The sequence below is a fragment of the Bufo bufo genome, chromosome 4 (genome assembly GCF_905171765.1).
Source record: "Bufo bufo chromosome 4, aBufBuf1.1, whole genome shotgun sequence".
In the NCBI taxonomy this organism is placed as follows: Eukaryota; Metazoa; Chordata; class Amphibia; order Anura; family Bufonidae; genus Bufo; species Bufo bufo.
In genome coordinates, this window is record NC_053392.1 from 556,174,611 (window position 1) to 556,318,789 (window position 144,179).

Consider the following 144,179-nt stretch of genomic DNA (forward strand, 5'->3'; position numbering starts at 1 on the left):
GAGCTGAAGATACACAGCGTTTCCTGGTCCAAAGTTTTGTGTCAGTGGTCTCTGCTACTCAGTAACTAATAAGTGGAATGAACTTGGGAGTATCTACCAGACAAATGGCGTCTGATTTTAATTTCCAAGGCACCTGCAGTACATCCTACACAGTGAACATTACAGTCATGACTGGATATACAAGGGGTTGTCGGTGTTCAGAGATGAACCCAGACATACCCACAATTTCACCCAGGCAGCACCCTGGGGTTAGCATTGAACCATTTCATGCTCTGAGGCTCTCCTTGGGTCTGCACTGAATCACGCAGGGCAAAGCCATTTTATGGAGCTCCGGTGACATAGCAGGCTCTCCAGCAGTGAGTCCAGTGACGTCACTGGCACCAATGGGCGGGCTTTAGCACTGCCCTAGCCTGTAAAACTAGGGCAGCGCTAAAGCCTGCCCATTAGAGCCGGTGACGTCACCGGGATTACTGCTGGGCAGAAGCCTCCGTCCAGCAGTGTGTTATAAACAAAAAAGCCCTTGCCCTGCGCGATACAGTGCAGGGCAAGGGAGAGTATCAAAGCATAAAATGCTCCAATGCTGACATCACAGGGCCTGTCTGAGTGAAAATGTGGGTATGTCCGGGTTCAGCTCTGAGTTGTGGTTAAAATTGACCCAATGTTCACGGATCTCCTTCACACACATTGGTCTTCTGGCTGCAAAATTTGTAAGACAGTTTTGGCCTGGAAGTATGTATTTCTTCATGAGATTTACAATATTGGAATATTTGGACTTATAATTAGTAGATAATGTAATATTTTTTTTTTTGCAGCAATTTCTTTCTTTTGATATTCCCCACCATTTCATCCCTATTGCCATATCTTTTTTTTTTTTAGGTTACTACAAGTATTAGTTGCTTTTTGAACATACACAGTCGGATCACAATATTATAATCACTAGCTAACATACAGAGTATCTGTTGTGGGCAGCACGGAAAGCAGCTACACGGGCTAGGAGTCACTCAATAAGGTCCTGGTAGGACATCACAAATATCTGGAGCCATGTTGACTGCAGTACATCCCACTGCTGCTGGAGGGTGAGGATCCATAGAGCGAACATGATAATCAAGGTGGGCCCACACATGCTCAATTGGGTTCAAGTGTGGGTAATTAGGTGGCCAAGGTAGTACTTTGAAGTCTTGGTCATGCTCTTTTAATCAATCTTGGACATTTCTATCTTTGTGACATGTCGCATTGTCCTTCTCCAGAGACGACAACCAGAATGTATGGGTGAATGTCATGTGCAAGGATGGATTCATGGCCAAATCGGTGGAGAGTGCCTTCTACATCGATTAGTGGCCCAGAGAATGCAACAAAAACATTCCCCAGACCATATAATGCTGCCACCGCCAGCTTGTGTACTTCCAGCAATGGTTGCAGAATGTTTGTTCTCTGCCATTCGATGAAGCAGAAAACGTGACTCATTGGAGAAGACAACCCTTTGCCAATCAGCAAAGGTCCAATTCTGATACTGCCACAAAAATTGAAGCCTTTTCTGTAGATGCAACTTCATTAGCAGAGGTTCAGTGACCATCCATCTGCCAAAGCCCCAGTAGGGTTCACGGAACTGTTGTTTTAGATACACATCTGGTAGCCACTGGTTCATTTTGGCACTGTGGGTAGCGTGTCCGTCCACCCATGTGCACCTTCATAGCCAACGTTCACTTCACATCAATGGCACGTGGTGCTTCGTAGTCTCCATGTCGCTTATTCGCAATGGTGCCATTTCTCCACTCACGATACACTTTCAGTACAGCAGCATGGGAACATTTCGCAAACTGTGCAGTTTCAAGAAATACTGCTGCCATTGGCCCGAAAGTCAATAATCACCCCTTTATGCAACCCTGATAAACCCCCCCTTTTTACCCATGACAGCAACGAGGGATAGATGTGCAGACAGACTATGACATATCTTATATACCCACTGAGCCAGCTCAACACACGTGACTTCCTTCATATGCTATGCGCTGCCAATGTCGAAAGTAGGAAATGGTCCTAATAACCATGTATATTAGGTTGTCATAGCAATTCCTTTTCATACGTATTATTTCCCCTACTTTACAGGGATATTTTGGATCACATGGAGGGTGGCAAGAAGTAGTTGTCAAAACAGAGTTAATACCATTTGTTTTTGTTATGACCTTTGTAGTGATGTCTAAAAAGTTGATTTCAGTTCTATTAAAGGTGGCCTTGATTCTCCAAGTTCATACTGGTGTTATCGACATAAGCACAAAATCATCTGCTTCTATAATGAACCTTCCAGCTTTGCTTTATTGTCCTATTTTTATGACCCTCATTCAGAAGCTGCTCATAAAATCCACGTCATATCATCTACACCAGGTCACATGATATATAATCAATTTACAAGTTCATCCAAGTTAAGCAATGCAGGGAGCTGGAGAATAAAATCCATTTATTGTGTAACATTAGAACAGTGAATAAAATGTTATCATCAAAATGATCTGTAAAACTATGGGCTGGGACTTACAGGAAATTATTCTCCATGGAATAACTTCATGGATGTGTTTACCGCAATGGTAAAGTTACTTTAATCTGACTTTTCTACATAAAAGAGACCAAAGGAACTTGTTCGCATCATCGTAGCAAATATGTAGATCTCTACTAGGCCTACTCCACTAAATAGTGCTATCTTACATGAACAGACGTTCACAAGAACACCAAGATGGATTAATTCAACATTTTCCTGGTGCAGTAGGTTTAAAGAATATGTCCATCTTGATGTACTCCACCTACAATGTCATTACGACATTTATTTGAACAGTGCATTTTCTGGTGGCCGCACCAAACTCAAACCGTCTCCTAGTAAGGGCTCGTGCACATGGCCTTGTTGCAGCTCTCTCAGGTCTCATATGTCTAAACTGCATTAGGAGAGCACTGACTTGGAGCCCTTTCACATGGGCCGAGGATTGGGCCAATAATTAGGTGAGAATGCTCGATTCCATTAATTGGCCTGTGTACATGTCCGGCCAACAAATAAATGAGCAAAGTAATCATTCGTTGGTTGACTGCATTTTCATGAGGAACCAAAAATCCTCTTTTGTCGGCAACACTTCACCCTGTGCCGGGTCACAGTGGGAACTTAAAGTGGCCCTGGAAAAAAGAAAAACTAAAAGTGGCCCACATGTAGTAGGCGGGACCAAATTGCCACAAAGTGGGGCAAGAAGAGTAGGCAGGACCAACACAAGTAGGCAATATCACCAATACCATAGTGCAGCAAACAATATCTTCCAAGCAGAAGCAAATACCACTAAGCAGTAAAAAATACATCCCCAGCAGAATAAAATACCACAATGCAGTTAAAATACCTCCACAGAAGCTTCTTCTGTGGTGGCCAGCACCAGCTGCCACATTCTGTATTTCTCCTCTTCTTGTTATCTCGAATTAACATATCAAGCAGGGAACTTAGGAGGCAAGACACGAGTCGCAGCACCAAGCCAGCCCTACTTTCAGCATGCTGCCTGGTCTTTCAGTGCTACCAAACATACAGAAGAATACAGCACCACACACCTATTACATCCAGTGATGTAGACCTTCACTTCCCTCATTTTCTCTATTTGGTCCAGATCCTCAGCATGACTTCTTTCAGTCGCACACAGAAGTCTTGGATTCCTCACTTTTCCATAATTCTCCCTGCCTTCTCAACATAAACTCCCCATCCTGGTTTTACAACTGTTTCATTCCGCTGCTACCCCCAATAATGTGCCTGCTGTGCTCCTGAATGACCTCAAATACTATACTGCAGAAAAAAAAGCACCCCCCATAGTAATAAGACACCCTATGGTTTCGTTAGTACTAATAATGCCCCCCCACATTGGCCCCAGTAGTAATACTGCCCCCCATAATAATGATGACCCCTATAGTGTTCCAGTAATAATAATACACTGATTAATACCGTATGTATACTGCCTCCAGCAAGAATTATTACTTCTGTTTTGACCCCATTAATAATGCCCCTATGGTGACCACAGTATTACTCACTATAGTGTTTTCAGTAATAAGAATGCTCCATATTCCGGCGTTTCTTAGGAGTTGGGAGCCATGGTCCAGGTTTAGATCATCTATGTCGTTTTCGGTTTGGTTGGCATCTGGGGTTCTCCCTGATTCTCCTCCTTAATAGTACCTAGCTATTCTCTAGATATGACCTATGATTTCTCCCCCCCCCCGCTCCCCTCCTCTTGTGTGTCACCCTGTCTTCCCCCCTTTTATGTCAAGTTTGTCTAGAATTATTGGCCTATAATTTCAAACAGACTTTTCAAAAATGAAATTAGTCATAAATGAGTCCTTATCAGACTGGAACGGATTACATGGAGTCCAGGAGAAATGGGACTACTTAAAAGGTGCATTATTGAAGGCAACAGAAAATTGCATTAGACTTGTCAGTAAAAACAAAAAAAGGAGGAGACCACTGTGGTACTCAGCAGAAGTGGCCCAAATCATTAAAAATAAAAAGCTAGCATTTTGTAATTATAAAAAAACCCAGAGCAATGAAGATAAGGAAATCTACAAGATTAGGCAGAGAGAGGCCAAGCAAGTTATAAGAACTTCTAAAGCGCAGGCAGAAGAAAAACTAGCTCAGTCTATGAAAAAAGGGGATAAGACATTCTTCAGATATATAAATGAAAAAAGGAAATTAAAACAAGGAATAACTAAATTAAAAACAAAGGACGGAAGGTATGTAGAAGAGAATAAAGGGCTAGCCGACTGCCTTAATGAATACTTCTGTTCAGTTTTTACAAAAGAAAAAGGAGAAGGACCTCCACTAGAAAGAATGACTAATAAATCGTTTGACGCATGTATCTTTACAGAGGAAGATGTTCTAAGTTTGCTGTCTAAGGTGAAGACAAATAAGTCACAGGGGCCTGATGAGATACACCCAAAATTATTAAAAGAGCTTAGTGGTGAGCTGGCAAAACCGTTAACAGATTTATTTAACCAATCATTAGTAACAGGAGTCGTCCCGGAAGATTGGAAATTGGCTAATGTCGTGCCCATTCACAAGAAAGGTAGTAGGGAGGAATCGAGCAACTATAGACCAGTGAGTCTGACATCAATAGTAGGCAAATTAATGGAAACCCTATTAAAGGATAGGATTGTGGAACATCTAAAATCCCATGGATTGCAAGATGAAAAACAACATGGGTTTACTTCAGGGAGATCATGTCAAACAAATCTTATAGATTTTTTTGACTGGGTGAATAAAATAATAGACGGTGGAGGTGCAGTAGACATCGCATATCTAGATTTTAGTAAGGCTTTTGACACTGTCCCACATAGAAGACTCATCAATAAACTGCAGTCATTGAGCATGGACTCCCATATTGTTGAGTGGATTAGGCAGTGGCTGAGTGACAGACAACAGAGGGTGGTAGTCAATGGAGAACATTCAAAACAAGGTCATGTTACCAGTGGGGTTCCACAGGGATCTGTACTGGGACCGATTTTGTTTAATATCTTCATAAGTGATATTGCAAAAGGCTTCGCTGGTAAGGTTTGTCTTTTTGCTGATGACACAAAGATAGGTAACAGGGTTGATGTTCCTGGAGGGAAACGCCAAATGGAAAAGGATTTAGGAAAACTAGAAGAATGGTCAGAACTCTGGAAACTGAAATTTAATGTGGATAAGTGCAAGATAATGCACCTGGGGCGTAAAAACCCAAGGGCAGAATATAGAATATTTGACACAGTCCTGACCTCAGTATCTGAGGAAAGGGATTTAGGAGTAATTATTTCAGAAGACTTAAAGGTGGGAAGACAATGTAATAGAGCAGCACGAAATGCCAGCAGAATGCTTGGATGTATAGGGAGAGGTATAAGCAGTAGAAAGAGTGAAGTGCTTATGCCGCTGTACAGAACACTGGTGAGACCTCACTTGGAGTATTGTGTGCAGTACTGGAGACCATATCTCCAGAAGGATATAGATACTCTAGAGAGAGTTCAGAGAAGAGCTACTAAACTAGTACATGGATTGCAGGATAAAACTTACCAGGAAAGGTTAAAGGACCTTAATATGTATAGCTTGGAAGAAAGAAGAGACAGAGGGGATATGATAGAAACTTTTAAATACATAAAGGGAATCAACTCGGTAAAGGAAGAGAGCATATTTAAAAGAAGAAAAACTACCACAAGAGGACACAGTTTTAAATTAGAGGGGCAAAGGTTTAAAAGTAATATAAGGAAGTATTACTTTACTGAGAGAGTAGTGGATGCATGGAATAGCCTTCCTGCAGAAGTGGTAGCTGCAAATACAGTGAAGGGGTTTAAGCATGCATGGGATAGGCACAAGGCCATCCTTCATATAAGATAGGGCCGGGGGCTATCCATAGTATTCAGTATATTGGGCAGACTAGATGGGCCAAATGGTTCTTATCTGCCGACACATTCTATGTTTCTATACATCATTTGTTTGAGGCCTTATTAAGCCCTTTAGGGTCTTTGTTTCCGCTGACTTTTTGTCAGCTGACTGTTTGTTATACAGACACAGATACATGCTTATACCTTGTCCTTTATGCTGTACTGCTGTTCATGATTGCATGTCGCAATGTATCTTTGTATGCGGTATGTATACTGCAATTTGGGATGTTCTCTTATGATTGTATTTGATAATAATAATAATAAAATCTTATTGAACCATAAGAATGCTCCATAATGCCCTATATTGTGCCCCTAGTAATGACCCCTATAGTGCTCCCAGTAGTATGCACCTCAACTGGTCAAGGAAACAAAAAAATAAAATACCCGAGTCTCCTTCCAAGGAACCATTTGTAGTGCAGGCTACAGGCCTCTTTCAGCCCTCACCCTAAGATGCCTACGTTCCCGCGTTACTTGTACAATGTCTATAGTGGCCTGTGGCCTATGAGGGTGAATGGCAGCATAAGAAGCCATGAAGGGTGATTGTACTGAATTCAGGAGGATACCTGCAGCCACCGGCCAGGTACATAAGTACATGTTGCGCCCAGAGTTAACGATGACAGGGTCAGTTCATTATGTACACAGGCAGCGGCAGAGAGGAAGGCTCAGGCGGCCCCCTGGGAATCGGCCCACCTGGAAATTTCCCTGTAGGGCGTATGTAGACAAAAGATTGTAATACATCAGTGATCATTGCCGCAGGGCAGTAACATTGCAGGCCCTTCAGAAGGCTCCTGGCTGCAATGGAAACTATTTGGCACCCCTCGATCGAAGAACAGAGGGAGCTCCCTCCGTCTAACCACTCAGACACCAAGGTCGCTATGGACTGTGGCATCTGAGGTGTTAAACTGCCAGTATTTGTGTTATCTCTGTTCTCAGCACTGATGGCAATTTATAGAACGTGATGGCAATCGTCAGGATTCAGAAAATAGGAGCCTCACAGTGTTCATTACAGAATTTTTGCAGGCATGATCAAATGGACTAGGGGCTGTCTAGTGCCAGAGCAAATTGACTTATTTTACTGCACATCCTATCATGAAAATCAAAAACTACATTTGAAGTGTGAAACATTTATTTAAAAAATTGAGGAAAAAAATAAAGAACAAATTCATCACATTGTGTCTGGTGCCAATTAGCTGATCTGGGTTAACGCTGCCAAGCTTTCCTCCACCTCGGATAATTTCTTGAGCATTTCATTCATCTTTGTTTCATTGAGTTCTATGCAGAGAAATTCAGAATCCTAGCAGAGAAAAGAAAAGAAATGAGTGAATGAAATATAATATAGGCGGATATAAAAAGAAACAAATGCAGAGGAAAAAACTGATTGCAGCTTGTGTCTTCTAGAAGTGGCCATACACTTCCCAAGGCAGTCAGCAGAATGATTGTTTGGCCAACAGCCGTCTCTCCCAACATATGTGCTCAGCTTGGCTCAACGTGTACCTGTTTTCATAGGGAAAAAGGTATCTCCCAATAAGGAGAACCATGTCACCAGCGCCACCTACAAGTCAAAATCAGATTTTTTTAACAAGCCTTGAGATTTATATATAGCCAAACAAGATATCGCAGCCAGAACTCTACTCCGTACTTATAAGTGTCACGCACCCGAACCAGCTGTCTACGGATGGATATCTGGCTCGGCTATATTCCCTTCTCAAATCCCAAGACTTGTTGGAAAGTTGGATTTTGACTCATAGGGGACCATTTCCAAGAGGTGGCAACCATGAGATGGTTCTCTTCCTTGAGAGATACCTTTTTACATATTAATTTCCCATGAAGCAATAACAATAAGTCTATTGTGGCATTGTAGATCAAACATATTCAGAGTGGCGCTGTTTCTATGTTCTCTCTCCTTCACAGCTTTCTCCAGATCGTTAAATCTGCTGCATGCGCAGAGCATTAAATCTGCAGCTGAAGACATCTGTGTTGGTCCCATGTTCATATGTGCTCGCATTGCTGAGAAAAATGATGTTTTATTATATGGAAATGAGCCTCGTTGCTGTTACACCTAGAGGCCCAAGTTTGTTGACATTTTTACTGCCTGTTCCTGTCAAAATGCAGAGGGGGTGGCAGTTGCAGAAAAAGTCTTTAGGTGTAACCGCAACACCCACATTGCTCCAGGAGGCTAATTTGCATATATTAAAACATCAATTTTCTCAGCAATTCAGACATATATGAACATGGGACCAATACAGATGCCTTCAGCTGCCAAGCGCACATGCAACAGGTCAGCCAGTTTCATAGGTACAAATCTGCTGACAGATGCCCTTTAACTATTCCTTCTTAAAATAAAATTATTTTACATTTATATTTAATATATATTCATATGGTACAAACTAGAGCTAGTTAAGAATACACGGAACTCCTATCCTATTTGAATTACCTCTCATATGTATTGATGGTATACTGTGTACGCACACAGCAGATTAAGGGTACTTTGACACTAGCGTTTTTCTTTTCCGGCATAGAGTTGCGTCACAGGAGCTCTATACCGGAAAAGAACTGATCAGGCATATCCCCATGCATTCTGAATGGAGAGTAATCCATTCAGGATGCATCAGGATGTCTTCAGTTCAGCCGTTTTGATTGATCAGGCAAAAGGTTAAAACTGTAGCATGCTACGGTTTTATCTCCGGCGAAAAAAAGGACTTGCCTGAATGTATTAGTGCCAGATACGGCATTCAAAGTACCGGAATGCCGGATCCGTCCTTCCAGGCTGCACATGCGCAGACCGGTAAAAATGTGAAAAAAAGACGGATGACAAGCGGAGAGATGGATACGTTCTTGTAATGCATTTGAGAGACTTTTCTTTATTTCAGGGTAGACAACGTGTTTCGGAGCAGACAGTGCTCCTTTTCCAAGTCTGGTGTGCCGACGGCTGATGATGGCTGGTGCGTCCTGCTTGGCGCGGTGCCGGACATGAAGGGTAACAGGCAGGGACAACGGCGTGTAAAGCAAATAATATATATATACAGTACAGACCAAAGGTTTGGACACACCTTCTCATTCAAAGAGTTTTCTTTATTTTCATGACTATGAAGGCATCAAAACTATGAATTAACACATGTGGAATTATATACATAACAAACAAGTGTGAAACAACTGAAAATATGTCATATTCTAGGTTCTTCAAAGTAGCCACCTTTTGCTTTGATTACTGCTTTGCACACTCTTGGCATTCTCTTGATGAGCTTCAAGAGGTAGTCCCCAGAAATGGTCTTCCAACAGTCTTGAAGGGAGTTCCCAGAGATGCTTAGCACTTGTTGGCCCTTTTCGCCTTCACTCTGCGGTCCAGCTCACCCCAAACCATCTCGATTGGGTTCAGGTCCGGTGACTGTGGAGGCCAGGTCATCTGGCGCAGCACCCCATCACTCTCCTTCATGGTCAAATAGCCCTTACTTTCAAAGTTTTCCCAATTTTTCGGCTGACTGACTGACCTTCATTTCTTAAAGTAATGATGGCCACTCGTTTTTCATTACTTAGCTGCTTTTTTCTTGCCATAATACAAATTCTAAACAGTCTATTCAGTAGGACTATCAGCTGTGTATCCACCTGACTTCTCCTCAACGCAATTGATGGTCCCAATCCCATTTATAAGGCAAGAAATCCCACTTATTAAACCTGACAGGGCACACCTGTGAAGTGAAAACCATTTCAGGGGACTACCTCTTGAAGCTCATCAAGAGAATGCCAAGAGTCTGCAAAGCAGTAATCAAAGCAAAAGGTGGCTACTTTGAAGAACCTAGAATATGACATATTTTCAGTTGTTTCACACTTGTTTGTTATGTATATAATTCCACATGTGTTAATTCATAGTTTTGATGCCTTCATAGTCATGAAAATAAAGAAAACTCTTTGAATGAGAAGGTGTGTCCAAACTTTTGGTCTGTACTGTATATATCTAGGGTTTGCTAATAAAATTAGTTGAAGTAGACTGAGATAAGATAAGCAAGTTAATGGAGGAGCAGGACCGGCAAGTTCCACAATGTAGCTGCCATTTCAACCTCTTGGCCCTGATCAAGCCAAGGGAGTATTCAGAACAGTATTGCAGCAGCACAGCACAGACAAGTAAGTCTATGTCTGAATATAGAGAAAGTCTAGTGGAGATTAGAGCTAAAATTAGCCAATGGACTTCACAAGCACCAGTGACCAGGAGGAACTTAAAGGCTGAACCCAGCCATACCTCCATGTTCACCCAGGCAGCACCCCTGATGTTACCATCGGAGCATCTCATGCTCCGATGCGCTCCCTTGGTGTGTCCAAACTTTTGGTCTGTACTGTATATATATATTATATCCAATGTGTCATCAGAATGCTGCGGACCACTAAAGATGATGTAAATTGTACTGATCCAGTCCAAGGTGGACAACTTCTCATTTGCATATATCATCATAAATACCTCCAGCCTATAAAAACATAGCTTGACTGATGACATAAGTAGTGATGGTGTGGAAATCACACCCATACCATACCAGATGATCAAACTAGTGTTTGTGACATCACTTCCTGTTATGGTGTGCTGCGATCACATGATTACTGACAACACTTCATGTCACTATGTTTTTCAATCGTGTGATGATGACAGAACCATCACATGAAGAGTAAATATGGCTACTCTCACACTTGCGTTGTTGTTTTCCGGTATTGAGATCCGGCAGTTTTGTCCTCATGCATTCTGAATGGAAAGAGATCCATTCAGGATGTAACAGGATGTCTTCCATTCTGTCGTCATTGCGTTTTGTGACTGGACACAAAACCGCTGCAAGCTGCGGTTTTATGTCCGGTCATAAAAATGGATCCGCCACTGAAGACAATGCAAGTCAATGGTGACGGATCCTATTTTTTAGGAGCATAAAAAAACGGATCCATCACCCATTGACTTTCAGTGTATGTAGTGAAGGATCCGTTTTGATTTCACACAAACGCATCCTAACGGAACAGATGCATCCTGATGTGCAAAATCAAAACAGATCCGTTTAATTGAGGTATTGATATCCGGCAGAGGAATTAACAACCGGAATTAACAACACAAGTGTGAAAGTAGCCTACTGAGTATTATCACTGGGTGTGGAAACCGAGCCCACACCATTGCAGATGATCAGAGATCGAAGTACTAGTGACATCATTTTCAGTCTCCATGTGAGTAGCAATCACATGATCGCTGACATCACTTCTGGACACCATGTTTTTCGATCATGTAATAATTATTAATAAGACCAATGAACAAAACTGTTATATATCAAAACCATATATGGAAGAAATATGGTCCCGCCTCGATAGAAGAAGGTATATCCATGCTCAAGAAGTCATTGGCGAGGTATAAGTATAGAAAGGCAAGTATACATTACAGTGCTATGGATTCTATAAATTCTTGAAATACCCACTTTTTCTTGATAACCACCTCTGAAACATTAACAAATAATATATACCATGGGTTCTACAAGTTAGCGCCCAGCAAATCAGTCCCACCACCTGGGATTTGGTGACGGCATATATGAGTACTGGCACTGGATTCTAAGAGGTGGACATTCTAAGAGGGAACCAAAGGAACATCATTTGGTAACCTTGTAGTGACAACTAGGATGGGGAAGGGACTCCTGCTGGGGGAGGGAGGAGGGTAGGGTTAGGACTGCTCTGACCACTGCAGCATCAATCACTCCTCATCTGGGTTGCATGTCCCCATGTTTGATTTTCCTGGCTCCTAAGCTCTGGTTCCTAGACTTGACCATGCCTGAATTGAAGGCATTTTATTATTTCGCTATTCAATTTCAACTTTATACCATTTATTGTGGGACAGAATTTATACTACTATTATTAATTTTAAAAGAATTGTCTATTTTTAACACTTTTCAATTTTTTATGTAATTTTGTGTGAGAATAAATTGTATAGCAACTTTTAATTCTTGCGACACCAGACATTAGTGTGCCATCCATCTTTTCAATTTTTATTGTTTATATATAATATATAGGTCGACGGGTACGCCTAGGATTGAGCACCTATATGCAACGGTCTGAATTAGGTGAGCCGCTGACAACAAATCTGATATACTCAATTTCAACTTTGCCTACAATTATGCTCAACAATAGTTGCCAGGTTTGGGGCACATGGGTTTTTAAATGTAAAAAAAAAAACAAGAAAGAAAGAACTAGACATTCCGTCATTTTAAAAGGAAGAATGCAAGGTTATAGTCTGACACAGTCTACTCTTTATATAGGGACTATCATGGTTATACATTACTCAGGCTGAAGTCGTAGAACAGTGGTCATGCTATTTTTCAAACCTATATGTTACTCAATAAAACAATAAAAGGAGTTAACCAGGCGCAGTAAGAAATAACTAGCTCATATAAATAGAAATGTAGGGCAAAAAATGTTTTGCCAAGGTACCTCTTGTCAGCCACACCAGAGACTCCTCAAAAAGGACCCATCTTTATGTAGAGTCAATGGTTTGGCTAACATTAACTAATTTCCATAATTCTTTCCCATGGACAACTGCCTGGGTAATAATACCCATATACCCACTGGGTCTCTTCAATGAGAACCAGTACCCCTGAGCCTTAAAGAGGACCTTTCACTTGTAAAAACAATGTGAACTAAGTATGCTGACATATAGAGCGGCGCCCAGGGATCTCACTGCACTTACTATTATCCCCGGGCGCCGCTCCGTTCTCCCGTTATGCCCTCCGGTACCTTTGCTCTTTAAGTTATAGTAGGCGGTGTCTGCCCTTGTCCTGTGGGCGTCTCCTTCTCCTAGGCTGTAGCGCTGGCCAATCGCAGCGCACAGCTCACAGCCTGGGAGGTTTTTTTCTCCCAGGCTGTGAGCTGTGCGCTGCGATTGGCCAGCGCTGCAGCCTAGGAGAAGGAGACGCCCACAGGACAAGGGCAGACACCGCCTACTATGACTTAAAGAGCAAAGGTACCGGAGGGCATAACGGGAGAACGGAGCGGCGCCCGGGGATAATAGTAAGTGCAGTGAGATCCCCGGGCGCCGCTCTACATGGCAGCATACTTAGTTCACATTGTTTTTACAAGTGAAAGGTCCTCTTTAAACTTATTCTCTCCCATAATCATTTCTTATTTTCTGACAGTATCTATCTACCACAGACCACATCACTGATGGAAAGTGGCACTAATGTATGCAAAACTCCCAACAACACTCAAAGTTGAGCTTTCTTCTCCAGCTCCATTGGATCTCTGGTCCAACTTTAAAGGAACACTCTAGACAAAATTAATACACTGTATTATGCCTGGTACCATGCCTGAGAGCGGGGACGAAGACACAGGGCGTCTCTTTTTGGTGTTATTTGAATATCTGTATCATGCACCGCCCCCTCAGGCCCTGCACCAGGCATAACACAGAGTAGACGTTTTGCCAGGAGTAGGGGTTATCTCATTATGTAAAAAAATAAAACCAAACATCATGTAATACATGATAGTCTCTTTATAACAAACCTAGAACCAGCTCTGTACCTCATATGGATCCAAAGCTCCTCCCATTCATTTCTCCAATTGCTCTGCCAGATGTATTTCAGGCAGGACGTTCAGGGGGCATGTCCTTTCTTCTGCAGCTCTCTCCCAATAACGGTCAGAGCTTCTAACAGTAGATACAACTGGCGGCAATTGAAGGATTGGAACTGAGCATGTGCGTCCACCTCAGAGAGATGAACAGAGAAATAAGGAAAACAACAACCTGCAGGTGGCGCTATACAGGGTTTTACCCACTCAGGAATGGCATATAGCTAGAAAATGCCACAGTTTGCGGACAACTAGGGTCTGGCTACCAGGATACCTCACATATTATTGTAATGAAAGGGTTCAGCAAAGACAACTCCAAAGACAAATTTCATATTCTCCACACCTTTTCCCCCCCCCCTGTGCTACAGAAAAACATCGCTGTCAGAAGATCAGTGTCCTCTCCTAAATGAAATTTCTATGAAATAAGAGGAGATGGAAAATGTTCGTCCATATCGACCAAGAACAGGACTATAGCTTCCCAGCACACAGCAGGGTTACACATGTTTAGGCTCCTCCACCTGTATCACACCGGTGGTTACCTACTTGTCTGCACTACATAGCCCGAGGGGGTTTATGGTTTTACATGGACAGATGTGAAGGACGAAAAATTCTCCCCACCACACAATACTAAATACAAAAAAATGTATTGGTTACCAAACATTTTGTAGCCCTGGTTACAATAGATAGTAGGAACTATGAAGGGGAACTCCCAGAGGGACAGAGGACACGTACGATATCTTCTGATGCTGAAAACAAGAATGAACGTGTCTGATTTCAACGGATAATAATATTTCATTTCCTCAGAGGGGAAATTAAAATTTGTTGCTAGACTACCCAAAGATTACAGCTGATCACTGAAGGCTCCAGCCACGGGACACCTTATCGGAGGAGGACTATTCTTTCAAAAAGAGAATGTCCACAGCTGAAAATGCCTTCAACCTCTTAAAGACTGGGTCCATTTTGTTGTTTCTTCCCAACATTTCAAGAGCCATAACTTTTTTGATTTTCCATATGAGGGCTTAATTTTTGCCAGACAATTTGTATTCTTTAATGGCACCATTTAATTTACCATGTCTTGTATTGAAAAACAGGAAAAAAATTCTTTATGGAGTGAAACTGGAAAAATCCACAATTCTGCTAAGGTTTTTTAGGTTTTGATATTACGTTCACTGTAAGCTATAAATGACATGATGTCCTTATTCTGTGGGTCAATACGATTATGGTGATACCATACTTGTGCAGTTTGTATTTGGTTTTACTACTTTGAAAAAAATAAAAAATAAAATTTCTTTGCATCGCCATTTTCTGACAACCACAACTTTTTTTTAAAATATTTCCGTCCATAGAGCTGTGTGAGGAATTGTTTTTTTGTGGGACAAACTGCAGTTTTAATTGTTACTTTTATGATCACTGTTATTCAAATTTTTTTTGGGGGGGAGGGGCGACAAGGTGACAAAAAATCTTGTGTTTTTCTTTTTTTTCCTTTAGAGCGTTCACCAAGCAGGAAAAATAATTTAATATTTTAATAGTTCAGGCATTTTCGGACACAGCGATACCTGCTATATTTATTTTTATATGTAAAATTGGGAAAGGGGGGCAATTAGAATTTTTTATATATTTTGTTATTTATCTTTTTAACTTTTTACACAATAACTTTCAGCTCCCTTAGAGGGCTAGAACATACAAACATCTGACTGCTTGTCCCATAGACCACAACAGAAAACTATTGCAGATTAGGAGATTCTGACTCTCTCCCTGCTGAGCCGTGTCTCGTGCATGGCTTTACAGGCAACTAACCATGACAGGAGTGGAAACCTTCATCAGGCCTCAGGATGTCATGGTAACTGATAGCCCTGCAATTTTGCTATGGGGGCTCCGATCCGAAGGCAGGAGTCCACATCCTCTGCCTAACCCAGTGCTTCTCAATTATTTTCTGTCATGCCCCCCCTAGGAAGAAGAAAACATTTCGCGCGCCCCCCCCCCCCCCCACGCGCACGACTGTAAATAGTATCATTTGTCTATAAAATTGTTATAAGTACACCTCTGCATAACACTGTATCCTTATTAACGTATAAGAGAATAAAAAAAGAAAGAAATGTGGATCGGACACACACTTATGGGGGGATCTGTGGATGACGGACACTTATGGGAGGATCTGTGGATGACGGACACTTATGGGGGGATCTGTGGATGACGGACACTTATGGTGGGATCTGTGGATGACGGACACTTATGGGGGGGATCTGTGGCTGGCACTGTTACAGGGGGATCTGTGGCTGGCACTGTTATATATGTGCCATCCACAGACCCCCCACCCCATAACAGTGCCATCCACAGTGCCCCCCCCAGCCCATAACAGTGCCATCCACAGACCCCACCCCTTAACTGTGCCATCCACAGATTGTGTGCCCGCCGCCGCCGTTTAAAGTTATTAAACATGCCCCCCTCACTCCTAATAGTACCGTATATCCGAATTTCTTCTGTATAATGCCAGCAGGCGGTCCGGGCGGCCGGCGCGTCCCTCAGTGATGTCACTTGTCTGCGCCGCCTGCTTCATTCATAAAGCAGGCGGCACAGGCACGTGACATCACTGAGGGACGCACCGGCCGCCTGGCCGGCCTGCCGGCATTATACAGAAGAAATTCGCACACCCCAAAGGCCGGCCCTGAACGAGCCCCCCTTTAGGGAGCCACTATTTGAGAAGCACTGGCCTAACCCAACAGATGCCGCAATCACTATTAACCGCAACTTCTGAGGGGTTAAATGACTGGGTTCATCAACAATCCTGGTCATTGTGGCAGGGTGCCTGCAGTATTGTAGGGTTTTGCGTTAAGGGGTTAAAAAGAAGCGTATGACAAAAGGAAGTATGAGGACATTCAACCTGCCTTAGATAATGAACTTAATATTTAACTGTTACTAATCTAAACTGGTTAAAGGTTCACTATGCGGCAGCTCGCTCTTCCACAGCTGTGATGACATCATGCATTAGTGCATTATTTAAAGGGAACCTGTCATCAACTTGATGTCACACTCATGACACTCATGACCTAAAAGTAGCGTTATGATCACTGCAGCCCAGACCTGCAAAAGTCACTGGTGCCTAAGCAGAGTCATGGATATTCAGGAGCGCCTGCTTTTCCCACCAACTTGCTGATTGTTGGCAGTTTTCTCCCTACGAAAGAGCTGCCAATCATCAACTGGATGTGAAGAGCAGGAGAATACAGTTAAAGAAAAAGTATGTGAACCCTTTGGAATGATATGGATTTCTGCACAAATTGGTCATAAAATGTGATCTGATCTTCATCTAAGTCACAACAATAGACAATCACAGTCTGCTTAAATTAATAACACACAAAGAATTAAATGTTACCATGTTTTTATTGAACACACCATGTAAACATTCACAGTGCAGGTGGAAAAAGTATGTGAACCCCTAGACTAATGACATCTCCAAGAGCTAATTGGTGTGAGGTGTCAGCCAACTGGAGTCCAATCAATGAGATGAGATTGGAGGTGTAGGTTACAGCTGCCCTGCCCTATAAAAAACACACACCAGTTCTGGGTTTGCTTTTCACAAGACGCATTGCCTTATGTGAATGATGCCTCGCACAAAAGAGCTCTCAGAAGACCTACGATTAAAAATTGTTGACTTGCATAAAGCTGGAAAGGGTTATAAAAGTGTCTCCAAAAGCCTTGCTGTTCATCAGTCCACGGTAAGACAAATTGTCTATAAATGGAGAAAGTTCAGCACTGCTGCTACTCTCCCTAGGAGTGGCCGTCCTGTAAAGATGACTGCAAGAGCACAGCGCAGACTGCTCAATGAGGTGAAGAAGAATCCTAGAGGATCAGCTAAAGACTTACAAAAGTCTCTGGCATATGCTAACATCCCTGTTAGCGAATCTACGATACGTAAAACACTAAACAAGAATGGATTTCATGGGAGGATACCACAGAGGAAGCCACTGCTGTCCAAAAAAAACATTGCTGCACGTTTACAGTTTGCACAAGAGCACCTGGATGTTCCAGAGCAGTACTGGCAAAATATTTTGTGGGCAGATGAAACCAAAGTTGAGTTGTTTGGAAGAAACACACAACACTATGTGTGGAGAAAAAGAGGCACAGCACACCAACATCAAAACCTCATCCCAACTGTGAAGTATGGTGGTGGGGGCATCATGGTTTGGGGCTGCTTTGCTGCGTCAGGGCCTGGATGGATTGCTATCATCGAAGGAAAAATGAATTCCCAAGTTTATCAGCTGAAGCTCAACAGAAGATGGGTGTTGCAACAGGACAATGACCCAAAGCATAGAAGTAAATCAACGACAGATTGGCTTAAACAGAAGTAAATACTTCTTCTGGAGTGGCCCAGTCAGAGTCCTGACCTCAACCCGATTGAGATGCTGTGGCATGACCTCAAGAAAGCGATTCACACCAGACATCCCAAGAATATTGCTGAACTGAAACAGTTCTGTAAAGAAGAATGGTCAAGAATTACTCCTGACCGTTGTGCACGTCTGATCTGCAACTACAGGAAACATTTGGTTGAAGTTATTGCTGCCAAAGGAGGTTCAACCAGTTATTAAATCCAAGGGTTCACATACTTTTTCCACCTACACTGTGAATGTTTACAAGGTGTGTTCAATAAAAACATGGTAACATTTAATTATTTTTGTGTTATTAGTTTAAGCAGACTGTGATCATCTATTGTTGTGACTTAGATGAAGATCAGATCACATTTTATGACCAATTTGTGCAGAAATCAATATCATTCCAAAGGGTTCACATACCTTTTCTTGCAACTGTATCTGGAACTCTGGTTGGATAAACCATTTAAAGAGCATAGTCAGCAAGATCAACCTTATTAAACCAGTGGATGATGATGCTGATTAAAATAATACCTTATTTATGACTGTATGTTCTAGAGAAAACTTTGTTTTTATTAGTGCAGTACGCAGCCATGCAGGGTGAGCGAATGTGAGGTCACAGGGGTAGTTAACAAACCGAGGGTTGCTCTTGGTACTCACAGTTTTTATATACCCTGGGCAGGTGTACAGCAGTGATGGAGAGGCTGGCACATGGATCCTCTGGGGCACTCTCTGTGTATAGGGACCAGGCCAGGTGGTAGGTGAGGTCCCCTAGGTGTTGTAGGTTTAGTGTGCCTGTGGCAAGATCCCTTAAAGTTCGTGACGCCAGTGCCGGTAACGGTGGCACACCGATTTGTTGTAGGAATAATTGAGGAACACACGTTGCAGTGAACCAAAACTTCCTTTTACTGAACAGTTCAACTATTTACAGTCTTTAGGCAGTTCCACATGTAAAAGGTTGTAACAGGCAGGCTTTATATAAAACGGCAGGCAATGTTCTTGCAAGAGGTGGAGAACAACGTGACCCAATTGACCCTTGAGTGGTGCCCACATTTACATAGTGGGACACTACATTAGTATGCTAATTAAATAGTTGGAGCACCAAGGGGCCAGCCACAGCCCTTGAACAACCAGACTGTGGAGTATTATTTACTTAAAACTCTGATACTTGGGAAGCAGCAGATCCACTGCGCAAGCCTCAACATAAAGAACTATGGGGAAGGCTCAAGATGTCTAGTTCCCTGAATTTATGGTAAGGGGAGAGGCTAAGGCTGCAGTGGTGTTCACAAACTGGTGTTCCAAGGGTTCTTGCCAGCCCCTTGGTGCTCCAACTAACTAATTAGTGTATTAGTAATAGTGGAATTTTCTCTGGAACGGTTCATTATTACAGACATAAATGAGGAATCATTTTAATTTGCATGATAAACCCTACCAGGCAATGTGCCTGGCTTAATAGGGTTAATCATGCTGACAGATGCTCTTTTAAAGAGAGTCTGTCATCAGCATTTCACGTTTGTAACCCTTCCCATAGCTTTCAAGCATGCCTACAGTTAATATAAACATTACCTTTAGCATCAATCCTGGACTTATAAAACCATCAAAAAACATCTTTGTAGCATATGCAAATGAGGGCTCGCAAGTGCCCAGGGGCGGCATTACGCTCGTAGGTGCCCTGCTAGCTCAGCCTTTTCTTTGCTTCCCTTCGCCCCTTCCTTCCCTCCGCCCGCCCATCCTTTCCCTCTGGCCGCCTATCTACTAACTTGTTGTTTCGCAGAGATCCCGCACCTGCGCACTCAGTCCGTCGGCCGGCGCAGTAATTAATGCGCATGCGCCGATGGACCGCCTCCTGTGTTGTGTTTTTGCGTCGTTAGCCGGCGCATGCGCAATAGTTACTGTGATGCCGTACAAGGAATGGGCATCGCAGTGCGCATGCGCCGGCCTGAGTGCGCAGGTGCGGGATCTCGGCGAAACAACAAGTTAGTAGATGGGCGGGCAGAGGGACGGGGGGAAGCAAAGAAAAGGCTGTGCTAGCAGGGCACCTACGAGCGTAACGCCGCCCCTGGGCACTTGCGAGCCCTCATTTGCATATGCTACAAAGATTGTTTTTGGACGGTTTGGAGGGTTACAAACGTGAAATGCTGATGACAGACTCCCTTTAACCCCTTCCCGTCCAGCACCGTACTAGTACGGCGCTGGCCGGGTCTTTAAAGATGTCGCCCGATCCGATCGCCATGGGGTGCCTGCTGTTTCATACAGCAGACACCCATAGATCATGTCTGTGACCAGCAATAATGCCGTCACAGATATTTAACACTTCAGATGCCATGGTGAAACCTGACCGCGGCATCTGAGCGCATGCAAACCCGGAAGCGGCGATTGGAGGGACTGCTGCATAGTATTTCCTATGGAGCCCCTGTCTGCGGCAGGGCTCCATAGGAAACTAGTACATTTTTATAGTTCCCTATTAAAAATAAAAAATAAAAAAATACCCCAAAATAAAAAATACACATCATGGTTATCGCCACATGCGAAAACACCCATACTATAAAACGGCAAACGGCGAAACAGAAAAAAAAACATCAAAATGACCGATTCGAAGTTTTTTGGTCGCTTCAGTTCCCACAATTTTTTTTTATAAAATGTGATCAAAAAGTTGTACACGCAGTATCGATCGCCCCGCAAAAAAATGAAGGCTCACACATAACTATAAAAAAGTTATGGGGATCAGAATATGGCGATGAACAAATAAAACTGATTTTTTTCAAGGCTTTTATTATTTTATCAGTATCACATCGAACATCGTAAATCCCTCGTAAAAACCTGTAAAACTGTGGTAGAATTGCTTTTTTTTTCGAATTCCGCCTCATTTGGAATTTTTTTCCTGCTTCCCACTACATCATATGCAATATTAAATGGTGGTGTTGGAAAGTACAACTTGTCCCGCAAAAAACAAGCCCTCATACGGCTATGTGAACAGAAAAATAAAGAAAAGTTATGGCTCGGGGAAGGCAGGTAGTGCAAGCCGAAAATGGAAAAACAAACAAACAAAAAAAACCTCCGAGGTACAAAGGCTTAAAGGGAATGTGTCAACAGAAAATGACCTATTGTTTAAATCATGTTTTTATGTTAAACATATATTTTAGAATTTTTGGGGGTCGATTTTAATTTTCCATGCCAAAATCTATATATAAAAAAAACTAATCCTGACATTTTCACACTACCCACTGCCTAATATTAGGCACAAATATCAGCTTGTCATTACAGACAGGATTAGAATGACAGATATCATATATATATATACAGTGGCGGAAATAATTATTTGACCCCTCACTGATTTTGTAAGTTTGTCCAATGACAAAGAAATGAAAAGTCTCAGAACAGTATCATTTCAATGGTAGGTTTATTGTAACAGTGGCAGATAGCACATCAAAAGGAAAATCGAAAAAAAAACTTTAAATAAAAGATAGCAACTGATTTGCATTTCATTGAGTGAAATAAGTATTTGAACCCCTACCAACCATTAAGAGTTCTGGCTCCCACAGAGTGGTTAGACACTTCTACTCAATTAGTCACCCTCATTAAGGACACCTGTCTTAACTAGTCACCTGTATAAAAGACACCTGTCCACAGAATCAATCAATCAAGCAGACTCCAAACTCTCTAACATGGGAAAGACCAAAGAGCTGTCCAAGGATGTCAGAGACAAAATTGTAGACCTGCACAAGGCTGGAATGGGCTACAAAACCATTAGCAAGAAGCTGGGAGAGAAGGTGACAACTGTTGGTGCGATTGTTCGAAAATGGAAGGAGCACAAAATGACCATCAATCGACCTCGCTCTGGGGCTCCACGCAAGATCTCACCTCGTGGGGTGTCAATGGTTCTGAGAAAGGTGAAAAAGCATCCTAGAACTACACGGGAGGAGTTAGTTAATGACCTCAAATTAGCAGGGACCACAGTCACCAAGAAAACCATTGGAAACACATTACACCGCAATGGATTAAAATCCTGCAGGGCTCGCAAGGTCCCCCTGCTCAGGAAGGCACATGTGCAGGCCCGTCTGAAGTTTGCCAATGAACACCTGAATGATTCAGAGAGTGACTGGGAGAAGGTGCTGTGGTCTGATGAGACCAAAATAGAGCTCTTTGGCATTAACTCAACTCGCTGTGTTTGGAGGAAGAAAAATGCTGCCTATGACCCCCAAAACACCGTCCCCACCGTCAAGCATGGGGGTGGAAACATTTTGCTTTGGGGGTGTTTTTCTGCTAAGGGCACAGGACAACTTATTCGCATAAACGGGAAAATGGACGGAGCCATGTATCGTGAAATCCTGAGCGACAACCTCCTTCCCTCTGCCAGGAAACTGAAAATGGGTCGTGGATGGGTGTTCCAGCACGACAATGACCCAAAACATACAGCAAAGGCAACAAAGGAGTGGCTCAAGAAGAAGCACATTAAGGTCATGGAGTGGCCTAGTCAGTCTCCGGACCTTAATCCAATCGAAAACCTATGGAGGGAGCTCAATTTCAGAGTTGCACAGAGACAGCCTCGAAACCTTAGGGATTTAGAGATGATCTGCAAAGAGGAGTGGACCAACATTCCTCCTAAAATGTGCGCAAACTTGGTCATCAATTACAAGAAACGTTTGACCTCTGTGCTTGCAAACAAGGGTTTTTCCACCAAGTATTAAGTCTTTTTTTGTTAGAGGGTTCAAATACTTATTTCACTCAATGAAATGCAAATCAGTTGCTATCTTTTATTTAAAGTTATTTTTTCGATTTTCCTTTTGATGTGCTATCTGCCACTGTTACAATAAACCTACCATTGAAATGATACTGTTCTGAGACTTTTCATTTCTTTGTCATTGGACAAACTTACAAAATCAGTGAGGGGTCAAATAATTATTTCCGCCACTGTATATATACACACACACTCACCTAAAGAATTATTAGGAACACCATACTAATACGGTGTTGGACCCCCTTTTGCCTTCAGAACTGCCTTAATTCTACGTGGCATTGATTCAACAAGGTGCTGATAGCATTCTTTAGAAATGTTGGCCCATATTGATAGGATAGCATCTTGCAGTTGATGGAGATTTGAGGGATGCACATCCAGGGCACGAAGCTCCCGTTCCACCACATCCCAAAGATGCTCTATTGGGTTGAGATCTGGTGACTGTAAGGGCCATTTTAGTACAGTGAACTCATTGTCATGTTCAAGAAACCAATTTGAAATGATTCGAGCTTTGTGACATGGTGCATTATCCTGCTGGAAGTAGCCATCAGAGGATGGATACATGTTCTCATTCTGTTTACGCCAAATTCGGACTCTACCATTTGAATGTCTCGACAGAAATCGAGACTCATCAGACCAGGCAACATTTTTCCAGTCTTCAACAGTCCAATTTTGGTGAGCTCGTGCAAATTGTAGCCTTTTTTCCCTATTTGTAGTGGAGATGAGTGGTACCCGGTGGGGTCTTCTGCTGTTGTAGCCCATCCGCCTCAAGGTTGTGCGTGTTGTGGCTTCACACATGCTTTGCTGCATACCTCGGTTGTAACGAGTGGTTATTTCAGTCAACGTTGCTCTTCAGCTTGAATCAGTCGGCCCATTCTCCTCTGACCTCTAGCATCCACAAGGCATTTTTGCCCACAGGACTGCCGCATACTGGATGTTTTTCCCTTTTCACACCATTCTTTGTAAACCCTAGAAATGGTTGTGCGTGAAAATCCCAGTAACTGAGCAGATTGTGAAATACTCAGACCGGCCCGTCTGGCACCAACAACCATGCCACGCTCAAAATTGCTTAAATCACCTTTCTTTCCCATTCTGACATTCAGTTTGGAGTTCAGGAGATTGTCTTGACCAGGACCACCCCCCTAAATGCATTGAAGCAACTGCCATGTGATTGGTTGACTAGATAATTGCATTAATGAGTAATAGAACAGGTGTTCCTAATAATTCTTTAGGCGAGTGTATATCTATCTATACACACACAGGATCCACCAATCACAATACGTGATATCACCTCCAGCCTCTGCTCAGGTCACAGAGCATGTCTAGAAAACTCTCCCATAGAAGTCAATGAGGTCCCCTCCTGTATTCTGTGTCTATGGCCCATTGTGGCTGCTGTAAAGCATCTCTCTAAATGCTGTTAGCAGCTTGGGCAAGATAGCCGACCCTATAATCATGTTAGGCTACTTTCACACTAGCGTTTTTTGCGGATCAGTCATGGATCTGCAAAAACGCTTCCATTACAATAATACAACCGCATGCATCCGTCATGAATGGATCCCATTGTATTATGTCTTCTATAGCCATGATGGATCCGTCATGAACACCATTGAAAGTCAGTGGGGGATGGATCAGTTTTCTATTGTGTCAGAATTAAACGGATCCGTCCCTATTGACTTACATTGTGCGTTAGGATCGAGCCATCTTGCTCCGCACCACATCGCTGCTTGCAGGGATGCAATCAAATGGAACGGAATGCATTCTGGCGCACTCCGTTTCCTTCAGTTCAGTTTTGTCCCTATGGACAATGAATGGGGACAAAATGGAAGCGTTTTCTTCCGCTATTGAGATCCTATGACGGATCTCAATAGCAGAATTAAAAACGCTAGTGTAAAAGTAGCCTTAAGGAAATAGAATAAAAAAATCTGCAATCAGAAAATAAAAACAGATTAGAAAAAAACAAAACAAGTGTCTCACAGACACATTCCTTCTAATAACAGACTATGCTGCACTGCGTAGGGAAAAGAAATGTAAAAACAAGCATCAGGCTGCCATCATGGAGTGACACAAGGGATAAGCCTCTACGGAATGCCAATCGCCACCGTATAATTGTCAGGTTCTGTTATCGGAATGTGACATTTCTATAGATATTTATAATAACATGTCAATGGGAAATGTATATTGACGAGAATAAAATAGGTCAAAATTGTATTGTGGTCACTTTAAGAAGAACAGCATGAGGCTTAGGTGGATATCAATATGAACTGACAGAAAGATACCGCTGAAGCGGAAGAAGAGTCTCGAAGCCGTACTTTCAAACAAGCATATAAGACGCTATCATGTGTAATATCTGATATATTGTCCACCTCCCACAGGACTGATTTCTTTCACTTACTTTCACTAACCCCTAAACTCCAGGCAGTGTGATTGAATTATGCTGGGAGCCAGTGCTTAATGCCTACCGCACTGTGATCTCGTGGGCACAGAAGATGCCCCGCGATCAATTGAGGTTTTGCATTATGATTAAAAGAATTTTAAAAAGTTTCCTTGTGAGATAAAAACTTGGTGGCATATCGCCAGGATATGCCACCTATGTCAGATAGGTGCGGGTCCCATCTCTAGGAACCGCCTCCATCTCCAGAAAGGCTACCCCTCCAAAGTGAAGAAGAGCACACAGAGTAAGTCCCATAGCAGTGAACGGACAGTTGACTGCGCACGCGCGGTGCATTCTTCATCCACCGCTATGGGAGTTCCAAAAGATGCCAAGCACCCTGGTTCAGCTATTTTTGGAAATTTCATAGAGGGGAAAGGAGAGAATGCCACATGTAGTGTTCTCATACATGTTGCATAGGAAGATTAATCTCACTCAAGCCTGTATACTATGGAGTGCACATGACTAAAAACCTGGTGGCTCGAAACGAGTAGACTGTTCTGTCGTCGTCAATCATGGAATTCTATTTTTAATGGGTATCAATAAATGGATGTTTTAGAAGACTACCTATTGCTGGACATTTCTCCACTGAGTGTATATGGTGATAAAGGACCTTCTTGGTGGAGATTTTTTTTTCCAAGACGGGTTCCTGGGTGGATCATGGCAACCTCTGTCTGAGAACTGAACATGCTCACAGGCAGCAGGCATGGTCTCTAAGAAGTCCCCCATAAATGACAAAACATAGGCCCCGGGACATACAGTTCCACTTAATTGGAACCTGTCATCAGGTTCATGCTGTCTTCAGTCCCTCATGACAGACAGCTATAGGGGAGATATTTTAAGGAGTTATCAGATCTATGAGATGTCGCACACAGGCCCAGATTTACTTACCGTATCCTACAGATGGGGTAAGCTTAGACCGGGTGTCGAGACCTGCACCAGATTTATCACAGGGGTTCAGGTTGGAGGATAAATCTGGTGCAGGGATAGACATTTTGGTCATTGTTGGTTGACTTACTGAGACAAATTGTTTGCAAGAATTGTGCAATTTGGGTGCAAAATGGTGCATCTTAAGGCTCCCTTTCGCGAAGCCCCCTTTACCACGAGCATGTCGGAATAAAGTGTGGATAACCTACATGCGCCAAACTACATTATATATTTTTGGTGCAGACAATTTTTAAATCTGGGCCAATTTTTTTATAAATTTGGTGCATCTATAAGTCTAACACTTCCCTCTTGAGATGTTACCCCACTTTCTATGTCAACCCTTTACTGGAAATTGAGAATATTTGTGACATTTACTTGGGCCCCCTGGATCTCGCTTTCCCACACCATAGCATGCAATCACGCCCTCAACCACAACACACAAAAATAAACAAACAAATAATATATATATATAATATAGCTTACAGTGAATTACTATAAATACTTACAGTTCTGAAGACTCCAGCGGCTCAGGATCAGTGCTCTGGGCAGCTGGGCTCAGGGCTGGAAGTGGGCACCGCTCTGCAGTTCAGGAAGGAGACCGGGGCTCGGCTCATCCTAGCATTGCAGTGTCTCCGCGTGATGTCACGGCGCGCAGCGTACGCAAAGAGCAGGGGAGGTTGGGAGGAGGAGCAAGCAAGTACCGTATTTTTTTCCCTATAAGACGCACCTAGGTTTTAGAGGAGGACAATAAGAAAACAATATTTTCCATTAAACCTCAGGTCAGACCACCAATCAGACCCCCAATGTTAATCAGACCTCAGCTGACAGCCCCAATCAGACCCCAATGTTAATAAGACCCTCAATCAGACCTCATATCAGCCCCCCCCAGCCTCATGCATCAGCCCCCCCCAGCCTCATGCATCAGCCCCCCCCAGCCTCATGCATCAGCCCCCCCCAGCCTCATGCATCAGCCCCCCCCAGCCTCATGCATCAGCCCCCCCCCCAGCCCCATGCATCAGCCCCCCCCCCCAGCCTCATGCATCAGCCCCCCCCCGCCTCATGCATCAGCCCCCCCCCCAGCCTCATGCATCAGCCCCCCCCCCCAGCCTCATGCATCAGCCCCCCCCCCAGCCTCATGCATCAGCCCCCCCCAGCCTCATGCATCAGCCCCCCCCAGCCTCATGCATCAGTCCCCCCCCAGCCTCATGCATCAGCCCCCCCCAGCCTCATGCATCAGCCCCCCCAGCCTCATGCATCAGCCCCCCCCCCAGCCTCATGCATCAGCCTCCCCAGCCTCATGTATCATCCCCCCAGCGCAAATAAAATAAACAACTTACCTCTCCTGCTCCTGGACGCCACTCCTCACCACTAGCGCTCTCTCTCTCCTTCCTGGTCCTCGGCTGTGAAGGCTGCGCACAGCGTGAGGTCACGCTGTGTGCAACCACTACACAGCCGACAGCCGAGGACCAGGAATTGGTGAGTACAGAACTTTCACCGCTTCCCGGTCCTCTGGTACTAAAAAGAGCTTCCATAATGGAAGCGCTGATTAGGATTAGTATTCACCCCATAAGACGCAGGGGCATTTCCCCCCCACTTTTGGGGGGGAAAATGCATCTTATAGGGCGAAAAATAATTTTTGGGCAGTGGCCAGCAGGGCTCAAGAGGCAGCTGCTTTGGGCCCCCCAGGAGCAACTGGGCCCGGGGCAGCTGCCCCTTTTGCCCCGCGTTAAAGATGGCCCTGAATACGACCTGTTTGGGCAGCATGAATCACATGACACATCCTTTTTAAGGCTTCATTTTTATTTTTGCCCGGATTGTCATATCAAAAACTTAAAGGATCTCTATATAGAATGTCTATATATGTAGTATAAACAAATGAAAGAGCGTACAAAATGTAAGTGATGTGAAGTTTTACTATTTGTTCATGGCACACTATGGCTGGAACAAGTACCATAGATTTTGTGGTCTGCATTTCTTTTTCTCCAAGAATACTCCTGGCGTGCATTATTTTGTAGCCATTTTTGTCGACAAATATTGTGTTTGCTCACAGGCATTTTTTTATGGCAATTTTTTGACATGTCTTGCATTTTACATAGGAAAAAATGTAACCTGCCTATAATGTTACTTCTACTGTAGAGCAGTATGCAAAAGGGTAAAAAAATGCCATGCAATCATAATCGAACAAAGCAACACATATTGCCACTTGCATTTCTTCAAGGAGAAAAAATAAAAAATAAAACAGATGTTTATGGGACAAACAAAGCAGAAAAAACACATCACCTAGAGTAGCCTGTTAAAAAACTGTAGCTGACCCAAAAGACACAGGTGTCAAAAAATACCACGCAGGCGGAAAAAATACCAAAGAATGCAAAAAATATATATTAAAAAAAGACTATGGCCATCCCTACCAAGGGCTGTGGCCTAAAATGCAATGTATTGCACCAAAATTGTGCCACAATTCTGATATAAAATTCTGTCTCAAATCAAGCCAACCAAGAGATAATAATAATGGTGTGGCGCACAATATGGCAAACGAGAGAAAACAAAGGAAGGTGCTCATAGGGCAAGTACCGTATGTTGGGATTCATTGTATCTAGATGAGATGGAAATGCTCAAGTTCTTTTGTTGGGGAAAAATAGGGACAACACTACTGTGGGCGTCAGGTGGTCTCTGAAAGCCGGTGCTGCCTGGATCCTCACTGTATTGGGAGGGCCGACTCTCAGGAGGTAAATGCAAAGTGGGGTTAAGCAGCTATAACAACTCCAAGTCCTCTGTTGAGGGGACATCTTTCAATGATTACAACAGACATAGATAACCCTATGACAATGCGTTTCGGAGTGTAGGTACCTCCTTTTTCAAGTCTACGGGTATAGAATGAGAAGAAAGCGTCTGTCCCTGCAGCACATGTATCATCCAGCCTGAGCCCCTGTGATAAATCGGGTGCAGGTCGAGACAGCCCAGCCAAGCTTACGCCATCTATAGGAATAGTAAATCTGCCCCTGTGTGTGAAGCCACCCTCAACAGCACATAATACAAGCACACTACACAGTTAGGCCAATTCAGAGGTGGTAAGGACCAATGGGGTCACTTATCAAACTGGTTTAAAGTAGAACTGGCTTAGGCTACTTTCACACTAGCGTTCGGGGTTCTGCTTATGAGCTCCGTTTGAAGGCTCTCACAAGCGGCCCCGAACGCATCCGTACGGCCCCAATGCATTCTGAGTGGATGCGGATCCGCTCAGAATGTATCAGTCTGGCAGCGTTCAGCCTCCGCTCAGCAGGCGGACACCCGAACGCTGCTTGCAGCGTTTTCGTGTCCGCCTGGCCGTGCGGAGCCAAACGGATCCGTCCAGACTTACAATGAAAGTCAATGGGGACGGATCGGTTTGTCTTGGCTCCGCTTTGATACGGATCCGTTAGAAACCGTTCACGTCTCTGCGCATGCCCAGTAACTTCCTGTCCCTCCCCCTCATCGTCGGCCATTTTGGATTGTCGACTTGGTGAGACTGGTAAGTGAAGTTTTGTCTGTTTGTCTATCTTTCTTTTTTTCTATCTATTTCAAGGGGGGGGGGCTGCTGGCACTTGGGAAGGGGTGTGTGTGTCTGGAACAGTGGGGGCTGCTGGCACTGGTGGTGGGGGCTGCCTTTATGGGGGGCTTCTGGCACTGGCGGGGTTTATGTGGCTGGAACTGTGGTTGCTGCTGGCACAGCGGGGGTGTTTGTGTCAGGAACTGCGCATGCAGTGCTTCTGGCACTGCAGGGGTGTTTGTGGCTGGAATTGGGGGGTCTGCTGGCACTGCAGGGGTGTGTGTAGCTGGAACTGTGGGGGCTGCTGGCATTGGGGGGGCTGAGGGCACTGTGGGAAGGTTGTTTGGAACTGGGGGGGTGATGTCACTGTGGGTGGCTGCTGGCACTATGGGGGGGGCTGCTGGCACTATGCGGGGCTGCTGTTTCTGGGGGTGTTTATGGCACTCGGGGGTATTATGGCTCCTGTCGGATTAATTTTTAAAATCATTTTATTATTAGGGTCGTTCAAAACAAAATTTATTTGAAGTAGAAAGTTCTGCGGTGGGCAAGCACCAATCGATATTTTAAAAAGTAAGTATTATAAAAAAATAAAAAATAAATGTTGATATATGTGTAAATAGTGCTCTAAACAAGTTCGTTTAACGTTATCTGCATTTTGTCTGGTATTCTGTTGCGTACAGATGTCATCAAAGAAGCGAGGCATCGATTGGAAAAACCCACCCAGAAAGCGCCGGCGTATTGAGTGACCCTTAAGTATAAAATCAACGCTGATTCGTTGCATTAATCAGTATGTGCTCTTATTATAGATTTCTTCATCATCATCTGTGGAGGGCTCTCCATCTCTGGCCGGCTCACCTGCTGCAGCTGCATCACCAGCGTCCAGGGGAGGTGGACCAAGCCCGGACCGGGGCTGTCAAGAAGTAAGTATATATATATATATATATATATATATATAACTTATTATTTTATTTAAATATATAAAAAAAATATATAATGTTTGTTTCAGCAATCTGCACCTAGAGCCGCCAGCGAGGATCCCCCAGTCGCCTCCAGAGTCCGCGGGAATGAGCGTGGCGGTCGTAGACGTGCAAGTCTTGAATTAAGTAGTTTTAATTTGCATTTTGTATTAGGATTTACATTTAATTTTGTATTTCCTTTTTTTCAGGGTTCCATAGGCTCCACCAGGGAAGATGAGGAGTTCGGGGTTACTACCATCGATAACCTGCTCCTCATCCAGCTGGTGGAGGCGCGTCCATCATTATGGGACCACTCTGACCGCCACCACGCTGATCATCATCATACCCAGCGGCTCTGGAGGGACATCTGTGCCGAAGTTTTTGAGACCTGGGGGGATCTAAATGCGGCGGCTCAGGAAAAATATGGTAAGTAAAGCAATATGTATTTTAATACATTAATATTGTTCTTTTCCTTTCATCATGCTGATATAATTTTTTATGTTTTTTTTCTATAGTCAAACAGGTTACAACGAGTTGGCGATCTATCCGGGACCGCTTCAGGAGGGATTATAACAGGGAGGTTCAGGCCCCGGGTGTCTCCGGAGGAACCTCAGGGACCCCATACACTGCGTGCAGAATTATTAGGCAAATGAGTATTTTGACCACATCATCCTCTTTATGCATGTTGTCTTACTCCAAGCTGTATAGGCTCGAAAGCCTACTACCAATTAAGCATATTAGGTGATGTGCATCTCTGTAATGAGAAGGGGTGTGGTCTAATGACATCAACACCCTATATTAGGTGTGCATAATTATTAGGCAACTTCTTTTCCTTTGGCAAAATGGGTCAAAAGAAGGACTTGACAGGCTCAGAAAAGTCAAAAATAGTGAGATATCTTGCAGAGGGATGCAGCACTCTTAAAATTGCAAAGCTTCTGAAGCGTGATCATCGAACAATCAAGCGGTTCATTCAAAATTGTCAACAGGGTCGCAAGAAGCGTGTGGAAAAACCAAGGCGCAAAATAACTGCCCATGAACTGAGAAAAGTCAAGCGTGCAGCTGCCAAGATGCCACTTGCCACCAGTTTGGCCATATTTCAGAGCTGCAACATCACTGGAGTGCCCAAAAGCACAAGGTGTGCAATACTCAGAGACATGGCCAAGGTAAGAAAGGCTGAAAGACGACCACCACTGAACAAGACACACAAGCTGAAACGTCAAGACTGGGCCAAGAAATATCTCAAGACTGATTTTTCTAAGGTTTTATGGACTGATGAAATGAGAGTGAGTCTTGATGGGCCAGATGGATGGGCCCGTGGCTGGATTGGTAAAGGGCAGAGAGCTCCAGTCCGACTCAGACGCCAGCAAGGTGGAGGTGGAGTACTGGTTTGGGCTGGTATCATCAAAGATGAGCTTGTGGGGCCTTTTCGGGTTGAGGATGGAGTCAAGCTCAACTCCCAGTCCTACTGCCAGCTTCTGGAAGACACCTTCTTCAAGCAGTGGTACAGGAAGAAGTCTGCATCCTTCAAGAAAAACATGATTTTCATGCAGGACAATGATCCATCACACGCGTCCAAGTACTCCACAGCGTGGCTGGCAAGAAAGGGTATAAAAGAAGAAAATCTAATGACATGGCCTCCTTGTTCACCTGATCTGAACCCCATTGAGAACCTGTGGTCCATCATCAAATGTGAGATTTACAAGGAGGGAAAACAGTACACCTCTCTGAACAGTGTCTGGGAGGCTGTGGTTGCTGCTGCACGCAATGTTGATGGTGAACAGATCAAAACACTGACAGAATCCATGGATGGCAGGCTTTTGAGTGTCCTTGCAAAGAAAGGTGGCTATATTGGTCACTGATTTGTTTTTGTTTTGTTTTTGAATGTCAGAAATGTATATTTGTGAATGTTGAGATGTTATATTGGTTTCACTGGTAAAAATAAATAATTGAAATGGGTATATATTTGTTTTTTGTTAAGTTGCCTAATAATTATGCACAGTAATAGTCACCTGCACACACAGATATCCCCCTAAAATAGCTAAAACTAAAAACAAACTAAAAACTACTTCCAAAAATATTCAGCTTTGATATTAATGAGTTTTTTGGGTTCATTGAGAACATGGTTGTTGTTCAATAATAAAATTAATCCTCAAAAATACAACTTGCCTAATAATTCTGCACTCCCTGTACATCCATACGGCGGCCCTGGGGTTCCTACGAAGGGCGATGGCACAAGAAGGTAAATATTTTTAACAACTGTTAAACATTTTTTTGTAAAGGGGCTGTCTGAGACAGCGGAGTGTTTGGCTCCCCTGTTTTGGCCAGTCCCCTACAGTCAGAGGGACAAATGTTCTCTCCGTCTGAGTGTAAGGGGCTGTCTGAGACAGCGGAGTGTTTGGCTCCCCTGTTTTGGCCAGTCCCCTATGGTATACCGTAGACATAGCATAGAACATGGATGTTTTATTTAAAGAACAATTCCTAACTTTCCTTATTTTTTTCCTACAGAACTGCCACCGTCACTCGGGAGCCTGAACAACCTCCTGAGGCGGAACCGGAACAGATTGCCAGCGCCAGCCCTCCTGTCCCTCATGTATCGGCTCAGGATAATCCGGGTCCCCTACCGAATCCCTCCGCTCATCAGAGGCTCTTAGGATTTCGGCAAAATTTGAGAGCCCTGGTGAGCGGGCAGAGATCCGGTAGGCCAAATCGAGCTGATTATGCAAACCTTGTAGAGGTAATTTTCCGACGCTCTAGAAGGTTTTGCCCAACATCAGATGGAGTTTGGTGCTGACTTGATTCGCCGCTGGGAGGTGGCAGAGTCAGCGTTTCAACGCAGCCCAAACTACCATTATGGGCTAAGCATGATCAGTTTGATGGACTCAATGACGCCTGAGCAGTTACATGAGTTCAAGATCATGCTAGAGAACGGGTCATGGGAAATTATGCACCGCCCCCAAATCCCACCCCCATCCCACACCTATCCCCCATCCCACTCCTACCCCCCATCCCACTCCAGTGGCCAGTACCGCCAAACTTTCCCTCCCCCCCCCCCCCCCCGAGCATGTGTTACCTTCTCTTTCTTATTCTTCTCCTGCTCAATATTTTCCTCCTACTTCTTTTCAAACTCCCTCCACCTCTACACATGCTCGGGTCCCCTCCTCCTCAGACCCTTCCTTTCTCCACACCCCACAATTACGCCCTGCATCCTTTCCTGTGGCCCGTAGTTTCACCTCGGTAGATCGCCAGGACAGGGGGGCTAACATCGCCAGCCCCAGACCATCTAGTCCACGACAGTCCACCTCCACTCACCATTTTCAACAATTATAGTTTTTTTAATTTTATTTATTTTAGTTTTTTATGGTTAAAAAAATAAAAAACTTTATTTATACTTTGCTATACAAACTGTGTCTGTCTTTTTATTGTCCTGTACAGGGTAACCTTGGCACTACAGCTGTGTTAAAATAAAAACTACCCTAGTCTCACTACTGTCCGTTTATTATAACACCCTTGGTAGTTTTTATATCAAAACAGCATTAGTGCCAATGTTGTAATTAACATGACGATCAATATTCAGCTATCTTTTGGCTCTTTATTGATCGTAGACCCTATGATTGGCACATGAACAAGCAAATGCTTGTTCATTGTTCAATCTTGTGCCCTTTCATATGAGCCCTTGTGGGAGTCACGGTCCATCAGCATCATCAGGAATTAATTAATAAATTCTAATTTTACCGTTTAATGATTTCCCGATGACGCTCTAATATAACTAGTGTGATTACCACAAGGGACACGCAAGGGACATACAGTTTTTAAAAGGGGTATTCACATAGACAATGGGGGGATTTCGGTTGAATATGCCCCCATTGTCTGATAGGTGTGGGTAACATTGGTAGGACCCACACCTATATCGAGAACGGAGTGGGGAGTACTGTGGCTGGAGGACAACAAATTTCCCGTGGTACGACCACCAACAAGCGCTAATCCCCGCCTCTCCCATAGCAATGAATGGAGGGCGGCGGCGCTGTGCGACCTCATCCACTTTCTTGGCTCCGTTCTCAATATATGTGAGGGTACCAGCAGTGGGACCCGCACCTATAAGACAATGTGGGCATATCAGTGGTATGCCCCCATTGTATGAGAACAGAAAACCCCTTTAAAGCCTCTTGCACACGACTGTATGCCCCAAGAGACATAGGGTCCCTGAGCGGGCCATATGTCCCGTAGTAGCATTGATCGTGTGCACAAGAGTACACAGCATCATAGTGTACAATGATTCTGTGCAAGTCGAGCTGACGCGGGGATATTGTCTTGCGCTAATAGATCATATGAGTGCGGGACAATAGCCCAGTTTGCGGCACAACATGGTCAGCATCATGATCATCTTTACTCCCGTACGCACGATCAATGACGATCAGGGACATATGGCCCGCTAACGAACACTATACATCTTTAAGTGCATGTAGTCGTGTACAAGAGTCCGAAAGGTGTGGTCCATTATCAAAGCCGGACCAACTTTGAATTTCAACAAGATAGCCCTGCAGAAATATAGGAGTATATCAACCCTGGGTTTCTAAATACATGAAGATGGAACCTAGAGATGCTACTTATTCCAAAACAGATCCACTAAACGGATGGCAAAACGGAAACGAACGTGACAAACGGATCCGCAATACAGACGGATCCGTTTGAACGTATCCGCCTGTATGGCTTCCGTTTGTCTCCGTTTAGTCAGTTTATTGACGGATCCGTTTGAAATGCATTTCAAACGGATCCGTGAAACGCTAGTGTGAAAGTAGCCTTAGTTGCCCATAGCAACCAATCAGATTCCACCTTTCATTTTCCAAAGGAGTTGTCAAAAATGAAAGTGGAATCTGATTGGTTGCTATGGGCAACTAAGCCAGTTCTACTTTATACCATTAGAACTGGTGTAACCATGCCTCACAGATCACCCATGTCAAGCCCAGATAATACTCTTCACGTGATGATGGCTGCAAGATCCTTTACAATCCCACAAAAAATCCCACACAACACCCTACCTATCTTATAAACGCAATCTGTTAAAATGTAACCCTTACTACTTGAAGAGGTCACTTCTGCCCAGATGCAAGGTGACCACCCGATCCCCCATAGTCATACATACCAGGTCTCCACCATGGCATAGACCCATGGTGGTCTTCATACAATTTCTCAAAGAGGACCTGTCACCACTTCTGACATGTCTATTTTAGTCAATTGTGGCATTCACAGGAAATTGCAACTCTTGGTTATCATTTATTATTATGACTAGGTTATTCCACTCCTGTATTATTCCTTCTAGAAGTTTATGAATAAATTGCCCTCTGTGTATTACTAGTTAAGGGTGGTTCCCAGCACAGTGTCACGTTCTGGTCAGTGCCGGCAGTTGCAGACTGTGCAGGGACACACCCAAGGGGAATGGAAACATCCAGTTGCCAATATATTACTAATTTGATCGTACGAATAACAGAGGGACAGAACAAGGGAGCCTGATAAAATAAGAAAAACACTTCCAGTCCAGCGTCGCCCTACAATCCACCATTGCTGCTCCTGCCAGAGATGTATAGTTTTGGTAGTAGCGGTGACATCCAATACACTGCTGCAGCCAATTCACTAGCCTCAGCGGCCTCGTACTATACACTGCTGAGGCCAGTGATTGACTGCAGTGGTATACAGGAAGTCACCACTGCAGCCAAAACAATGTCACTGACTGCAGCCCAGTGAAGGGGAGGGAGCACACCGCTGGATCAGCAGTTACCTACATCGAAAATAACTTGGGAAAACCCCTTCATAGGATCTCAAAAAACGGAGGAAAACGCTTCAGTTACAGCGCAGGGCAAGGGCGAGCATTGGAGCATGAAAAAATAATTTTATTGAATGGGTCCTTACATATGTGGCAAATCCAATACATTTTTTTACTTTATGTTTTCTCCCCCCACAGAAATTGACTTTTTACATAGAAAAGCAGATTTTTTTTTTTTACATAGATTTTTTTAAATTCTTTTAAAAACACTTAATATTAATAACCAAACATTTTTATAAATAATTTTTTTTTTTTTTTTTTTAATATGTCCATATAATATGCTCATATAATAACATTCTATTACAGCGAGTCATATCTGTCAGTGTAAAACCTTCAGACAGCCTATTAGGCCCTGCCTCAGGAAAGGCCTAACAGTCTTCCGCAGTGGCAGCCCTAGAGGCCACTGTTGGGTGCTGGGGAGCCATAGCAACCACAATTGCATCCCGCCAGGGGAAGAATAATCTCTGATCCCAGCAATGAGAACATGGTGCCACCCTGCGCCATAACAGCACTGTGGCATGCGCTAACTAGCTTGCCGCTTGCCGCAATGTACTATTACAGTGCTGAGCGGGTTGGCCTCTGGATCAACGTGGGATTGTAAAATATAAACTTGTTGGACTTTTTTCAACCCACTATGTATGTACGTTTTGACAGTGTTTATTCCAAAATAGTATATCTACGTCACGCTAGGGCTTTACTGCAGGTCACCTTGCTGGAATTCTAGCGGCGTCAGAGAGGATACAAAACTGCCAGTGCTTGGGGCTGTGCCAGGAGCGACAGGCGTGATGTGGTGCATCAGCTATGAGCCGTGACAGGACACAATTCTTCTAGATCTCCTCCTGTTGCATGGTCTGACGCATGCTGCAGAATTAGACTACAGGCTTCAATGTATTTCATTCTTGAAAAATAGCCAAATAGGTATGTTTTTTTGAAATTTTTATGTAAAAAGTAAGATTCAATTATTAATTATGAAATCATTCACCATTGATACACATGATTGTGCCATACATAATAAAGGATACAAGGCGAAGGTCACCCACAATAAATATCATCCACAACCCCAATTGTAGTATCAAAATAGAGCTGATAGACATAAATACTGATGACCTCGGAAACCCCTTTAAATGCTAGAAACATCAGTTTCTTATACATCTGGCCGGCAGGCACAGGTTCCCTCCTGAACTCAGCTGTATTGCTGTTCTCGGGATGGCGATAGGGCAGTATTTTATGCTGCACTGTGGTATTTGGTTCTGCTGGAGCAGTATTTTATGCTGCACTGTGGTATTTGGTTTTGTAGAGCCAGTATTTTATGCAGCCCTGTGGTATTTGGTTCTGCTGGGGCAGTATTTTATGCTGCACTGTGGTATTTGGTTCTGCTGGGGCAGTATTTAGTGCTGCACTGTAGTATTTGGTTCTGCTGGGGCAGTATTTTATGCTGCACTGTGGTATTTGGTTCTGCTGGAGCAGTATTTTATGCTGCACTGTGGTATTTGGTTTTGTAGAGCCAGTATTTTATGCAGCCCTGTGGTATTTGGTTCTGCTGGGGCAGTATTTTATGCTGCACTGTGGTATTTGGTTCTGCTGGGGCAGTATTTAGTGCTGCACTGTGGTATTTGGTTTTGTAGAGCCAGTATTTTATGCTGCACTGTGGTATTTGGTTCTGCTGGAGCAGTATTTTATGCTGCACTGTGGTATTTGGTTTTGTAGAGCCAGTATTTTATGCAGCCCTGTGGTATTTGGTTCTGCTGGGGCAGTATTTTATGCTGCACTGTGGTATTTGGTTCTGCTGGGGCAGTATTTAGTGCTGCACTGTGGTATTTGGTTTTGTAGAGCCAGTATTTTATGCTGCACTGTGGTATTTGGTTCTGCTGGAGCAGTATTTTATGCTGCACTGTGGTATTTGGTTTTGTAGAGCCAGTATTTTATGCAGCCCTGTGGTATTTGGTTCTGCTGGGGCAGTATTTAGTGCTGCACTGTGGTATTTGGTTCTGCTGGGGCAGTATTTAGTGCTGCACTGTAGTATTTGGTTCTGCTGGGGCAGTATTTAGTGCTGCACTGTAGTATTTGGTTCTGCTGGGGCAGTATTTTATGCTGCACTGTGGTATTTGGTTCTGCTGGGGCAGTATTTAGTGCTGCACTGTGGTATTTGGTTCTGCTGGGGCAGTATTTAATGCTGCACTGTGGTATTTGGTTCTGCTGGGGCAGTATTTTATGCTGCACTGTGGTATTTGGTTCTGCTGGGGCAGTATTTAGTGCTGCACTGTGGTATTTGGTTCTGCTGGGGCAGTATTTAGTGCTGCACTGTGGTATTTGGTTCTGCTGGGGCAGTATTTTATGCAGCCCTGTGGTATTTGGTTCTGCTGGGGCAGTATTTTATGCTGCACTGTGGTATTTGGTTCTGCTGGGGCAGTATTTAGTGCTGCACTGTGGTATTTGGTTTTGTAGAGCCAGTATTTTATGCTGCACTGTGGTATTTGGTTCTGCTGGAGCAGTATTTTATGCTGCACTGTGGTATTTGGTTTTGTAGAGCCAGTATTTTATGCAGCCCTGTGGTATTTGGTTCTGCTGGGGCAGTATTTTATGCTGCACTGTGGTATTTGGTTCTGCTGGGGCAGTATTTAGTGCTGCACTGTAGTATTTGGTTCTGCTGGGGCAGTATTTAGTGCTGCACTGTAGTATTTGGTTCTGCTGGGGCAGTATTTTATGCTGCACTGTGGTATTTGGTTCTGCTGGGGCAGTATTTAGTGCTGCACTGTGGTATTTTGTTCTGCTGGGGCAGTATTTAGTGCTGCACTGTGGTATTTGGTTCTGCTGGGGCAGTATTTTATGCTGCACTGTGGTATTTGGTTCTGCTGGGGAAGTATTTTATGCTGCACTGTGGTATTTGGTTCTGCTGGGGCAGTATTTAGTGCTGCACTGTAGTATTTGGTTCTGCTTGGGCAGTATTTTGTGCTGCACTGTGGTATTTGGTTCTGCTGGAGCAGTATTTTATGCTGCACTGTGGTATTTGGTTCTGCTGCGGGCAGTATTTAGTGCTGCACTGGGGTATTTGGTTCTGCTGGGGAAGTATTTTGTGCTGCACTGTGGTATTTGGTTCTGCTGGGGCAGTATTTAGTGCTGCACTGTGGTATTTGGTTCTGCTGGGGCAGTATTTTATGCTGCACTGTGGTATTTGGTTCTGCTGGGGCAGTATTTAGTGCTGCACTGTGGTATTTGGTTCTGCTGGGGAAGTATTTTATGCTGCACTGTGGAATTTGGTTCTGCTGGGGCAGTATTTTGTGCTGCACTGTGGAATTTGGTTCTGCTGGGGCAGTATTTTGTGCTGCACTGTGGTATTTGGTTCTGCTGCACTGTGGTATTTGGTTCTGCTGGAGCAGTATTTTATGCTGCACTGTGGTATTTGGTTCTGCTGGGGCAGTATTTAGTGCTGCACTGTGGTATTTGGTTCTGCTGGGGCAGTATTTTGTGCTGCACTGTGGTATTTGGTTCTGCTGGGGGCAGTATTTATGCTGCACTGTGGTATTTGGTTCTGCTGGGGCAGTATTTTGTGCTGCACTGTGGTATTTGGTTCTGCTGCACTGTGGTATTTGGTTCTGCTGGGGAAGTATTTAGTGCTGCACTGTGGTATTTGGTTCTGCTGGAGCAGTATTTTATGCTGCACTGTGGTATTTGGTTCTGCTGGGGCAGTATTTAGTGCTGCACTGTGGTATTTGGTTCTGCTGGGGCAGTATTTTGTGCTGCACTGTGGTATTTGGTTCTGCTGGGGCAGTATTTATGCTGCACTGTGGTATTTGGTTCTGCTGGGGCAGTATATTGTTCTGCACTGTGGTATTTGGTTCTGCTGGGGCAGTATTTATGCTGCACTGTGGTATTTGGCTCTGCTGGGGCAGTATTTTGTGCTGCACTGTGGTATTTGGTTCTGCTGGGGCAGTATTTATGCTGCACTGTGGTATTTGGTTCTGCTGGGGCAGTATTTTGTGCTGCACTGTGGTATTTTGTTCTGCTGGGGCAGTATTTTGTGCTGCACTGTGGTATTTGGTTCTGCTGGGGCAGTATTTTGTGCTGCACTGTGGTATTTGGTTCTGCTGGGGCAGTATTTAGTGCTGCACTGTGGTATTTGGTTCTGCTGGGGCAGTATATTGTTCTGCACTGTGGTATTTGGTTCTGCTGGGGCAGTATTTATGCTGCACTGTGGTATTTGGCTCTGCTGGGGCAGTATTTTGTGCTGCACTGTGGTATTTGGTTCTGCTGGGGCAGTATTTATGCTGCACTGTGGTATTTGGCTCTGCTGGGGCAGTATTTTGTGCTGCACTGTGGTATTTGGTTCTGCTGGGGGCAGTATTTATGCTGCACTGTGGTATTTGGTTCTGCTGGGGCAGCATTTTATGCTGCACTGTGGTATTTGGTTCTGCTGGGGCAGTATTTCGTGCTGCACTGTGGTATTTGGTTCTGCTGGGGCAGTATTTCGTGCTGCACTGTGGTATTTGGGTCTGCTGGGGCAGTATTTTGTGCTGCACTGTGGTATTTGGTTCTGCTGGGGGCAGTATTTATGCTGCACTGTGGTATTTGGTTCTGCTGGGGCAGTATTTTATGCTGCACTGTGGTATTTGGTTCTGCTGGGGCAGTATTTTGTGCTGCACTGTGGTATTTGGGTCTGCTGGGGCAGTATTTATGCTGCACTGTGGTATTTGGTTCTGCTGGGGCAGTATTTTGTGCTGCACTGTGGTATTTGGGTCTGCTGGGGCAGTATTTCGTGCTGCACTGTGGTATTTGGGTCTGCTGCACTGTGGTATTTGGTTCTGCTGGAGCAGTATTTTGTGCTGCACTGTGGTATTTGGGTCTGCTGGGGCAGTATTTCGTGCTGCACTGTGGTATTTGGGTCTGCTGGAGCAGTATTTCGTGCTGCACTGTGGTATTTGGGTCTGCTGGGGCAGTATTTTGTGCTGCACTGTGGTATTTGGGTCTGCTGGGGCAGTATTCCGTGCTGCACTGTGGTATTTGGTTCTGCTGGGGCAGTATTTCGTGCTGCACTGTGGTATTTGGGTCTGCTGGGGCAGTATTTCGTGCTGCACTGTGGTATTTGGCTCTGCTGGGGCAGTATTTCGTGCTGCACTAGGGCATTGCTGGCCCCACCAACTTTTGTTGAAGCTTGGTTTGGCCCTGTCTTCTGTTAATTTGGACTCGCCTACAACATGGGGCCATTTTAGGTTTTGTCCGACAGCTAAACACCCACTGAGTAACATGCACCTGAACAATGATCCGTGTGTGAATCCGGCCTAGAGGCTTTAATGCAGGTGCCACGGAGACTGAGGATGGACTCTAGAAGTGAGCGGTCCTTGGAGAGTCCGTTAGATATTCTCTGCACTACATCTACGTCTGTCTAATCCTAAGATTCTGAATGCATCAATAAAGGAGTTACATTAGGCATTGTAATACAGCCGACCTGGATTCTCTGGGACGGCATCATTTATCAGAATACCATAAGGAATTGTGCCAGAAAAAAGGCAAACACCGCTCTGCTGCATCTGACAAACTCAGCCCTGCAACATCTGCATAAATGATCTTGTTGATTGTGCAGAAATATGGGCACTGATTTGCTAATGTACATGAGAAAAGCTTTGCTGAGATCATCCCAAAACGTTCAATCTACTGATGGAAAGTTCACGTGCGGCTTTACGAGCTAAACGCCACCAATTAGAACATCGCACTAATGAAAGATAATCTGCAGATAGACGGTCAGGTCCAGGGAGCTGGGGGAGGCTGCAACCTCTAATCTGGTGGCTATAACATTCAGCACACAATCAAGTAGGGATTATTAACATTTATATATGGCAAGTGACCTGTTTTGGGGAATTAAAGGTTTTTTGTAAACAGTTATTTATGAAGGACAATTTAAAGGGAACCTGTCATCAACTTAATACTTTTGTGGTATTCAAAAGAGGTTGTCCTTCCAAAAATAATTTATAGTTTTCAAACCAGCTCCTGGATCTGAATGCCTTTGTAATTGCATGCAATAAAAAATTTAGCATAGCCACTGAGTTATTCCATAAAATGTATCTGTATAGCGCCACCTGCTGTTTGTTATTTTCTTATTTCTTTGTCCTGCTCACTGAGATGGCCGCACATGCTCAGTTTTATCCTTCAATTGCCTCCTGAGCTGTGATAGGCAGAGCATGGACACGCCCCCTGAGCTGCGGCAGAAAAGACACACCCCTGAGCTGTCAGCTTGATATAAATCTAGCAGAGCAGTGAATGGGGAGATCTCTGGATCCATGTGAGGTACAGGGCTGGTTCTAGCTTTGTTAGAAAGAGATTTTCATTGTTTACATTAATCATGAGATAACCCCTTTAAGGAATTATTTGCCCCCAGAAGCAATGACTTTAGGGGAGGATATACAGTTTATGCACATATGACGACACCTGACAGGAGCTGTGCACACAGATCGGCTGTATGCTCTAATGCTGATCGCTGGCGTTGGATGCTAAACAGTAAAGAAGAAAACAGACATCAATCTCCAAGACAAGGCAATTCTGGAGAGAAAAAAGAAAGCTGTAGAGCAATTTATAACCCATGCTGTGAAATGGATGCACGTGATGGATTTCACGGACGGTGCTGCTACTCTCTAAGAGGTAAAGATTGCATTTGGCAATGGAAAGACACAAAGGAATTATTTTAATAAAATGCCATCAATGGTCTAAATTCTTTGTAAAGCTTTCAGATTGGGTTCAAATCATGTAGTGTCTGGAAGGAAGAAAAAGCACACCGACAGTCCCGCTAGCTGCCCGCCTTAAAGGGGGTTATCTGGGAATTTCATATTGGGTGACCTATCCTCAGGAGGGTTAAAAATAATTCAAAACCAGCACCAACGCCCCCCAAAGATACCCATCAGCAATGAAACAGTCCGTCCCACCGATGGACTCACATTCAGTGCTAAGCAAAGTTCCAAAAAATACATTGATGTCCGCACATGCTCCAATGGTTTCTTTAATATAATAGATGCAAGAAAATTTAAAAAATCAAAAGGTCTTGAAAAAGACCATGTATTAGTCAAAATGTCTCACTTTTTACGCTTTTGTACATTTTCTTGGATCGATTTAACCACCTCCGGACCGCCGAAGGCAGCGACGCGTCCTGGAGGTGGTTGATTGATTCCGCCTGGACGCGCCGGCGCGTCCTCTCGCGAGACGCGAGATTTCCTGTGAATGCGCGCACACAGGCGCGCACGTTCACAGGATCGGAAGGTAAGCGAGTGGATCTCCAGCCTGCCAGCGGCGATCGTTCGCTGGCAGGCTGGAGATGTGATTTTTTTTAACCCCTAACAGGTATATTAGACACTGTTTTGATAACAGCGTCTAATATACCTGCTACCTGGTCCTCTGGTGGTCCCTTTTGTTTGGATCGACCACCAGAGGACACAGGTAGCTCAGTAATATGTAGCATCAAGCACCACTACACTACACTACACCCCCCCCTGTCACTTATTAACCCCTGATCACCCCATATAGACTCCCTGATCACCCCCCTGTCATTGATTACCCCCCTGTCATTGATCACCCCCCTGTAAAGCTCCATTCAGACGTCCGCATGATTTTTACGGATCCACTGATAGATGGATCGGATCCGCAAAACGCATACGGACGTCTGAATGGAGCCTTACAGGGGCGTGATCAATGACTGTGGTGATCACCCCATATAGACTCCCTGATCACCCCCCTGTCATTGATTATCCCCCTGTCATTGATCACCCCCCTGTAAAGCTCCATTCAGACGTCCGCATGATTTTTACGGATCCACTGATAGATGGATCGGATCCGCAAAAAGCATACGGACGTCTGAATGGAGCCTTACAGGGGCGTGATCAATGACTATGGTGATCACCCCATATAGACTCCCTGATCACCCCCCTGTCATTGATTACCCCCTGTCATTGATCACCCCCCTGTAAAGCTCCATTCAGACGTCCGCATGATTTTTACGAATCCACTGATAGATGGATCGGATCCGCAAAACGCATACGGACGTCTGAATGGAGCCTTACAGGGGCGTGATCAATGACTGTGGTGATCACCCCATATAGACTCCCTGATCACCCCCCTGTCATTGATTACCCCCCTGTCATTGATCACCCCCCTGTAAAGCTCCATTCAGACGTCCGCATGATTTTTACGGATGCACTGATAGATGGATCGGATTCGCAAAACGCATACGGACGTCTGAATGGAGCCTTACAGGGGCGTGATCAATGACTGTGGTGATCACCCCATATAGACTCCCTGATCACCCCCCTGTCATTGATTACCCCCTGTCATTGATCACCCCCCTGTAAAGCTCCATTCAGACGTCCGCATGATTTTTACGAATCCACTGATAGATGGATCGGATCCGCAAAACGCATACGGACGTCTGAATGGAGCCTTACAGGGGCGTGATCAATGACTGTGGTGATCACCCCATATAGACTCCCTGATCACCCCCCTGTCATTGATTACCCCCCTGTCATTGATCACCCCCCTGTAAAGCTCCATTCAGACGTCCGCATGATTTTTACGGATGCACTGATAGATGGATCGGATTCGCAAAACGCATACGGACGTCTGAATGGAGCCTTACAGGGGCGTGATCAATGACTGTGGTGATCACCCCATATAGACTCCCTGATCACCCCCCTGTCATTGATCACCCCCCTGTAAGGCTCCATTCAGACATTTTATTGGCCCAAGTTAGCAGAAATTTTTATTTTTTTTTCTTACAAAGTCTCATATTCCACTAATTTGTGTCAAAAAATAAAATCTCACATGAACTCACCATATCCCTCACGGAATCCAAATGCGTAACATTTTTTAGACATTTAGATTCCAGACTTCTTCTCACGCTTTAGGGCCCCTAGAATGCCAGGGCAGTACAAATACCCCACATGTGACCCCATTTTGGAAAGAAGACACCCCCAGGTATTCCGTGAGGGGCATATTGAGTCCATGAAAGATTGAAATTTTTGTCCCAAGTTAGCGAAAAGGGAGACTTTGTGAGAAAAAAATAAATAAAATCAATTTCCGCTAACTTGTGCCAAAAAAAAAAAATTTCTATGAACTCGCCATGCCCCTCATTGAATACCTTGGGGTGTCTTCTTTCCAAAATGGGGTCACATGTGGGGTATTTATACTGCCCTGGCATTCTAGGGGCCCTAAAGCGTGAGAAGAAGTCTGGGATCCAAATGTCTAAAAATGTCCTCATAAAAGGAATGTGGGCCCCTTTGCGCATCTAGGCTGCAAAAAAGTGTCACACATGTGGTATCGCCGTACTCAGGAGAAGTTGGGCAATGTGTTTTGGGGTGTCATTTTACATATACCCATGCTGGGTGAGAGAAATATCTTGGCAAAAGACAACTTTGTATAAAAAAATGGGAAAAGTTGTCTTTTGCCGAGATATTTCTCTCACCCAGCATGAGTATATGTAAAAAGACACCCCAAAACACATTGCCCAACTTCTCCTGAATACGGCGATACCACATGTGTGACACTTTTTTGCAGCCTAGGTGGGCAAAGGGGCCCACATTCCTTTTATGAGGACATTTACCTACTTACCACACATTAGGGCCCCTGGAAAATGCCAGGGCAGTATAACTACCCCACAAGTGACCCCATTTTGGAAAGAAGACACCCCAAGGTATTCCGTGAGGGGCATGGTGAGTTCCTAGAATTTTATATTTTTTGTCACAAGTTAGCGGAAAATGATGATTTTTTTTTTTTTTTTTTTTTTTTCTTTCCCCTTACAAAGTCTCATATTCCTTGTGACAAAAAAAAAAAAACTTCCATGAATTCACTATGCCCATCACGAAATACCTTGGGGTGTCTTCTTTCCAAAATGGGGTCACTTGTGGGGTAGTTATACTGCCCTGGCATTCTAGGGGCCCAAATGTGTGGTAAGAAGTTTGAAATCAAAATGTGTAAAAAATGACCGGTGAAATCCGAAAGGTGCTCTTTGGAATATGGGCCCCTTTGCCCACCTAGGCTGCAAAAAAGTGTCACACATGTGGTATCTCCGTACTCAGGAGAAGTTGGGGAATGTGTTTTGGGGTGTCATTTTACATATACCCATGCTGGGTGAGAGAAATATCTTGGCAAAAGACAACTTTTCCCATTTTTTTATACAAAGTTGGCATTTGACCAAGATATTTATCTCACCCAGCATGGGTATATGTAAAATGACACCCCAAAACACATTCCCCAACTTCTCTTGAGTACGGCGATACCACATGTGTGGCACTTTTTTGCAGCCTAGGTGGGCAAAGGGGCCCACATTCCAAAGAGCACCTTTCGGATTTCACTGGTCATTTTTTACACATTTTGATTTCAAACTACTTACCACACATTTGGGCCCCTAGAATGGCAGGGCAGTATAACTACCCCACAAGTGACCCCATTTTGGAAAGAAGACACCCCAAAGGTATTCGCTGATGGGCATAGTGAAAAAAAAAAAATCATCATTTTCCACTAACTTGTGACAAAAAATAAAAACTTCTATGAACTCACTATGCCCATCAGCGAATACCTTAGGGTGTCTACTTTCCAAAATGGGGTCATTTGTGGGGTGTTTGTACTGTCTGGGCATTGTAGAACCTCAGGAAACATGACAGGTGCTCAGAAAGTCAGAGCTGCTTCAAAAAGCGGAAATTCACATTTTTGTACCATAGTTTGTAAACGCTATAACTTTTACCCAAACCATTTTTTTTTTACCCAAACATTTTTTTTTCATCAAAGACATGTAGAACAATAAATTTAGAGAAAAATTTATATATGGATGTCGTTTTTTTTGCAAAATTTTACAACTGAAAGTGAAAAATGTCATTTTTTTGCAAAAAAATCATTAAATTTTGATTAATAACAAAAAAAGTAAAAATGTCAGCAGCAATGAAATACCACCAAATGAAAGCTCTATTAGTGAGAAGAAAAGGAGGTAAAAATCATTTGGGTGGTAAGTTGCATGACCGAGCAATAAACGGTGAAAGTAGGGTAGGTCAGAAGTGTAAAAAGTGGCCTGGTCTTTAAGGGTGTTTAAGCTATAGGGGCTGAGGTGGTTAAAGGGGTTTTCCGGGATTTTACAACCGATGACCTATCCTCAGGATAGGTCATCAGCATCTGATTAGTTAGGGGTCTGACACCTACCGACACCTGTGAGCGTCACGACCTTCTTCATGCTTATCAAGTACATTGTATAGCAGCTCTGCTTGGTATCACGCTCAGCCCCACTGAAGTGAATGGGGCTCAGTGCGATACCTATCACAGCCGCTATACGATGTATGGCGCTGTACTCGGTAAGGACGGAGAAGGCCGTGGTGCTCACAGGAGTGCGGTGCCTTCTCAAACAGCTGATTGGCGGAGGTCCCAGGTGTCAGACCCCCACCAATCAGATACTGATGACCGATCCTGAGAATAGCTTATTAGTATAAAAATCTCTGAAAACCCCTTTGATTGAAGAAGCCATTGGAGGATATGCTGACAATGAGGTCTTTTTTGGAACTATCCTCAGGATAGGTCATCAATATGAGATCAATGTACCCCTGTCGATCAGCTGCTTGAAGGGGTTAGTGCTGCAGCCTCCTCACTGCTCACCAAGCATAAAGTATTGCGGCTGTGCTTAGTACTGCAGCTCAGCCCCATTTATACAAGAATTAAATATTCAATTATTTAAAAAAATTGTATAGAAAGTAGGATCTTGGGCTTCTCTTTTTAATATCCCTTAAAAGGGTATTCCGGATGTGGCAAGTTATTCTATATCCAAAGAGTAGGGGAGAACTGTTAGATTGGTGGGGGTTCTACAGATGGGACCACCACCAATCAAGAGACAAACGGGAACCCTGTACTCCATAGGGCCCCCAAAGGGTCGGGCATGTGCACTGCCTCTCTATAGGAGTCCGGAAATAGAGTGTGGTTCGTGGCTGTCTCCAGAACTCCTTTACAGATGAATGGAGCGGCAGTGCCCATGCCTGACCTGCCACTCCATTCACTTTGGGGGGCCCTGAGGGGTACAGGGTCCTTGTTCTCTTGAATGGTGGGGGTCCCAGCTGTAGGACCCCCAACAATCTAATAGTTATCCCCTACCCTTTGGATAGGCGATAACTTGCTACAACTGGAATATCCCTTTCAGGGAAACTAATAAAAGAAGCCCAAGAGCCTACTTTCTATACAATTTCTGAGTTTTATTTCAATAATTTAATATTTAAATATAACAAACAGAGATTTTTCGTTTTTTCCGTACAAAAACTGCTCTCCAGGCTATCGGCCAGGACGCCTATCTGCAGATGAAAAAAGACTGTCATTAATACAAAAGCCTGACTTAGTCATCAATGTGCTGACTGGACAGAACCCGTACACTGCAGATACCTGCATTTCTTAATTAATGCACCAAGATGATGTCCATTCTGAATACCAGACCGGACATTACTACAGCTAGTGGACAGTAGCAGGCAGCAAGAAAAAAAAAAAAATCTAGCAAAAAAAGTGCCTGCCTCTTATAGTCCACAGTCAGGGTGGTCCGGTAGTGCCAGACTTCCCTGACTGCTTCCGTAATGATCCAGCAGAGCTATATGCTAAATCAATGAGAAAGCTAGTGGTTTACCTCCAATGGAGGCAGACTACGCAGCTGCTATGCGGCCCATGGGGGGAGGGGGCCCGGCCATGGCAAGCTGGCTGTGCAGAGAAGACACAGGGGTGGAGAAGGACCTAAGTGATGTCATGTGACCAGTGCAGGAAGAGACAGAGCTCAGCAGTGCAGAGAAGAAGTGGTGAAGGACCTATGTGATGTCACAGTGTGAGGGTGCAGAGCTCCTGTTCTGTGTATCTGAAGGAGACGTTAGTGGTTTCTCATCCTCCATACGTTGTAATGTCCTGTGATAGCCCATAAGAACATCCTAGAAATGTTGAGAGTTGTAATTCTCTCCTCTCCCTCCCCATGTAATGTCCACTGATGCCCTACAATAAAAGTCTATCCGTGCTGGGAGTTGTGTGCTCTCCTCTAATACCCATTTACCTATAATGTCCACTGATGCCCTGTAACAGTCTGGACATGCTGGGCGTCATAGTTCTCTCCTATTATACCCCTTCACTGTAATATTCACTGATGCCCCATAATTACAGCCTGGACATGCTGGGTAGCTTTCTCCTCTTTTAGTCCTCCCTGTATTGCCCTCTATTACTTGTATTTCCAATAATAACAACCTGGTCATGATGAAACCTGTAGTTCTCTTGTAACTATAATCATGTCCTGCAGCATCTGAGCTTTGTATTAGGCTTTGTTCACACCTGCGCTGGTGACTTTCGCTGTCCTGCTCTGTCACAGGAGCACAACAACGAAAATCATGGTAGTGCCGGATCTGACACATCACGGACGACAGCGGATCCTGCCGACTATGATGAGATCCCCTATGATGAGGCCCCTAACACAGATGTGATCTAAGCCTTATGTATTCTGTAGCATCGGATTATCATGTTCTGCAGCTGAGGTGTGTATTATGATTTTTTTTTACTCTGACAAGGAAAAATGGAATATGTTGTATGCCAATGCATTACAGCCTGTGACTAGACATACAGTCATGGCAGGCCTGTTAGGCCCCAGTATTCATAGAATGATAGGCGAGGCAATAGGAAGTCTCTGTATAACTGCCTAGATGTCATGATTGCTATGACCACAGCATCTAAGGACTTAAAAGGCCAGGATCGGAGTTACCTCCATGGAGGCACATTACACCAACAAAACTAAACCTAAAATACCTACCGTAATAATAATTGAAGACCCAGACACCGTTATGATGGAAGAAATGGCTGCAATGCTTTATTATGAGTTACCCAATAAATTTATAGTTAAATTAAATTAATAATTCAGAATAAATAAATATTTAACCATTAACCACTTCACATCCGGGCCATTTGCCCCCTTCCTGACCAGGCCTAATTTAGCAAATCTGACATGTGTCACTTTATGTGGTAATAGCTTTGGAACGCTTTTACTTATCCAAGCCATTCAGAGATTGTTTTCTCGTGACACATTGTACTTCATGATAGTCATAAATTTGAGTGAATATATTTCACCTTTATTTATGAAACGCCCCACATGTGGTCGTAAACTGATATAAGGGCACACGGCAAAGCGCAGAAGAAAAGGAGCGCTATATGGTTTTTGGAAGGCAGATTTTGCTGAACTGGTTTTTAGATGCCATGTCCCATTTGAAGCCCCCCTGATGCACCCTTACAGTAGAAACTCCCAAAAAGTTACCCCATTTTGGAAACTAGGGGATAAGGTGCCAGTTTTATTGGTACTATTTTGGGGTACATATGATTTTTAATTGCTCTATATTAAAGGGAGTCTTTCACGCAGATTCACCCTATTAACCTAATAACAGTGTTATGTCCACGGCATCCCCCCTATTAAAACTGTGCTTACTGTTAGTTCCTTGCTAGTATCGTTGTGCAGAAAAACACTTTTAATCCGTATGCAAATGAGTCTGTGAAGGTGCCCTAGGGCGGCGTTACAACGGCCGGTGCCCAGGCCCCTGGGTCATTTTCATACGAAGCCACTCCCCCTCCGCCAAGTCTGCCCGCCCTTAGTCTCTGCTCTAACCTCCCTCCTCCCGTCCGTAATCCCGCGCATGCGCCGATGAACGAGCACAGTAGGTCGGGGCATCGCAGTTTACCGTGCGTTATCGCGTTCATCGGTGCATGCGCGGAATTACGGACGGGAGGAGGGAGGTTAGAGCAGAGACTAAGGGCGGGCAGACACAACACAGGGGGAGTGGCTTCGTATGAAAATGACCCAGGGGCCTGGGCACCGGCCGTTGTAAAGCCGCCCCTGGGCACCTTCACAGCCTCATTTGCATGCGGATTAAAAAAGTGTTTTTCTGCACAACGATGCTAGCAAGGAACTAACGGTAAGCACAGTTTTAATAGGGGGGATGCCGTGGATATAACACTGTTATTAGGTTAATATGGTGAATCTGCGTGAAAGGCTCCCTTTAAGTTTTTTGTCAGGCAAGGTAACAAAAAAATGGCTGTTTTGGCACTGTTTTTAATTTTTACAACATTCATCTGACTTTTTATTTTTTAACCGATTGTCTTAGTTAGGGTCTCATTTTTTGCGGGATGAGGCGACAGTTTGATTGGTACTATTTTGGGGGGGCATACGCCTTTTTTAATCACTTGGTGTTGCACTTTATGTGATGTTCACCCGAGGGGTTAGGTCATGTGATATTTTTATAGAGATGGTTGTTACGGACGCGGCAATACCTAATATGTATACTTTTATTTTATTTATTTATTTCACTTTAACATAACATTTTTGAAACAAAAAAAATGATGTTTTAATGTGTCCATGTTCTGAGAGCTATAGTTTTTTTTAACTGGTTCCATCAGAACAGACCTCGACTCTCCAGCTGATACCGCTTCAAACCAGATTAACCTGGACATCTTCTCTCAGGTAATTCTCCTGAGGTAATTTTACCTGTCAAATACAAAATGAATAGGGGGGGGGGGAGAAACCAACCAAATCCTACAAAACTCTATACCCTATCCTAAAGCAGTATGTGCCCCCATGTGTCCCCCAAGGTAATCGCTCTGGGGGGCCTATCCAATCTGGATGTTACAGCGAGGAACCCTGCTACAGTCAGTGTCAGTGATCTGCAGAGCAATATTAGCGCAGCCTGTGTGGGGTCTCTTAAGTACCCGCGCCAGGATTAATGGAGTACACAGGCTGTGAAGGCGCACCGAAAGGAAAAATTTGATATGACAATTTTCAAAAATACCCACAAACTTGTCAGAAACTAAAAGGGTGAATTAATCAAATTAATTTGAATAAACGGCATCTGTCAGCAGTTTGGTACCTATGACACTGGCTGACCTGTTATATGTGCGCTTGGCAGCTGAAGGCATCTGTGACGTGGTGTGGGCCTAGGAAAAGCTCAGAGGCGTGCCTGTGCCTTGTCAAATAGTTGATCGGCGGGGATTTCACGCAAAACTTTTTTTTTTTTTTAATTACACTTCAATTTTTGATGCAATTTTTTGAGCCAAAGCCAGGAGTGGATCGAGCAGGATGGAACAGTATCCTGCTTTTATATTCTTTTTATATTATAATGTGGGGCTGTATTAGCAATTCTACAGGCTCCACAGCTGAAATCTCCCATGACCTTGTTGGGTGAATGACTGCACACAGCTGGCGATTTTCCAAAGTGACCTTGTCACACCAAGCACCATATAGTAATCTTATATAGGAGAAGCTAACTATACCACTGAGGTACAGGAGCCCAGAGAAACTATCTACAAGCCGTTTCAAAGAGCCGCCAACAGAACTGTGAATGCAGCTCTGGAGTATAAAAAAGGTTTAGGTATCATCATAACCCTATAACTGACAACGTTCAGGTTTCTATTACTGAAAACCCGATGAACCCTGTAGCTTCTTGCTTCATTTACTAGTCTGTCAGACACATAAAGATGTACAGCGGATAGTGACAATCCAGGGAGGTGGATGTATACCTAATTACACAACTCAGCACATTCATATCTTTGAAAATCCCACAGAAGCCACCTTACTAGACGCGTCACAAATATGCTGCAAGTTTATAGTCTGATATTAATAAATTTATAGATTGGAGAAAACTGTGATGAGTAATCGTATCCATGAAGTATTTGGCAATGCTATCGTCAGAAGACCTATGATTCATAGTCTTGTGAGGACAGTATTACCTAAACCTCTTCCCTCACAATAAGAGTGAATTCATGTCGTGAACTGCAAATCGCAGATCCGCAAAACACGGGTACCGGTCGTGTGCACCCCACCCGCCAGATGAGAGCACATCCAAATAGTTTCAGTCACCATTCATTTACCCAGCCTAAACTTACTATACAAGTATCATTAAAGGGGTTACCCAAGACAAAAAAAAGCCCCCCATATGCCGGGGCCCCTCACACTGAATATACTTACCTGGCTCCCTGTTCCCTGTGCCGCTTCTGGTCCCCACACCGCCACTGCAGCTTCTCCCGATGCGCGGATGAAAACATCAGGTGTTGGGGTGGGGGGGGGGGAGCAGCCAATGGCAGGCAGGGACAGGGATGAGCCTCCCTAGCGTCACCCGCGATGCTAGGGAGGCTCGTCCTTGTGCCGGATGTTTTTATCCGTGCACAGGGAGAAGCAGCGGTGCAGGGACCAGGAGCGGCACAGGGAACAGGGAGCCAGGTAAGTATATTCAGTGTGAGAAGCCCAGGCATATGGGGGACCTTTTTTAGTCTCAGGTAACCCCTTTAATAAATACGACCCTCCAGTTCACACAAAAAACAAAAAAAAAATCACCCTCCACTTCATCTTTTAGATCCAGATCTACCAATTCCTGGGCTTCTCTTCTGATACCCAAGATGGCCACGCCACTTCTCAGACTGCCTTGTGCATACTGTGCATTAGGTAGTCCAAGATACTTCCTGCTGCTCTAGTATTGGCCAGCAATGCTCATGTGAACCGTGTTGGCCAATCCAAGAGCAGGGCTGGACAAGTAAGGAAGTGTCTCTGGCTACTGATGCACAGTGTCCATCAGATAGTCCGAGAAGTGGTGTGGCCATTTTGGACAGCAGAAGAGCAGCCCAAGAATTAACACTGAGCGCTCTCTCTTCTGGCTGCAGGAGATGGACTCGAGGAGGACTTCTAGACTTTCTACTAAGCCCATCTTCAGCAGTGAGGAGAGACAGTGCTCCATGGCGAGAGCTCCTTTCTCCTCATTTTAGTAATCAGTGGGTGTCTCAACACTTAGACCCTCACCATCCGAAACCTTTGATATGTCACTATGACATAGGAAAAGTCTGTTAAAAGTACATGGTTACTTTAAATGTCACGTTCAGTGAGCAGCATGGTACAGACTGGTTGCCAGGGATCTACTGCCTGACAATCCCACAGAAAAAGCTGGTTGTTAAAGTGCATCGCTCTGAGCAAAACTATTTTTCCGGATAATGGACTGAAATTGTGGGAAAGGACTAGAAAAGCTCCATCTCAGGCTTTGGCTAATAAACCGGGCGGGGGGATCTGTGCCCTAAAGCTTGCAATTCTATGTCATAAAGCTTTTAGTAATTTATCATGTGTTAATAGAGCAAGAAAACACAGCGGAAAATCATGTGGCGTGCACGCTCCCTCAGGCATCGGTGTTCTGAGAATGTAGAGGGCAGAGGCGGTAGAGAAATGTAGTTCTTGTTCAAAATCATACAAAGTAAACAGAAAGAAAAACTCTCCCCAGAAGCGCCCTCTGCAGCAGAATAATAGGCTGAAGGACACTTTTTCACACGATTTATCAGCTTTGTATTTGCAGCTCCTTGGACACGCACACAGTACGGTGCTACAGGACGTCAAGTGCAAGCCACGGAAAGGTGACTCACCGGCCATGACACTTCATCAGTGAGCCCTAACCCCAAGGTAGAAGAGGGGCTCCTGCATCATGGGAACAGTCCTTATCTCAGGTTCTCTCTCTTTTTAGCTTTCGATCCTATTTGTTGCCAGTTTTTAAGTGAATTTAAGGCAGAAAAAAACCTGTCTACCGTAAGGCTGGGGCAGAGGAGGTGTTCAACATGGCTGAGAACCACAATGCAAAACTGGATGCGGTTTATCACAATTTGCTGCAGTTGCTTGCCACAAAACTGATGTAAGGACTGTATCACATTTGCGTTGTTGTTTTCCAGTACGGAGATCCAGCAGAGGATCTCAAAACCGGGAAAAAAAACGGTTCAGTTTAGTCCTAAAGTCATTCCATCAGCTGCAAGCTGCGGTTTTGTGTCCGTCATAGAAACGGAACAAACCGGATCTGTCACTAAAAACAATGTAAGTCAATGGTGACAGATCAGTTTTTTTTCGGAGCCTAAAAAACCGGATCCATTACCCATTGACTTTCAATGTATTCAGTGGCGAATCCGTTTTGTTCCATTTTGATTTCACACAACCGCATCCCAACGAAACGGATGCATCCTGATGTGCAAAATCAAAACAGATCCGTTTAATTGCAGCATTGAGATCCTCTGCCGGATCTCAATACTGCAATTAACAACGCAAGTGTGAAACAGGCCTAAGCCGTGTGTGGGTGGGTCTGCCATGCGGTTCTTGACCGCGCTGCACCCTACTGTCCCGTGGCCTCAACAAGTGAACCCCGCCGTACAGGGTTGCAAGTCCACTTCACCAGCATGACAAGGTGACGATGAGCGTGTATGGAGCAGAAGCCGACCATGGACGCTTTTACTCCAAACAACTCTATGGGAGTTCTGGAAACAGCCGAGCAATTCCACTTAGGCCTCATGCACACGACTGTATGTATTTTGCAGTCCGCAAAAAACAGATCCGCAAAAAATAAGGCTGACATCCGTGTGCATTCCGTATTTTACGGAACAGCTGGCCCTTCATAGAACTGAACTATCCTTGTCGTAAAGCGGACAATAATAGGACATGTTCTATTTTTTTGCGGAACTGAAATATGGACATACGGAAACTGAATGCACACGGAGTACCTTCCGTTTTTTTTTTTTTGCGGACGCACTGAAATGAATGGTTCCGTATAGGGCACGCAAAAAAAAAAAACGGAACGGACACGGAAAGAAAATACGTCTGTCTGCATGAGGCCTAAAAGTTATGTGCATGCTTGACCGATCTAAAGCTCCTTACCACAGCGGGGGGAAAGGACTGGTATGGCAATCATTGCGAAGATAAACAACTTATCCCCTATATCAGCTTTAGGGAGTGGCTACATGGATATTTTGGCGTAACATGTTGCATGCCCAAGTATTGCAATGTAGCAGGACTGCCATAGGAACAAATGGAGTCGCAGTACGACCTGCATGTTTGCCGCGACTGACACCCGAATCGCAAAAACTCTCACACTGCTGGATTTTTTGTCACTTTCGCAGCAAACGTGCAAGTCACGCTGTGACCCCATTCACTCCTATGACAACCCTGCTACACTGTGAAACTTAGGTGTATGTCACGTGTCACACCCAAATTCGCCATGTAGTCATCCCTTAAAGTTCATGAGCCCAGAAGAAGATATATAGAAAAATTTTACGTGAAAATGTAATTTATTGCTGTGGTAAACCTTTATCTAAGTCTAAGAGGTCTATAAGTTTACGTGTACTTGGCAGACCGACAATCTCCAGGCCTTGATCACAAACGGGCCCTATGTGCCTCAGAGAAGAAGCATCGTCACTGACGTGTGACCTGGAGTGGTCAGCCTTCCCTGTAAGACGCCAGCTCAGATACACAGGAAGTCTTGGGAACCTTGTACCTCAGCGCCGGGACACAACGAAGTCACACAGAACGTTCCTTGGTCCAGGTGAAACGTGTTCTCAAAGTAATACTGTGACGTTCCTCATTACCAAAGTCCTGAAAACAGAACTTAACTTAAATAAATATTCGGCTACTTTCACACTCGCGTTTGGTGCGGATCAGTCATGGATCTGCACAGACGGATCCGTTCAGATAATACAACCGTCTGCATCCGTTCAGAACGGATCCGTTTGCATTATCTTTAACATAGCCAAGACGGATCCGTCATGGACAATACAACCGTCTGCATCCGTTCAGAACTGTATTACCTGTAACAGAGCCAAGACGGATCCGTTTGTATTATCTGTAACATAGCCAAGACGGATCCGTCTTGACCACCACTGAAAGTCAATGGAGGACGGATCCGTTTTCTATTGCGCCAGATTGTGTCATAGAAAACTGATCCGTCCCCATTGACTTACATTGTGTCCCAGGACGGATCCGTTTGGCTCCGTTTGGTCAAGCGGACAGCAAAACTCTGCAGGCACCTCCAAAGCGGAATGGAGACGGAACGGAGGCAAACTGATGCATTCTGAGCGGATCCTTATCCATTCAGATTGCATTAGGGCAAAACTGATCCGTTTTGGACCGCGTGTTGGAGCCCTGAACGGAGCTCACAAACGGAAAGCCAAAACGCCAGTGTGAACGTAGCCTTACTTTACATTGTAGTCCTTTCATCCATACCTGCGACAAGTCAGAGAACGAAAGTAGAGGATTTTTCGTGTTAAAAGGGCAATTCCAGAAAAGCGAACAAAAATGGTCAAAAACTGAAGGAGAGGCATCAACTATATTTTCTTTTACAAATTAACCCCTTAAAGGCGCATTCACAGGAAAGTGTGACGGTGGTGCCCATGTTAATGACGGCAAACCGTGGATCTGCAAAACACAGGCACCCCGCATCGCAGAGCAGACTCATTGAAGGGCTTCCGTGTGTTTCCGGATCGTGGAACTACTAAGTCAATGGGCCCGCAATGCGATGCAGGTTGCACATGGCCAGTGGCCGTGTTTTTAAAATTCGTGGTTTGCGGTCTGCAACACGGGCATGTCCGTTACATGTTCATGTGAATGTACCCTAAGCGGAATCCGTCACCCGGAAACTCACTGATGAACGAGGCACAATGTCTTGTACAGTTATTTCGGCAGCTGTACCACCCAGCGTGCAGTTGCGCCTCCCCATGCCTGGCATCAAATTGGAGAATATCATTGATGGGCCACTTTAATATATTAAAGTGATTGTCCCACAAAAAATATTTGACGGTTTTCAAACCAGCACCTGGATCTGAATACTTTCATAATGGCATGCAATTAAATATTTAGCATAGCCACAGAGTTATTCAATAAAATGTATCTGTATAGCGCCACCTGCTGTTTGTTATTTTTCTTATTTCTTTGTCCTGCTCACTGAGATGGCCGCACATGCTCAGTCTCCTCCTTCAACTGCCTCCTGAGCTGTGATAGGGAGAGAATGGACACGCCCCCTTAGCTGCAGCAGAAAGGACACTCCCCTTGAGCTGACAGCTTGATATGAATCTTCTTCCCCTGCATAGTCTGCTTTGTTGCCTATGATAATTCTAGCAGCCGACATACTTAGCGGAAGCCATATGAACCGGCTTCCATATTGCCTCCTTTCCTGGCTTGATTCATTTTCCCATCACATTATACACTGCTCATTTTCATGGTTATGACCACCCTGCAATCCAGCAGTGGTGGTCATGCCTGCACACTATAGGAAAAAGCGCCAGCCTCTCTGGTGGCTGGGGGCACATACGGACACATGCGCAGCAGCTGCTGTCCTAGCCGGCTCGTATCTATGCTGCAGTGGTGGTCGTAATCTCTGGATACGAGCAGCGTATAATGTGGTAGAAAAATAAACCCAGCCAGCAAGGACAATATATTAGTATGTGACCCAGTGACGTGCCACATGGGTGGTGACACGTAACTGCTGAGGGCAGATATTGGTCACAGCGCCAACTGGATGCTGACAAAAGGAGACCCGGGACCTGCAGTGTGGGTGGGGCTGCAATGAACCCAGGAGTGGGAATCAAATAAGTATGATTCCTACCGCGTGTAGGGCCTCATGCACACGACCGTTGTTGGGTTCCGTGTCCGTTGTTCCGTGATTTTCTGCGGACTTATTGACTTTCAATGGGTCCGTTGAAAACTCGGAGAATGCACCGTTTGTCATCCGCGTCCGTGATCCGTGTTTCCAGTCTGTCAAAAAAATAGGACCGGTCCTATTTTTTTTTACGGACAACGGTTCGCAGACCTATTCAAGTCAATGGGTCCGTGAAAAAACATGGAGGCCCACAAGATTGTCATCCGCGTCCGTGATCCGTGTCCGTTTTTTTCCTATCATTTTCAAGGCAAACTTGACTTTTTTCACTTTTCTTGTCTGGTGATCCTCCAAAAATCAAGTAAGACACACGAAAAAAAAAACGGAAACGGATCACAGAACAACGGAACCCCATTTGCGGACCGTGAAAAAATACTGTCGTGTGCATGAGGCCTAGGTCTGTAGGAAAGTTCAACACGGGTGAACCACCCCTTTAAGGGCTCCTGCACAAGAACCTATTTTGTTTCCGTGTGCTTTACGTTTTTTTGTGTGGATAGGATGCAGAACCATTCATGTGCTGTCCACATCCGTATGTCCGTTCAGTAGACCCGCAAAAACGATAGAGCATGTCCTATTCTTGTCCGTTTTGTGGACAAGGATAGGCATTGTTACAATAGATCCGCAAAAAAACTGATGTTATTCGTATTTTTTGCGAATCCGTGTTTTGCAGACCGCAAAATACATTCTGTTGTGTGCATGAGCTCTAAGGCTGTGTTTCTTTTTCTCTCTCCTTTTGTCAAGGTTAAGCCTCATTCACACGTCAGTGTTTCACGGACCTGTGCTGTACGTGTTCTCCACGGACAGCACATGTGCCCATTCATTTGATTGTGTGTATTCAGACACCAGTGTTTAGGCACAGTCCGTGGGTCAGTGTTTTTAGCACGGATGCATGCTCTATCTTGTCCGTGTTCACGGATCCATCACGTCCATTATAGTCGATGGATCCGTGAAAACCACGGATGCAACATGGATGCCATCCATATTGCATTCGTGTTTCACAGATCAAAAAAAGAGATGCTTTGAAAATTATTTTTCAGCTGTTCAGTGTCAGTGAAACAAGGATGCAACACGGACCCATCACGGATTTGAGCACAGACGTATGAACGAGGCTTTCATAATCGAAAAAGATCACGTGAGCATAAAAAATAGTCCCTTGATAGATGGTCATTTCTTAGGTCTGAAAGACTTGTAAATTTACAGTTCTGTGCTCTCTCTGCAGTACTGGAAATTCTACTTTATAAAGCCGCATGCACACGACCGTGGTGTGTTTTGCGGTCTGCAAATCACAAATGGCGTCTGTGCGTGTTCCGACAGCCTTTACATACAACTGCCTATTCTTGTCCGCAAAGCGCGGACAAGAATAGGACAGGTTATATTTTTTTGGCGGGGCCACGGAACGGAGCAACGAATGCGGACAGCACACTGAGTGCTGTCCGGAACTTTAGCGGCCCCATTGAAGTGAATGGGTCCGCATGCGAGCCGCCAAAACTGCGGCTCGGATGCGGACCAAAACAACGGCCGTGTGCATGAGGCCTAATAGCTATCCTATTTATCCACGTCCAAAAACACGAAGAACATACAAAAATGAGCTGCATATTATAAATATTAAATATTAATATATCTAGATGAAATTACAGGACTGTGAAAAACTAATTTCCTACAAGAGCCGTCCACAATTTAGATAATGTATTACTTGATGTCTAATGGACATAAGTTTTTCAATGAAAAAAAAACTAAAACAGAGTAAAAATGCAGCTAGCAATATGAACATCAGAATCTGGCTGAGCAGTAAGCGGTCTGGGTATACAACTACAGTCTGATTTAAAGGAAAGCATTAACCCCTTAAAGGGGTTGTCTTTTTTCAGCAAATAGCATTTATCATGTAGAGAAAGTTAAAGGGGTTCTGCAGTTTGTTTAAACTGATGATCTATCCTCTGGATAGATCATCAGAATCTGACCGGAGGGGATCCGACACCCGGAACCCCCGCCGATTAGCTGTTTGAGAAGGCAGCGCTGGCTTTCTCACTGTTTTCCGCTGGCCCAGTGACGTCACGACTAGTATCAACTGGCCTGGGCTTCATTCACTTGAACCATCAGTGGTGGTTGTGCTTGCATACTATAGGGCAGGCATGCTCAACCTGTGGCCATCCAGCTGTTGTAAAACTACAACTCCCACAATGCCCTGCTGTAGGCTAATAGCTGTAGGCTGTTCAGGCATGCTGGGAGTTGTAGTTTTACAACAGCTGGAGGGCCGCAGGTTGAGCATGCCTGCTATAGGGTAAAGCACCAGCCTATGCACACTTCCGCAGCCCAGGCCACCAGAGAGGCTGACACTTTTTCCTGTATATGTAAATGCTATTTGCTGAAGTGACACAACCCCTTTAAGGATGCAGCCCCATTTGACATGTCATATTATGTGGTGATACTACTGGACGGCTTTTTACCCATCTCTATGATTCTGAGACAGTTTTTTTTTGTGACGCATTGGCCCACATACTATATTTTGGCATAATTAGCACCAAAATGGGGTACGATTTTGTGCATCTAGGTTTAGAGACATCATCTGCTTCTAGTCTGATAAGAGGTGTGGCTTAACCAGGAAGGGGGTGTGGCTTCACAAGAAAGTAGGTTATGGCAATATCAAGTTATAGATCAGTTTTCTTACCTCCGTCAACCACTTAGATGCCACAGTCGCTACTGACCATGGCATCTAATAGGTAAAACGGCTAGGGTAATGGCTAGTTCTGATCCGGACCCTTAGAGTGGGAGCCCCCCCACCACCACCACCACCCCTTTCTGTATTCCTCGTTGCTAAGTGGCTTCTCATACATCCTCCATTGCAATGTAAAATCCATACAGCAGTGTATGCTGGTTTATTCTGGTCCTTCCCAGTCGGTACTTTGGCAATTTTCAGCTGCATTTGTCTCTTGGCAGTCTTCTATTGCTGTCACTGCAGGGCGTGCTCCTGATGCTGCAGCAGGTTTTCAGGGTACCAGAGGCACTAGGATCAGTACACAATGTGCTAGCAGACGCTCCTCTGCCATCCAGTGTTAATGATTTTGCAATATGGAAATGGCATGTGAACGAGAGAAAAACATGCAGAAAGGATTTAGTGCCTGAGAGGGAATCATAGGGTAATGTCACAACAAAAACAAGATTCTTAATAAATAAAAATCCAAAATGAAAGCCCTACGTATCACAAAAACACCACCAAAATAAAAAAAAGTTTAAATGTAGCTGTTAAACCCGAATCTAGTAGCAAATGCTCAATTGTGCAAGGACGTCAACAGATTAATAATCTATACATGCTATATACACATAGTAATTCAGGCCACTGACCTCAGGGACCGTGGCTAGAGGAGGACGCACCCCCTGTGAAAATAGCACAGACATTCCTGTGGTTGCAGGCTACAAAATCAAAGCTCGGGTACACAGGTTCCCCAAACACCAGTTTTCTGGCAGTAAAATATCGAAATTTTTTGTGCAAGTGGCATTTCTCCACTGCCCTCGCCACTTTTCTGAAAAGGGGGTCCTGACAAGGATGGGGCCAGGAATATTTATCTTGTTTTACACCAGTTTTCTGAGGTAAAAGAAGACTGAAATGTGCGTGCCGTCAGCTAGGGACTGGTGTATATTTCAGTTTAGGCCCATGGACTGCCGTAAGACGCCAGTCTATGATGTCCCCCATGCCTGATCCACATCTTCCGATGGGAGAAAGCAGGAACACCACCACGCACATCAGATAGTCTTTGGGTTCGTAATCTGAAGTGTATGGTCATCTTTAGAGGAGACAAAGATTGTGATAATGTCCCTTAGAGGGTTATTCCAATCTCAGGCCCTGGGGGCATATCGCTAGGATATGCCCCCACAATGTCTGATAGGTGCGGGTCCTAGATGCTTAGAACAGAGCATGTGCAGCAGCACTCAATTCATTCCTTGGGGAGCGCCGAAGTTAGCCAAGCCAGCTAATTTCCGTCAGCCCCATAGAAGTGAATGGAGCGGCGACCACGATTGCGTGGTGCGCCTCACATTCATTTCAATGGGACTTCCTAAAATAGACGAGCAGTTTCAGCAGTTCCGTAGGAATGAATGGAGAGCAAGCGCGCATGTGCCGTGTGCGACCTCTAGGTCTTTGCGGACTCCGTTCTACATATAGGTGCGAGTCACAGAGGTGGGAGCCGCACCTATTAGACATTGGGGGCATCTCCTTGCGATATGCCCCTGATATCTGAGATGACACAGCCCCTTTCACTGCATTTCCGTGGTTGATACACAAATATGTTAAGACGTCTGAACAGTACTACTCATTCCTCGTGCCAGACATGGCGGACAGCTGATTGACAGCCTTCGGGAGGTTACATTTCAGCGCTTCTTCTTTAACAAGGTCACATACATGGTAATGTTCAGCAGAGCTCCCGGTGAGTCACGGTGGAATTATTTTTCTACATTGCGCCTGGACTGGCACAAGCACAGAGAAATCCTCATGAATAGCCTTGTCTGTGTAGTAAATGTGGAAAAGTTTTTCCACAAAAACAACCTGGGAAGTCAAGTGAAGCTTGTTACGCTGCCAGGACTTAGACCTCCACATGCAAAACATGTGCCTCCATCATACAGTCCATGTGGAGAGCTCTTTCTCATCGATTAACACACAGCCATATTCTGTGTGAACCACAAGCGACCAGACAGCAATTAGCATTCAGATATTGTCAGACATCATCAAGATTTTATGAGTTTTGAGGGAATTTTCCAGGAGTTAAATATTCAAGACGCCCAGCACCTACACTGATTAGCTGTTAGAAGGGGCCACAGTACTCACCCCATCATATAGCTGATCAGTTTGGGTGAGGGGGATTCGGATCCCCATCGATCTGCCACGGATGACCTATCTTGATTAAATTTAAAGGGCATCTGTCAGCAGTTTTGTACCTATGACACTGGCTGACCTGTTACATCTGCGCTTGGCAGCTGAAGGCATCTGTGTTGGTCCCATGTTCATATGTGTCCGCATTGCTGAGAAAAATGAAGTTTTAATATATGCAAATGAGCTTCTAGGAGCAATGGGGGCGTTGCCATTACACCCACAGGCTACACTACCTGGCCCTGTCAATGAAAGTGTAGAGGATGCGGCAGTTGCAGAGAGAACAGAGCCTCTAGGTGTAAAGGCAACGCCCCTGTTGCTCCTAGAGGCTCATTTGCATATGTTGAAACATAATTTTTCCCAGCAATGCGGGCACATATGACCATGGGACCAACACAGATGCCTTCAGCTGCCAAGCGCACATGTAACAGCCAGTGTCACAGCTACAAATCTGCTGACAGATGTCCATTAAGTCCCCTTTTCATTAAAGAGGTTGTCCAAGTTATTATTATTGATAGGTCATCAATATCAGATCTGTGGGGGTCCGACACCCGGCACCCCTGCCGGTCAGCTGTTTGAATAGAAGGTGCGCGTCGTGCCAGCGCTGCCTCCTCTTTATTATTTGCCTGCTCGCCGTCGCATCCGCAGTGTAATTACTATACAAGTGTATACTACAGAGCCGTCCCACTGAAGTGAATGGGACGGGTCAGGTGTAATTACACTGCTCACCGCTGCGATGTCGACTGCGAGCAGGTAAACAATGAAGGGAAGGCAACAGCTGATCGATGGGGGTGCCGGGTGTCAGACCCCCGCCCATCTGATATTGATGATGACCTATCCTGAGGATAGGTCATCAATAAAAATGACTTGGACAAATCCTTTAAAGGGGTATTCAGGACACAGCAAGTAACAGCATATTGTTTGAATAGAAGGACCCCGGAGGTACACATGGCAATACTGGCATTGCCTGTTAAGGATAAAGATTCATCCCTGGGCTAGAGATGAGAGGTTTTCTGCCCAGTGATGAAAGGCTATTTTTAGCCAGTGTTTTGGAGGGAAAGTTTCCCGCTTTTTCCATGGTCACTGGGCAGAAGTTGGATTCTGCCCGGTGACCCCTTTTTTTTTATTGGTCAGGCTAAATGACCTATTGTGTCCCAGGGCTCCGGGTAAGGTTACCCGGACCCTGGTAACAAAGGTCTAATTGGTGGAGGCGATTGGGACACGGGCTATAAGTGTTTGAGCTCCACAGGCTGGTTCACCTTTTGCCGCAGCTGCAAAATGGAATGGGATGGACTCTGATGTATGGTTATAGTTTAATTGAGTCAGAGTTTATGACTAGGCTCTTAATATGGTTTATTAAAGTTAAATAAACAGGCCATGGCCAAGTTTTTACCTCCACTCTCTAGTCTGTGTATTTATTAATGTCTATTTATACATGGTGGTTATTTGTAATGGGAAAGGGGGCTACCGTATTTTTCGCTTTATAAGACGCACTTTTAAAACACATAATTATGCTCCATTAAAAGCTGTTCATACGGACATTGGTTAGCGATAATCTGCCTGTGTAAAGGTGCCAATTATCCGATGAATGAGGGAACCGCTCGTTCATTGTGTAATAGGATTGTTGGTGCAGTCACCTAAATCATTGTTTGTCGGCAGAAGATCGTGCCGTCTAAACAGTCTCTGCCGCCCGCAAACAATCATTCTGTATGAGGACGAGCGAGGGCATTAGCGATCACTTCTCCCCATACTGTGGAGGAGAGCTCTGCATGTAAATGCAGCTTTCTCCACCAGTGACAAGCAGATGATTGTCCGAAGGAACGCTTCCTTCCCGACACTCGCTTGCTACATCGGGCCATGTGAAGGGGCTTTTAGGCGATTGCAACTTTTATGCAGCATTAAAAATGCTGCTTTGTTGGAAGTTCATAGCGCTATGTAAACAAGGGCTGTGCCTTCAACAAATGAAAACCGCTTGGGGAAGAATGATCGTATTACTGATCATCCCAACACCAAAGATAACTCCTGCACATAAATGCAGGTAACGACTTGTTGTTATGGTGGATTGGCGCTTGTTCCCTGGCAAAATATCTGCCAAAGGACCCTAAGGGAGTTGTCGCATGGCACTTATCCCCTCTCCACAAGATAGGGGGTTAGTGTCTGATCGGCAGGAGTCAGACTTCAGAGGTCACCGTTGACCACGAAAATGAGGTCCGCATGTTAAACTATCCTAGTCTCTTCTGCGCAGGCGCTGGCCTGATTCAGCTTCTGCAAAGAGGAGGATCCAGTCTGGGACGTCTAAGATAGCGATCACATGAGTAAACCAAGTGACCGCTGCCATTTTCCCTCCTATTAGGGGATAGCTGTGGAGCTGCAGTGCTTACGTAGCCCATGATCAGACAGATGGGGGCTTTCTTAGCAGCTCCACTCAGCTAAAAGCATACTACAAGTATACTGTGGCACAGCATTTAGGGTACAGCCAACCGCTTTAAAGACCTGTTGGAAAATATTTTTTAGCCCAAAATAAGTACAATACAATAGTAAAAAAAAAAGCATTGAAGTGGTCACAACCATTAATGATAGACTCTCCTCTCTGGGGTTGTTGAATGGCGGACCCCTCCGCGATGATCAGGCCTCTGGAAGGTATTGAGCGGCACTTTTTCCTTTAAGACATTGAGGCTCCATTATTATCCTTTATTCGTAGCTGTGTGTCAAATATCAAATGACAGCCATATGAGCAAAGGTTTACATTCCCATTTTTCAATCATCTGCTCTTCAGCGGGCTCTTACTCACAGCCTGATGAGTCTCTTTATCATCGGTGGTCATGTGCTGGCCCTTCTGAATAGGCTGCGGAGAAGCCGGCAGTCTGTAAAAGGATTATCTAGAGATCGGAAACGAATGAGTTTGACAGGTCCACAAAGGCCTCTGTGAGGCAGGATATAAATAACTAAAGACCGCGTTTTCAGAATGAACTTCCGTGTCTGTAAATTAAAGGTTTGGACCCAAGAACATGCATGGCTTGTATTACATAGAACTAAGAACATAAAAAAACCAAATCAATGTGAATAGTCTCTGCGGTAATTGCCAACCATAATGTCTTCTTCAGAAAAAAAAAAAAAAAAGTAAAAGAGAATTTCCACTTTGTCTAATGTTAATATTCTCAGTTATAACAGTTTCTGAGAAAACAAGGTGAGAACCAAGATGCCTGTGAGTTCGGTTTCCAGGTCCTCGGACTTTCTGGAGGGAGAGTATAGCATTTAAGAATTTAGAATCTTTGGAAAAAACACCTTTTTTTTAACCCTTGGTATACATCTGCTTCCTAGATGTGCAAGGAACACGACAGGTGCCAACACAGCTGACGCCTGCCTGCAGCCGCCAGAATCGGAGATAGCACCGATCCCGGTCTTTTAAGTCAGTGACCACACATCTAGAGAGGTGGCTCCCTCTGTCCTAAATGCCCCAAAGTAACCCTTCCTACCGGGCTTGTTAGTTCTTCCTATATTACACCATGACTTTAGGGGCTTATTCAGACGGCCATATGAATGAGTCCATATCCGTTCTGTATTCATTTCAATGGGGCCACAAAAGATGTGGACAGCACACTGTGTGCCGTCCGCATCCGTGCTTCCGTTCCGCGGCCCCGAAAAAACAAAGATAGAGCATGTACTATTCTTGTCTGCAATCGCGGACAAGAATAGGCATTTTCTATGATAGCAGCGGCATGTGCGGTCCGCAAACGCACACGGCTAGTATCCATGTTTTGTGGATCCACGAAACACTACGGTGGTGTGAATGCGCCCTTACTCTGATCACACAGCTGGTGCTTATTAGGCAGTTATGGTTATGGTCTTTGGTGATTTATGGACATGATGTATTAGGAGCACTTTATCTTGCACCACACACTTTCCATCACTTATACTGTAATCAAGCATGTATTTATTTCTTGTTTTTGCTGTAAAATGGATTGTTGACACTTATGAATTAATGAATGCATCTAATTGGAATCACGTGCCTATATACACTGACACAGCACTTGCACATTGCTTGATAAAGGCCCCACTCAGTTGTGTTGAAACACTACATTGGGGTTGTATAGCGGCTGTGCTTGGTATCGCACCTTAGCCCCATTCACTTCAATGGGGCTGAGCTGCTCCGAGACCATGTGACCAGCGAACGTGGCGTCACATGGCCTAGGCAAAGCCGCAAGCTCCAGTGTCTTTTCAAACGGCGGGGGTCTCGAGTGTCAGACCCCCGCTGATCAGAGAAAAAGTCTTCAGTTAAAAAAATTGCAGAAAACCCCTTTAAAATATATGCAAAAATCATGCTCCTCCTGGGTACAGCAGAAGCCAATGTGGGCAGCAGACTAGAGTTCCCATCATGCATTGCTGACATCAGTTGCAGGCTGTATTGCCCTGGTCTCCGCCATCTTGTACATCTCATACCGTGCTCCCTCACATTAGTTCCCTGTTACAGTCTCCTATAACTCAGTTTTCGAATTGAGCCTCTGAAGCTGAACTTCAGGTCCTAACCCTAGGTCCATTAGATGGTCCAGTGATTTTTCTTGAGTGGCAGAGGGGACCCCTGAGGCTCTACGGCCAGTAAGAAAACACCCTCAGCACGCCCTATAGTTACAGAACTGGTTGCTTCCCTTTCGATGGCAGACTTTTCCCCCTTTTTTTTTTTCTTCAATTGATCATATTTAAAGTTTTTCGTTTTTTTTTCTGCACCAAAACAACCCTGTATGAGGTCCCTCAGGGAGCAGACACTTTCCCAGTGCCTCCCAATGGAATCAGGAAATAACCGTAATATGGGAAATAAACAGCACTCCCCCAAATAGAAGCGGCCCACCCACAGGACAGTATTGCATTTCCTATGACGCAGCAATGTAAAGAATAACTGCTTGTGAAGCAATGAATGACTCCTTCTATGACCCTTCTGAGAAGACGTAAGGGAACGGAAAAGAGCAGAGAGGCCCTGAAACGCATAATGCGTTCTGTGCACATCGTGTACCTTTTTGGTGCATATTTATGAAGCCACTGTCGCAGGATTTTAGTGTCGCACAATTCATTTGCTAATGATTTTCAACACTTATCTATTTAGAAGAATAGCGGAAAATAACGAATGGTCGACCTAGCGCTGCTGTAAGACAAAGGTGGATTCATCAGCAAGGCCTGCGCAGTAACCCTGTCACTGCTGCGCCAGGGAAAGGAATGGCGCAATGTATGCATTTTTAGTCCTTAATCCAGCGCTAATGCAGGACAAATACAGATTTAGGCTTTGGCATTTAAAAGGGTTTTCAAGACTTTAAGGCCTCATGCACACGACCGTTCCGTTTTTTCGCGGTCCGCAAATTGCAGACCCGCAAAACACAGAAGCCGCCCGCGTGCCTTCCGCAATTTGCGGAACGGAACAGGCGGACCATTATAGAACTGCCTATTCTTGTCCGCAAAACGGACAAGAAAAGGACACGTTATTTTTTTTTGCGGTGCCACGGAACGGAGCAACGGATGCGGACAGCACACTAAGTGCTGTCCGCATCTTTTGTGGCCCCATTGAAGTGCGGCTCGGAGGCGGACCAGAACAACGGTCGTGTGCATGAGGCCTAATACTGATGACTTATCCTCAGGATAGGTCATTAGTATCTGATTGGGGGGGTTGTCCGACAACTCATACCCCCACCGATCAGCCGTTTTATGAAGGCACCAGTGCTCACAGCAGCACCGCGGCCTTCTCGCAGCTCACCAAGCACAGTGCCGTACATTGTATAATGGCTGTGCTTGGTATCGGGCTCAGCCCCATTGACTTCTATGGGGCTGAGCTGCACCTAGGTCACATGACGGATGAACGTGTCGTCACTGGCCGAGGAAAAGCTGAGAGAAGGCCGCGGCGCTACTGCGAGCATCGGTGCCTTCTCAAATTGGATAGATCAGGCATGCTCAACCTGTGGCCCTGCAGCTGTTGTAAAACTACAACTCCCATCATTCCCGGACAGCCTACAGCTATCAGCCTACAGAAGGTGGGAGTTGTAGTTTTACAACAGCTGGAAGGTAGCAGGTTGAGCATCCCTGGGAAAGATCATCAGTATTAAAGTCTCGGAAAACCTCTTAAACTATCTTTACCCAAATCAACTTTGGGACCCTAAACCTCACCTGTATAAGGGCTCATGCACACGACCGTATGTATTTTGCGGTCCGCAAAAAATGCGGATGACGTCCGTATTGCACGCGTTTTTTGTTCTATTTTGTAGGGAGAGGAATGGCGCAATCTATGCATTTTTAGTCCTTAATCCAGCGCTAATGCAGGACAAATACAGATTTAGGCTTTGGCATTTAAAAGGGTTTTCAAGACTTTAAGGCCTCATGCACACGACCGTTCCGTTTTTTCACGGTCCGCAAATTGCGGATCCGCAAGACACGGAAGCCGCCCGTGTGCCTTCCGCAATTTGCGGAACGGAACAGGCGGACCATTGTAACAATGTCTATCCTTGTCCGCAAAACGCACAAGAATAGGACATGTTCTATTTTTTTCCCGGAATGAAAACTGAGTCCCGTTAAAAGTGAATAGTTCCGCATATGGGCCGAAAAAAAAAATGGAACGGAAAAAAATACGTTTGTGTGCATGAGCCCTAAAAGGCATGCGGGTGGTTTAGCGGTTCCCCTGAATATCTGGGGTGGATTGCTGACACATACAAAATAAAGAGGTGAAGCTCATGTGTTCCTAGGTAATGAGCGTTGCCCTCAGGTCATTTGCATTGAAAAACTTAACCTTAAAGGTAACCAAAGAGACTGGAACCTGTTTCCATACTTAACACAAGGTGACACTTTGTTCTTCAGCTCCAGTATTTTGCTGGTTAGTCTGACAACCCCAAGTGAGTCCTACAATCAGTTCTTCTCATATTCCAAAAAGAAGTGGACAAACGGCACTGAATATCCCACCAGAGGCCCACAAAAACCGTACCCCTGCCCCCCAAACGTCACTGCGACAGCTTCACAGAGGGTGCAAGTACAGACAAAATCAGACACTACAAAGTAATAACCGGTGAGGGCCCTGCTCGCAAGAGCTTACAATCTATGAGGCAGTAGGCATGGCACAAAAGAGAAAAGTTATTGGGGGTCATTTATCAAAGACTAGTGTTTTGTGCTGACAGAGGATATGCCGACTTCCCGACAAGGAGTTGGCCTCGTTATTAAGTAGGCGCATCCTCCGCCAGTCCATGTGCCCAGATTGATATCTATTCCAGTCCATGGTAGATTTCAATCGTGATTTATGCCAGGAAACTGCCATTAAAGATGGCAGTTTTCCAAGGCTGATGGCCCTGCTCCCGTCACACCCTTGTGACTATCCAGCGTCAGGGGCGGTGTAAAAACATCCCGTGCGAAAAAGTCACAATTCTTAAATCTAATTAAAACCTCACCTAGCCACCACACCCACCTCCTCACCCACTGACAAAATCAAAACACATGGTAAATTTTTTTTGATATATGCAGATTAGGGCTCATGCACACCAGCGTTGCCGTTTTTGTGGTCCGCAAATAGCGGACACCGGCTGTGTGTGTGTTCTGCATTTTGCGGAATGGAAGGTCCTGCCCTCTGTAGAACTGTCCTACAGACAAGAATAGGACATGTTCTATTTTTTTGCGGGGCCGCGGAACGGACATACGAGGGTGGACAGCGCACAGGTGTGCTGTCCGCATCTTGCGTGGACCCTTTGAAGTGGATGGGTCCGTATCCGACCCGCAAAAAAGGTGGATCGGATGCGGACCAAAAATACATTTGTGTGCATGTGTCCTTATGGTGTGGTTTGTGCCAGTGATGGTCCTATGCACTGAAAGGGTGAAATGCGTGCTTATTCCTCCACGTGGAATTTGCTTTGTGTATACAGCATGTTCAAAATCCTATCCAAATGTATGGAACTGAAAGAAGGACGCTTTTCCGGGTGTGGGCTGACGTCATCGGTGCAGGCGCACTGAGGAAGGAGCGGGCAAGCGAGCGTCCTTCTCTCAGAGCGCCTGCGCCGAATGAGGACCGGTACGGCGCAGGCGCGGGATTTCATGGGCAGACAGGGCCAACGGGAGGAGGAGAGCGCTCGCTGGCCCTGTCTATCAAGTAGAGGAGGGGGTGTGTTTATAGTCCGAGGATGCGGCGGCTACCAGCAAGTAACCGCCCAAGTTGCTTGTAGTGAAGTAATTAGCATATTATAAAAGTGCGATTTTTAAAGAAATTACAGCACAGAGAGAGGTAAGATTCATATATATGGACTCAACTGACATTAGCAAATAGCTAATGTCCGATACTGAAAATTGCTAAATGGGGGGGGACAGAAGCCCTTTAAGTGCACCAAAGGCGGGCCCAAGCCCCTTTGTGCACCCCTTGCTCCTCTGCCAGCCCCTCCCGCTCCTTCCTGGTTGACAGGACTTGGCAGGATGCTTGTGCAGAGAGGGAGGACCTGGCAGAGGAAGCAGGAGGACATGGGTGCACAGAGCGGCTGGGGCACTTAATTGCTAATTTGCATAACTTTTCTCCAGAATGAAGCGACAAATCACTAAGAAGAAGATTTCATGACATTGAGCTGAGCTAGCCCTTGGGGGTCATTTACTATGCTGAAATACACCTAAAATATTGGCGTTGGCGGGGAAGGGGACAGGCCAGCAGACCCGTCTCCTTCACCATTTTCTACGCCTGTTTTAGGTGTACACTACGGTCTAACTGTAAGGAAGCTTCCCCAAGGAAGCTATAGGGAGATTAAGTATTCGGGTGGGATGTGTAACATGCATGTTGCCCGATTTCCAATCCTTATTTTGGAATGGAATAACCCTTAAAAACAAATTGATTTTGCCATTTTGAGTAAAACAGTGCGAAGAGTCCTGCATTCAGGAACCTTCCGCTTTTTTTCGGTTTGTGGAATCACAGTTTGCATGTTGTTCAAAATGGAACATCTTTGCTGCTTTTAATAAATGTGACATAGTGTTCTTTTACAGGATAACAAGAGTCTAGTGTGAATTTTCCATGGAGAGTCCTACCCAGGGGTCATTTTCTGACTTAGGTTCCCAAGGAAACACTCGGCTTCTTTACTCTCTAGAGACCGAGGAGATTTATTTCCCCCAAAGAGCCTGAAGAGCCATAACTGTAAACTATTTATTTTACTGTGTGCGCCTCCCTTAGGCAGCAGATCTAAAATTAAATCCTCTCAAAATGTATTTAAGTGATTCATAGCGGGATAACAGTGAAAATTAAAGGGAGTCTGTCACCAGGAAATTCACTAACACGTCTTGTAGAGATAGCTCCGCTGAATGTAATGGCACCTTTCACTTAGTGATGCAAGGTTTCAGTTTGGAGTAAAAGTACTTTTAATCCATATGCAAAACAGCAATCAAGTGCACAGAGGGCGGGCCCAGGCCTCTCTGTGCACCCTTGCTCTTTCTGCTTCCTCTGCCATTGGTTCAGTGTTAATATGTTATATGGAGTCATTGGTCTCCCCTAGGAATGCATGATTTTCTAATGTGCTGTGGCTTGTATGTATGCAATCATTGGTGGCAGCAGAGCCTCTGCAGAGGGGAACGAGCGCTGTCAAGGGAGGAGAGCTAAGGCTAGTTTTACACTTCTGTTGCCGGATTCAGCAGCCAGCTCTGGCGGAGAACGGCCTGCCGGACTTTAACGGATCTGGCCTAGCTGCATACACTGCGTGCAGAATTATTAGGCAAATGAGTATTTTGACCACATCATCCTCTTTATGCATGTTGTCTTACTCCAAGCTGTATAGGCTCGAAAGCCTACTACCAATTAAGCATATTAGGTGATGTGCATCTCTGTAATGAGAAGGGGTGTGGTCTAATGACATCAACACCCTATATTAGGTGTGCATAATTATTAGGCAACTTCCTTTCCTTTGGCAAAATGGGTCAAAAGAAGGACTTGACAGGCTCAGAAAAGTCAAAAATAGTGAGATATCTTGCAGAGGGATGCAGCACTCTTAAAATTGCAAAGCTTCTGAAGCGTGATCATCGAACAATCAAGCGTTTCATTCAAAATAGTCAACAGGGTCGCAAGAAGCGTGTGGAAAAACCAAGGCGCAAAATAACTGCCCATGAACTGAGAAAAGTCAAGCGTGCAGCTGCCAAGATGCCACTTGCCACCAGTTTGGCCATATTTCAGAGCTGCAACATCACTGGAGTGCCCAAAAGCACAAGGTGTGCAATACTCAGAGACATGGCCAAGGTAAGAAAGGCTGAAAGACGACCACCACTGAACAAGACACACAAGCTGAAACGTCAAGACTGGGCCAAGAAATATCTCAAGACTGATTTTTCTAAGGTTTTATGGACTGATGAAATGAGAGTGAGTCTTGATGGGCCAGATGGATGGGCCCGTGGCTGGATTGGTAAAGGGCAGAGAGCTCCAGTCCGACTCAGACGCCAGCAAGGTGGAGGTGGAGTACTGGTTTGGGCTGGTATCATCAAAGATGAGCTTGTGGGGCCTTTTCGGGTTGAGGATGGAGTCAAGCTCAACTCCCAGTCCTACTGCCAGTTTCTGGAAGACACCTTCTTCAAGCAGTGGTACAGGAAGAAGTCTGCATCCTTCAAGAAAAACATGATTTTCATGCAGGACAATGCTCCATCACACGCGTCCAAGTACTCCACAGCGTGGCTGGCAAGAAAGGGTATAAAAGAAGAAAATCTAATGACATGGCCTCCTTGTTCACCTGATCTGAACCCCATTGAGAAGCTGTGGTCCATCATCAAATGTGAGATTTACAAGGAGGGAAAACAGTACACCTCTCTGAACAGTGTCTGGGAGGTTGTGGTTGCTGCTGCACGCAATGTTGATGGTGAACAGATCAAAACACTGACAGAATCCATGGATGGCAGGCTTTTGAGTGTCCTTGCAAAGAAAGGTGGCTATATTGGTCACTGATTTGTTTTTGTTTTGTTTTTGAATGTCAGAAATGGATATTTGTGAATGTTGAGATGTTATATTGGTTTCACTGGTAAAAATAAATAATTGAAATGGGTATATATTTGTTTTTTGTTAAGTTGCCTAATAATTATGAACAGTAATAGTCACCTGCACACACAGATATCCCCCTAAAATAGCTAAAACTAAAAACAAACTAAAAACTACTTCCAAAAATATTCAGCTTTGATATTAATGAGTTTTTTGGGTTCATTGAGAACATGGTTGTTGTTCAATAATAAAATTAATCCTCAAAAATACAACTTGCCTAATAATTCTGCACTCCCTGTACTGTCGTTCACTGCTGGACCCCATTGAACATCTTGAGAACTGGCGGGGATCCAGACGGTTTCCAGCATGAATGTTGGGTTTCAGCCAGACAAAAACCACTGCACGAAACCTGGCACTCATGCTGGAAACATGACAGATCCCATTATAGACAATGGGATCCTGTGATGAACGGCAGTATGCAGGTGTCATGGCGGACAGGATACAAGATACATAGAATATAAACAAGTGTCTAGGCTAGAAGCTGGGGGAAAAGGTCACCTCCTGACAATCCCTACCAGCTCTCCCTAGACTTCTAAGCCCACGTTCAGACCCTGAAGGTGGGAATAAACGTGTCCCCGTGCCTAGGCTGAATATTCCCTAAAATCCCTAAGATGGTGAATGGGGGAAAGAGGCAGCCTGCTCCCTCAGACCTGGAGGGGGCCAGCGTCTCTCTAACAGCCTAGACAGACAACCACAAGAAAACACCACCAACTTATCTTCTACTGAGTATGAATAGCAAATCAATCCTTCCTTCCTTCCTCTGAGCCAGACAGAAGCTATAACCCGCACAGGACACTGGGAGTGGGCGTAATTTAAACTCTAACCAACGACCCCACCCAGTGCACCTGAAGGGAGGCGGATATAGCTCAACTCCAAAACAAAAACAAAAGGCTACACACGTGCTGCTAACCTGTCAGACCTCCGCACATAGCCTGAGCAGGGCATGACACCAGGTAGGTTGGATCCAGTGAACTTTGGAAGGCTGTTCTCTGCTGGAACAGCTTGCCAGATCTAATAAATGCAAGTGTGGCCTTACCTTTCCATCCTGCCGGCAGCTGCGCTCCTCCGCTATGTGCGAAGCCGCCAGCGTGTCAGTCCACCTGGAAGTGGAGGAGCCGGCAGCTGCCAGCAGGATGGAATGGCAAGTATTCTCTCCTTCCTGCACAGCGCTCACTCACCTCCCTTTCCTTGGGGAATGCATGAATTTGATAAAACCCACTGACACCAATGACTCCATAGCACATATTAATGCTGGACCACCAATGATTATTAGTGAGTCACAGCGCAGACACCAGAAGGCAGGGGTATTAGTCCTTTCAATCAAAGGGAAGGGGAGGGGGAGTTTACTGAGCACTAGGGGCATAGCTGTAGTGGTGCTCGAAGCACTACAATCCGCCCCTTAGTGCTCCAACTGCTTGAGTTGCGTAAAGATAAAAATCCTCATATCTCGGGAATGCTGAAAACTACAAAGATAAATAATGTATCGCTTTAATCAGAAAGATCAACTCTACCAGGAAATGTGTCTGGTTTAACCCCTTCCCAACCAGTGGCGTACAGCAGAGATCCAGGACTGATGTATGCGATCGACAATAACGTTGATCGCATACATTTAACCCCACAGATGCCATCGTCAAACGTGACCACGGTATCTAGGAGCGCAAAAACCCAGAAGCACGTGCTCCTGGTAGGGAGGATCGAGGGAGCTGGATGGCAAGTGCAGCAACCTCTGTATTCCTGAATGATACAAGGCTGCCACACATAAGTTCCTATGGAGGGCCTGCCAGCTTGCAGTTTTCACACTGACCTGAATAATTTGACATATTTTGATCCACAGAGATTAGTTCTCAGTAGTCATCTCATTAACATCATAGGCAGGATTACAATGACATACCACCAATATATAGATAACACAGGATCCACTATTAACCATAGGTGATGGTCATAGCTTATCTACCCCCCCCCCCCCCCCCACCACACACACACACACACACACACACATAGACACAATGACCTCATCACAGGTCAGAGCATGCCCAAAACACTCTCCTATAGAAGTTAATAAGAACGGAGAAATTCACTGAATTAATTTCCCACTTTTAGTGCCAGACAATATTGATGGGGCAGGCTCCTGTGGTAACAGCTGGGATCTGGTAGCCGCTACTCAGCCAGAAGCAGCGGACACTTCCAGGAGAGCAGCGGAACCAGCAGCCGACTGTCCCCCCGCCTGCTCCAGGGTCTCCCATTGTTGTCCCCCATCTTTTCATTGTGGTTTTTTAGTCCAGAAGCTGTGAGCTGCGTGTGTGTGTGTGTGTATATATATATATATATATATACACACACACTGCTCAAAAAAATAAAGGGAGCACTTAAACAACACAATGTAACTCCAAGTCCATCACACTTCTGTGAAATCAAACTGTCCACTTAGGAAGCAACACTGAGTGACAATCAATTTCACATGCTGTTGTGCAAATGGGATAGACAACAGGTGGAAATTATAGGCAATTAGCAAAACACCCCCAATAAAGGAGTGATTCTGCAGGTGGTAACTTCTCAGTTCCTATGCTTCCTGGCTGATGTTTTGGTCACTTTTGAATGCTGGCGGTGCTTTCACTCTAGTGGTAGCATGAGACGGAGTCTACAACCCACACAAGTGGCTCAGGTAGTGCAGCTTATCCAGGATGGCACATCAATGCGAGCTGTGGCAAGAAGGTTTGCTGTGTCTGTCAGCGTAGTTTCCAGAGCATGGAGGCGCTACCAGGAGACAGGCCAGTACATCAGGAGAAGTGGAGGAGGCCGTAGGAGTGCAACAGCAGCAGGACCGCTACCTCCGCCTTTGTGCAAGGAGGAACAGGAGGAGCACTGCCAGAGCCCTGCAAAATGACCTCCAGCAAACCACAAATGTGCATGTGTCTGCTCAAACGGTCAGAAACAGACTCCATGAGGGTGATATGAGGGCCCGACGTCCACAGGTGGGGGTTGTGCTTACAGCCCAACACCATGCAGGACGTTTGGCATTTGCCAGAGAACACCAAGATTGGCAAATTCGCCACTGGTGCCCTGTGCTCTTCACAGATGAAAGCAGGTTCACACTGAGCACATGTGACAGACGTGACAGAGTCTGGAGATGTCGTGGAGAACGTTCTGCTGCCTGCAACATCCTCCAGCATGACCAGTTTGGCATTGGGTAAGTAATGGTGTGGGGTGGCATTTCTTTGGAGGGCCGCACAGCCCTCCATGTGCTCGCCAGAGGTAGCCTGACTGCCATTAGGTACCGAGATGAGATCCTCAGACCCCTTGTGAGACCATATGCTGGTGCGGTTGGCCCTGGGTTTCTCCTAATGCAAGACAATGGTAGACCTCATGTGGCTGGAGTGTGTCAGCAGTTCCTGCAAGACGAAGGCATTGATGCTATGGACTGGCCCGCCCGTTCCCCAGACCTGAATCCAATTGAGCACATCTGGGACATCATGTCTCGCTCTATCCACCAACGTCACGTTGCACCACAGACTGTCCAGGAGTTGGCAGATGCTTTAGTCCAGGTCTGGGAGGAGGTCCCTCAGGAGACCGTCCGCCACCTCATCAGGAGCATGCACAGGTGTTGTAGGGAGGTCATACAGGCACGTGGAGGCCACACACACTACTGAGCCTCATTTTGACTTGTTTTAAGGACATTACATCAAAGTTGGATCAGCCTGTAGTGTGTTTTTCCACTTTAATTTTGAGTGTGACTCCAAATGCAGACCTCCATGGGTTGAAAAATTTGATATCCATTTTAAAATTTGTGTGTGATTTTGTTGTCAGCACATTGAACTATGTAAAGAACAAAGTATTTCAGAAGAATATTTAATTAATTCAGATCTAGGATGTGTTATTTTTGTGTTCCCTTTATTTTTTTGAGCAGTGTATATATATATATATATATATATATATATATATACATATATATATATATATATATACACACACACACACAGTCAGGTCCATAAATATTGGGACATTGACACAATTCTAACATTTCTGGCTCTATACACCACCACAATGGATTTGAGTGGATGTGCTTTAACTGCAGACTGTCAGCTTTAATTTGAGGGTATTTACATCCAAATCAGGTGAACGCTGTAGGAATTACAACAGTTTGCATCTGTGCCTCCCACTTGTTAAGGAACCAAAAGTAATGGGACAGAATAATAATCTTTATAAAATCAAACTTTCACTTTTTAATACTTGATTGCAAATCCTTTGCAGTCAATTACAGCCTGAAGTCTGGAACGCATCGACATCACCAGACGCTGGGTTTCATCCCTGGTGATGCTCTGCCAGGCCTCTACTGCAACTGTCTTCAGTTCCTGCTTGTTCTTAGGGTATTTTCCCTTCAGTTTTGTCTTCAGCAAGTGAAATGCACGCTCAATCGGATTCAGGTCAGGTGATTGACTTGGCCATTGCATAACATTCCACTTCTTTCCCTTAAAAAACTCTTTGGTTGCTTTTGCAGTATGCTTTGGGTCATTGTCCATCTGCACTGTGAAGCGCCGTCCAATGAGTTCTGAAGCATTTGGCTGAATATGAGCAGATAATATTGCCCGAAACACTTCAGAATTCATCCTGCTGCTTTTGTCAGCAGTCACATCATCAATAAATACAAGAGAACCAGTTCCATTGGCAGCCATACATGCCCACGCCATGACACTACCACCATTAGGCTTCACTGATGAGGTAGTATGCTTAGGATCATGAGCAGTTCTTTTCCTTCTCCATACTCTTCTCTTCCCATCACTTTGGTACAAGTTGATCTTGGTCTCATCTGTCCATAGGATGTTGTTCCAGAACTGTGAAGGCTTTTTTAGATGCCGTTTGGCAAAATCTAATCTGTCCTTCCTGTTTTTGAGGCTCACCAATGGTTTACATCTTATGGTGAACCCTATGTATTCACTCTGGTGAAGTCTTCTATTGATTGTTGACTTTGACACACATATACCTACCTCCTGGAGAGTGTTCTTGATCTGGCCAACTGTTGTGAATGGTGTTTTCTTCACCAGGGAAAAAATTCTTCAGTCATCCACCACAGTTGTGTTCCGTGGTCTTCCGGGTCTTATGGTGTTGCTGAGCTCACCAGTGCGTTCCTTCTTTTTATGAATGTTCCAAACAGTTGTTTTGGCCACGCCTAATGTTTTTGCTATCTCTCTGATGGGTTTGTTTTGCTTTTACAGCCTAATGACGGCTTGCTTCACTGATAGTGACAGCTCTTTGGATCTCATCTTGAGAGTTGACAGCAACAGATTCCAAATGCAAATAGCACACTTGAAATGAACTCTGGACCTTTTATCTGCTCATTGTAATTGGGATAATGAGGGAATAACACACACCTGGCCATGGAACAGCTGAGAAGCCAATTGTCCCATTACTTTTGGGCCCTTAACAAGTAGGAGGCACATATGCAAACTGTTGTAATTCCTACACCGTTCACCTGATTTGGATGTAAATACCCTCAAATTAAAGCTGACAGTCTGCAGTTAAAGCACATCTTGTTCGTTTCATTTCAAATCCATTGTGATGTCCCAATATTTATGGACCTGACTGTATATATATTAGTAGTATGTGTATATACAGCACACCACCTCCTCTATATACCATGCACCCCTTATATACAGGACAATCTCCCTATATACAATGCACCTCTTATATACAGGACATTCCAATTTACAGGACACCCCCTAGATATTCAGTGCAGTTTTTAAAGTTAATTTAGTAAGAAAAAAATAAATAAATTTAGATTCTAATTAATAATCGTCCATAAAGTTCAAGATTAATTTTTTATTTTTTTCCAAAATCACGCAGCCCTAAAGTCAATACCTCATCTCCAGTCTACAGATTGCTAGGATCCATGTGGCCCCTGTAAATCATACCTCTGAATGCTATTGACAGCAGCTCAGGTAATATGGCTGCCACCATAATTATGTAAACAGAATAAAAAATAAATAAATCTACAACCAGAAAATAAAAATAGATTGAAAAAATGAATATCTATCAGTATCAGTTTAACTCCAGTCTTTATTGGATCCATTTCTTAAAGGGGTTGTGCCAAGTTTATAAGTTATCCCCTCTCCACAGGATAGTAGAGGATAAGTTGCCGATCGCTGGGAGTCTGATTGCTGGGACCCTCACCGATCCTGAGAATAGGGTCGTGTTCCCCTGTTCTGATGGAGAGACAGGTCGTGCATGTCCATTGCTGCTCCATTCATTCTCTATGGGAGCGCCGTAGATTGCCGAGTGCTGTACCATGAAGAACAGGCATAACTGGATTCTATATAGCTATCTGATTTAAAGGGGTTATCAAGGAAAAGATATTTAGGACTTATCCTCAGGATAGGTCATCAGTATCAGATCTGCGAGGGTGCAACACCCGGGAGCCCCGCCAATTAGCTGCCTTGAGAGCTGCAGCCTCTTCCGAGGCCAGTGACGTCACTGTACATCAGTCACATGGCCTAGTTGCAGCTTAGCCCCATTCAAGTCAATAGGGCTGAGCTGCAGTACTAAGCACAGCCGGTATACAGTGTACGGCGCTCTGCTTGATAAGCTGGCGAGAGCCTACATGGTTCGCCAGAGGTCCGGTGAGCTCCCTGAACCAGCTGATCGGTGGGGATGGCGGGACTCTGAACCCTGCTGATGTGATAAGATGACCTATTTGGAGGATAAGTCACCATTAGCTTTTCCAGGATAACCCCTTTAATGAAATAACAAGTGAGCAGTGGCAGAGTATATGGACATGTCTCCTGTACGTGGCCTCATGTCATATAACGAATGCGGCGATGAGCCACAGCTGAATTCCCGTGTTGTGCGATGTTCTCACATTTCCAGAAATCCTCACAAAGCTTCTAGTCAACCATGTGTGCATCTGAACGCAGGAACCTTCTGGGTGCCATCAGCACACGGCTGCGGGTAATAATCGACGGGAGAACACACCAAACACATAATATAACATAACGTAACAACGTTTTTGGATCATTATGAAAAAGTGACTGCCCCCCAAAACGTCACCTCTCCAAGACCAGAGCACTTTTTATTTTTTGCTTGATGAAATAATATGAGGCTTTGTTTTTTGCAAGATCAGTTGTACTTTACATTGGGGCCATTTACTTTCTATTCATTTTATCAGATACACCGATTATCCTAAATGATGGTGTCAATTTATTGCACAGGTTTAACCTACGCAATAAATTGTTTTGTGGACTCAGAACAGGGGGTGAAGTGCAATTTTGTCACAAAATTGAACAGCATCATTTTACTGTCTGAACTCTAAAATTATAAAGCATGCTTCCATAGGATTTGGTAAAGGCCGAAAGAGAGGATAAAGTTAAAGGGGTTATCCAACCCCTGAAATGCACCCCCAAGTGCCCGGGCCTCTCACACACAATGTACTTACCTGGCATCCTAGTCGCTCCTGGTCCCCGCAAAGCCACCGCTGCATCTCCCAGTTGCCTAGATGAAAACATCCGGCGTCAGATGGGGGCCAGCCAATAGCAGACAGTGATGGGAACAAGCCTAGGAGGCCTAGGAACGCTAGGAACGCTCGTTCCCGTTGCGGCCTGCTATTGACTGCCCTCCCAACGCCAGATGATTTCTTCCACGTGATGGGTTGATGCAGCGACGGCCATGCGGGTTTCAGAAGCGACGAGTGAGCCGGGGAGTGAGGTAAGTACATTGCGTGTGAGGGGCCCGGGCATTATGGGGCATTTCAAACCTATGAGCCCGATTCTTCTAATTAAAAATATGCTATCAACAATGACAATGGAAATTATTAGCCATCTTTCCATGTTGGACCTCTCGGGTCGGGCTCAGCTGCGCCGGACCTCTCGGGTCGGGCTCAGCTGCGCCGGACCTCTCGGGTCGGGCTCAGCTGCGCCGGACCTCTCGGGTCGGGCTCAGCTGCGCCGGACCTCTCGGGTCGGGCTCAGCTGCGCCGGACCTCTCGGGTCGGGCTCAGCTGCGCCGGACCTCTCAGGTGAGGATAGGTCATCAATATTAAATCTGAAAAACTCCTTTAAGTCTATGGCATACACAGACATACAAATTTTTTTGGGCCACACTGTCAGATTAATATTCCCACAGGGAGCAGTAAAAGGTAAAGTGTTATTAACATCAGAGACTTCCAGGTAAAGACTTTAAAGAGCTCCATACACAGAGTATCGTCGGCTGAACCCACTGATCCTCTGTCAGACGAATGTCATTTTTTGCCTGATATTTGTATTTTACCACCGCCATAAGTACCTGGCAGCGTCTTTGTCCTCTCTCCCCATTCAGATCACATTTTCTCTCAGCAGAACTGAGTGTGAATGTTTGGCCCTCAGCTACTAAAACTGTATGGGGGCTCCTAAGGGGTCCTAGGCGGAGAAGCTCCAGATGTGAGGTGGTGCACATAATACATAACAGACAGCTGCTGGATGACCGCTATCTCCTCCGCCATCTATCCAACCATGCATAGCAATAAATAAGCAGCTAGCACAGCCGGAACAAAGTGTGGCACAGCGACAGTGGACACAAACCAGAACACCCGGAGATTAAAGTGTATAAGAGCGGTATAAATGCATTGTAAAATACCAGTATAAACAGTACAAAACAAACACTACCAGGATAATAAATGAGAGAGGCAGATGGGACAATGCACTGCACCGTAATATCAAACAAATCTGTCTTCATAGGAAATCTAAATCTCTCGATGTACCGCACAGTAATGACTCCACGCACCTGCCTACTGCGTGCACAGCGCCGATAACAGCACCTGCTCCTTACCTGGCCTTTTGTTCCAATCTCCATCTCTACAATGGCGGCAGAGCTGTTTCCTTGGTCTGTGTGCCTGGACTGCGATTTTACATCGATCCTCCACTTCAGGCTCTTAAGAGTGTTTTCCCACCTGCTCATGTTGATGACACTTTCCCGAATTTTCTTCTTGTGATTCTTCCAAAATTTCGCAATGACCAGAGATTGCTCCGCGGTGATTCCTCCTTGTTTTTTAGTCTGTGCTGTCAGGAAGGCATCAATCTGGTTTACATCCATATCTGCAGATACGATTGACTGAAAACAGAAGAAGGAAAGACTGATAAGAACAGTGCATTAAAAGTCCAGAAACTATGATAACATGCTGTGAATACGGGTATGTGACAAAGAGCCCGCCCCCCCCACCCCCCAAAGTCAGATAATAACCAGCGAAGTCCTTCAGCTGTCCAATTCAAAATGTTAGAAATTCTAAATAGATCATATATAATCTATTTATATATATATGCACTGCTCAAAAAAATAAAGGGAACACAAAAATAACACATCCTAGATCTGAATTAATTAAATATTCTTCTGAAATACTTTGTTCTTTACATAGTTGAATGTGCTGACAACAAAATCACACAAAAATAAAAAAATGGAAATCTAATTTTTCAACTCATGGAGGTCTGAATTTGGAATCGCACTCAAAATCAAAGTGGAAAAACACACTACAGGCTGATCCAACTTTGATGTAATGTCCTTAAAACAAGTCAAAATGAGGCTCAGTAGTGTGTGTGGCCTCCACGTGCCTGTATGACCTCCCTACAACGCCTGTGCATGCTCCTGATGAGGTGGCGGACGGTCTCCTGAGGGATCTCCTCCCAGACCTGGACTAAAGCATCTGCCAACTCCTGGACAGTCTGTGGTGCAACGTCACGTGGATAGAGCGAGACATGATGTTCCAGATGTGCTCAATTGGATTCAGGTCTGGGGAACGGGCGGGCCAGTCCATAGCATCAATGCCTTCGTCTTGCAGGAACTGCTGACACACTCCAGCCACATGAGGTCTAGCATTGTCTTGCATGAGGAGGAACCCAGGGCCAACCACACCAGCATATGGTCTCACAAGGGGTCTGAGGATCTCATCTCGGTACCTAATGGCAGTCAGGCTACCACTGGCGAGCACATGGAGGGCTGTGCGGCCCTCCAAAGAAACGCCACCCCACACCATTACTGACCCAATGCCAAACCGGTCATGCTGGAGGATGTTGCAGGCAGCAGAACGTTCTCCACGGCGTCTCCAGACTCTGTCACGTCTGTCATATGTGCTCAGTGTGAACCTGCTTTCCTCTGTGAAGAGCACAGGGCCAGAGTGGCGAATTTTCCAATCTTGGTGTTCTCTGGCAAATGCCAAACGTCCTGCACGGTGTTGGGCTGTAAGCACAACCCCCACCTGTGGACGTCGGGCTCTCATATCACCCTCATGGAGTCTGTTTCTGACCGTTTGAGCAGACACATGCACATTTGTGGCCTGCTGGAGGTCATTTTGCAGGGCTCTGGCAGTGCTCCTCCTGTTCCTCCTTGCACAAAGGCGGAGGTAGCGGTCCTGCTGCTGGGTTGTTGCCCTCCTACGGCCTCCTCCACGTCTCCTGATGTACTGGCCTGTCTCCTGGTAGCGCCTCCATGCTCTGGACACTACGCTGACAGACACAGCAAACCTTCTTGCCACAGCTCGCATTGATGTGCCATCCTGGATAAGCTGCACTACCTGAGCCACTTGTGTGGGTTGTAGACTCCGTCTCATGCTACCACTAGAGTGAAAGCACCGCCAGCATTCAAAAGTGACCAAAACATCAGCCAGGAAGCATAGGAACTGAGAGGTGGTCTGTGGTCACCACCTGCAGAACCACTCCTCTATTGGGGGTGTCTTGCTAATTGCCTATAATTTCCACCTGTTGTCTATCCTATTTGCACAACAGCATGTGAAATTGATTGTCACTCAGTGTTGCTTCCTAAGTGGACAGTTTAATTTCACAGAAGTGTGATTGACTTGGAGTTACATTGTGTTGTTTAAGTGTTCCCTTTATTTTTTTGAGCAGTGTGTATATATATATATATATATATATATATATATATATATATATATAAAAAAGTGAATATATCAAAGTGCATAGAAAAGTACCGGTATATGAGCTCTTTCACGCCAGTGGATCCAGTGCGTGGAATCAGCTGCGTGAAAGACAGCCAAGCCCCGCTCTGGATAGCAGAGACACAGAGCATTAACATGATAATACGGAGCATTATCTCATTCTCTCTGTGATTTTTTTTGCTAAAAAATCACAGTGACAACTTTATCTCACCGTTATTTTGTAGTAAAAAGATCAGAGAGGCACAGAACGTTATCAATCATGTTAATGCTCCGTGTCTCTGCTGTCCGTAACGGGTCTTGGCACTCTTTCACGCAGCAGATTACCCGCACGGGATCCGCTCGTGTGAAAGAGCCCTATAGCAAAGAAAAGTGAATATATTTTCGTGGGGGACGGCCTAATAGTGCATTATATCACTGCTATTTACAAACCTATTATAAGGGGATCAATTTTTTACTGAAGTTTGCTTCTCTAATAGGTTCTGTATTTCAGCAGAAGATTTAGGGCGCCTTCACGCGCTGCAAATTTTGTTACAGAAATTTCCACAAATGAAAACCAGTTCTATTCAGCTATGGGGCTTGTGGAAATCCATGTGTCTGCCGCCCCAGTCAAATGAATGGAACAGATTTTCAATCGTGTAAATTTCTGCAATAAAATCTGCAGCGGAAGCCGCTTGCACCATGTGTTTGATTGTTTGCGCAGGGCGGAAAGATGCTCCTCGAGGCAGGAGAAAGTCCAGACATAGAAAGTTCCTCCCAGAGATCTCTTGGGGACCACTTTGGAATTGTGAACTATACCAGATAATCTGTATGTTAACAATTGCATCAATTAAACAACAGACCCCCCCCCCCTTTAAAGGGGTTGACCACAAAACATATGTAGCAGTTTTCAAACCAGATCAGAATAATTACGTGTCATTAAAAATTTTGTGAATTATTCAATAAAATGTATCTGTATAGCACCGTCTGTGGTTTGTTCTTTTCCTTATTTCTCTGTCCATCTCGCTGAGGTGGACGCACATGCTCAGTTCTCTACTTCAACTGCCTCCTAAGTTCAGATAGGGAGAGAGCTGCAGCAGAAAGGACATGTCCCTGAGCTGCAGCAGAAAGGACATGTCCCTGAGCTGCAGCAGAAAGGACATGTCCCTGAGCAGCCAGCTTCAGATAAATCTAGCAGAACAATTGGAACAATGAATGGGGGATCTCTGAATCCATGTGAGGTACAGGGCTGGTTCTGGCTTTATTACAAAGATATTGTCATGTACTACGATTTTCTTTTTGGGCACTAATCATGGGTAGGGCTGAAACGATTACCCGAATCAATCGAGTAACTCGACACCAAAAAAATCCTCAATGCTAATTTTTTGCATCGAGAATTCGTTTGTGCCATGTGACCACGGAGCGCGAGTGAGGTGCTTGCTATTACTCACCGCTCCGTGGTCTCCCGCCGGCTGGCACCACGCTGCAATGTCCTCCTGATCGTCAGGATGTAGTGCACGTAAGCGCACGCTATGACCTGATACTGTGTGACGTCAGGTCCCAGTGCATCGCGTGAAGAAGAGGATGGAAGATCTGTGGAGTGTCGTTGGAGGGGAGCCTGATGGCATGGGTGGGGGAGCCTGATGGCAGGGGAAGGGGGGCTGATGAGTTTTTATAAAGGAAAACGTTCTTTTAATGACTTTTTTCCCATATTACTCGATTAATCGTTGGATTAAATCAGTAGAATACTTGATTACTAAAATAATCGGTGGCTGCAGAGCTGAATGGGCTAACCCCTTTAATGCACTAGCGGTAACCAGTAGGCAAAGTGGCTTCCAGGATTTGTTGTAATGACAATCTGGCACGGCGTATGCACACGCTAGGGTGACCGGCCGCGGCATTGTGTGGCCCCTGGCATCACAGCACAATGATTCAACTACCGAGGAGATCACTTGAGTGCAGGGCACCGGTGAGCTGTGTGAATGGGTCGGAGTGCTGCCAACCCTCCTGCTGCTTTCAGGTCAAGTATCTGTTTAAGAGACTCTACAGCCTTAATCCTCCTCTTCACGCGGGCCGTCACCAGGGAGCGAGGAAGGAAACTTTAATCCAAACCGTGTTTGTTGTTGGGAAGGTGTTTAATAATGGAGCAGCCGGCCCATTAGATATTGGTCTGAGAGCTTCCGACTGAAGCCTTTTGTTGTGCACAGAGCGGACAGGATTATCTGCAGCTAAATATTTTCTGCGTGCAGCCATTTTATTATCAACCATGTTTGCTTGATGGATATGTATATAAATATTTTCTGTGCGTCCGCCAAATATTTTTCCATCAATGAAATCCAATTATGATCCCAAATGAAATCAATGAGAATCACAAAAGTTTCCCGGTCAACAAATCATTTTGTTATATTTTCAGGTAAGGGAAGTCTCGTGTCTTACAGCCATGTGCATTGTAAAGAGGACCTGTCACCTCCACGTACAGAAATGTTTTAACATGTTTTTAACATTTCCCTTAAAGGGGTTTTCCGAGATATTTATATTGATGGCCTATACTCAGGATAGGTCATCAATATCAGATCGGCGGGGGTCCTACACCCGGCAGCTGGTTGAGGAGAACGATGCGCTCCGTGCCAGCGCACCCTTCCCTTTATTGTTTACCTGCTCGCCGTCGACATTGCAACGGTGAGCAGTGTAATTACATCTCAGTCGTCCCATTCACTTCTATGGGACGGCTTCTTCATATTCAAGTGTATAGGAACGAGCCGTCCCATAGAAGTAAATGGGACGGTTTGTAATTACACTGCTCATCTCTCCACAGTCGACGGCGAGCAGGTAAACAATGAAGGGAAGGCAGCGCTGGCACGGTGCGCGACTTGGATCTGCCAAAAACGCTTCCGTTACAGTAATACAACCGCATGCATCCGTCATGAACGGATACGGTTGTATTACGTCTTCTATAGCCATGACGGATCTGTCATGAACACCACTGAAAGTCAATAGGGGACGGATCAGTTTTCTATTGTGTCATAGAAAACGGACCCGTCCCCGTTGACTTACATTGTGTGTCAGGATGGATCCGTCTTGCTCCGCACCATATCGCGGACAGAAAAACACTGCTTGCTGCGTCATTCTGTCCACGATGGGGACACAACCAAACGGAACGGAATGCATTTTGGTGCATTCCGTTTCGTTCAGTTTTGTCCCCATTGACAATAAATGGGGACAAAACTGAAGCGTTTTCTTCTGCTATTGAGATCCGTCATAGGATTAAAAAACGCTAGTGTGAAAGTAGCCTAAGATCTAGAAAAATCCCTGAGGATAGTCTGCACAGAAAGAGTCCGTAGATGGGCACACTAAAGTGATATGCAAAGAGGAATCTCCCAGAACCATCTCTTTAGCGCCACCTTCTGGAAGTGGCTTCCTACGAGTCAAAGTCTGACTTTTTAACAAGCCTTGGGAAATGACAAGAGAAGATAGCCAAGCTAAATATCCGTCCGTAGACAGTTGGTTTGGGGTGCTTGCTCCTCATCAGTACGGAGAAGGATTCTGTCTGGCTGAGTTTGATGCCTTGGAAGCAGTTTAAGCAGGATGCTGAATTTCCTTAAAGAGACCAGCTGTGTACGGAGACTTACTGGAAGTGCTCCATGGTAAAACAATATACAAAGGCCTCATGCACACGACCGTTGTTGTGTTCCGTTCCGCAAAATGGGGTTCTGTTGTTCCGTGATCCGTTTCCGTTTTTGTTTCCGTGTGTCTTCCTTTATTTTTGGAGGATCACCAGACATGAAGGAAAGTTAAAAAAAGGTCAAGTTTGCCATGCAAATGATAGGAAAAAAACGGACGCGGATGACAATCTTGTGTGCCTCCACGTTTTTTCACGGTCCAATTGACTTGAATGGGTCCGCGAACCGTTTTCCGTGAAAAAAAAATAGGACAGGTATATTTTTTTGATGGACTGGAACCACGGATCACGGACGCAGAAAATCACGAAAAACGGAACAACGGACATGGAATAAAACAACGGTCGTGTGCATGAGGCCAAAGAGACACAATATTGTTAACAAGTCAGACTTTGACTCAAAGCCGCTTCCAAAAGGTGGCACTAGGTGCTCTTTCCTGGGGAGAGATCTCTTTGCATATTATTTTCCCATACAGCATTGCCACCAAGTCTCCATACACAGCTGGTTTCTTTAAGGAGAGCCAGTACCCTACCTAAGCTTCATCTAAAGTGAGTAACTCCAAAGAAAAAGAAAAGGATTGTATGACCTGGTGGGAAGGGGCCTCTCCACCTCTGTACCACCCCGTCAGTAAGTTAGTCCATGCTTATTCTACCTGTTTTTGCTTTATATTATGTCGGTACATCCCCTTCACATGTACAGGGTCCAGGACGTAATGGGACTTTAACATAAATGAATACAATTATTAGATTGAGATGTGTTCTGGATTGCTTATTCCATCTATTTTATACTTTTTTTTATGGACACGTGAAATCATTTGTGTAGTTGAAAAAAATCATAGAAGGTTAAATAAAACCTTGGAAAATTAAAATGGTCAAGACAATGTGCTACCAAGAAATAAGTCAGATGACAGAGGTTTATAAAAACATGAAAACTTAGGGAAATCCAATGAAAATTTCCATATAAAATATTTCCAGGGAACACATACAATTACTAATAATATACCTGTTATGGCAGTGGGTGTGGGACCATCAATGCAGGGCAGCAAGAGGTCAGGCAGAATTGTAGTCAGGCGCAAGTCAGGGCTGGGGGAGTACATGCAATACGGGAATGAGTTTGAGGTCAGAGCAGGCAGCACCGAAGCAATACAGGTAACAGGCACAAGTAAGGTCAGTCAGCAGAGGGTCAAAATATGGTAAACAGACAGAGGTCAGTACAAGGGCAGACAACAGATCAGCACACCTTTGCAGGGAACACAACCTAGGAACCTTATGCTCAGGCACTTTCCCACAGGTGCCTAAAGTACCCCAGAAGTAACAGCCATTGGCTTAAGAGCCAGAGGGAGCAGGAGCGCCCTATGGGTCAGGCACAGGAGGAGAGGCCGAGCCAGCAAGCAGGCCACAGCAGGAGGCAGGTCCAGGAGAGGGGAGTAGAGCAGCGGAAGCTGCTGGAACATTGGCTTGATTAAGCAGGATGACAATTTAATATCCGTAGCTAAAATAAAGGTCCTATTCATATTGAAGAATGAGCCTTTGTATTTCCACACTGTCAGATGATAAAGGTTTTTTATTTAATTTTTTTATCCAGGAGAGTTTCAATTAGGGCTCAAGCACACAAACATTTTTTTTTGTGTGTCCATTCAGTGTTTTTTGCAGCCCTTATGCGGAACCATTTACTTTAATGGGGCCGCAAAAAAACGTATGTCCGTTCCGCAGAACATGTCCTAGTATTGTGCCCATTATGGACAAGATAGGACTGTTCTATAAGGGGTTTTCCATTATGCAAAAAGTGGAATGCACACAGCCAGTATCCGCGATTTACGGACCGCAAAACATCCAACGGTTGTGTGCACGAGCCCTTAAGTTGAGACTATAAAAAGAACAGTACTACTAAATGTAGTAGTCAAAAAGAACCCCACCGAAAAGTGGAGTACATATGACCCCCCTAAGAGTTTAGTGCTGGCAGAGTGCACCCAAGAAGAGTCCGGCTTATCACTGAGCACCCTCTCCCCTGCCACCCACAATGATTGCCAGATTTCTCCTTACTTTTCTCCCTTAGGAGAAAACGGTCAATCATCAGCTATTGGGAGGGCAGAGGGAGCTCATGAATAAGCCGGATTCTTCTAAGGAGCGTATTGGAAGCAATAAAAGGGGTTTTCTGAGATCCTCAGGATAGGTCATCAGTATCTGATCAGTGTGGATCTGACATTCGGGAGCCCCGCCGACCAGCTGTTCGAGAAGGCAGCAGGGCTCCTGTAAGCGCCACGACCTTCTCTCCGCTTTTCCTGGGCCAAGTGACGAAGTGAATGGGGCTGAGCGCGATACCAAGCACATCCGCTATACAATGTACTGTGCTTGTTGAGCTGTGAGGAGGCCGCTGCGCTCATCATCAAAATCAGATCAGCAGGGGCCGGACGCTGAGCACCCCTACTGATCAATAATCTAGCTGTGGTGACGGACCTAGGCACTGGGACTACACAGCTCTGTACCTATTCACGGTCATTAAGGGGATCCTTATCTACTAGCTTAGAATTCTACAATAAAAAATATATATATTCTCAACTGACAGCCCCATTGGTACCCTACTATTACCAGACTGGGACACAAATGCCCCCTTTGTACAAACCCAACAGATGCACGTAAACAACCAAAGTGGAAAAAGCAAGTATATGGCGACATAAGATTTAAGGTGTCAAATATTGCTGTATTTTGGAGATCCAAAATCCCTGTATATTGGCCGTACTGGTATACTTTCTGATAGTGGAAACATAAAGGTATATGCGCCTCCAGACGCATCTCCTAGGGAAGTGGCTCCTGGTGCCCACTGGATCTGGGATCTGTTCAGACCTGGATTTAGGAGAACTCATAGATTGTGTATTAAAAATTAGATTAAAAAAATGATATATATATATATATATATATATATATATATTATATTTTTAGTAAATGGAAAGTCTCCCCCCCCATTTACATGTCATTGAATTGCCAAGTAACGTCCTGAGATGAGGTTTTACTGTTCAGACGTCGATTAAGAAACCTAGAGAACAGAAACTGAGTGGAACGTGGATCTCCGAATATTTTCTCCTTATAAGGCTGGAAGGAATGACTGAGACGTCTTCTTAGTGTAATACAGGAGGACGGCTACACACTGCTCTCCTCTAGCCACAGAGATCTGTGGAGCGATCACGGGGATGTAGCATCCGGGCCCTGGTGCATGCGGGGCCAAAAAGCTGCTCATGGCACATTAGGAGGAAGGGGGGTTATGGATATATATAACTATATCTAAATGACTAAAACCTGCACACGGAGAAGTCGGAGCTGTGGTTTCCTGAAGAGGCAGTTCTAGGAACAGGCTCGCCCCTGTTTTTCGGATGTAAAATTAGAACAGTGTCTGAAGCACCACTTCCATAAGAGCAATGCTCAGGCCGTAAGAATGACCTAGATAAGTACACGGACTACCCGCTGTCCTAATAGACCTCTCTCGCTTGCACTGTTAGGACTCATGCACATGAATGTATTCTTTTTCCGCATCCGATCAGCATTTTGAGTGGGTCAGATATGGACCCATTCACTTCAATAGGGTGAAAAAAAGATGCAGGCAGCACACCGTGTACTGTCCGCATCCGTATGTCCGTGACACCCGCAAAAAACATAGAACATGTCCTATTCTTGTCCGTTTTTCATAAAGGCCAGGACGGTCTGTTCCACAAAATGCTTAACGCACATGGCTGGCATCCGCAATTTGCAGACTGCAAAACAGGCTACGGTCGTGTGCATGAGCCCTTTAGGGTGTCTGCACACGATGCCGATTATGTGCGTGGATTTTCGTGCAGAAAAACTGCGGCATAATACAGCACCAGCAGAGTGAATGGGATTCGATAAATCTCATATATACTCTTTTCTTTTGTACGCTTTTTTCTTCTGTACGCTTTTTTCTTCTGTGCAAAAATTGACCTGCCGTGCGGATTTTATAATCCACAGCATGTCCATTTTTCAATTTCACACCTTCTGTAGAGTGGTTTTCCCCATAGACCTCAATGTGTTTGTTAACAAACAGAAAATCCGAAAATTCACCGTAAAAAATCCACAACAACAGCACAAAAAAATGCACCAAAACTGCAATAAATCGTGTAGATTTTTAGGAGGTTTTGGTGCTGTTTTCATGCAGTTACCCTTAGGTTGGGTTCGCGCTGAGTTTAGCCCTCCGCTGGGCTCTCCATCGGGGGGCGGTATATGTTTGAACACCCAAAAAAAGCATTCGGACATATACCCAAATGGGTTCATATGGTATTCTGTCTGGCTAAACAGATGGAAGCAAAAGGAAAACAGGTCAAACAGTGTCCAAGTCCTTTGTACTCCGTCTGCCTCCCCGAAGTGAATGGATCCCTCATGATATACATTTAAATACAGTTTTAGGTTATTCACATGTATTCCCCTGACAGAAAGCCCAGTGGAGGGCTTAAATGCAGTGTGAACCTGGCCTTAACCCTATACATAAATGAGTGACATTCCAATGTATTTATTCATGATCCATAACGTTGTCACCTATAACTGTGTTATACGGGTGTAATATTACAGGAATATGAAGGAGTTGTGGCTTCTATATACAATTTAGTCAGAAGATTGACATTTTCAGCATTTAAATACCGCCCTGGGCCAGTTTTGTGACTCACTGCTGCCATCTGGTGACATAACAAAGCAACAGCATTTTTTTTTAAAGAGGCGTTGTCCCACATCAGCAAGTGGCATTTATCATGCAGAAAAAGTTAATACAAGGCACTTACTAATGTAATGTGATTGTCCATATTGCCTCCTTTGCTGGCTGGATTGATTTTTTTATCACAATATAAACTGCTCGTATCCAGGATGGGGAGCTGCTGAGCATGCATGCCTATGTGCGCTCCCATAGTCCCAGCCACTAGAGTGGCCAGCGTTTTTTTTTCTATACTGTGTATGTACGACCACTGCTGCGGGATTGCAGGGTGGTCGTAACCATGGAAACGAGCCGTGTATAATGTGATGGAAAAATTGAATCCAGCCTGCAAAGGAGGCGATATATACAATCACAATACATAAGGCCTGTTTCACACTTGCGTTGTTGTTTTTCGGCATTGAGATTCGGCAGAGGGTCTCAATACCGGAAAAAAAACTGTTCCGTTTTGTCCCCATGCATTCTGAATGGAAAGAGATCTGTACAGGATGTATCAGCAGGATTGCGTTTTATGACTGGACACAAAACTGCTTCAAGCTGCGGTTTTGTGTCCGGTAATAAAAACGGAAAAAAATTGATCCGGGACTGAAAACAATGCAAGTCAATGGTGACGGAACCGGGTTTTTTTTTTTTTTTTTTTTTTTTAAAAGCCTAACGCACTCGCCTTCAATGTATATAGTGACGGATCAATTTCTTCTGTTTTGATTTCACACAACCGCATCCTAACGGAAAGGGTGTATCCTGATGTGCTAAATCAAAACGGATCAGTTTAATTGCGGTATTGAGATCCTCTACAGGATCTTAATACCGGAATTACAAATGCAAGCATGAAAGTAGCCTTAGGAATAGAGTTGAGCGGACACCTGGATGTTCGGGTTTGGCCGAACTTCACAAAAAAGTTTGAGTTCGGTACCCGAACTTGACCCTGAACCCGAACCCCATTGAAGTCAATGGGGACCAGAACTTTGGAGCACTAAAATGGCTCTAAAAAAGTCATGGAAAGGGCTAGAGGGCTGCAAAATGTGGTTAAGAGCATGGCAAGTGCTCTGCAGACAAATGTGGATAGGGAAATGACTTCAAATAACATAAAATACGTAAAAATAACAAATAATAATCTTGATCTAGGAGGACGAGGTCCATATGGAGTAGGAGGTTGAGGAGGCGGTGGATGTGGAAGCGGTGGAGGAGGAGGAGGAGGTAGCGAACACTGGTTTTTGGTTTTGCTTTTTATTTTATTTAATATTTTTTGTTCAAATTTGAGTAGACCCCAAAACATTTGGAAATATAAAAAAAAAAGTGCGCTGAAGTATAACAATGGCTGGGTGCAGCCGGTATACATGTCTATTCTGCACAAGGTACAGACAAGTCCTGTCCAGAAGTTGCAGGGGGCAGACCCATCAGTCAGTTCGTGTAGGCGTGTGCACACTTACTGCTCCACCATGTCGCACGTCCCCGTGATGTTCACAATCTAATTGGATATCTTCTCTATCAACTTTCGATGTTCTTTTATGCGCCTACCATGGTGATCACGAGTAACGGGGAATCAGGGTTCCACGCCGGAGAGGGAGCGTGAGAAAGGGATACCACATCCAAGGGAGGTCAATGGCTGAAATGTGATCGAGTGGAAATGTGGGACAAATTGTTAAAGCGGAAGGATCGAATGAAAGGAGGGGGCGCGCGTCAATTAAAGACCAATTGTAGAAATTTAAGTCCCTGTCACCTATGCAGAGCAGGGGTTTTTCATTGGCAAAATTGGGTTAATGTCACCCACCAATGGAACAGACTATTTTTAAAAACTTTGGTCCCCGTCACCTATGCAGAGCAGGGGTTTATTCACGGCAAAACTGGGTTCATGTCACCCACCAATTGAACAGACGATTTTACAAAAATTAGTTCCCCGTCACCTATGCAGAGCAGGGGTTTGTATACAGCAAAAATTGTAAAATGTCACCTGAGAATGTAACAGACGATTTTTTGAAATTTAGGTCCCTGTCACCTATGCAGAGCAGGGGTTTGTATACGGCAAAAATGGTAAAATGTCACCCAAGAATGTAACAGACGCTTTTGCACCCTGCTCCCTCTTTTGCTGTGCTGGTGTCTCTGTCCGACCACCCCTTTTCCTCCAAACTGCACACGTCACTCGCATGACCTTGATTCCATGTGGGGTCGAGGACCTCATCATCCTCCACATCATCTTCCACCCAGTCTTCACCCCTGCCCTCCTTGTCGGTCGGCAGAAAGCCGCAGCAGTTGGCACCTGTGTTTCGTCATCATCCGAGACGTGCTGCGGTGGTCTTCCCATGTACTTATCCTGAAACATAAGTGGTTGGGCATCGGTGCACTCAATCTCTTCCACTTCTGGGGCAGGGCTAGGTGGATGGCCCTGGGAAACCCTGCCAGCAGAGTCATCAAAAAGCAGAAGAGACTGCTGCATGACTTGGGGCTCAGACTGCTTGGCTGATTTGCAAGGGGGTGAGAGACAGATGGCCATGGGCTGTAGGTGCCAACTCTGATCTTTCAGCAGGAGACTGGGTGGGAGACAATGTGAAGGAACTGGAGGCACTGTCAGCAACCCAATCTACTATCGCCTGTAATTGTTCTGGCCTCACCATTCGTAGAGCTGCATTCGGCCCTACCAAATTAAGCTGAAGGTTCTGTCGCCTACTCGCACCTGAGGAAGGTGTTTCACTTGTGCGTGTAGCTGGCACAGATTGACTACGTCCTCTCCCTGCAAAAGGAGCTCCACCAGCAGCACCACGACCGGGGCCACGTCCCTTATTTGACGCTCTTCTCATTCTTTGCGTTCACCCACCAAACTAACAGATGGTTTATGTCAGGCGACAATGCAACCGCCAATAGTCAACAATTAAGTTCACTGACAGTAAGGCAGTGCCTGTGTCATAAAGAGAAAAAATGTATTGAGGTCACACAACAGTGTGACAGGCGAATTTTATACAATTACTTCACGGTCACAAAAATGTTTTAATTTGTCAACCAAAAATGTAACAGCAGTATTGACTGGTTGTATTGGACTGTCAGAAATGCAGCAAAGGCCGCAAAGGTACTTTATGGGAAAAAAAATAAGATTTTTTCACCCACAATTAAACAGACGGATTTAACCGATTTTCTTTCAGCATCACAAATGCAGTGCAGGGCGCAAATGTACTTTTTAGCAAAAAATAAATAAAAACTTTGTCCCCACAGACTCTAACAGATGGATTTACTTGGATTGTGCTTTACAGAAAGAAATGTGAATATGTCACCCCCTGGGTCCCTGAACTCATAGACTGATTCCCTATATTATTTTCCCTTCCCCAGGCACATATGCAGTGCAGGTGCACTTAAAAATGGGTATATGTTGCCCAGTGAACTAAAAGAACAGGATAAAATTATTGTCCCTGGCACATATGCTGCACTGAACTTGCACAAAATAGCCACCAACTAACAGACGGATAAAACTTATTTTTCTGTGTCACTGGGCTCAGGGCAGGGTACAAAAATGTTGCATTGCACCCACATAAAAAAAAAAATATAAAAAAAAAAATAATAATAATAATAATAATAATAATAATAAAAAAAAAAATTAAAAAAAAATAATAATAAAAATCGCTGTAGATCGCAGAGTTAACAACAGATAGATTCTTTCCTATTCTCTCCCTTACAGCAGCAGCATCCTCTCCCTATACTAGTAAGAGCAGAGGGACGTCCAGCGCTACGTGACTCCAGCTTATATAGAGCCTGGGTCACATGCTGCACTGGCCAATTACAGCCATGCTATTAGTAGGCATGGCTGTGATGGCTTCTAAGGGCACACGAGTTAAACTCTTGTTGATTGGCTGCCCTTCAGCCTTTCAAAAAGCGCCATTAAATCGCCTAACACCGAACTTGAACCCAAAATTTAACTGAAAAGTTCAGGTCCGGGGTCCAAAAATCCTAAAGTTCGGTTCGAACCTGAACTTTATAGTTCGGGTTCGTTTATAACCTTACTTAGGAAGTGCCTTGTATTAACTTGCTCTACATGATAAATGCCATTTGCTGAAGTCAAACAACCTATACAGCAACCACCCACACTGCAGAGATTTGACTAGCAAATGTGCCAGAGTTGCCCGCCATCTGACTCGTGTTTATTTTAACCATCCTGTCTTGCACTGTTGAGACCAATTTTTTTTTTGTTAACAATTTTCTATTGCATTCCAAGAGCCATTACATTTTTATTTTTCAGTGATGTAAGTGTATGAAGATTTGTTTTTTGTTGGATAACTTGTAGTTTTTAATGGCACCTTTTTCGGGAACCCACATAATCATTGATTAACTTTTGTTAACGCTTTCTGGGGAGATTGAGAAAAAAAACAGCAATACCGCTGTCTTTTTACGTTGTAAATTTAGCAAACTTCACTTTGCGGCATAAATAACTTAATAACGTTATTCTCTGCGTCAGTAGGATTACAGCGATACCAAACACATATAGGGTTTGTTTTATTTTGCTGTTTTACTACTTTTGCACCTTTTTTTTTTTAAACAAAGAAAAAGTTTTTGTATCGCCGCTTCCCAAGACCCATAAGTCTTTTTATTTTTCTTTCTACAGAACTGAGTGGGGGCTTGATATTGGTGGGATGACTTGTAGTTTTCACTGGTATAATGTTGGCTGCTTTGTATTTAGTTTTAGTTTTTTATAGCGATCACCAGGCAGGATAAATTTTGTCATAATTTTATAATTTGGGTTGTTATGAATGCGGTGATACTAAATATGTGGAGAAGTTTAAAAAAAAAAAAAAAAAAAAAACTTAAATTCTTTACTTTACACTTATAAGTCCTACAATGGGTCTTTGACATGCGATCCTTCATTTGCGACATTTTGCATTTTTACACCATTCACTACAGTTTTGGAAATGGGTGTGGATAGATGTTATTAGTGAGAGGGGTTGTCCAAGTTAAATAAAAACTCAGGCAACCCGTGTAAATAGCCTAAAATAACAAATGAATGCATACTCAACAGTTCTTTCCTCCGCTTCTTCCTGCACTGAGCTCTGGTCCTCACCGCTGCTCTATTGTTTTTCTCGCAGCAGCAGTGACTTTCCATGCACACAGGTGACCGCTGCAGCCAATCACTGGCCTCTGCAAAGACGTCCCGTGTACTGCTGAGGCTTGTGATTGGCTGCAGCGGTGACCTGTGTGCACGGAATGTCAATGCTGCAGCCGGGAAGATGATGTCAGGAGCGGGAGGACTGAAGTGCAACGCCAGAAGAAGGAGAGGAGAAAACTGGTGAGTGTCCATTCATTTGTTATCAGGCCATTTAAAGGGATTGCCCGAGCTTTTATAGAACTCAGAAAAGCCCTTTAACCACGTCCACGTTCTAGTGATGAGGGCATAATAAATTATCCCTCCCCGTTGCATATGCTTTCCTTGCTGGTATACTACTTTGATGTCTTATGTTTTTTTTTGCGAATACTATATAGTAACCAAAATGTTCTCATCTAGGTGGGATATGCTCCTACAAAATAAGTCTTATAACACTCTGGTTGTATTGCATCTTATTTATATAGCACCAACATAATGTGCAACCCCGTTATCGGCGGTACACCCTCCACAGTCACTGCAGTTCGTCTAGGAGCAGTCAATGTCACCCCCAACATTCAGCTCCAGATGTTCCTTACAGTAACTGCAGCACTGCCCCTCTCCCCTGTATTAACAGTAGTCACAGCAGTAATATATTCTTCAGCTCTCTACACAGATGACAATCACTCACAAGAGTCCTTGTCCCCAGTGGGATTCAGGACCTGATTAATATTTCATATTTCGGGGCTGTCAGACACGATAGCACTTCTGAAATCCGAGGAAAAATGATGGAGACAGGTTGGATTTTTCCTCTGTCTGGCGAGCCCTCCCCAATCAGATTGGTAAATGTTCTACCAAGCTGAAGGTACGTGTTACTGGAAAATTGATGAATGTAATACATCCCGCTGTTTTCTAGGAGTGATATAAGACTTAAAAATAAATAAAAATAAAGTTAATATGCACCCAGTCAGCTTAACCAATGGGAAAAACTATACTCACCTGCTTCCCATCGCTCTGTTCTGGCTCCCTCGCTGGTCTTCCAGTCTCCGCCTGGCAGCCTTTGCAGGACGTGCTTCAAGCGGGCCTCAAGGGTGTCCTCAAACGGCAAGTGACCCAGCAGTGACGTGCCACTTGAGGACACATCACTTCAGCAGTGAACATGACCCCATCTTTTCAGAAGTTGACAGGTGGTACCTATAAGACCAGTGAATAGAGCCAGGGAGTTGGAAGAGGGCGCTGGGAGCATTTTATGAGCACTTATTTCCATACTCTAACCAGGTTCCTGACTGGTAAGCTACACGCAGAAATCACATTGGCACCGAGCAAACTGGGCAGCCTCATTACTTCGGCCAAGACAAAGCTTTCAAAACACAGATGAACACATTCATCATCAGTTCTTGAAAAGTCACTTTGAAAACAATATGGCTGCACTTCTGATGAACTCCTATAAGGCCATTTGTATATTCCGTGTATTTATCTGCGTTTTAGCTTTGGCCGTGTGATCCCCCGTCCAGGCGTTCTGTGAAGACACTAGCCTCACTGTAGTTGTAGGACATTTAGTAGTCGCCCCAATCATTTAAAATTATGGCCATCATATTAGATCAGAAGGGGCACCCCAGCCAACCAGTTGTGTGAAGAGACCGCGGCGCTCCAGTGACACGTTCTTCCCCAGCTCTGTACTTTTAGTAGTGGCTGTGCTTGATATTACAGCTCAGTCCCATTTACGTGAATAGGACGAAGCTGTGACACCAGTACAGAGCTGAGCCTGAAGGAACATGGCTCTGATCAAAGGGGGTACCACCAGTCGGACCCCCACTGATCTACGGATACGCCATCCATTTTTAAAGAACTGGGAATCCCATTTACAAACATTAGTTGCCGCTTGAAGGGGTGCTTGCAGCGTTTTGATGTCCGTCTGACGAAACGAAACCAAACGGATCCGTCCTGACTTACAATGTAAGTCAATGGGGACGGATCCGTTTTTACTGACACAATATGGTGCAATTGAAAACGGATCCGCCTCCCATTGACTTTCAATGTAAGTCAAAACGGATCCGTTTGCATTATCAAGAACAATTATTTTTTGTTCATGGTAATGCAAACGGATCCGTTCTGAACGGATGCAAGCGTTTGCATTATAGGTGCAGATCCGTCTATGCAGATACCAGACGGATCCGCACCTAACGCAGGTGTGAAAGTAGCCTAACCAATAATACAGTAACTGTCTAAGGCCTCATGCACACGACAGTTGTTCAGTTTTCCGTGATTTTCTGCGGACCCATTGACTTTCAATGGGTCCGTTGAAAACTCGGACAATGCACCGTTGTTCATCCGCGGCCGTGATCCGTGTTTCCTGTCCGTCAAAAAAATATGACCTGTCCTATTTTTTTGACGGACAACGGTTCACGGACCCATTCAAGTCAATGGGTCCGTGAAAAAACACGGATGCACACAAGATTGGCATCCGCATCCGTGGCCGTAGGCGACTTTCACACACACGGATCGCAGATCCGTCTGCATAAAAGCTTTTTCAGAGCTGAGTTTTCATTTCGTGAAAACTCAGATCCGACAGTATATTCTAACACAGAGGCGTTCCCATAGTGATGGGGACGCTTCAAGTTAGAATATACTAAGAACTGTGTACATGACTGCCCCCTGCTGCCTGGCAGCACCCGATCTCTTACAGGGGGCTGTGATCCGCACAATTAACCCCTCAGGTGCCGCACCTAAGGGGTTAATTGTGCGTATCATAGCCCCCTGTAAGAGATCAGGTGCTGCCAGGCAGGAGGGGGCACACCCTCCCTCCCCAGTTTTAAATTCATTGGTGGCCAGTGTGCCCCCCCTCCCTCCCTCCCCTGTATTACATTCATTGGTGGCCAGTGCGGCCCCCCCTCCCTCCCCTGTATTACTGTACATTCATTGGTGGCCAGTGCGGCCCCCCCTCCCTCCCCTGTATTACTGTACATTCATTGGTGGCCAGTGCGGCCCCCCCTCCCTCCCCTGTATTACTGTACATTCATTGGTGGCCAGTGGGCCCCCCTCCCTCCCCTGTATTACTGTACATTCATTGGTGGCCAGTGGGCCCCCCTCCCTCCCCTGTATTACTGTACATTCATTGGTGGCCAGTGCGGCCCCCCTCCCTCCCCCTCCTAATTAAAATCCCCCCCCATCATTGGTGGCAGCGGAGAGTTCCGATCGGAGTCCTAGTTTAATCGCTGGGGCTCCGATCGGTAACCATGGCAACCAGGACGCTACTGCAGTCCTGGTTGCCAAGGTTACTTAGCAATTTTTTAGAAGCATTATACTTACCTGCGATGTCTGTGACCGGCCGGGCGCTCCTCCTACTGGTAAGTGACAGGTCTGTGCTATAAGCAATGCGCCGCACAGACCTTTTACTTACCAGTAGGAGGAGCGCCCGGCCGGTCACAGACAGCGAAGGTAAGTATAATGCTTATAAAATTGCTAAGTAACCATGGCAACCAGGACTGCAGAAGCGTCCTGGTTGCCATGGTTACCGATCGGAGTCCCAGCGATTAAACTGGGACTCCGACCGGAACTCTCCGCTGCCACCAATGATGGGAGGGGGGAGAATTTTAATTAGGAGGGGGAGGGAGGGCCCACTGGCCACCAATGAATGTACAGTAATACAGGGGAGGGAGGGGGGGGGCTGCACTAGCCACCAATGAATGTAATACAGGGGAGGGAGGGGAGGGGGAGCCCACTGGCCACCAATGAATGTACAGTAATACAGGGGAGGGAGGGGGAGCCCACTGGCCACCAATGAATGTACAGTAATACAGGGGAGGGAGGGGGGGGCCCACTGGCCACCAATGAATGTACAGTAATACAGGGGAGGGAGGGGGGGGCCCACTGGCCACCAATGAATGTAATACAGGGAAGGGAGGGAGGGGGGGCACACTGGCCACCAATGAATTTAAAACTGGAGAGGGAGGGGGGGCCCACTGGCCACCAATGAATGTAATACAGGGAAGAGAGGGAGGGGGGGCACACTGGCCACCAATGAATTTAAAACTGGGGAGGGAGGGGGGTGTGCCCCCTCCTGCCTGGCAGCACCTGATCTCTTACAGGGGGCTATGATACGCACAATTAACCCCTCAGGTGCGGCACCTGAGGGGTTAATTGTGCGGATCACAGCTCCCTGTAAGAGATCGGGTGCTGCCAGGCAGCAGGGGGCAGTCATGTACACCGTTCGTAGTATATTCTAACTTCATCACTATGGGAACGCCTCTGTGTTAGAATATACTGTTGGATATGAGTTTTTACGATCTAACTCAAATCCGATGGTATATTCTAACATAGAGGCGTTCCCATGGTGATGGGGATGCTTCAAGTTAAAATATACCATCGGATTGGAGAAAACTCCGATCCGATGGTATAATGGGGACTCCTGACTTTACATTGAAAGTCAATGGGGGACGGATCCGTTTGCAATTGCACCATATTGTGTCAACGTCAAACGGATCCGTCCCCATTGACTTGCATTGTAAATCAGGACGGATCCGTTTGGCTCCGCATGGCCAGGCGGACACCAAAACGACTTTTTCCTTCATATCCGTGGATCCTCCAAAAATTAAGGAAGACCCACGGAAGAAAAAACGGACACGGATCACGGACCTACGGACCCCGTTTTTGCGGACCGCAAAAAAACCCGGTCGTGTGCATGAGGCCTTAGTCGCATCTCTAGCCATCCATTGCAATGCCACCCACCCCCTATGACATCATTTAAAGCGTAGCAATGTTGATGTATACGAATGTCCCGGTACACCTACTGAGCCATGTCTCCTCGAGCCACTGATATTGCTTGTAGCATTCTCGATGTTGAATACATGGCTTGTGCTGCCCCACACCACAATCCCCAAACTTTATCAAATTTCTGTGGTTTATTGCGATGTTTGTATACCAATAGCATGTAGGGTAGGATCTGATTTATTTGCAATTTCCACATGGTCAAGTTCGGTGTATTGGGGCTGTACCATCTCAGTGCTACACATTTACGTGCCATAAACAGGGATTCCCTTAGGAATATCATTGTATAGTGATCCCAGTTATCATCATAGCAGGCAGATCTCAGGAGTGCTTGGCACCCGAGCCGATAGTAATGAGGAAAGATCAATCACCTCCTTCCAGAAGGCGGCTATTGGGTTGCAGCTCCAGATCATGTGCCAGAAGTCCGCCTCCTGTTCCCCACACCTCGGACATGCTGTAGATGGCACTCTACCCATTCTGTACATCCTAATTGGAGTTAATTGACTGATAGATGATTTAAAGTTGGATTATTTTGTTATTTATTGCGGGCGATACTCGTAGATGCGACTCCAATAAATCCGATATTGCGAGTGTGGGTATCTTTGTTTTCCATTTGTCTATCACTGGGAGGGGCTCTGTGCTAATCTTTGCTCGAACTAGGTGTGAGTAGATTGCCGATATTAATCCTCTGGGACCCTGGGTTTTAACAACTCCTATGAGTGGATATTTGGACACTCTGGTGCTGCCGTGTGGAAATTTGTTCTGTACTGCAGCCCTAAGTTGTAGGTATGAAAATAAATAGGTGTGTGGTATATAATATTTTTGTGCCAAAGCCTCGAATGTCATCATAATTCCTTGATCATAAATATCACCAAGGGTTTTGGCTCCCGCCAACTTCCATTTATTCGCTCCCATTACTCCCTGTATATTTGGTATGGACTGATTTCCCCACAAAGGTATGTCTGAAACTACCTCTGTAAATTTGGCTAGTGATTTAGCTTCTCTCCAGACGGTCTTGGGCTAATTTAAGTAATGGTAGCATTGAAGACCCCAGTTAATTCTCAGACCCGAGTAGTCCCCAAATTCATTCAGATTCACCGCATTGCTGAGAGACGATTCAGGTGATGATAGATATAAAATCATGTCATCAGAGTACAATCCTATTCGAAACTCCTTATCCCCCATGGTTACTCCGGTTATGTTATTGCTGTTTCTTACCTCAATAGCCAAGATTTCGACTGCAAGGGCAAATAAAAGTGGTGATAAGGGGCAACCCTGTCTCGTCCCTCTATGAAGAGGGAAACTGTCCGACAATTCTCTATTGACCAGAAGCCTACTTATCGGGTTGCTATACAGGATACTGATCCATCTAAGGAACTGAGTTCCAAACCCAAAGCCTCGAAGATGTAGTGTCCCACTAGGTAGGCGTGGGCACTACACAAGGGTCAATTGGTTTGCGTGTTACTCCTGCTCACTAGGGACAGTAATATTACATTTAACTGTGCACTTTAATGTATTTTTCTATGTGTTTTTACATGCAATGTTTCCCCTGTATTATGCATTGCAGGCCTATTAGGGTGTAGTTAGGCATCCTAGACACTAGAGGGAGATAGGGAGCCCCTAGTATAAATGTTCAGGCCCAGACAGGGAGGAGTTAGTTCATAGTCAGGAGTCTGTGGAGATAGAAGTGAGAAGGCACCAGCCAGAGATATGCTGAGGGCCTCCTCCTGACATGCAGCAAGACAGTCCAGGCTTCTAGTTGCCACCAGGAGGCTAGTGAAGAACCCTAGCCTGCCTGTAGATCAAGTGAGCCTCAGTTAGCTCAGAAGATACCCCAGTAGTAGGACAGGACCTCCTGGGAGAAACCTGCAGCTTCCCTACCAAGCAAGGATATTACAAGTCAGATAAGTACCCTGATGGGCAGAGGATCTATAAAGTAAAGCAAGTGCCAATACTAGAGGAAGATTATTTATACCAAGGATTTAAGCCAGCAATTAGGCATCCGGGCCTTGGGATCCAGCCAGCTAGAATAGCTGAAGGGGATAGAGCAGCGTTGCACTGCAAAGTATTAGTTGTATACCCTCCAAGTATCTTGCATGATTAATACCTGCCATTATATTGAAAGACAACCTGCTTGTGAAGTATTGTTCAAGGGACTGCATTATCATTATCAACTGTAACTGCCTGTACAAAGTTAGACCGTTTTCACCAAGTAAAGAAACGTTTGATTTACCCACTACGTACTCATTTACTACTCCTACAAATCGGTGTGCCACCGTTACAGGCACTGGCGTCACGAATCTTAAAAGGGACCTTGCTTCAGGCACTCTAAACACCTGCAACATCCAGGGCACCTCACCCAACATCAGGCCAGGTCTCTACATACCGAGTGTGCCCCAGAGGAACTTGTGTCTACCTCTCCTTCACTGCCGCATGCCTGCCCAGGGTTCTCCTCCAAATAGTGAGTAACCCTCGATTGCCCATAACTGTGACCTCACTTCGCAATACCCTGCAGGTCTGGCGTGCTGCAAAGACAGCCAGTTAGATATGACCATTCTATGGAATCGAATGCTTTGGCTGCGTCTAGTGACGCTAGTGCCCAGTCTGCATTCATGGAGTATCCCAGCTATGTAACCACCTGTACCCTTCTTATGTTCTCTGTGGTGGATTTCCCTGGTATAAAGCCTGTTTGGTCTTCGTGGATTAATGATAGAATTACCCGGTTGAGACAAGTGGCTAAAATTCTGGTTAGGATTTTGTAGTCCACACTTAGCAGTGCTATGGGTCTATACAATCCGCAAATCAAGAGGATCCTTGTCAGGTTTCAGCAGGAGTATTATGGTGGCTTCCTTAAACGACTCCGGTAAGTGTCTCGTTTATAGAGCTGAGTGAAAGGTGGTCAGCAGTTGGGGGGCCAACACCTCTGCATATCTGGCGTATACTTCTTTGGGGAGCCCATCTGGGCCCGGGGATTTCCCGTTATTTAGATCTGCTATTGCCTGCAGTATCTCCTCCAAGCAAATAGGCTGATCCAATTGGGCACTTTGTGATGTGGCGAGTTTGGGGAGTGAAATATCTTCTAAATAGGTAGTCATCTCCGTTTCGGATGCTGTTATATTGGATCTATATAAGTCTCAATAAAAATGTGTGAAGGTGCTGAGAATGGTTTCTTAAGTGCTGAGTACTTGTCCTATGTGATCCCTAATTGTTAGGATCGCCACAGAGGGCGAGTCATGTCGGATCAATTGGGCCAGTAGCTTAGCCGATTGATTTCCCAGTTCAAAATCAGTTTATTTTATAAAGAACAGTTTCCTATCAGCTTTATCTTTGAGTATTGCTAAGTATTGTCTCCCCGCTTGCAGCCACTCACTTCTGTTAGCGTCAGTCGGGTGACTAATATATTGCTGTTTTAGAGTGGAGCACCAAAACTCCAGTTCCAGCTCTGATCTTTTAGTGTCTCTTTTGATGTAGGATATATTAGAGTGTAGTGCCCCACGTAGAAAAAGCTTTTAACCCCTTAGGGACCGGGCTCATTTTCACCTTAAGGACCAGTCCATTTTTTGCAAATCTGACCAGTGTCGCTTTATGTGGTGATAACTTTAAGACGCTATGACTTATCCAGGCCATTCTGAGATTGTTTTTTCGTCACATATTGAACTTCATGACACTGGTAAAATGGAGTCAAAAAATTAATTTTTATTTATAAAAAAAATACCAAATTTGCCAAAAATTTGCTAATTTTTAAGTTTCAATTTCTCTACTTCCATAATACATAGTAATACCTACAAAAATAATTACTTTACATTCCCCATATGTCTACTTCATGTTTGGATCATTTTGGGAATGATATTTTTTTTGGGGGGGATGTTACAAGGCTTAGAAATTTAGAAGCAAATCTTGAAATTTTTCAGAAATTTTCAAAAACCCACTTTTTAAGAACCAGGTCAGGTCTGAAGTCACTTTGTGAGGCTTACATAAGGCTACTTTCACACTAGCGTTCGGAGCGGATCCGTCTGATGTTTCATCAGACGGATCCGCTCCGATAATGCAGGCGTTCGCATCCGTTCAGAGTGTGAAAGTAGCCTAATAGAAACCACCCAAAAATGACCCCATTCTAAAAACTACACCCCTCAAGGTATTTAAAACTGATTTTACAAACTTTGTTAACCCTTTAGGTGTTCCACAAGAATTAATGTAAAATAGAGCTATAATTTCAAAATGTAACTTTTTTGGCAGATTTTCCATAAAAAATTTTTTTTTCCAGTTACAAAGCAAGGGTTAACAGCCAAACAAAACTCAATATTTATGGCCCTGATTCTGTAGTTTACAGAAACACCCCATATGTGGTCGTAAACTACTGTACGGGCACACGGCAGGGCGCTGAAGGAAAGGCATGCCATACGGTTTTTGGAAGGTAGATTTTGCTGTACTGGTTTTTTGATTCCATGTCCCATTTGAAGCCCCCCTGATGCACCCCTAGAGTAGAAACTCCAAAAAAGTGACCGCATTTTAGAAACTACGGGATAGGGTGGCAGTTTTGTTGGTACTAGTTTAGGGTACATATGTTTTTGGTTGCTCTATATTACACTTTTTGTGAGGAAAGGTAACAAGAAATAGCTGTTTTGGCACCGTTTTTATTTTTTGTTATTTACAACATTCATCTGACAGGTTAGATCATGTGGTATTTTTATATAGCAGGTTGTCACGGATGTGTCACGGCTGAGGATGGGGGAAATCCTCAGCCGTGTGGAGCCAGGTGATGTTATGGCTGCTTGACCAAGAAGACAGGATTAGGGAGCAGGTCACCTCCTAAACGCATCCCTAACCTGACCCTGACTCCTAGCTACATGAGCCAACCTTGATGGTAGGAGGGCTCATGCTCCGGAACCTAGAAGTCCCTGCTAGCCCTCAAGATGGCCCTAAGCTAGGAGCTGAGTAAGACAACCCACTCCTCCTAAGCACGGAGGAGCAGGAGTCTCAACGGCCAAGCTGCTGGAAAAGGGGAAACATAAACAGCCTATGTATATGGCAGGTGCTGCACTAGTTCCAGCCACCTGCCACAGCCCTGCTGACTGGATCCGTGTGCAAGAAAGCTGAAGTCCACAAATAGCAGACAGACGTCAGCACAAACTCATCCACACACCGGAACCCAGATACATGGCAGCACTAAATAGTACAGGAAAACATAAACATAAACTATGACCACAGTGGTGGCTCTCACAGGCGGATGGAAAACACAGGAGGCTGCTTCAGCTAGCAAGACTGAAGCAACCTACTGAGCCCTGCTAGAGAGAGGGTCTATATAGGCCCAAGTGGCCACACCCAAGGGTTGGACACACCCAGTGACATCACACACACACACTGGGAAGGAAGTTAACCCTTCTAGTACCACAGAAGGGAAAGACACATAAATGGGAAGTGCACACAAAACATACAACGTGCATAACATACACACACCTAACATAAAGGTAGCTAGGTGTGACCGCATGCCAGGTAGCTAGCGACGCTCAGGCTGCTCTGCTGCAAAATACAACACTGGTTGCCCGCGGCAACCACAAGTGAGGCCACAGACAAGCGGCCCTCACCCGTGGTTGAAAACCCATACAAAACCGCAGGCAACTGCATGCGGTAAAGGAGTCACGGTCATGGGCATGGCCGTGACAGGATGTGGCGATACCTAATATGTACACTTATTTTTTTTTTAACGGTATTCATCTGAGGGGTTAGGTCATGTGATATTTTTATAGAGCATGTTATTACGGACGCGGCGATACCTAATATGTATACTTTATTTTTATTTATGTAAGTTTTACACAATGATTTCATTTTTTAAACAAAAAAAATCATGTTTTAGTGTCTCAATAGTCAGAGAAACATATTTTTTTCAGTTTTTGGGCGATTATCTTAGGTAGGGTCTCATTTTTTGCGGGATGAGATGACGGTTTGATTGGCATTATTTTGGGGTGCATATGACTTTTATCGCTTGCTATTACACTTTTTGTGATGTAAGGTGACAAAAAATGGCTTTTTTTACGGTGTTCATCTGAGGGGTTAGGTCATTTTTATAGAGCAGGTTATTATGGACGTGGCGATACCCAATATGTCTAATTTTTACACTTTTTTTTCATTTATTTGGGGGAAATGACGTTTTGAATTTTTTTTTACTTGAAACTTTTAATTTTTTGGGGGGAAAACTTTATTTTTTCAACTTTTTTTTTCACTTTATTTGTTGTCCCACTTTGGGACTTCAACTTTTGGGGGTCTAATCCTTTACAATGCATTCCAATACTTCTGTATTGGAATGCATTGGCTGTATTACTCATACAGCTTCCGGCCTGTGAGATCCAGGGGGCTGGATCTCACAGGCTAGTCACAGGAAGGCATCACGCTGGCTTCCATACCATCGGGTCCACCCTACAGCCCCACGGGGACCCGATGGCACCACCGCCCACCGCAACATGTAAAAGCCGCAAACCACAGGTCTTAATTGGGGTCACGGGACCCCGGGTGCCTGTTCAATGATTTGAGCAGGCACCCAGTTCCGATCACTGCGCGGCGGTGATCGGAAATACATAGGACGTACAGGTACGCCCTGTGTCCTTAAGTACCGGGACATCAGGGCGTACCTGTATGCCCTATGTCCTAAACAGCCCGATGTTGGATTCGATTTCATGTGTTCTAAGTAACTCCTGTATTTGATATTATATCCCATCTGATGCGCTCATGAGGTTCAATCAGAATAGGTGTATGTTCACTCTGTACATTATTGAGGGAACACTTCGAATCAATGTGCCAAGTACTGGTGAATGATCCTAAATTCCCCGGGGCAAGTACGTTATGGACCTCGAATTTAACAATGTTGATTCATTACCTAGTACATAGTCTATCCTGGTTAGGGAGTTGTGGCTGCTACTTTGACATGAATATACTCTAGACCTGGGATATCTAGACCACCAGAGGTCATGCCATCTAAATTCTGTTAAGAATCTGCTTAGCTGTGAGGGGGGGGGGTTCCTTGTAATGAACAGGACTGCCACATCATTGTGGCGATCCAATCTCCCATGCAAAGTATTTTAGCGTGTGGGTGTGCTGCGGCAAAGGTGGCTTCTAGGTGTAAAATCTGCATGGAGCCAGGGGGAGGGTTCTAAAAGCTCAGTAAAACATAATGTACATTGTCAATAAGAGCGTGTACAAAGACATATCTGCCTTCCTTATCAATAGCTAGTTCTTTTGCCTCCCATCTTAGCTGTTTATGTATTAATAGAGACACCCCCCTTGAGGAAGAGGAATGGTAGGAGTGTGCGCACCATTGTACCCAAGGCTTCTTCAGAACCAGAGATGTAATAGGTGTGAGATGTGTCTCTTGAAGACACAGTATGTGCGGGCTGGAGTTTGTAATTAAAGAGCGCACCATTGATCGTTTTTGTGGAGTCCCTAATCCCCTAACATTCCATGAAAGAATTTTCAACTTAGCCATAGAATCCTGGGCGTGAATATGTTGTCAGGAGCTAGACATATCGCGATGGCTGTGATACTGAGCATGTGTGTATTAACATTAAAAACTAGATCCTAAACTGTGAATCTTAACAATATCAGGAGCTGAACAAATTGCAATAGTTGCGATAAGGTATAGCAAATTTGTTTGAGCAACCTTGAACATAGAAACCTTAGAAAACTAGAAATACCAACTGTACTCCTTGACTGTAAAGTATTTGCTGAGTAAATGTTGAGTCTGGTGTGGCTCCTTTCAATACCAGACTCTAGGCCAGTGAAACCGGGATGCCTCCATCATTGGTGATGGTTTGACAGAGGCATGCAGGCTGCAGTAACTACTTTAATACCTCTAGTTAAGCATAAAGATATGGTTGAGGCAGCCCTGTAACATGTAACAATGAACAGGGAGCTGTATTTGATCATATTAAAAACATTTCAACTTAGCCTAGCCAGTCCGATGGCGCCATCTGGTGACCAGTCCTTAGAGGATTCCCTTGTCTTGGTGATCTTCGCCTTAAGGCTAGCCATTCAGCAACTTCTCCGGGAGAGGTGAAGAAAACCGCTCTATCTCCGTCTACCACTCTTAATTTCGCATGATATCCCATGGAGTAGGGTATGTTGGCTTCTCTCAGCCGCCGTTTTACATCCATAACGGTGGCACGTTGTTTTTGCAGCTCCATGGAAATGTCTGGGAAGATGGAAACTCTGGAATTATCATATTTGATTTCTTGTCGTCTTCTGGCTAAAGCCAATATCCTATCTCTAGCTTTGCAATTAAGAAATCTTGCAAACATGGGTCGGGGTGGGGCTCCAGGTGGCGGAGGTCTGGCCGGCACCCTGTGAGCCCTTTCAACTGCAAATGCCAAAGAGAAGTTTGCATCCGCGAAAAGTTCTTTAATCCACTTCTCTATAAACTCATCTGGAGTACGACCCTCTGCTCTTTCAGGCAAGCCGATGATTCTTATATTATTTCTCCGGAGTCTATTTTCCAAGTCATCCCCTTTCTGTTTCCAGAGTTCTTCTTTAGTGTTAAGCTCGGATATGGATCTGGGAACAGTTGCTGTTGCATTTTCAATGCGCGATATACGTTCTTCAGCATTTTGGAAAAATTATGCATGTCTTGACGCAGGAGGCCTAGATCAATCTTAACTTCATCCAGTTTCCCTGAAAGAGACGTCTTGCAGGCCGTAATAGCCTCTAGCCTCAGAAGAAACTGTATATTGTGTGGCACAGTGTATGCTATATGTGTATAACAAACATATTCCATGTGAAAACTTACAATTACTTGGCTTGGCCCTTTGGGATCTCGGACACCACTTCAACACTTTGGCCGGGGGCTCGGTGGAGCTGATGTGTTTTATCCTAATGAGAAAGATTTCATAATAAGGATTTGGAGAAAGGGCAGAGGGATAGCAGAGCAGGGAGAGGCTGGTGCTGCTACTAGGGGGTCATACCATGGGGGAGTAATAAAGCCCCCCTCAGTAGAAATAATTCTCCTTATAATGTGACAGTGCAAAAAATACCGTACCCCCTTGTAATGCTCCCAGTTGAGCTAATGTTCCAAATAGTGCCCCCATAATGTGCCAGTATAAAATACCCCTATATAGTGCCCCCAGTAAATGCCCCCATAGTGCTCCTCTCCCCCCTCCCTCCTAGTGCCCCCTTAATGTACCAGTATAAAATGCCCCATATCTAGTGCCCCAGTAGATGCCCTCAGTGTGCCCCATAATTTGTAAGTATAAAATACCCCTTCTTAGTGCCCTCCATAGATGACCCCATAGTACTCACCATAATGTGTCACAGTATAAAATGCTACTGTACAGAGCCCCCTATATAAAATACCTCTTAGTGGCCTCAGTAGATGCCCCTATAGTGCCCACCAATAATGTGCCAGTAAGAAGTGCCCCAAAGTGCCACCCAATAATGTGCCAGTATTAAGTGCCCCATAGATGTCCCCCAATAATGTGCCAGTAAAATGTGCCCCCATAGATGTCCCCCAATAATGTGCCAGTAAAATGTGCCCCCATAGATGCCCCCCAATCATGTGCCAGTAGCCAGAGGCCCCCCCATATCATGTGCCAGTAGCCAGAGGCCCCCCCCCATATCATGTGCCAGTAGCCGGAGCCGCCGCCCATATCATGTGCCAGTAGCCAGAGCCCCCGCCCATATCATGTGCCAGTAGCCAGAGCCCCCGCCCATATCATGTGCCAGTAGCCAGAGCCCCCGCCCATATCATGTGTCAGTAGCCAGAGCCCCCCCTATCATGTGTCAGTAGCCAGAGCCCCCCCATCATGTGCCAGTAGCCAGAGCCCCCCATCATATCAGTAGCCACCAGTATTGTACACAAAAAAAAAAAAAACACTTATACTTACTTCCATGTCAGCGATGCGATGCAGGCCTCTTCCAGCCCGTGTCCCGCGCTGTACGGCTCAGGCGGCGCGATGACGTCATCACGCCGCCTGCGCCGGCCTCTGATAGGCTGCCAGCACTAGGCCGAGCCTATCAGAGGAACAGGGAAGGGACACGCTTCTCCCTCCCCTGCCCCGCAGCACAGGCATCTATATCGCTGTCCTGAGGACGGCGATACAGATGACTATGGAGATGAGCGCTTCCACAATGGAAGCACTCATCTCCCTGTGTGACTGTCTTGCCGCCGCTGCCCCCACGGAAATATATTTAGGGCCGGCGGGGGACCCTAAGGACTTGGGGGCCCGGGGGCAATTGCCCCCCTTGCCTTAATGGAAGCGCCGGCCCTGGCTGTTACTTGCTTAAGGGTGGGTTCATCCTGAGCATCTTCAGGAGCTGTTGCAGGGACTACAGTGTCTGAGGCAGTGCTAGCCCTTGTGTGCACATTTCGCTGCGGTAGAGGAGACCGCGACGGCTCCACTGGTTGTCTTGCGAATTCTTTCAGTTTGTCTGCCGCACTTTGTGCCTTTTGTGGCCCCATTATTATATTGATTTGAGAGCAAGTATATCTGATGCAAATCTATTGTGAGCACTTATGGAGCTCAATTGGCTTCTTTGTGGCTATGGGGCCCGCCAGAGGAGCGTGCAGAGGCTGTGCTGAGGTTTTCCTGCACCCCTGTATTAAGGATACAGTCCCAGCAGGGGGTTAGAGGGATCTTTTGGGGAGGTTGCACTGTCCACTTTGTCACGATACCAAAATTTTGATTTGGTTTCGATTTGGCGACTACATTTTTCAGTTCAGGAGCCAATGACTACTAGGTATTTTTTTTAGTCTGGAGCACTGCCCCCTAAATCCTTAGAAATATTGGTCATACATTTCATAATGATCATAATTTCTTTTCTAGGAAGTTTGGCTTAGCAAAATTACCCATTAAAGGTATTATTCCATGATTATTGTAAAAAATTAAAATCAGACATCATATAGTACATGACAATCTCTTTCTAACAAAGCTAGAACCAGCCCTGTACCTCACATGGATCCAGAGAACTCAGCATTCATTGCTCCACTTGCTCTGCTAGATTTATTTTAAGCTGTTAGTTCAGGAGGACGAATCCTTCCTCAGGGGGGCATGTTTTTCTCCTGTAGCTCTGTCCCTATCGCAGCTCAGGGGGCGCGTCTCAGCTCTCCCTATCGCAGCTCAGGGGGCGTGTCTCAGCTCTCCCTATCGCAGCTCAGGGGGCGTGTCTCAGCTCTCCCTATCGCAGCTCAGGGGGTGCGTCTCAGCTCTCCCTATCGCAGCTCAGGGGGCGTGTCTCAGCTCTCCCTATCGCAGCTCAGGGGGCGTGTCTCAGCTCGCCCTATCGCAGCTCAGGGGGCGTGTCTCAGCTCGCCCTATCGCAGCTCAGGGGGCGTGTCTCAGCTCGCCCTATCGCAGCTCAGGGGGCGTGTCTCAGCTCTCCCTATCGCAGCTCAGGGGGCGTGTCTCAGCTCTCCCTATCGCAGCTCAGGGGGCGTGTCTCAGCTCTCCCTATCGCAGCTCAGGGGGCGTGTCTCAGCTCTCCCTATCGCAGCTCAGGGGGCGTGTCTCAGCTCTCCCTATCGCAGCTCAGGGGGCGTGTCTCAGCTCTCCCTATCGCAGCTCAGGGGGCGTGTCTCAGCTCTCCCTATCGCAGCTCAGGGGACGTGTCTCAGCTCGCCCTATCGCAGCTCAGGGGGAGTGTCTCAGCTCTCCCTATCGCAGCTCAGGGGGCGTGTCTCAGCTCTCCCTATCGCAGCTCAGGGGGCGTGTCTCAGCTCTCCCTATCGCAGCTCAGGGGGCGTGTCTCAGCTCTCCCTATCGCAGCTCAGGGGGCAGTTGAAGGATGAAACTGAGTATGTGCGGCCATCTCCGTAAATAGGACAAAGAAAAAAAGAACAAACAGCAGGTGGCGCTATACAGATAATGGATATGCAATTTTTTTTATTACAAGCAATTACAAAAGTATTCAGATCCAGGTGCTGGTTTAAAATATGTAGAATATTTTTCGTGGGACAATGCCTTTAAATGAAAGGGGTTTGATAGAGACTAGACCGCTCTTTTAAGTATGGTGCCCTTCTGTAGGGTGTAAGAACGTATATTGTACAAAAGTATTCAGATCCAGGTTTGAAAACTGTAGAATGTGTTTCATGTGACAACCCCTTTAAGGCCTCTTGCACACGAATGTTGTGCATCCGTTCCATGCATTGGGAATGCACAGGCAACGTCCGTGCAGCGATCGGGACCCATTCACCTTGAATGGGTCCGTGATCCATCCGCACCGCCAAAAAATAGAAAAAGTTCTATTTTTTGCGGTGCAGAGGCACGGACAGAAACATCAAGGAAGCACTCCGTAGTGCTTCCGTTCTGGATCTACGTGATTGAGGAGCCATTCAAGTGAATGGGTCCGCATGCGTGATGCGGAGTGCACACGGGCCGGTGCCGCAATACAGCCACACAACGTTCGTGTGCAAGAGGCCTACTTGGTTTTTGGTGCCGATTAGTTTTCTAAGAACTGGCCTTATGACTCGGAGGCTACATGCACACGACGGACAATTTCGCCGTTGCTGACAGTCGGTTTTATCACTCGTGTGAATGTAGCCTAACAAAACTAGGCAGAGGGAATGGAATAAACGTATAGTAAAAAAAAAACTGTTCACTGAACAGTGACCAGTTCCACAGCCCCGAGCGGTTTCTACGTGGTCTCCCACTCAGACAAATTTGCCGAAAGACCGCCCAGCATAAACTGAACCTCTTTATAGGTTTCCTACCTCTAGACCCCAGAACAGACGGCGACATCCGCCTTTATTCTTACAGCCAGATCTACAAGCCAAAGCCATGCACGCAGCACCACGCCGAGTCAGCACCCACACAGTGACCTCACTCAGGCCCCTAATGAGGTCATCCGCTGGAGGTCAATGTATTGGACAGTGGAAGGGCGGAGACGGCAGGAAGGACTCCATGAGTGTCCACTCACCGTGTGCAGCTGGACTGAAGAGGAGCCCCTTGGGAACACCAGCATTCAGGCCCGGGCATCCTGAGGTTATCACTGCAGGTGGCCTCCGGGAAAGCACCCCACCCACGTCTCCCGTCATCCTCACACCTGGTAGACATACCCAAACACCTCTGCCACCACAGGAAGTGACCTGGAAGGGACAGCAGACACTGAGGAGGATCCAATTTATTCTTCCTGTCCCTACCTGGTGGGAGGAGGGTCATCTCTGCGTAAATGCCATCGTGAAGGATGACAGAGAAGAACCTCAATAAATAGTGCGGATTTATGTGCTTTTTTTATGTTTTTCCTGCGGAAATGTGTGCATATGCCCTTAAGGAGCCTGCACATGGTGCGGAGTTCTACATGTAAAAAAAACAAAGCGTGCATGAGATTTGGCAAATCGCATTCACTTTGCTGGTACTAGATTACACTGCAGATTTCCTGCAGGAAAATCCAAGCGGAGAATCTCCACGTAAAACGCACCATATGCCTCTAGCCTTAGGCCTGTTTCAGACGATCGTGTCCAGTCCAGAAATCCCGCTGCGCGTGGGTGTGATCCTCTGTTCTGGACAATGCTCTTTTCTGAGGAGTGGACGGCATTATACTGATTTATAATGCTGGGTGTCTCTGCATGATCTGTAAGTACTGAATTACACTGACAGCATTATGTCAGTATAAGGCCTCATGCACACGACCTCTTTTTTTTGCGGTCCGCAAAAACGGGTTCCGTAGTTCCGTGATCTGTGTCCGTTTTTTCTTCTGTGGGTCTTCCTTGATTTTTGGAGGATCCACGGACATGAAAAGTGAAAAAAAATTCTAAGTCAAGTTTGCCATAAAAATGATTGAAAAAAAACTTACACGGATCACGGACGCGGATGACAATCTTGTGTGCATCCGTGTTTTTTCACAGACCCATTGACTTGAATGGGTCCGCGAACCGTTGTTCGTGAAAAAAATAGGACAGGTCCTATTTTTTTCACGGACAGGAAACACGGATGCGGATGAAAAACGGTGCATTATCCGATTTTTCCACGGACCCATTGAAAGTCAATGGGTCCGCAGAAAAACACAGAAAACGATACAATAGCCGCGGATGCACACAATGGTCGTGTGCATGAGGCCTAAGGGCTCATGCACATGAATGTGCACGCACCATATGACGGATGCGGAGCCATTCACTTGAATGGGTCTGCAATCAGGAAGATACGGTGAGGATCAGAGGATCGCAGATCCCATTCAAGTGAATGGGTCCGCGTCCGCAGACAGCAGGCACCCGGTCGGTGCCCATGCATTGCAGACCGCAATTTGTGGTCCGCAGCACGGGCGGCACACGTTTCTGTGCCTGAGCTCTATTTTTGTAGGAGCAAGGTCATATAGAGAAATACAGCATTATAAATCTGTATAAGGCCTCATGCACACGGCCTGACGGATGCGGACGCGCAATTCCGGAGATGCGTAACGGAACACCTGAAGCACTACGGAGTGCTTCTGTGGTGTTTCTTTCCGTTGTTCCGTATTTTTTCTTGCGGTGCGGACAGACCACGGACCTATTCAAGTTGAATGGGTCCGGCCCCCTGCACGGATGTTGCCCTTGCATTAGGGACCGCAATTGCCGTGTGCATGGGGCCTAATGCTGTGTGCTTCTGCGAAAAGGGCAGTGTCCACAACGGAGAATCACGCTCCCACACACGAAGCGTGATTTCCGCACTGGACACGCTCGTCTGAAACAACAATGTGGGTGGATTAACACATTGAGAAAGTATACATCATAAAGATGCAGATTTCAGGCCTTTGCGAGTGAGCTTCCTCTGTTTATTTTGGCTTTCCTATAGCAATGAATGGCGCGGCGCTCTTCTTCACTTCAGGGGCCCCTTCTGGGACCTGCACCTATCTGACATAATGGCATAACCTAGCAATATACCACCAATGACTGCTATGAGCCAACCCCTTTAAGGTGATTCTGTCACCGTATCCATGAGATGCTGCTGCCCCTCAATGACGGGTACGTCCATACGTGGTATAAACGCGGCGAATTCTCATCAGCATTTACAGCACCTGCAAAGTGAATGAGATTTCACACACTGCGACTAGTGTGGAGCGAATCGAGCTTCGGACCCAAGATCTGAAGTCGCTTCGCTCAAAACTTGGTTTGAATGCGGTACAGAGATTCAGCGAGGGCAATTAGTTATCGCGAGACTTTGGTGAACAACTTCGGGATTTGATTTTTCAATTTTAAAACAGGGATCCGAAGTTGTCTTCAGTACCGAGGTACCAGCCGCTACTGAAGAAGACTTCGGATTCCTGCTTTAATATGGTTTTAAAGTTGAAAAATCAAATCCCGAAGTTGTTCACCGAAGTTTCGCATGGATCAGCAAAAATGCTTCCGTTACGATAATACAACCGTCAGAATCCGCTATGAACGAATCCAGTTGTAAGATGGCCGTGACGGATCCGGCACTAAAACCATTGTAAGTCAATGGGTGACGGATGCGTTTTCTTTTGTGTCCAAGACCTGCATTGTGTGTCATGCCGGATCTGTCTTGCTCCGCATCCCATGACGGACAGAAAAACGCTGCTTGTATCTGTTTTCTGTCCGCAACCAATGACAATGAATGGGGACAAACCTGAAGCGTTTTTCTCCGGTATTGAGATCCTATGATGGATCTCAATACCGGAAAGGAAAACGCAGATGTGAAAGTAGCCTTAGGCTCTTGGCTCTGAAGCTCGATTCACTCAACGCTAACTGTGACGAAAACCTGCAGTGTAAGGCTACATGCACACGACCGTATGTGTTTTGCGGTCCGCAAAAAAAAAAAAAAAATGGATGACATCCGTATGCGGATCCATTGTAACAATACAATACCTAAAACGGACAAGAATAGGACATGTTCTATTTTTTTTGTGGGGCTACAGAACGGACATACTGATGCACATGGTGTGCTGTCCGCATTTTTTGCTGACCCATTGAAATTAATGGGTCCTCATCTAATCTGCAAAAAAAACGGAACGGACACGGAAACAAAATACGCTCGTGTGCATGTAGCCTAAAGCGCCCTGCTCTGCGGGTTCTCAGTCACAGCAGAATCTGCGGGTTTTACCGGCAGATTTCAGCCTTTGCAATGCACGGGGGGAGAGCAGCGGACCACCTCCTGTGATCCATTTTGGGTGGTCTCAAGCGTACCTCTTCTGGAATTACAGTGCCTACTTTTGACCCCTGTCCATCTTTGCTCCTTTAATGTCCCTCTTTCTGTTCTGCATTATTACATTTACAATACTGTTGTCTGGCTCCTATTGGTAGAATAGAGCTCGTCCTGTATAATATTTCATTATTTGATGCATTTTGGAGTTTAGAACAGTATATATTCAGATAGATGTAGTACTATTGTATAAACACAAACTATTTCAGCGCACAGACAGGCAGGAAGAATGGATCTTTCACATAATGACCTTTATGTGTCCCTCTTAGACTATCCAAAAAGTTGGGCGCATGCAATGGATCTCAGCCAGATCTCCTGAGGAACATCCGCAGCTGTAGACGTAGACAAGGAACCACAGCCCTGACTGGCTGCCAATCTGCCCAGGAGGCGCTGATACCAGTGCATCCCTGATGCCATAGAGCCCACACATGCCAATATCCAGGGGCAGACTCTCTTCATTGGCTTTGTCCATCAGAAGGTGTTCCCTTATTGACAGACTTCCCCCCGCGGGTATAAGTGATTGCACCCCCCCGCCCCCCGCCCCCCGCCACTCAGTGGTCCCTCCCGGTACCTTGATGATGCCCAGCATCTTGTCGTGCAGGGCTCTGAACTGGTCGGGCGGCAGCTCCGGGTACAGCTCTCTCTTGAGCAGCTCCTCCGTTATCTCCTCGTTGCCATAGTATCTACTCTGCGCGATGCCGTTCAGCAGTCCGCTAAGAGCTTTGCTGCTCTCCGGGTCAGCCATGACAGCGGCACGGGCACGTGACCGGCTGAAGCCAAGTCATGTGACTCGAAGCTTATGGATGGCGGAAGCGCGGCAGGAACAGCTGTGCGGCCATATGTTGGTTGGCAAATGGTTAGGTCCTGCGCTAGCGCAGATTGTGGAGTCGGTTGCATAGCTGACGAACCTTACATTGATGATGAGGATCATTGTAACCAATGACGGAGGAACTGGTTGCTAATGGCAACTGCACCAGTGTATTATACTCCAAGCTGTTCATAGACATTAATGGAGCAAATCCCTGCCAAGTATGATCTTCTGACAGAGGAACAGTGTGGGCATAGGCATGGTGATTTGGTGGCCAGAGCCAACCTTAAAAAAAACACAGCCCCTTTAAAATGTACCAGTGGTGGTGCCAGTCCAGTAGGCTCAGCCCTTTGCTAGGAGAGAGTGCAGAGAAGAAACAAAGGTGGCATGAGCTCTGACTGGGGTGTTACTGGCTCTGCCAGCCTCCGGTATGACGAGAGATGACATGGCACGCTCGTCGCCCACTCAGAGGGCAAACGGAGAAGCATCACATAAGCACAGGAAAGGTGCATTTCTCCCATAGTGGAGAGGAAGCCACATGGTGTGCACCTAAACCCCTGCTGGGGATAAGCACCAGAAGAGGCCTGCTGCAGCAGATGAGTGTAGATAAGGACCACAAGAGGCCTGCTGCAGCAGATTAGTGTAGATAAGGACCAGAAGAGGCCTGCTGCAGCAGATGAGTGTAGATAAGGACCAGAAGAGGCCTGCTGCAGCAGATGAGTGTAGATAAGGACCAGAAGAGGCCTTCTGCAGCAGATGAGTGTAGATAAGGACCAGAAGAGGCCTGCTGCAGCAGATGAGTGTAGATAAGGACCAGGAGAGGCCTGCTGCAGCAGATGAGTGTAGATAAGGACCAGAAGAGGCCTGCTGCAGCAGATGAGTGTAGATAAGGACCAGAAGAGGCCTGCTGCAGCAGATGAGTGTAGATAAGGACCACAAGAGGCCTGCTGCAGCAGATGAGTGTAGATAAGGACCAGAAGAGGCCTGCTGCAGCAGATGAGTGTAGATAAGGACCACAAGAGGCCTGCTGCAGCAGATGAGTGTAGATAAGGACCAGAAGAGGCCTGCTGCAGCAGATGAGTGTAGATAAGGACCAAAAGAGGCCTGCTGCAGCAGATGAGTGTAGATAAGGACCAGAATAGGCCTGCTGCAGCAGATGAGTGTAGATAAGGACCAGAAGAGGCCTGCTGCAGCAGATGAGTGTAAAGTGTGCCTGAGGGGAAGTCTCCCTCCTGCAGCAGAAGGCCTTTCCTGCTGCAGCTCAGGGGGCGTGTCCATGCTCTACCTATCACAGCTCAGGAGGCGTTTCCATGCTCTGCCTATCACAGTTCAGGAGGCAGTTGAAGGATGAAACTGAGCATGTGCGGCCACCTCAGTGAGCAGGACAAAGAAATGAGAAGAAAAAAACAGCAGGTAGATAGATTTTATTAAACAACTCAGTGGCTATAATACATTTTTAATTAAATGCAATTGCAAAAGTAATCAGATCCTTGTGCTGGTTTGACAATCGTGGGACAATGCCTTTAAATGAAAGGGGTTTGATAGAGACTAGACAGCTTACAACCCTTAGGCACACGGGACAGAAGTGGAAAAGTCCAGTGTAGATTTTGCTGCAAATTTGTGGCAACAATATATATTACAGTATATCCGTGTTTTGCCACAGAAATTGGATATCACCCTCTCCATTGTGAACGGTGCGCTGTACTGTGACAGTCGCCAGGGGGTGGACTGGGTCCATCATCCTGGTAACCTAAACAGTCTGCTAATTTGTTAACTGTTTGGTTGCCGTAAATATAATAAATGACATTTCAAGGGCTATTCCAGTTATATAATGTTGTCCCCTACCCACAGGATAGGGGATAACTATTAGGGGACATTAACATGCTTTTACATTCAAATTTTGGCGAGGGCAGCCACAGATAAATTTCGCGTAAAACCTATGAGCGGCCGTGTCATTTCTGCTTTCCATTCATTTTAGGCCTCTTTCACACTGGCGTGTGCGGCCCGCAATGCACGAGCACAGTCCGTGGGGCAGCCGCAGCGGATCGCAGACCCATTCACTTGAATGGGTCCGCGATCCGGCCCTTGCGCAAAAAAATAGGACATGTTCTATCTTTTTGCGGAACGGAAGTACGGGACAAAACCCCACAGAAGCACTCCGTAGTGCTTCCGTAGCGTTCCGCACCATTCCGCACCTCCAGATTAGCGGACCCATTCAAGTGAATGGGTCCGCATCCGTGATGCGGAATGCCCACAGAACGGCGCCCGTGTATTGCGGCCCGCAATACGGCAACGGGCCGCACACGCCAGTGTGAGAGAGGCCTTAATGGGAGGCAGTGCTGAGGATTGCGGAGAGGCAGCTTAACAGCGCAGCCGCGGATATAGGCGCTGCATTGAGATGAATGAGAGGCAGAAAGGAAACAGCCACCTGTGGGTTTTTTAGCGAAAGTTAATCGCGGGGGCCTACAGCTGGGACCGTATCCGCAAAATGAAAGGAGTGGACGGTCGGCGTGCACTCAGCTTCTCCATTCATTTCTATGGAGTTCCGGAGATGCAGCACTCGGCTACCTTGTATCAGGACTACAATTTTGTAATATTTTTTCTGCATAAGGAATAATAGGAATTGAGGGAACGTTATTGTGATTTGTGCACAGAATTACCAGAGGAAGGAGACAGGGGCTCTCTGGCCCTCACGTCACGTGGCCCTCACTAATAAATACACTACGTTCTGTTGCCAGAAGAGACGAATTCAGACGCGTTCCAGGGCGCGCTCTGACGTCATCACGCACTAAAGCCTCCCTTACGTTCCCACGACTCCGCCTCCAACCGGCGTTTTGTTCTGGAAGCTTCAGGCGTCGGGGTTTGACAGGGGAGACCGTTCAATCCATCGTCATCCGCCGCCCAGTGACCCGCGCCGGGACGTGACCCTCTCCGTACTACAACCGCCCGAAACGGTCTATCCATAATGCCGGATATCTCTGCTCCTAAAGTCATGGCAGCATCAGGAGGAGGCAATGGAGGTGCGGGCAAGAAGAGAGGAGCCTACCAGGACCGCGACAAGCCGTCCCAGATCCGTTTCAGCAACATCTCCGCAGGGAAAGGTGAGGAGGCCGCTCCGGTGCACGTTGTGGAGGCCGCAGAGGCTGTGGACTGTACCCAGGACTCTAACGCCTGGGGGACTACATTTCCCAGCATTCCCCCACTGCTGCAGCTCGTTAAGGCATGCTGGGAATTGTAGTTTCTGATCAGTAGGGAAGCTGTCTATAGACTGATGGGGGGGGCAGAGCTGTCTACTATAGACTGATGGGGGGGGGGGGGGCAGAGCTGTCTACTATAGACTGATGGGAGGGGGGCAGAGCTGTCTATAGACTGATGGGACGGGGGCAGAGCTGTCTATAGACTGATGGGAGGGGGGCAGAGCTGTCTATAGACTGATGGGAGGGGGGGAGCAGAGCTGTCTATAGACTGATGGGGGGGGGGGGGGGGAGCAGAGCTGTCTATAGACTGATGCACTGTGCTTGTTGATATTTTGTACCCAAATTTGGAGTTGGCGGCAGTCCTAGCCAGAACCCCTCCAGCATCCCTGTGTTTCTATGTAGCAGGAATGAATGGTGGGTGATCCCTGAGGTGCGGCTGGACGTACTTATATATACACTATTAATCCCTTCAAGACACTGATTATTTTATTTTTTTACTCCCAAAACCATAAGATTAGTGATAATGTCATTTTTTTTTCTTTCTGTGTTTTGATACTGAAAAAATAATGTAGGCTTGTGAAAACTGATGTAAACTTTGCAGCTAAATTTTCTGCACCCCTAATCTCCCCCCCCCCCTCTTTCTGACAGGTGTGTATGACTGATCTTATTTCCTTTTTTTTTTTTTTTTTTTTTTTTTTTTTTTTTTATGACGTTCCCCATATGATATAAATATGTTTATTTTAATAGGGTTGTCCGAGTTTTTTTTTAAAATTCTTTGTATGTTTCTAACTAGGCAAATGTAACATCTTTCCAATTCACTCACTATCTCCAGTGGCTGCTTTCTCAGATTTGACTCAGTCACGTGACCTGTGATGTCGGCTTCTCTCCCTGCTCTGATGTTTCGTGCACAAAGCTACTTTCCCACTGCCGTTTCTGGGTCCGTTTGTGAGATCCGTTCAGGGCTCTCACAAGCGGTCCAAAACGGATCAGTTTTGCCCTAATGCATTCTGAATGGAAAAGGATCCGCTCAGAATGCATCAGTTTGCCTCCGATCAGTCTCCATTCCGCTCTGGAGGCGGACACCACAACGCTGCTTGCAACGTTTTGGTGTCCGCCTGATGATGCAGAGGCAAATGGATCCGTCCTGACACACAATGTAAGTCAATGGGGATGGATCAGTTTTCTATGACACAATCTGGCACAATAGAAAATGGATCCGTCCTCCATTGACTTTTAATGGTGTTCAAGGCTGTTACAGATAATAAAAACGGATCCGTTCTGAACGGCTGCAGACGGTTGTATTATCTGAACGGATCCGCACCAAACATGAGTGTGAAAGTAGCCTAAGGCTGAGTTCACACGAGCGTGTCCGGATAAGGTCCAGATGCGTTGCGGCAAACCCACGCGAGTAGGTACCCAATTGCAGTCAGTTTTGATTGCGTTCCGCGTTTTGCACGCGCGTGATAAAAAACTGACTGTGGTACCCAGACCTGAACTTCTTCACAGAAGTTCTGCTTTGGGTTCGGTGTTGTGTAGATGTTATTATTTTCCCTTATCAGTTAACATGGTTATAAGGGAAAATAGCATTCTTTAATACAGAATGCTTAGTAGGTGGTCAATTGAGGATTAAAAAATAATTAACTTCCCTTCTCCTCTTGATCGCGTAGCTGCCGGTCTCTTCTTACTTCTTTAATTATGAGCTGCCGGCTAAAGGACCTGTGGTGACATCAGATCACATGGTCCATCACCACGGTGATGGATCATGTGATTGGACCATGTGATATGACGTCACCACAGGTCCTTTAGCCAGCAGCTCATGACTAAAGAAGAGACCGGCAGCTACGCGATCAAGAGGAGAAGGTGAGTTAATAATTTTTTAACCCTCAATTGACCACCTACTAAGCATTCTGTATTAAAGAATGCTATTGTTTTCCCTTATAACCATGTTATAAGGGAAAATATTACAGTGAATAGACTGTCACCTAGCAACCATGCGTGAAAATCGCACCGCATCCGCACTTGATTGCGGATGCTTGCGATTTTCACTCAGCCCCATTCACTTCTATGGGGCCTGCGTTGCGTGAAAAACGCAGAATATAGAGCATGCTGCGATTTTTCACGCAACGCACAAGTGATGCGTGAAAATCACAGCTCATGTGCACAGCCCCATAGAAATGAATGGGTCAGGATTCAGTCCGGGTGCAATGCGTTCACCTCACTCATTGCGGAAATCTCGCCATGTGAACTCAGCCTAAGGCCCCTTGCAGACGAGCATTCCTCCCACGGCGAGTCTGCAACGCAGCACCCGGCCTGACCTCCCAGCACTAACGGTATTCACATAGCATTATATTGATTTATAATGCTTTGTAACCCTTACAGTTCTGGAATGTATTGGATAACACTGGCAGCATTATGCCAGTATTATCCAATGCATTCCAGAACTGTAAGGGTTACATAGCATCATAAATCCAATATAAGGCTATGTGACTCCTGATGGGAGGTCAGGCCGCGTGCTGCATTGCGGACTCGCTGCGGGAGGAACGCTCGTCTGCAAGGGGCCTAAGAGATCAGATGAGTCTGTACAGGAGACATGGCTGCTGGCCACACCCTCCTGCAGACTAGAGGAGTTCTGCACAAGAACAGGTAGGGGGAGGATCCTGTGTATCAGCAGTGTCATTGTACAGCTGAGACTTGTAGTCCTACACATGCTACATGCTGCCTGGTCTCCCAGCAGGCAGACATGTCACTCAGATTGTTATTGCAGGTAAACAAAGGACCAGAAGAGAACCAGGGAAATGAGGAAATAGATATTTTTTTACCTAAACTTGCTTAGGTCAGTTATATATTGCTGCCCATCAGATTTACAGTGCTATATATATTTTTTCTTAACTCGGCCAACCCCTTTAATAGTGCAAAAGATCTTTAGTATATAATTGTTTATTTTTAATATGGAGAAACAGCAGTGTTTTTTTTTTTTTGTTTTTTTTTTACTTACCGTATATATTTAGTGCCCTCAGGCCACTTGAACATTGGTTCTTAGATCGCTTCTCCCACAAACTGCGATGAATTACCATTGCAGTTTATGTCCGATTCGCTGTGTTCCTATGGAGCCCTGCCACAGCCTTTGGAAGGCTCAAGGCTACCACATGGAGTGAACGGCTCCCCCGACCTCGGCGTGAGGAGACGTTTGTAGACCCTGGGAGCACAGTATTTTCTGTCAAAAACCCTTTCAGATGCCGTGGTCACATTCGACCACTGCATCTGGGGGGGTTAAATGCCTGTGATTGGAGTTACCGCTGCTCAGACATTAGATTTCTGAAATGTTCCTTTATGTTGTAGCTGTTGCCGACGCCATCAGAACAAGCCTGGGGCCAAAGGGCATGGACAAAATGGTAAGACCGCGGCTGGTCGTGTGTTTGGTGAGGTATGGCTTGTTGCCGGCCGCTTGTTCATTGATCGGTTATTCCCTCCTCATGTATTGAAGATTCAAGATGGTAAAGGAGATGTGACCATTACTAATGACGGAGCAACTATCCTGAAGCAAATGCAAGTCCTGCACCCGGCAGCAAAGATGGTAAGTCACTGTCGGTGTCCACGGACGTGGCTTCACTTGTGCTGTTCATGTTTCACCATTTTCAAGATGAGGGCTGGAAGCGTCTCCAGCTGAGCGAAACAATGCTACAAAAAGAGCAATGTGAATACAGCCTAAGGCCTCATGTACCCGATTCCATTTTATCCAGAGCTATAGAGGTAGATGGAACCTCCACTGTTCTTCAGTACTGGTCCCCTTGGCTACGTCTGCTGTCAGACCACCGCTCTAGGCCTCTTTCACGTGCGTATCAGTGATGTCCGCCTGTGAAGAGTCCATTGTTGGTTCGTGTGTCTGTTTTTTGTCCTCTGTGTGTCATCCGTATTTTACGAGCACTGCTAGGCTGAAAAGGGATTTCCAGAGCATGTCCGATCAGTGGTTAGTCTTCTGCCATCCGTGTTCTTTCATGAACCCATAGAGTTCAATGGAAATGTTTTGTCTGCATCATGGACCAAAGTAGTGCATGTCTGTTATCTTTCCACTGATCCACGCTCAATGGAAAACCAATTATGTATGAATGAACACATTAAAATCAATGGATACGTGTGCTGTCCATGGAGAACACATACAATGTGTGAAAGAGGCCTTGAGGCACATCCACATATACTGGAAAAGAATTGAGGATTTTGCTGCAATATTTGTATGTATTACATGGGAGGGTTTGCTGTGTTCTCACTACATTGAACATTTTAAACATCCCTGGTAAAATGTGTAGAAGGAGTTGAAATGATTTGTATTAAAGGGGTTGTCCGGGTTCAGAGCTGAACCCGAACATCCCTCCAGGGCAAAGGCATTTTTTGGAGATCCGGTTACGTACCGGGGCTCTCCATGGGGCTGACAGGAACCATGGGGACGTCACCGGCACTGATGGGCGGGATTTAGCGCTGCCCTAGCCAGTATAACTGACAGGGCAGCGCTAAACCCCACCCATCAGAGCCGGTGACGTCACCGAACACACTGCCGGGCGGAAGCCTCCGTCCGCCAGTGTGTTATTGAAAACAAAAGAACCTGTGCCCTGCGCGATCTAGTGCAGGGCAAGGTAGCGCATCGGAGCATGAGATGCTGCGATGCTAGCCTCAGGGGGGCTGTCTGGGTGAAAATAAGGGTATGTCCGGGTTCAGCTCTGAACCCGGACAACCCCTTTAAAAATGTAAGCTGCAAGTCAAGTTTTTCAGATCCTGTGGATGCCTGATTTTTGTGGGATAAACCCATTAGGCCAGGGCTTGACAAATTTCCTTGGAATCTAGGAGCCAGCTAAAAAAGTTAGGAGCCAGGTGGAGCCGCGTCATAAAATATCTATATTGCGATATAATTTTAAGCATGTATATCGCAATATATTGAACTATTAGCCTCCTTAAGGGCTAGAACCCTTGTCATATTCACCCTAATAGAGCTCTATTAGGGTGAATAGGACTTTACACTCTCCCTGCTGCCCTGTGCTTTGTGCACACAACAGCAGGGAGATGACCATTGCAGCCAGCCTCTGATTAGCCCCCCTCCCTCTTATCAGCCCCTCCTCCTCCTCCCCCCCATCATTGGTGGCAGTGGGCAGTTCCGATCGGAGTCCCAGCAGTGTAATGCTGGGGCTCCGATCGGTTACCATGGCAGCCAGGAGTCACGCTACTGAAGTCCTGGCTGCGATGGTATGTTAGTAAGCAGCATTATACTCACGTGCGCCGTGATCGCCGGGAGCTCCTTCTCATAGGTCTGTGCGGCGCATTGCTAATGCTATAAGCATTAGCAATGAGCCGCACAGACAGAAGAAAGAGCGCCCGGCGGCCACGGCGCACGTGAGTATAATGCTGCTTACTAACATACCATCGCAGCCAGGACTTCAGTAGCGTGACTCCTGGCTGCCATGGTAACCGATCGGAGCCCCAGCATTACACTGCTGGGACTCCGATCGGAACTGCCCACTGCCACCAATGCAGAGAGTCGAGATTGAAGAACATTCCCGGCACCCGACCTCTGACAGGACGCTGTGATCCGCGCGAATAACCCCTCAACTGAGGGGTTAATCGCGCGGATCACAGCGTGCATTCATAGGGGCCGGGATATGGCCGGCACATTCATTGGTGGCGCAGTGGCCACAGTCCCTCCCCTCCTCCTCCTACTCTGTTCTTAGTGGCCAGCGGCAGCCGCGCACAGTGGGGAGGGAGGGACTCCTCTCCTTCTCCACTGTGCCGGCTCAGGAAACCATGGTGCGCGCCGAGAGCGCATCTTTGAAAACGGGCTGACAAATACCCAAGCGCCAGGACCAAATTCCTGGTCGCCATGGCGACCTGGCGCCCGGGATTTGTCGAGCCCTGCATTAGGCCACGTTCACATCTCCAGTGAATGTTTCCCGCAGAGAACAACCTGCCAGAGTTCACCGGATCCGGCACTGCTGGATTAGGCTACATGCACACGACCGCTGTTTTGGTCCGCATCTGAGCCGCTTGGATGCGGACCCATTCACTTCAATGGGGCCGCAAAAGATGCGGACAGCACTCCGTTGCTCTGTTCCGTGGGCCGCAAAAAAAATATAACCTGTCCTATTCTTGTCCGTTTTATACTAATGGCTGTCCGTGCCTATCCACAAATTGCGGAACGCACACGGACGCCATCCGTGTTCTGCGGACCGCAAAACGCACAACGGTCGTGTGCATTTAGCCTATACAGATCACTGCTGGATCCCCATTGACTGTGATCCTGCAAATCTGTGGCATAAATACCAGTTTTCGGATGGACAAAAAACATTACATGCAATGGTTTCTGGTTCGGCCAACAGCTGGCATTTGTGCGGCATCCTGCAGCCGGAGCATCTTCCTGCCGATGTGAACACTGCCTTAGTAAATTTGAAGAATTTTTTTGTCTGGTGTAAACATAGAAAATAAAGGAAGGTGGGTCATTTATCAAACTGGTGTAAAGTAGAACTGGCTGTTGCCATAGCAGCCAATCAGATTCCACCTTTCTTTTTCCAAAGGAGCTGTCGAAAATGAAGGTTGGAATCTGATTGGTTGCTATGGGCACCTAAGCCAGTTCTACTTTACACTTTCTTCTTAGTTTCATAAATGACCCCAAAAATCTGCCTACACCTTCTATGAGCATGTGTTGATCTACATTCAGCACCGCAATTTGCGTAAAACCGTTAATAAATCTCCACCCCCTTTCATTGTGTTTATTTAATTGTACTTTTTCATGATTTTTTTTTATTTTTATTGTACAGTTGGTTGAATTATCCAAAGCTCAAGATATTGAAGCTGGAGATGGCACAACATCTGTGGTGGTCATCGCTGGTGCTCTCCTAGATGCTTGTGCCAAGCTGCTGCAGAAAGGTAGGCTTGGTAGAGATAGTTCAGCTAGATTTCAGATTGTCCACCTAGATGAACCCTCTTCTCAGGAGGCAGCAGAGGCCAAATGCTGGACTTTTGGGTGCACCGATGAAGCGGGTAAAGAGTAGTAGTATAACCTAGCCTCCAGTGCCAAAGCCAGCGGCTCTGTCTCTATACTACCCATCATTCAGAGCCTACAGTGTGGCATGTCCAATCGAAGTGATTATATTTATCGGTTCAGAGACCGTCCACTCCAGGGCCGCTGCTTCCCTGCCGGGCTTTGTTTACATGGCTGCAGCAGTGACGTGCCCACATACTGCACAAGCCATCACGGCCGCAGTGGCGCGGGGGATCGGAGCGGTGGTGCTGGAGCAGAGTGGGTTTGAACTGTTGAGTAGAACTTCTCGCCTTCAGTTAACATGGTCCCTGCCTTTCACCAGTTTTTTTTATTATTTTTATTAACTCTGACTATCCCTTTTATGTCCAGTGGATTAATGTCTTGGTGTTTCCTTTTTTTCCCTTGCTTCCATGTAGGTATACACCCCACCACAATTTCTGAGTCCTTCCAGCTGGCAGTAGAGAGAGGGATTGAAGTTCTGACCAGTATGGCCCAACCTGTGGAGCTGAGCGACCGAGAAACGTTACTGAACAGTGCCACGACGTCACTAAACTCAAAGGTATTTGCTTAATCCGTATACATCTGTTTAGTACAGGGCTGCATACACATTAATAACTGCACCACATCAGCATGGGCTTCTGATCACGTGGTGTATTAGACACATTAAAGGGGTTCTCCAGGAATGATATGAGTGACTAGGATGGGTTGCTTGGTGGAGGTGAGGGCTACCTTCACTACACATTGCTAAGATTCTCTGTCAGGCTGGACGATCCCTCCATTGTTATTGGTTGTAGATCAGGAACCCCGCTGTACAATAGATGGTAGTGATGGGGAGGAAGGATGGCGTATCGCACACAGGACCGCATCGTCATCTATTGGCCACCTGCACGTGTCGCAGAATACAGTACAGCAGCAGCAAAGTGTAGAAGATGACATAAGTCTCATGTACACATAGCAGTTTTTTTCTGCGCAGAAATTGACCTAATAGTATGTCAATTATGTTTGCGGATTTCAACCATTTCAATGGAAGGGTGAGATCTGCAGCGAAACCGGCTCAAAATCTGCAGTTGTGCATTTTGGTTCATAATGTGCTGCAGAAACGCACGGAAATCCACGCAGACGTTTGTGCGGATCTTATGTGCGTTCACCCTAAAGGGCATCTGTTAGCAGATTCGTATCTATGAAACTGACTTGTTGCATGTGCGCTTGGCAGCTGAAGACATCTGTGATGGTCCCGTAGTCATACCTTTGCCGCATTGTACTTCGCCGGTCTCCGCTTGCTGCTCCTTTTCACACGCAGTAAGGCTCCATTCACACGTCCGTACTGCATTGCGGAACCGCAAAAGACCCAGGCGGCGGCCCCATTGAAATAAGAATAGGACATGCTCTATTTTTTTTTTTCTGGAGCTGCGGACCGGAAGATCGGGCCGTGCTCCGGAAATGCGGATGCGGAGAGCACATAGTGTGCTCTCCACATTTATTCAGTCCCCATAAAGTATGAATGGGTCTGAACAGGTGCAGACAATACTTGCGGACGTGTGAATAGAGCCTAAATGCCCGTTTAGCCAGTCGCTGGCTGCAGTGGTGACCCCTGTCAGCTAGTGGTTGGCTGAGCGGGCATTTCCTGCCTGTTGAGTAGTAAGTAGGAGCCATAAACCGATTGGGAGGGATCATTGGTAAGGCAAGTATTGACTTATTTTACACCATGGGGAGCCTTTTAAAAATTTCAATGACTGGATAGCCCCTTTCATCCTGTAACATTGTGAAGGAGACATTTTTCCCAGCTGGATAAAGACGCTACATTTGTATTTATTTATTTTTCTGTTTCTTTAAGGTGGTCTCCCAGTATTCCAGTTTGCTTGCACCAATGAGTGTGGAAGCTGTAATGAAAGTGATCGATCCATTGACGGCAAATAGCGTTGATCTGCGTGACATCAAAATGGTCAAGAAACTTGGGTAAGAAATTTTGTAGTGGACTCTAATAGGGTTGTGGTTTTCAGTGTAAATCAAGATTCCACTTGCAAGAGTATCATGAGCTGGTGAAGTGAAGCAAGTAGTTTAACCCCTGAAGGACCCTGGGATTTTCCATTTTTGCATTTTCATTTTTCACTCCCCGCCTTCCCATAGTCCTAACTCTTTATTTTTCCATTCACATAGCCTTATGAGGGCTTATTTTTTGTGGGACAGGTTGTACTTTCTAATGGCACCATTTACGGTTGCATACCATGTAGTTGGAAGCGGGGGGAGGGGGGAATTCCAAATGGGGTAGAATTGGGAAAAATCGCATGTCTGATAAAAAAAAAAAAAAAAATTGACCTGTTATCTTCATTCTCCAGGTCAGTATGTTTACAACCATACTAATTTTGTTTTTGCATTTATTATACTGAGAAAAAAAAAAACTTTTGAGGGGATTTTTTAATTTTTTTTTTTTTTTTTATAACCATATTCTGACCCCTATAACCTTTTGTAGTTATGTGTACGGGGCTGTGTGAGGGCTAATTTTTCGCAGGACAAATTTGAAGTGTGTGCGACTTTTTGATCAGTTTTTATAAAAAAAAAAAAATATTGGGTAGTGACAAAAAATGGCATATTGGCTTTCTCTCCTTCCCCCATTGCTCCATTTGTATGCCATTAATATTGTTATATTTTATTATGGGCATTTTCGCACGCGGCAATAGCCCATTATGTTTATTTTTTTTTATTGTTGAAGTATTTTTTATTTAGGAAAGAGGGGTGATTTGAACTTAATTTTATTTTTTATTAAGTCACCCTGGGTGACAATAACTGGCAATTGCCTATTGTGTTCATTGATGTCTATATAGACACCATTGAACACTTCATTTGCACTATACCAATACAATGCTGCCACCTAGTGACCTGTATTGGTATAGTCATCTAATAGGCACCAAAGCCTGCATGAGGCTTCAGCCTATTAGCTCAATGTAACAGGTTCCCCGATCTCAGCCGGGGAACACTGTTACCGGAGCGGAAGTGCGCGACTTCCGCTTCCGGACTGCGCAGATGCCGTGGTCACATTTAACCACGGCATCTGAAAGGGAAAATATATGCGATCAGCCTTATGACTGATCGCATACATGTGCCGCGGGTCACGTACGAGCGGGCGCCATGTTTGGGGAGGTCCTTTAAAGGGTTAAAGTAAATGTCTGATGGATGCGAATCCCTCCTCTGGGACCCACACCTGTCTCTAGAATGTGTTCCACCGACCCCTTCCATCACAACTAATGAGGTGAGCGGTACATTCAGGCAGTGATTGGAGAGGTGGCCGCACATGCAGTTGGGTCTCTCCGTTAATTTCTGTGGGAGTTGTGGAAACAGCCAAGCAAGCCTGGTATGGGGGGGGTGGGGGTCCCAATTTTGAAGAGTGAGCGAGTCCCAGAGGTGTGACCTGCATCCGTCAGACATTGATGGTAATAAATGTCTACAGTGTGAATAGCTTTTTAACCATGGTCTTGATGCTCCTACACTTATAGAAATATTGCTTTGATGGGTCATTGGTCTGCAGAGCGCGGCACAGGGGCATTTGGCCTGCTGGTAGTGCTGTGTAGACATTGTGATGGTGCATTCTAAATTACAAGCCAATCGTCTGACCTCTGGGACCATCACATACCCTGAAAATAAAGGGACTGCAGCACAGTTGTATTGCAGTTCCCTGCACAGTCAGGAGGCCGGGAGCACCACTGTGGAGGGAAGTGGCTGCAGTGCTGTGGCCCCTTCATTCTTGAGATCATAGGGAGTCCCAGGTGTTGGATTCCTCCCCATATTGACTGTGAAGTGACTGCAGATCCCGGCAATATGCGATCAGTTGTATGTATGACCTTTTTATAACCCTGTTTAGTTGGTGATGTTAGAAGACTTGCTACTGGAGGCACATGCTGTCTTCTCTTCTTTCTAGTGGAACCATTGATGACTGTGAACTGGTTGATGGCCTGGTGCTCACACAGAAATTGTCCAACACTGGAGTAACCAGAGTAGAAAAAGCAAAGATTGGTCTAATTCAGTTCTGCTTGTCTTCCCCCAAAACAGACGTAAGTATTCGATTGTACGTACTTCAGCTACTCTATGCAGATATACTCCTGACAAAAGCTGCTCCAAATCCAGTGTGTGGCTTGCTTGGTCAGTCTTCTACCTGTACAAGTTGGGCTCCATTCACACATCCGTGTGTGTTTTGCAGATCTGCAAAACACGGATAGCGGCAGTGCGTTCCACATTTTGCAGACCGCACATTGCCGGCACTAAGATAATATGCCTATTCTTGTCCGCTATTGCGGACAAGAATAGGACATGTTCTATTTTTTTCAGGATCGGAATTGCGGACCCGGAAGTGCGGGTCCGCAATTCTGGATCGGGGCCGCACGACGTATGGGTCCGCAATTCCGTTCCGCAGAATGGAATTGCGGATGTGTGAATGGAGCCTTATGGTGGGCGTGATATTGTAGTAACATGACGTGATGTCTATTTCCTTCCAGATGGATAACCAGATTGTGGTGTCAGATTATGCACAAATGGATAGAGTTTTAAGAGAAGAGAGAACCTACATCCTGAACCTTGTGAAGCAGATTAAGAAGGCTGGCTGCAATGTGCTGCTTATCCAGAAGTCAATTTTAAGGTAGCGCAAAATTCTTTAGCAAAGTATACATTAGAACTCTATCCTGTTGCTGATTGGTGCTGATACTGTGCCATAAAATAAGTACTGTGAGGCACCATTGTAGTATCAAATTCTTTGGTCAGCGGCGTCCTCTTTTTAAAGTCTGTTAGCCTGTTTGTGCTCTGGTCCTCCTATTGTCGCTGATGGTCCGGGCACGTGAACAGAATGGTCCATCAGCGGACTCCTTTGGATAAGGGCTCATGCACACGACCGTATGCCCTCCGAGACATACAGTCCGTGAGCGGGCCATATGTCCCGGAGCGGCATACATCGAGCGCACAGCATCATAGGTGGATGGCACTGTTATATGGGGACGGGGTGATCTGAATGAAGTAGGCGGCGCAGGCACGTGACGTCAGTGAGTTACGGCCGCCCTGCTCTGCCTGCTACAGGACATTTAGTAAGTAGTACAGATGTGGCTGGGGATCGGAACTTCAATGAAAGCTATTATTATAAAAGGTTTAGGCATTAAGGAAGTGAGTGAGCGGCGGGGCCGGAGTACAGTGACCACACTGGCCCCTCCCCCGTCCAGCTGATACATCGCTGTCTGCGATGTAAAATGGCAGCATTCGCCCCATAAGACGCAGGGGCATTTTTCCCCCACTTTTGGGGGAAAAAGTGCATCTTATGGGGCGAACAATACGGTAATTTATATGTTTAGGGTAACACAATGAACATTTAGAAACACTCAGTGAGGGTAGCATAGTAGAGGTGACAGGTTCCCTTTAAAGTTATTATATAAGGTTAAAAAAGTTGACATGTTTATAACTGTGCAGCATCCGAAAATGAACTATTAGAATATAAAAAATTTCCTGCGTTGTGTATGCTGTAATATCACTAGTTTCCCCGTTTGTTTTTTTGGTAAACTTTTGTTCTGCAAAATACACCCCCCCCCTCCATACAGCTCTGTAAATGGAAATTTTGTGATGCAAAAAAAGTGGATCCCTTTTGAAAGGCTTTTATTCATATATTTTTTTTTTTTTTATCTGATATGGCTGTAATCGTACTGACACACAGAATAGGATGTCATGTCAATTTTAGTGCACAGTGAATGCCGTAATATCAGAGCCCAAAACATGCTAAATTAAGTGGTGCCATTAAAAAAATACAACTTGTCCCAGCAAAAATAAGCCATCATATGGCTATGGGTACAGAAAATTAAAAAAGTTATGTCTCTTGGAATGTGGAGACAAAAAAAAAAAGCAAAATCTAAGCTGGGCTTTGTCTTGATCCGCCTTCCTAGAATTCTATTGTCCTAACCTACTGAATGTGGATCTAATAACGATCCTGGATGGCTGTCTCTCCCTTTGCCATATAACTGATGCTAAATAGAAAGAAAAGAAAAAGCAGCACACATTAACACATTGTGCTGCCTTTTTTCTTATATATATTTATTTCTTTGTATTAATATATAACCATTCTGCCATATTTCCTGTGTTCTCAGGGACGCTCTCAGTGATCTTGCCTTACACTTCCTGAATAAAATGAAAATCATGGTTGTCAAGGAGATAGAGCGTGAAGACATAGAGTTTATCTGTAAGGTCTGTATCCTCAGTAATGACCCCTGGCCTCTGTCTAGGAATGTCTGCGGTTGATTCTTATGTTTACTCCTAAGGCTACTTTCACATTAGCGTTTTCAATTCCGCTATTGAGAACAGTCATAGGATCTCAATAGCGGATGAAAAGCTTTAGTGTTGTCCCCATTCATTGCAATGAGGACAAAACTGAACGACACGGAGTGCACCAGAATGCATTCCATTCCATTTGGTTGCGCTCCCATCGAGGACAGAATAACGCTGCACGCAGCGTTTTTCTGTCCGCGATGGGGTGCTGAGCAAGACTGATTCGTCCTGACACACAATAGAAAACTGATCCGTCCTACATTGACTTTCAGTGGAGTTTGACGGATCCGTCATGGCTATAGAAGACCTAATACAACCGGATCCGTTCATGACGGAAGTTGTATTATTGTAACGCAAGCGTTTTTGCAGATCCATGACTGATCCTCAAAAAACGCTAGTGTGAAAGTAGCCTAATAAGAATTCATTTTTTTTATCAGACAATTGGAACGAAGCCGGTGGCACACATTGACCAGTTTACAGCAGACATGTTGTCCTCAGCTGAGCTCGCTGAAGAAGTTAGTCTTAATGGTTCTGGGAAGCTTGTAAAGGTAAGTGTCTGAGGTTTATCTTCATTTGCACCTCCATTATTTTTTTTGCACCGTTTTTTTAAGCGTTTCATTGCTCTTGCAGATAACTGGGTGCGCTAATCCCGGCAAAACGGTTACAATTGTGGTCCGTGGGTCTAATAAGCTTGTGATTGAAGAGGCCGAACGATCCATTCATGATGCACTTTGTGTAATTCGCTGCTTAGTTAAGAAAAGGTATGTGGCTGTATACTTTTTATTTTTTTATATTGCTTTATTCAACAGTGATTTATTAAACTTTTATTAGGAACTTGCTCATACGACTATCAAAAATCAGTGCTTATCAGCACTCAAAAGGTGCTCAGACCTGTACTTCTGAAGTTCTGTGTTTGTGACCACATGGGGTCTCTGGAGTGTTTACGGATACTTTGAGTCCTGAAATATGTTTTGCGTCATAAAAAAATGCGCACACGTTGCTGGTTTTTAGCACAGGTTCCTCTGCAAATCGTAAAAGGGTTCAGCTCTGAACCTGGACATAAGTTCCCCTTCACTCATTTAGCCTGTATGAGTGCAGCATCGGAGCAAGGGTTTTTTCTTCACTACTGGTGACGTACCGGGCATCTCAAAGCTTCCGCCTAGCAGTGAGCCCGGTATGGTCACTGGCAGACTTTAGCCTAAAGGCTGCCCATTAGTGCAGATGAAATGCCAGAATCGCTGCTAGGCAGAAACCTCCGACTAGCATACTGAAAAAAAAAAAAAAAAAAGCCAGCTACGTGACCGGCAGTAAACAAACAGCCCTTGTCCTGCACTATGCAGTGCAAGGGGGAGCATCAGAGCTGGACATGCTCCACTGACACAGGCTGAATGAGTGAAGGGGGGCTTATGTTCGGGTTCAGCTCTGATCCCAGACAACCCCTTTAATTAGATCTGCTTAGGGTACTTTCACACTAACGTTAGTCGGAGCCGCCTGCCGGATCCACCGATCGGTGTGACAACTGACAGCATTTGTAGACTGATCCGGGTGCGGATCCGTCTACAAATGCATTGCAAGAACGGATCCGTCTCTCCGCTTGTCATGCAGATAGATGGATCCGTCTTGCAGTCTCTTTCACAGTTTTCCCAGTCTGCGCATGTGCAGACTGGAAGGACAGATCCGTCCTTCAGTTGTTTTGCAATGCCGGATCCGGCATTCGGGCGACTGATCAGGCATTTTGGACGGACATCTGCGGTATTATGTCCGGCCAAAACGCCTGACAGTGACTGAACGGAAGGCATACTGATGCAAACTGAACGGATTTCTATCCATTCAGAATGCATTGGGATATGCCTGATCAGTTCTTTTCCGGCATAGAGCCCTTTTGACGGAACTCTATGCCGGAAAAGAACAACGCAAGTGTGAAAGTAGCCTTACATTCCACAACCAGTGCAAGCGATTTAGGATATTTCAGTCCCCATTCGAATGCAGTGGAGGTGGAAGATGTAGTCGCGCTGCAAAAGCCTATGTAGGCCTGGCCTAAATTACACAGTAGGGTTTTGGATCCGCCGTAACATTCGCAGCAGATAAGTGTCCGCCTCAGTGGATTCTTTGTAAACTATGCATCCACATTTCCCGTAGGAAAATCCTGACCATGGAAATCGGTCACCCATTCTTACCTGTTCACACAGTTTTTTTGGTGGTGTTTTTCTGCACTTTTGCATTTTTTGTGGCGTGTTTTGCATCATTTTTCACAAAAAGTTCTATCTCCAGATGTTAGCTGAAGGTCTTCGGAAAATCTAAAACTCAGGACACAAGCGGTTTTGTTCATTATGTGCAATGTTTTCTTTCTGATGCCTTTTAAAAAATGCGCCATTATGTAAGGCCTAGTTCACACGAACGTGTCTGATCCGTTACCATATTGCGGCCCGCAAATTGCAAGCTGCAATACACAGCCACACTTCTGTGTGCATCCTGCATCACGGATGCGGACCCATTCACTTCAATGGGTCCGCAAATACGGCCGCACGGAACGGGACCCCTCGGAAGCACTACGGAGTGCTTCCGTGGGGTTGTGTCCCGTACTGCCGTTCCGCAAAAAGATAGAACAGGTCCTATCTTTTTGCGGAACGGGCAGATGGCGGACCCATTAAAGTGAATGGGTCCACGATCCGATGCGGCTGACCCACGGCCAGCCATCGTGCATTGCAGCCCGCAATTTGCGGACCGCAGCACAGGCACGGGTCACGTTCGTGTGAACTCGGCCTTTTTGCATTTTTCACTGAGGAAAAAACACCAGTTCACGCAGCCATTTAGAACACCGAAGCAAAAACAATGTGCTATTGAGTGGTATCAAAACCTTTTTATAGTTAAAGGGTTTTCTGATTTTTTTTTTTTTTTTTTTTTTTACTGATGACCAGTGTGGGACCCCCACCATTTAGATACTGATGACCTCCAGAGGATAGGTAATCATTTAAAAAATCCTGGACACTTCTTACCTGTGTAACACTGGTTACTGTGATGTCATCCAGTTGTGTGCATGGGGCCTAACAGTATGACTGTGGGAGACCACTGTTGCTTATTGCATACATTTTAAAAGGGTTTTCACAACTGGATGGATGCCCTTTGATAATGCATAACCTTGCGATGCAGAGAGCTCAGTATTTGGTTGGGGTTTTTGGAAATGTTACACATGTGGCACCAAGTGCCCCTGTAGGGCTAGATGGATTTGCTTTTAGCTTTCTGCACTGGAGAGGTCTTCCTAGGACAACCCTTTAGGTCCTTTTGATATCGATGGGGTAACTAATGGATTGGCCGTGTGAGACCTTTTTTCTTTTCTTCTATAGAGCTCTGATTGCTGGAGGAGGTGCTCCTGAGATTGAATTATCCCTACGTTTGAATGAATATGCAAGAACACTCAGTGGGATGGAGTCCTACTGTATCAGAGCTTTTGCAGACGCCTTAGAGGTTATCCCATCGACTTTGGCAGAGAATGCAGGACTGAACCCAATATCCACTGTAACAGAGCTGAGAAACAGACACGCAGAGGGTGAGAAGACAGCAGGCATAAATGTGCGCAAGGTAGGTTGTTCTGCATTTTATTTATCCAGCACACAAATGAATTTCATTTCTGCAATTAAACTCCCATCAAATCCTTTATTTTTTTTTTTCTGTTTTTGTAGGGAGGAATTTCCAACATTTTGGAGGAACTTGTTGTTCAGCCGCTCTTGGTGTCTATCAGTGCACTGACTCTAGCCACAGAAACCGTTCGTAGTATCCTGAAGATTGATGATGTGGTTAGTATAAAAGTCACTGTTAACAACAACAAAATATTCTGTTACACTGCAATAACTTGTACCAACCCCAACACTGGGCATCTATTCTCAAGGCTCCTTTTACAAGGACCAATTTTGCAGGCGATTGTCGGTAAGGAAGCATTCCTTCCCGGCAATCGCCTGCTTGTCAGCGCTACATTGACATGCAGTGATCTTCTCCACAGTATGGGGAGGAGTGATCATTAATGCCATCGCTTGTCCCCATACAGACTCTGTTTGATGGTAGCAGAGGCTGTTTAAACAGCACGATGTGCTGCCAGCAAACTACATTTTTGTGACTGCATGAATGATGAGATTACCCGACGAATGAGCATTTAGCTTTTTCATCAGGTAATCAGCGACGCCTTTACACGGCCAGATAATTGCCAACGAGTGTTCCGATGCTAGTTAGCGATTATCTGGCGGATTCTTGGCCTGTGGAAAGGGCCTTTTACACTGTCACTTAATTGATGATTATTCAGAGGCTCGGTGGTCGGGGTGTTACCATTGACAGCAGGAAATGTATCCACCGCTAGTGCTCACATTTATAGCTGTTAGTGTAGTGAATGTTAATTGGGTGCAAACCCTTTCAGATTGCAGCTGGAGATCAGCTGTTTGCACTGGGGAAGTTAAAGCAACCCAGGGATTTCCTCTGCAGCAGCTGCTTCAGGGGAAAAGTGATATTATATGGTGGCCATTCAGTTGAATGGCCAATTATTTTTTATTTTTTTTTAAATACCTGGATGGCTTGATTTGTGCTAAAACGGGAGCATCCCGGGTGCATAACTTCATAATGAGCCATTAAACTAGGGATGGTCTTAATGAGACAACCTCTTCAAACTATGTGCAGTTTTATATGATTAAGTCCAAGACTCCATGAATAGCTTGTAGATTTTTGTGGTGTTGGTTTTTACATTTTATTCCTGCATGGTGCCATTCACTTTGCAAAAGTAGCTGGGATTACACAGCAAACATCCCCAATTTTGTCATCATCCCATCAGCCTTTGTTAAGGGGGTTTTTCACCTGGAACTTTGCTGGCATACTGCTAGGATATATCAATGTCCGATAGGTGCGGGTCCCGCACTTATGTTTAAAATGGAGCGCCTAAAGTTTGGGAGAGATCACCGTGCATGAACAGCTGCCCTCCATTCATTATTATGAGCGCACTCGGCTATTTTCAGAGGTCCCATCGAGTGGCCACTGTTCCGTTCACTTCTATGGAACTGCAGGAAGTCGAGTCAGTGCTCCGCTATTTTCTGCGCTCCCATAGCAGTGAATGGAGGGTGACCACGAATGTGCAGTGCTCTTTTGTGAGCTCTGTTCGTGATATAGGTGTGGGATCCGCACCTGTCTGACACTGGGATATGCCACCCATGTTCCAGGTGAGACAACCCCCTTTAACTGTCCAGCAAGTCCCATGGAAATGTAATGTGTGCAGTGAGTTCTCGGCATTGCTGAGCGTATCCTTAAAGGGAACCTGTCACCGGGATTTTGGGTATAGAGCTGAGGACATGGGTTGCAAGATGGCCGCTAGCACATCCGCAATACCCAGTCCCCATAGCTCTGTGTGCTTTTATTGTGTAAAAAAACTGATTTGATACATATGCAAATTAACATAAGAGTCATATCTTACTTGTGTGACCAGAGAAGAGTCATATTTTCAAGCTCTGACTCATCTCAGGGTAATTTGCATATGTATCAAATCGTTTTATTTTACACAATAAAAGCACACAGAGCTATGGGGACTGGGTATTGCGGATGTGCTAGCGGCCATCAAGCAACCCATGTCCTCAGCTCTATACACAAAATCCTGGTGACAGGTTCCCTTAAGTCCTATATGAATTGTGGCTAATGTCTGAATTATTTTGTATTTCTCCAGGTCAACACCCGATAAACTGGTTTTGGATGAAGTAAACCGTGGCATGTCTGCTGACCTAAGATGGCAGTAAACCTTTATACGCGTGTCGGCACTTAATTTAATAAAATTGTTACATGACGTTATAGATCCATGATTTCTTAACTCTTTAATACCCTTGTACATTTATTCTGCACAGTGCTAAAAAAACGTTGCATGCAGCGATAATTTGTATGGCATAATGCCGGTATTCATGCCAGACATTACAATGAATGGGACCCGTCAGGTACAGCTGGTGTCCGGCATATGCTGGATATGGCAGTTCCAGTATTCTGTTCCTTTTCTGGAACAGGATACCGGAATTGGGCTTCGTTCACACTTCAGTGAATCACACATGTGTACGATCATTGTTCTCCATGTGCAGCACACATACCCATTGAAAAGAAATCACGGAGACAAGCACTACCATGGTTGATTATGTGGACCCAAACACTTCCATTGAAGTCTATGGGTCCATGAAAAACCACTGACCCAACATGGATGTTATCTGTGTGTTTGGTTTGTTTTTCACTGACCACTGGTAGATGTGGAAAGTGGTTATCTGGGATGACCTCTGGATAGGTCATCAATATCAGATTGATGGGGGCCTGACCCCAGGACTCCCACCAATCATCTGTTAGACAAGGTTGGGTTCTCAGTGAGCATAGCAGGCTCATCCTAGGCCAGTGCTGTCACCATACATTGGCCATATGGTCTAGTTGCAGCTCTGCCCCTCATGTTAATGGGGCTGAGCTGCAATATCAAGCACTGACACCATACGATGTATGGCGCTGTGGTGCTTGGACAGCTGCTAAGATCCCACAGCACTCACCAGAGCTCTGGTGATTGCAGTTACTCCCTGAAAAGCTCAGAGGTGAGAGTACTGGGACTTAAACCCCCAACAATGTGGTGGTGGTGATCTATTTCCCCCCC

General features: G+C 45.4%; 2 protein-coding genes across 3 annotated transcripts; one reads left to right on the plus strand and one right to left on the minus strand.

Annotated features, from left to right (window-relative positions):
* Positions 1–7,523: 7,523 nt before the first annotated feature.
* COMMD1 (copper metabolism domain containing 1) lies at positions 7,524–121,000 on the minus strand. The gene is made up of 3 exons (XM_040427539.1): positions 120,797–121,000; positions 83,818–84,099; positions 7,524–7,705 (listed from the first exon to the last, which is right to left on the minus strand). The coding sequence occupies exons 1-3, from the start codon at positions 120,968–120,970 to the stop codon at positions 7,598–7,600; spliced, it is 564 nt and encodes a 187-aa protein (XP_040283473.1). The 5' UTR covers positions 120,971–121,000; the 3' UTR covers positions 7,524–7,597.
* Positions 121,001–123,827: 2,827 nt separating this feature from the next.
* On the plus strand, positions 123,828–143,355 carry CCT4 (chaperonin containing TCP1 subunit 4). Of its 2 annotated transcripts, XM_040430153.1 has the most exons (14): positions 123,829–124,134; positions 127,570–127,622; positions 127,715–127,804; positions 131,028–131,136; positions 131,668–131,810; positions 133,086–133,207; positions 135,165–135,297; positions 135,739–135,878; positions 137,362–137,458; positions 137,977–138,087; positions 138,170–138,300; positions 140,884–141,118; positions 141,220–141,333; positions 143,232–143,355. In XM_040430153.1, exons 1-14 carry the CDS (start codon positions 123,999–124,001, stop codon positions 143,244–143,246), a joined length of 1,629 nt encoding a protein of 542 aa, XP_040286087.1. In that variant the 5' UTR covers positions 123,829–123,998; the 3' UTR covers positions 143,247–143,355. The 2 variants fall into 2 exon arrangements, with proteins under 2 accessions (XP_040286086.1, XP_040286087.1); XM_040430152.1 differs by having other exon boundaries at positions 123,828–124,134; positions 140,884–141,333.
* The last annotated feature ends 824 nt before the right edge of the window (positions 143,356–144,179 follow it).

Excerpts from the sequence above, each read along its gene's own strand:
- CCT4 (XM_040430152.1), top strand. The coding sequence starts at position 123,999 with ATGCCGGATATCTCTGCTCCTAAAGTCATGGCAGCATCAGGAGGAGGC. Across the intron at positions 127,623-127,714 it reads CAAAGGGCATGGACAAAATG|ATTCAAGATGGTAAAGGAGA; the intron begins GTAAGACCGCGG and ends CATGTATTGAAG. Across the intron at positions 131,811-133,085 it reads CGACGTCACTAAACTCAAAG|GTGGTCTCCCAGTATTCCAG; the intron begins GTATTTGCTTAA and ends TGTTTCTTTAAG.
- COMMD1 (XM_040427539.1), bottom strand. The coding sequence starts at position 120,970 with ATGGCTGACCCGGAGAGCAGCAAAGCTCTTAGCGGACTGCTGAACGGC. Across the intron at positions 84,100-120,796 it reads AGATGCTGGGCATCATCAAG|TCAATCGTATCTGCAGATAT; the intron begins GTACCGGGAGGG and ends TTCTGTTTTCAG. Across the intron at positions 7,706-83,817 it reads AGATTGGAACAAAAGGCCAG|GATTCTGAATTTCTCTGCAT; the intron begins GTAAGGAGCAGG and ends TTTCTCTGCTAG.